This window comes from Pipra filicauda, unplaced genomic scaffold, assembly GCF_003945595.2.
Source record: "Pipra filicauda isolate LSUMZ 115617 unplaced genomic scaffold, ASM394559v2 scaffold32_size4067784_pilon, whole genome shotgun sequence".
Classification (NCBI taxonomy): Eukaryota; Metazoa; Chordata; class Aves; order Passeriformes; family Pipridae; genus Pipra; species Pipra filicauda.
The window spans coordinates 1,246,845-1,391,023 of record NW_024104454.1 but is presented as its reverse complement, the minus strand read 5'-3'; the positions used below and the strand labels follow the sequence as shown (position 1 = coordinate 1,391,023).

At 38.7% G+C, this 144,179-nt stretch overlaps 4 protein-coding genes across 4 annotated transcripts; 2 read left to right on the top strand and 2 right to left on the bottom strand.

Annotated features, from left to right (window-relative positions):
* Nucleotides 1–57,720: 57,720 nt before the first annotated feature.
* On the bottom strand, nucleotides 57,721–99,974 carry IFTAP (intraflagellar transport associated protein). Its single transcript, XM_039383929.1, has 7 exons — nucleotides 99,925–99,974; nucleotides 87,943–88,099; nucleotides 73,896–74,053; nucleotides 72,266–72,361; nucleotides 71,263–71,320; nucleotides 64,892–65,010; nucleotides 57,721–58,335 (listed from the first exon to the last, which is right to left on the bottom strand). The coding sequence occupies exons 2-7, from the start codon at nucleotides 88,043–88,045 to the stop codon at nucleotides 58,195–58,197; spliced, it is 675 nt and encodes a 224-aa protein (XP_039239863.1). The 5' UTR covers nucleotides 88,046–88,099; nucleotides 99,925–99,974; the 3' UTR covers nucleotides 57,721–58,194.
* Nucleotides 99,975–100,347: 373 nt separating this feature from the next.
* RAG2 (recombination activating 2) lies at nucleotides 100,348–102,208 on the top strand. The gene has a single exon (XM_027732645.2). The coding sequence runs from the start codon at nucleotides 100,348–100,350 to the stop codon at nucleotides 101,953–101,955; it is 1,608 nt and encodes a 535-aa protein (XP_027588446.2). The 3' UTR covers nucleotides 101,956–102,208.
* Nucleotides 102,209–109,456: 7,248 nt separating this feature from the next.
* RAG1 (recombination activating 1) lies at nucleotides 109,457–115,994 on the bottom strand. Its single transcript, XM_027732649.2, has 2 exons — nucleotides 115,946–115,994; nucleotides 109,457–113,146 (listed from the first exon to the last, which is right to left on the bottom strand). Exon 2 carries the CDS (start codon nucleotides 113,118–113,120, stop codon nucleotides 110,010–110,012), a length of 3,111 nt encoding a protein of 1,036 aa, XP_027588450.1. The 5' UTR covers nucleotides 113,121–113,146; nucleotides 115,946–115,994; the 3' UTR covers nucleotides 109,457–110,009.
* Nucleotides 115,995–120,465: 4,471 nt separating this feature from the next.
* TRAF6 (TNF receptor associated factor 6) lies at nucleotides 120,466–142,756 on the top strand. The gene is made up of 7 exons (XM_027732646.2): nucleotides 120,466–120,568; nucleotides 128,235–128,561; nucleotides 134,108–134,258; nucleotides 134,862–135,020; nucleotides 135,934–136,005; nucleotides 137,308–137,385; nucleotides 138,344–142,756. The coding sequence occupies exons 2-7, from the start codon at nucleotides 128,266–128,268 to the stop codon at nucleotides 139,223–139,225; spliced, it is 1,638 nt and encodes a 545-aa protein (XP_027588447.1). The 5' UTR covers nucleotides 120,466–120,568; nucleotides 128,235–128,265; the 3' UTR covers nucleotides 139,226–142,756.
* Nucleotides 142,757–144,179: the final 1,423 nt, after the last annotated feature.

Here is a 144,179-nt window from a genome sequence, read left to right as displayed (position 1 = left end):
AAGCATGGCACAGAGGGTCTGTGCGTGCTATAGGAATCAGAAGTGTTACTGGCCACAGCCAAGCATCACATGAATGAGAAATAAGACAGGTTCATCAGGAGAGTTCATCCACTTGGGACAATGCTGCACTGAGTAGACTTACCTAGAAAGAGCAGAGTTACTCAGCTGCTGAATACACTGCAGAACAATGAGAAGCCAAGCTCTCACTTACAACAACTTCATGGTTGGGTGAGACACCCAGGCGCATGTAGATCTGGTTCAGAGTGACTTATCAAACAGGCCACTGTGGAACTTGAAAGAGACTCTCGAAGTCATGAATCATGATGTCCTGTTTAAACAGTAGAACTGCTGCAGATCTCTAGCACACGTTATTTTGACAAGGACACAAATACAGAAACTCATGTCTTCCCTTTGAGAAAAGAACAAGGGAATTTTAAATGGCATTTGATTAGGTAATGAAGTCAGAAAACACTATCCTTCAGTTACAATCTCATTTGCAACAATGAAACTCTATGACTAACTCTCTGGTAATATAGGGGTTATGATTAATTTTTTAACTGGATTCAATTTTGCTACTTTACTCAACCAGGCCAGGAAATGAGATTACCTTTATTTCTAAAGCCTTTGTCCTCCAGTTGGCACCAAATGTTATGTGTTGTCATTAGTTACTGTAGTGCAGATGTGGCTGGCTCTGTTAGCACAGAATCATCATTATCTTGTTTCTATCTTGAGGTGTCTTGATCCCAGTCCCTTTTGCAGGACTGAGAATGCCAGTATTTCCAGGGGTCTGTTGAACTCGAACATTTTCAAATCTTTCTGGACATAACCCGTTTTGTACAAAAACAATGGGAAACAAAGTATCCAGAGATGCAGAAGTTATGTTTTACAGAGTAATGATGCTCTTTATTGCAAGAAAACACCAACAATCCTGCTGATGGCAAAAGTGCTGCATTAAGGAATCTTTGAAAATCCTTTTGGAGATAGGCAGTGCTACCTGAATTACCACAGAAGAGGCAGGTTTTGCTGGAATTTCTTAGGGATATTTGTGATCCTTTATTGTTTAAGGACCTTGTTTTATTATAGCACTGCTGCTGTTGCTTGGAATGTCCAAGTTTGCCGATCGGTTTAGCAAAAGCTTAAAATTTAGTTTTAGAAAGCTTCAAGTTTAGCAACCATTTGACAGCTTGTATTGTTGTATTCCTTGCTCACAATACAGAAATCATATTTCACTTTTGAAATGGAGTAACTACTATGATGGAAGCCCATATAATCTCCATGGAAAAAAAAAATCTCTGCTCAGACACATGAGAGTTTATGCAAGCACATGGAAAGTAATATTTAATTGAAGCTATTTTAGCGTATGGGCAAGGCTTAAGTTACATGAAACCCTCTGGGAAAGGATTGCTGTTGATAGCTGGCCAGCTTCTGTTATGGAGCAATCTAGCTTTCAGAGATTAATGAGAGTGCTAAAGCATTGGTAGTGATTTCTTTCTGAGAGTTTATTTTCAGACACCTTGATCTCTGTCATATTTTTGAAATACATCTGAAAAGTAATACCAATGCCACAGGCAGAAAACAGCTATCTCCTTACTGCAGATATGTACAAGCATAATAATACTAATTAGAGCTTTGCAAAGATCAGCATTTCTTTCTGATGAGGATGTCCAAGCTTGAGCATAGAGTGCACCACTATGTCACAAGTTTAAAGGAGGGTTTACTCAGGCAATGTCTGCACGGCTGTCTAAGATAATGAAGCAAACTTGGCTAGAAGCTTCCTCTAGACAGCTAGTAGGCTATAAGCAACATAGAAAAAGATATTCTCAAAATATTATATTAAAATGTATTTTGTCTCTGAAATGCTGAGATGTTACTATTGTGGAGCTATTGATAAAGTTCACAAAGGAAATCCTTCTACCACTGCCTATACACTTAGTAATAAAAGAAGTGCCCTGCAACCCTTCTGAAGAATAAATTCTTAACACTAAGAATTGCTGGTTGTGAAATCTAGGTGTTCCCATTCTGGTGCCTCTCCAAAGAGTTTAACAGTGAGTTGGAGGCTGAAAAGAGGCTAAAAATTGTGTTGGAGTCAAAAATGCATTGAGTAGAGACAGGTTGTGATAAGTGTATGGCAGCTATTCCCTGATGACCCTCCTTGAGGGACCACGGACAAGTCTGCACTTAACAGCCCTAAGACTGAGACAAAACACAGGGCAAGAGCCATCTTCATAGTATTCCCATTATAAGATCTCTCATGAGAAAATGGGAAGCAAAAAAGATGTTACAATAATACTTTAAATGCTACCATCCTTTTCTATTTGAACAGGAGAATGTACCTCTATGTTCTGGACAGATGGAATTAGCAGAAGTTGTATTGTATAGATATCATATCATCCGACATGTTTGCTTATGATTGTTATTGTCAGGGCATTTTTATATTAGGTGAAGGCATTTTTTTAATTTTTTTTAAGTACTAGAATAATACTTTCAAAAAAGCCTTCAAATATGTTCAGGAATAAAACATGATCAATCATCTCTGTTTAGGCAGTTACATAATAACATTTAAACTTTTGCTTCATAATCATGAACTAGATAACTTCTGCCCATTTTTCTTTGGAAGCACGCAAGAAATTGGTGTTAAGAGCTTGGGGGAGAGGCACAGCTGCATCCTGTTATATGGTGTTTATAGCAACAAAATTCTGTGTAAAATGAATAAAAGATAATTCACTGCATATGTCACTTCTGGATATGGTAAAAGCTTGATTTTATATTTAGTTGAAGCAGGCTCCTGGTGACTGTCTATTGTCATAGTATTAGATAAGAAGAGAGAGAATGAGTGACTCTTTGAATGTGACTGTAGTAACAAGGAGAGCCTGCAGTCATGTCTTGTTAATTTACCGAGGAGAATGTCACATTTACATTTCAAACTACCTCACTGCAGAGCTTCAAACTTGCGAGGATTATCCTGAGTTTTAAACCATCCAGACTGAGGTTTCATTGTTTATCCAGACTAATCCTTCACTTCACCTTCGCTCACTCCCTGTTACCCCACCCACAGAAAGAAAAAAGAAAGAAAGAGAGCCCTCTCCAGAAAATCTAACAGTAAAGGGAGTAGCCAATCTTGCTGAGTAATTATGAGGTGATTCCTCCAAAAGAGCAGGATGAAACATCACTTTATTATTTTCTTACTTTCTCTCCCTCCCTTCCTTCTCCTCACACCCATCTCCTTACAGGCAGGCATCAAGAGTAAATTTTCAGTGTGATGTGAAGGGATTTAGCTGTGCAAATCCTATTACTGCTATTAATTAGAACATATTAGCACAGCCAGCCAAAAATGTGCACCTTTTTATGTTTATCTGCTTGCTCTCACTTCTTATCCATATCCTGGCCCTGATTCTGATTTCTCAGCGGTATTTACCTATGTAGCACTAATGATCTATGGGAATTATTCCTGATTTACATGAAAGACTTTCTTTCAGCTCCCATCTGTGACATTTATGCAGATGCACCAGCGTCTCCTCCACTATTCTGCTTGCTTTCTTTTAGCACCTCTTAAGGTATTTTCTATATCATTCACCAGCAGGAACTATCAGCCCAAATTTTCACATGCATTTTCCACTGACTTTATTATACAATGATGTATAAAAAAACCTTGGTCCTATGGCTGCTGTTTTGATGAATTATTTGAGGGCAAAATTTCAGGATGTGCTTTAAGTGGTAAGGTGCTCACAGATTATTTTCCACAGGTTTTATTTAACCTTGTGAAAATAAAGCTTTGATTTATTTATTTGAGATTCTAATGAAAGTACATCTAGTGACTTCCTACCATGAGAGAAGTGATTTTTGCTAAGGGTGTCCCTCAGAAAATCTCTTACTTACAGGATTTTTCTTACTGTCCAACTGGATTCAGTATGTGCCCTAATTCTGTGCTTTTCTACCAATGCAACATTTACAGCTGCACTCAGCTGAAATGCAGCTGGGCCAGTGATGGATGCATTTGAAACTCCTGTCCATCACAAGGAGGTTTCTCTGAGAGTAGCCTGTGCTTTTATGTGGCACATGTGAGACACTGGATTATTATATTAAATATTGGCTCGGACCAATTAAAGTTGGGGGAGGGGGAAGAGAGGAGAAGGGACAGGTCAAATTTCGTGAAGGTGAAGCGATGCCCTATCCCACACCCCAGCCCCTTGGAGCCTCCTTGGGCAGCCCTGGAGCAGCTGTCAGTCACTGGACACTGGGAGCACTGCCCCACACCACACCCCAGAGCCCCTGACCCAGCCCCAGACTGGCTGGCACACCAGAAGTCCGCAGCGTGTGGCCACAGAGGGGCCAAAGGAAATAAAAGCAGCAACATGTGCTCTCCGTACATTTGGACCCTGCCATATTCTGGACTCCTGGTATCTGAATCTATGTTGGTGGCAGTTATAATTTTTCTTTTTCTCTCTCTTTCTCTATTTCTTCTTTTCCTAATCTCCTTTCTTATTATTTTGGGTAACTTAAAACTGGGTGGGTTGGATTTTGCTAAGTTGTATGGGTTAGCATTGTGCTAAGTCAGTGCTTTGTGGAATGCTTTATTTTGGCTGAATGTTGCCCTTTAAACTTCAAACTTTTGCCAAGTTCCCTTATTTTCTAAAGTTTACCACTAAAAGTACCTCCTGAGAAAACGTGTGCAGCATCTTCTCCCTTGTGCCCCCTCAAGGTATAAAAGAACTGAAGGCCCTTTTAAAAAAATTGGCAGGTGAATTTTTGGAGCCTTGTATATTTTTAAAGGAAAACCCCTTCAATTAGCTTGTAGCTCAGAGCCTGGGGTCTTACAGCACCTGAGTAGCACCAGCTCACTAAGGGCAACACTTGGTATCAGTCTCAATCCTGAAGTCAGAGGAGGGAGACATCCACCATTGCTCTCCTTTAATCTCTGGTCAAAGGGCTTTGTACTAATTAAGCTTTACAACACCCTTTAGAAGTGAGGGGAAAAGCACTATGGCTGGACTGTAGATGAGGGGGAGAGGAGCCCAGTCAAATGACTTGGTGACAGAATCAGCCTACAGCAATCAAGATGACAAGCCACAGCTTGAGCATGTCTTTTTTGTTGCTACTTAGAAATGCTTCAGTGAAAAGAAAAAAAATCTGGATACTTTTCTACCATTTCTTTGTAAAAACCTACCCTTTCCCAGCCCTACTTATTTATCTTTTTGCTTTGCCTTATCACCAGGTCAGAGGCAAGAGAACAAACATGAGAGTTTAGGTGATACCAGCCTTTTGTGTCCAGAAGTGACTTTGCAGGTAATTTTGCCTGCTTTCAAACACAGAAATTTCAGCACTGTTGAGTAGCTGCTACTAACTGTTAACCAGTAATGGATGAATACCATTTATGTTCTTCTACAAAGAAAGTGCCATTTTTCAGCTACTGTACCCCAAACCTTCTGATTGAGTGTGCATGAGTCAGTGCAGTCAGCAAGACTCTGGAACAAGGTATGAAGGTGAGAGCAGGGAAAAAAAAAACTTTACAGCAGTGGTTTTTAGCACTCCATAGAAATCTTTTTTCTTATTTGTTCTGTGAAGGCAGAGGTATTTTTACAATGCTGCTTTTCATCTGCCTGCTAAAATTTTGGCATCTAATTTTTTTGCTTGCTAACTTAAGTTGGCCTGGTGAAACAGAGAGCTAAATGGTGCTCAGGTGTAACTGAAGGAGCTCAGGAAATTCACAGTACTAAGAAAGGCCTCAAAACCAAAATTCTTAAAAAAATCCTCACCCTATATAAGCCCATTCAAGCTGTTTAAATAGATAAGCCCAAGTAAAGCTGGTTATTCTGAGTGAAGAGCAAACCTAGAAATGCTGCAGTCAGAAAAACTGGGAACTTAGGTCTGGAGTAGTTCAACATTTCAAATGCAGCCCAAACACAGATTTAACTCCCTGTTCTGTCCTGGGCACTTGCTCCCCTGTTTTGCTCACATGGCAGCAGTGCCTACAAGGCCTTACTGGAGAGACAAGGTTTAGGGTTTCCAGGCTCTGACTGACCCAAGTCCACCTTCCCTAGGGAGAAGACAACGCAAAGCAAGAGGGCAACGTGATAGTGGCTATCACGTTATGACAGGGAGACCTCTGCAGCACCAGACAACAAGGCCTGATTAGCTTAAACTGCCATTACCACTTTTCTTCTGAAAAGCATTTAGGTAATACTATAAAAATGGGCAAAGAATGCAAATCCAAGTTCCACTACATCCCAGGTCATCTCTTAGCCAGGAGTGCTTCATGGAGGTGAAGATAAGCGTTATCATTTTCCAAGTAATAATTACCTTATTAATTAGCCTGTGTCCTCATTCCATTCCTCAAGATCATATTTACAATACTTCCTCAGGCCCACAGAGGGTTGTTTTTTATTCAGATAAACTTTTTAGAATATCTTCTACAATATAGCAGGGACAAAGAGGTTCCAGGGATTTAACACACACTTTTCAATTGCAGCCTTTCTTCACTGCATTTCAAAGGCTGTGCAGTACGCTGTGCTCCCCAGCACCCCTCACTGTTGCACTAGGATGATGGTTGTGCTCATCTGTGATGAGTTCATATCTTTTCTCAGCTGCCTCCCAGATGGGGGAGTGAAATACAGCAACCGGTATGATGGAACTATGCTCTACCTGGAGCATCCCTTGAAATGAGGAATTACAGTGAGGAGTAAGGGGGAGGGGTTCACTTATTGCTTCCATCAATAGGAATATTTTCGTAGATTTTTTTTTTTCCATAGAAAATAGGTAGAAATAAGCAAGTAGACTTAGGCCCAATCTTAGACACATGCCAATAAAAGATAGATGTTCTCAAAATATATTGTACAATATATTTCATCTAGTTATGTAGTTCATTGAAAACAAAAAAAAGTAAAGCTGCCTAAAAGACATCATCATATTTCATATGCAATGAAGGTCACTGTAAATGAAAATTTATTCATAAATAAGCAGCGACCAACCAGGTATTGCAGCAATTTTCTTGTATTCACAGATGCTGGTTCCCAAATTCAGCTATGCATCACAGGAAATGAGAGATGTTCTTTTCAGGGTGCTTAATTGTTTCTGCAAGCATGTTTACCACACAGGAGAAATTCAGTAAGAAAGTACAACTCCTATTTTTTTCCTGTTCCATTTGGCTGTTTATGAGATAAATAATCAGGATACATTTATAGCTTAAGGGACCGATTTGCCTGAGATGGAATAGTTGATTGTATTATTGTAAAGAAATAATATGTAGTATCTCAAAATAATTCTAGCTTGTTGCTCTCAGCTCACTAATACATAATATTCCTTGCAGAAAGAACAAAATTAGACCAGCACCAATCTGAAACCCCATTTTTCAATGACACCTCTTTCATTTATTTTATAAAAGAGGACTATTTTACTAAACATATCTATCTATTTGTTAATACAACATTGTTGTTTTTCTGCAAATGAAATGCATGTAGTTTATTTTATCCCTTCGTATTAAATTTCAACAAACATTTCAGAATTTCATTTTCCTAGGCTAGCTGGGACAGAATTAAGTATTTTCTATGCTACCATGAAAAAGAACTATCCATGCTTTTTGAGACTGTCAAATGTAATTACAAACTTTCGGACTTTTATTTTATTCACCATAATTTAAGTATCTGAATATACCAACATGACTGTGAAACATACCTTACTTACATATTTATAGCAGGTGATATGTTCTTACCTCTTAGGTAAGAACATGTTACCTTCTACAGCTATGGGGAAACCAAGTAATAAATAATTTTATGTTAATGACACAACATCAGAAATCAAATATATGGAAGAGTTTTCTGAGTCACAAATAGTACCTCTAGTCAGTTCAGTGAAACTACTAAACTGCTAATGTAGCTGAAAACAAAGGTTCAATTTTTCTTCAACTCTATGGGACTGCACTTATGAAAAAGTACTGATGTTACATGAGTGGAAAACCTTGTGGAAGAGGACCATACTTGAAGTATTGGATTTATTGGTTCCTGTAGTAAGGGATAATTTAATAGCAAGCTTTGGATATCACATTAAAAGTCACTGTTTTGGAATACTAACACAGAAGGGCTAGGGCACTAAATGCACACAAAAATGGTCACAGAGTATTAATTATGCTCAAACATAACAGACTTGCTATGGAGTTTGTCACATTTTTTTTCTTTTCCAAAAGAATTGTGGATATTATTTGAAAATCTACCTAAAACAGTTTTTAGAAAGAATGAAAAAGTGAAATAGAAGAAATCTGTTCTGAAACTTCATCAGTAATAAGCACAGGTGTGCCTCCATAAGAAGCAGCTATTTTTTGTATAAATAAAATTGGCTCTAGTTTACCCAACCTTACCTGGAGATGCCTAGCACTACTGAACTCTTCAGCTTTATTGACTTAGTCCTTTCAAGACAACTTGCAGCTGTCTAAATGCAGCCCTTTAAACCCAAATGAATTTCCTTAAAGTATTCCCAGCAACAAAAAATGTTCACTACTTTTTGCTCACCTGACTCATCCTTAGTAAGAATTTCCTTTAGCCTTAAAAGGAAATATCACTGAAATTTTATATGTGCTTTTCCAGTGGCAGGGAGGAGACTGAAGGGATACAATTTTATCTTCTTTTTTAACTAGAAATATTTGGCATCAAATATTGTCTTCCATCAAATAACACAGTCGCTCTGATGCAAGTCTGAAAAACAGAGCCCACAGTACTTGATTATGTGCCATCTTTTGCTTTCCAGTAGTATCTTTCCCAGAAGTTAAATGCCAGAACCCTGGATCTTCAGTAAATGCAACATTGCCAAAACTGAAGGAGACCTCCATCTGTTTCAAATGGGTTTTTCCTCACTGTGGAGTGAGAGAGAGGAGCTTTCTGAATAGCTCCTGCTACTTCAATACCAGATTCACCTCAGCATGAGGTAAGGAGGCTGGGGAGTTTTTGGCAGAAGTCTACCAGCTGCTGCTGCCACTTGGCTTTCACAGAACCAAGACACTCAGGCAGGGTGGCAGGATCCAGAGCAGGTCGGGTGCTGAGCACCCCCTAATTCCACACCACCAGTGAAAGTTTGGTGTAAAGAGAGCAGCTCATACCAATAATGTGTAGGCAGGAGAGATTCGATATCCCGATGACTAATAACTTTAAGCTGTGGTTCCCGAGGCATTGAATCAATATTTTTTACTGGATAAAAGTCACTATCCCCATATGCAAAGTCATAAACCAGTACAAAGACATTGCACCCATTCAAATGTCTATTGTTGGTTTGTTCAGAGCTTGTTGTTTTTTGGGGTTTTTCAGTGTAAGGGAATAATTATATTTTATGCTACATCACTTCTCTCCTACACATTCGCTACTAACATGAATCAGAGCACTGGCTTACAATGCTTGGCTTTTCACAGAAATCTGTGTGTTTACAGCTAATTTGTACTGGAGATGATATAGTAATGCACACATTGAGTAGCAGCAAACATGATATCATGGGCTGAATTCCACCTATACTGGTGGTCTGGGGGAACACGTTATTTCAACATTCAAAATCCAAAACATCCATATATCCAAAAATAACCAGTGAAAAATATTTCCTAAAGGTGATCACAGTGCTTGTAAGGAGGTGACAAAGACAGGCAGCAGCTGCTGATCAGCACAGTCTGGGACACAGGTGCATTTCCAGCTGAAGTCTTGGTGATGGATTGATTATGTGTAGGCTGCTTGTTGCTTTTGCAATCTCTTTACAAGGTGAACATGACCTTAGGTATCTGTTGTTTGAGAATAAAACATCCTTAAAATTATTTCCCACACATAGTGCAGCACTCATTTTTCCCCCATGGAGGAATCAACCCACTACAAAATTCTTACAGCCCAACTCACATCTGGTGTTGTAGCTTAATGACTTCTAGAGAATTAAGCTAGTTTGCACATTAAAAAATCTTGCCTCTTCCCTGTCTCTCTCTGCTCCCCCAAAACAATCTCAAAACATCTTATTTGGTTGCTCAACAAGAGAATAATAATTAACTCAATATGTACTGAAGATATTCAGCTTTGTGAGTTCTCAGTAGGAAGCCTGGTTTGCTAGAGACATTGATTCCTGAGGAGTGCTGATGGTCGAGTAGCATTTCTGGTCTCTTGGGTATCTTAGTCGCTTTTTATTGTTTCAGGTCAGAACACAACAGCTGTGTTTGACCAGACATAGGGGTACCAGGATTGCTTTCGTGTAGATTTTAAGTCAGCAGTGGTGGGGACATGACACACACAGAGGCGTTCAGCCACAATCCAGCCCTGCTCAAAGGCAATAACCACGGTAATAATCTCAAAGTTCAATAACCATGCCAACTGGGACAGGCTACTTTATCCTACAGCAAGGCTGCCTTTCCAGCACTGTTGCTCTCCATGTTGATTCAGGTAGGCTTGGGAGATAGAGGGGTAAAGTTGTTTAAACTTTTTTATCTCACTGAAACTCTGTGGTGATTTTTTTTCCACTTTTGTCACTTTTTTCCACCCATGCTCTCTGTGGGAAAATATACACATAGAAAAACACGTACATTTGCAGTACAAACATTTTTCCGGTGACAGAAGACATCACTCTTTTTACTTTCCTTCTGGTGCTTTTAGTCATTCCCTTTCGGCTATAATCTTCCTCTGCACTTTTAAAAGAAGGAACATGCACAGAAAAGAGCCTCCACAGTTTCACAAGATGCAATCAAAATTTTCTACTCTTTATAGATTAAAAAAATTGCTTCATTGATTGAAGATGTAGGCCACTGTTGGTCAAGAGTCACTTGTTCTTCTGTTGTTTGTTTTTTTCTACATGACATAAAATTTGTGAATGAATGAGAATTTTCATTCCATGTTGAATTCTACCACTGCTGGCTTGAAGGTAGATTTGTAGTTTTCTCCCCAGGGTAAGATATGGCTCTGGCTGCTTTCATCTTCTGAGCTGCCCAGCTTTATTTAGAGTGTTACATTCTTTCTGATCATTTTCCAGAATACCTGAGGTTTTATTAGAAACAGTAAATATGTAGGAAGAGGGGATTCCAGTTAAGTGGTCTTACAGTGTATTACTTGTATCTTAGCCAAGATGCTTCCACTGACTTCTGTTTTGTGTGTAGTTTTATGTTATGTGAGATCTATTTAGTATTGCAAAGCAGTAGGAAAGCTCTTGGTTATTATACAGCAGGTCTTACTCAAATTTCATTTAAAGTTTCAAAGTCAGCTTCAACAGTTTGGCATTATTATTGACCCAATGTTGTCAGTCTGCCAAGAGGAACTGATTTGACAAAATAGATACTTTTCATAGAAATAAAATCTTTTGCTTTTTATGGATTGTCAGCTGATTCCTTTCAGATGATTAATAATCCACTTGTTCTCTTGAACATTTTGACATATTTGCAATAGCACAGTTTTGACAAATATTTCCTTCTTCATCTCCCATGTTTAAACACAAGACTGAGAGAGGAAGCACAAGGAAATGTCTAATAAGCTAGGAAAACTAATTATGTATCCCTGGTTGGAATTTTTTCGCATTTAGTTCAGAAAAAAAAAAAAGGAAAAATTTCAACATCTGCCACTCTATGATGTTCCTGAGAGACTCACAAAGTGTGAGAAATAATAAACAAATATTAAAATGATAACACAGACTTTGGGAAAACCCAAAACCTTGTAGGATAACCTACATTCTAGGCAAAAAAAATACTGATCAGGGCCAGACTGAGTTAATTCTCCTGAATTCTGTGTTTTTCCTATGAACATGTCCTTCAGCTAACCCATGAGTTGTGCATCCTTCAGTGTACTTCAGTGAAAAGGATCTCCAATTCCAGCATTTAATGGCGTAGTATTTCTTTTCCTGTTCAGTACAAAGGATGTTTGCCCAGTGTTTTTGATCATTCATCTTCAGGGACAGAGGAATGACTGGCTATAACTACTTCAGAGTAATTTAAATGTGTTGCTCATGCTGTTTATCCATGTTTCACCAAAACAAAGTACATTTTTGCAACTAATGTAATAAGAATCCATTAATAAATACTGAAAATGGTCAATTCTTGAGTTTCAATTTAATTGTATCTCTTGTGTACACTTTCACTTGGTCTGCCCTGAAATGCCAGCCTGTCTCTGTTGAATTTCTCTGTTATTGCACTTCTAAGCATTTTTCTGGCCCTCTTGTGAGAAAAAAATATACTATTTCCCAGAGGGGGATAGCTTCATGGGCTGGGGAGGTCCAGAGCATGAAGTCAAGGGAAAATGTAGTGGGCAAATTGGCATACTTCGTGCCCTTTAAAGGCAAGTCTGGTGCTGATTGGAGTTTGTCCTATGCAGAATCACAGACTTGCAGAATCACAGACTTACAGAATCACAGAATATGCTGAGTTGGAAGGGACCCGCAAGGATCACTGATTCTGACTCCTAGCCCTGCACAGGACCATCCCCAAGAGTCACACCATGTGCCTGAGAATATCATTCAAATGTGTCTCGAACTCTGTCAGCCTTGGTGCTGTGACAACTTCCCTGGGGAGCCTGTTCCAGTAGCCAACCACCCTCTGGGTGAAGAAACTTTTTCTAATATCCAACCTAAACCTCCCATGACACAACTTCAGACCATTCCCTTGGATACTGTTGCTGGTCATCACAGAGAAGAGATCAGTGCCTGCCCCTCCTCTTCCCCTCACAAGGAGGTTATAGATTGCAATGAGGTCTCCTCTCAGTCTCCTCTTCTCCAGGCTAAACAGACCAAATGACCTCAGCTGCTCCTCATATGGCCTCCCCTCAAGGCCCTATATGGTCTTCATTGCCTTCTTTTGGACTCTCTCCAATAGCTTATCTTTCTTATGTTGCAGTGCCCAAAACTGCACACAATATTCAAGGTGAGGCTACACCAGCACAGAACAGAGAGGGACAATCCCCTCCCTTGATCGGCTGGTGATGCTGTGCCTGATGCCCCCGAGGACACAGTTGTCCCTCCTGGCTGCCAGGGCACTGCTGACTCATATTCAGCTCACCATCGACCAGGACCTCCAGGTCCCTTTCCAGTGCAGTGCTTTCCATCATCTCATTCCATGGTTGCCCCATCCCAGGTGCAGAATCCGGCACTTCCCCTTGTTGAACTTCATGTGGTTGGTGATTGCCCAGTCCTCCAATTTGTTGAGGTCTCTCTGCAGAGCCTCCCTGCCTTTGAGGAAGTCAACACCTCCTTCGACTTTTGTATCGTCTGCAAACTTGCTTAGTATCCCTTCCAGTCCTGCATCCAAGTCATTTATGAAAATGCTGAAGAGCACAGGGCCTAAGATGGAACCCTGTGGAACCCCACTCCCACTAGTGACAGGTGACCAGTCTGATGTCTGTTACACTCTGAGTTCAACCCGTGAAGCAATTGCTCACCCACTGCATGATGTGTTTATCCAGCTGTGTGCTGGACAGTTTGGCCAGAAAGATCCTGTGAGAGGCAGTATTGAAACCTTTACTGAAATCCAAAAAGATTACATCAGCTGGCTTCCCTTGATCAGCTAGGTGGGTTACCGTTTCATAACAGGAAATCAGATTTAATAAGCAGGACTTTCCTCTCATGAAGCCATGCTGGCTGTGACCAGTGACAGCATTGTCTTTCAGGTGTTTTTCAATTCTTCCCAGAATAATTTTCTTCATTACTTTCCCAGGCACTGAAGTGCGACTGACAGGCCTGAAGTTTCCAAGGTCTTTCTTTCCCTTCTTGAAAACTGGGACAATGTTTGTCAGCTTCCAGTCAGCTGAGATCTCTCCAGAATCCCAAGACCACTCAAAAATCATCAAGAGAGGCTTTGTGATGACATCAGTAGACCTTTGAGGATTCTGAGAAGAATCCCATTAGGCCCCATAGATTTTTAGGCATACAGCTGGAGCAGCAGATCCCACACAGTTTCACAGTCAGCTGGGAGTTGATCAATCTCACAGTCATGGTCCTCCAGCTCAGGGCACTGAGACCCCCTTGGTCTATCATTCGTGTTGAAGACAGAGGCAAAGAAAGTGTTAAACACCTCTGCCTTGTCTCTGTCCCTGTTTACAAGGTGACCATCCTAATCCTGTAACGGGCTGATGATATTTCTATGCTGCCTATTGTTATTAATATGTTTGAAAAACCTCTTTTTATTATCCCCCACATTTCTGGCAGCTTCAGCTCCAGTTGGCCAAACAAATTTTCTCCCTACAGTGGCAAACAGCATCTCTGAATTCCTCCCATGTCAATTGACCTTGCTTCCACTGGGCACACACCTTCCTTTTCTGCCTTATCTCCAAGAGAAGATACCTGCTCAGCCAAGCTTGCCTTCTGCCTCACCTGCTTGACTTCTGACATTTGGGAATTGGCTGCTCAGTATCTAAAAGATCTGGGATGGGCTTGTTCCTGAATATTAGAGATTGGCTCTCCAACAATCATCTCACCACTATAGATGTTTGAAACAGTGGATAGCTGCCAAATGAATGCATTTAGTGTATACAGTAGCAACTGTGTGCATATTTAACAAACACTGAGGTCGTTTGGTTGTACTAGTTGTTCTGACAAAGCCTTTAAGATCCTTAAAGGAATGCTGGATAATTACAAAGTATGGTTCTATGAGGTGAAGAAATACTATTAGTATTATAAAAGCAAAATGTGGTATTTTGCTTGCTACTCTTTAGGGATAAAATATAATTCAAAATACAACCAATGTCTTTATCTTGATCTAGGAATTGACTGGATCTCCCTGCACTGAATAGAAGATACATTTTCTTATGACTATTATTGATGAACGACTAAAGCAATTTTATTTTCTACAGGCAAAAATCTACAAGTTCTCAGTGTAGGATTCAATAATGCCTTAGAATGTTCCGTCATTTGATCATATCGTGAAGGTACATTGGCAAAGTTCCTGACAGTGAATATGAGTATCTTCATGCATAATGAACGCAATTTGGGCTAATTTTCAGAGCCAGGTATGTAATATTCTTCATTACTATTATACTGTGGCACTTTCACTGGTGCTAGGGCAGAAGGTTGCACTAGGTATTAAGAGCTCAGTACCCACCATTCATCAGCTGTAAATACCTAGATTTTTTTACCACTGCAGCCAAGTGCAATACGCAAACAAGCGTTTCTGCATATCCCTAGTTAGGAAAAAAAGTTCATAAAATAGATCCAGTAATAACAACAACATCATGTTTAAATTATAGCGACAAGAATTGCTTTGTAACATTTTAAAAACCTATAACCCACCAGGAGCTTAAAGGTCTATTATGGTTAATGAGGCTGGTAGATGTAGTAGTATTACAAGAACAAATGAACAGATATATGAATCACAAGAACAGATTGCAGTCTTAATATTTTTTCTAATCCAAACTGAAGCAGTACTTCTGTAAAGAACATCTATCTGAATGAAACCTAGAGTGCTGGCTTTGGAGTTAAATTATAGGACAATAGCTGGACATGTACCAGGCATTAAAGGGCAACTAACAGTTGAAATCCTCCTCAGGGGTTGTTCCAATATGCCTTGAAAAATGCTTAGCAAAAGTATTGATGATACCTGGTTTTGGCTCCAATTTAACAAGTGAAATTATAAAAATGGATTAAAGTTCATTCCTTCTGCCCCTCGTTGTTCACCTACCTGAAACATTAATGTTGTACAACTGAAACTCTCATTTTCGTATTATTTTGAGACTAAAATAACCCAAGTGCAGTTTAGGATTTCCAACGAAATGCTGTTGCACTGAGCATATCCCCAGAAAGTCATCCCATCTTGCCTTAGTCTTATCAAATGAGGGACACCTAGTTCTTCTACTACCACAGGCCAGCATCACCCTCCTTACAGATTCTTGCCCCACCATGAGTGGTGCTATACAGGAGGATCCATCTCATGCCACTTACTGTGCAAAGGGCACTGAAATGTGAGTTTTTGTGGCTGCTGGTGCCTCATGGCCATACATAGTTGGCACAGAGACAGTGAGGGATCCTCTCGGTGCAAACACAAGAGCTCTGGAATTTATTTGGGTGGCATATTTTCCTTTTTTATATAAAAAGCTGAAGAAACATTAAAATTTTTTAATCAATGTAATCTGGCTCCTTCAGTTCAGAGCTGAGTACAGCAACAGAAATCCAAGAATGCATGCAATTCAGTATGTTGTTACTTTGAGTAGCATTGTTCATGTTGATTAGAAGGTCAGACCATAACTATTATCCTGCCTGTCCAAGACTGTTGATGGATAATAATTACATTTGGTCGTTTTGAATGGTGGGCCTTCTGTAGGATTGTAAAGAGACAACCAGATCTGTCTTTTGCATTTTCCCATACGTTTTCTGAATAATTTCAGGGGCTTATACAAGATATTCTCTCGAAATGAGAGTTCTAGCACAACAACAAAGTTTGAAAGTAACACCCTGACCTTACACTTTGTTCAGTCAAGGAGATAAAAGAGCAGATGACGTGTATTCAACTATATTTAAGAAGTTATATGTAGTTCTCTTGCCCATGATTAAAAATTATATTGTAGAAGTAGAGACAATGCAAAGAAGGGCAAGAAAATGACACTGTGGAAGGATTATAGTCTAATATATAAGAGAGGGAGTGATTGAGGAAACAAAATTAATTCTCTCTGCAAAAAGAATGTCTCAGGGGAATATGAACATAGTCTATAAATATTTCCAAGGAGATAATACAAATGAAAGAAGGGGATTATTAATACTATCACAAGATGGCTGCAAAAGAAGCAATGTCCTAAATGTAAGACAGGAAAATTCTGTAACATCAAAGATAACAAATAATTACGAATAGACAATCTTTATGGGGTTAAAACCTTTCTGGGTGCTATCTTCAGTTTGCAGGGAATCACAAAACTAGCTTAAGCATGTCAATACCCCCTACCTCCTGCTGTCAGATTAACTGCTATTGCACCAAGAGGGCCTACATAAAAAAATCTCTTTATAACTGCAGAGATTCCTGCAGAAACTGAAAGGGCTGTGACCTGAACTAGCCTGACACAGGTTCTCTATAGTTAAAATTTTCTAAATACTTGTACAACCAATGTTCTCTTGGCCCTCCAGACCCCAGCTGAGGGAGCACCTTCAGCACATGGCAGCTTTTCCAGGAAGTAGTCAATTCAGCTCAAAGCTTGGCATCAAGCCATGAGAGTTCCTGTAAATGCACATCCCCCATCTGTATCGGTGTTGTCCAAAGCCTCAACTGCTATGATTTTGGTCATCTCCTCATTTCCAGTTATTTTAGCAATTTCTCCCTGCCTCTATCCCACACTCCAGCCTCAATCAGCTTAAATACTTTCTTTTAAAACATTGTATTTATTTACATTTCCTCTTAAAAATTAGGTCTCTTCTTGAAACCTTTCCTCTACATGTGTTTCAGTGGAGCCAGTGCTCCCATTGTATTTAGCCTCCTAAATTCACAGACTGACCAGAAAAGCTGGCTATGAGCTATCAGTATTGGTATCATGATATTTTGCTTTTATAACAGCACTTTTGCTACTGTTAACTCACCCAGACAGGGAAGATCTAATGCCTTTGTGAAGTCTGCGAAAAAACTCCCACTGACCTCAGCAGGAGCTGCGCTCAATGAGTGGCCTTTACGGCAAGTCCAAGGGCATTTATCCACAGTCTTATCTGAATCAAAATCCCACTTCATAAAAAGGAAAAAAAAAGGGGAAAAAAAAGCTGATTTGGGTACTTTGAGGATAAGAGTGTTTGAAGTACAAATGCTAAAAATCTAAATATCTTCTGTGAGTAAACAAATTTACATTAACATGGAGGGGGAGTTTCTTATTAAACTGCTGATTTTAAAGAGAATCTAAAATCTTTAACTCTTTAACAAGCTAAATTGATTCTTTTTGTCCAGTATGAAAGATGTCTTTCGAGAACAACAAGCCATAATTTTTTTCTAGCAGCTTTTAATAGCATAAAGAGAATTCTCACTTCTTACATGTCACTAACACTGGCTGGTATAAGCAATAAAACAGAATTAGAACACTCTTCATTATTCTGCTCTATTAATGCCTTTCTATCTCTTGAGAATGTTGTATCTCAAGACTACAAAGATTTTGCTACTTTGCTGTATGTCTGTGTTTCAGTACTCACACCCAGTCCCTCACCAACCAGTTTCCAAATTCCAAATCATTTCACCTAGGTCATGTCTTTTACTTCCAACGGCCATGTTTGGTTTTAGGCAGTGGCTTTTGCACTTTATTTTAGTATCCAGTGCTGCACTCATGTAAGGACATCTGAAGGAGCAAGGAAGGGAAGGGCACAGTGCTCCACACACACTGCTTGCAGGCTTGGTCCTCCTTATGTCCTCCTCAGATTGAGAAGGAAAAAGGGAAGTGGAGAGAGCCCTCCCAGAAAATCCTCCTGCTGAAAGCTCATGTTCCTGCAAACTGCATTTCTATGAGACACAGGAAGCTGATCTATGGATGACAGTCTTGGACTTCAGGCATATCAGTGGCACCTTACCTCACTTTGGACACCTGGGCCATGGATGTTGGTCTGAGAGCAAAGCTCCAGGATGCTTATGTTCCTGGTGCTCAGTAAGGCTTAAATATTGAGAGTTCAATTTTGGAAACTGCATTAAGTCTCATACTTTGACAACTTCACTCTGTCAATCCAAAACTCTTATTTCAACTCCAAAAAGAAAAGAATATATGGAAACTTTAAACGCTATCTTGCAGTGTAAAGATATTTTCATAGTATCAAGAGAAGGCAGGATTGTCCGTACTTATGTCTTAAGCCCACTGCATGAGTCTCATAATGTATGTTTTTACTGTTAATTGCTATCATTATTTGAAATATTTCTTTGCTTACAACAGCAACATAATTGCAGGAGTCTGAGAACTGAAGAAAAATCTATCTGTGCATCAGGCAAGCTGGTGGGGCAGTACTTCCACCAATAACTCAGTGCCAGTCAACTTATTCACTGATATTTTTACTATCAGTCTCTTTTTAATCCCTTTTGAGTGCTAGGACATCCATTCTGTCCCCCTTCAGGGACTCACACTTTCTCTTGACTCAACCTTTTCTTCACCAGATAAATAAATAGTACGAAGACCAAAGATGAAATTATTCAATGAGAGTGAGTATGAATTTGAACTTGTTTTTTCATACTCTTGCCCCCAGATATTTGTTGCTTTTCTTCTGTTAAATATTTATACTGTGATGTTGAGAATGAGAATGCTTACAGATTTTATTTCTTTTAAATAAAGCCTTTGAAAGAGTATCCTGCATCCTCAACACACAAACAATATTAGTAATGCCTTGACTAAAAACTGTGCTGAGGGAGGAAGGGCTACCAAAGGCAGATATTGAAAAATAGCAGTATAATTTAAAAACACATTTTAAAAATATCTTCTGGTTCACAAGTTACTGCCTTTCCTTTTTTGTCTTTTTCACCTGCATAAATGAGTCAATGTTCAATGCTTAGGAAGAATAGCATGTATGAAATAACAAATGTCAATACTGACACTGATTTATCTGATAACTAATGTATTAATGTTATTATTACATAATAATATATTGCCCTGATGTAATGCTTATAATCCTGAAGGATACTACAGTATTTTGCTAACTTGATATATAAAATGTTGGCAAAGGATGACACAAATAGGTGATCAGCACTGGTTTGAAATGCTTGTAACACAAATATGCACCATTTCCTTCTATTGTCATTTCACTACAACTGTTAGAAAAAGACCACTTCAGAAACATTTGAGATAATTTTAAGTAATTACATGAGAATTTTTCTAACTCAAGTAAAGCTGAATATTTCTATAATTTTGACTAAAAACAGCATATCTCAGCATGTGTCAAAACATCCTTTCTCGAATTCTTTTTTTCACTTTGCCAATTACATGAAATTACATTTGTTGTTTTTGCCCATTCCAGAGTTCAGAAACAATTGCTAGCAAGTTGCAATTTTCTCCTCTCAAAACAGATAAAAATCCTACTTTCTGGCCCACCAAGGCAGTGAGACAATGGGCTTCAAAGTCATGTCATTTTTATGGTTAAGAAATCCATTGTTGACCCTGGGCTCCATATGCGTGGCTTGGGTAATTGTTCCCCTCTAAGGGGAGAGGAAAGACATATTTTCTGTCAGACAGACTTTAAAAGAGATGACGGGTCCTTGAAGCTGCTCAGGGGGCTGGAATTTCACTCCTTGGCATACTAATGGCATACTGATGGATTCTGGAAAGATAGAATTAAGTAAATGAAGATATTGCTTTGCCCAACAACGATCCAAGAAGTACATGTAGTAACTGTTTCATAGTGCACAAACACCCAGCAGCTTAGGGAAATAAGTGAAAATGATCCCACATTAAGCCAAAAGAAGAAAGGCAATTTAAGATTCTGACATGTTTAATCAGCAGATGTGATACACTAGCATGCGTCTTTCCTTGCTTCTGCTGAGGATTTAGTCATGTGGAAAGTAACCTGTCCCTTGTTGAACACATGGGGTTAGGAGCCCCAACATGTGATGGAAGATGCAACAACTAAAGTGACCATTAATTGTAGGGGTATGATAATTTACCTTGCTCAGACAGGAAGTTCAGTACTTTCAGCAGTACACCAGACCCCAGTCACTAAGCTGCCCTGACACAATGATTCTTGAATTAATTTCTTGCTTTAATGATATGCGTAGCCACATCAAATCCATAGTGGCTGCAGTTTCAGCAGTTAATGTCAAAGTACAGTCATGCAATCAGAATACATTTTCACAGGTGGAGGTAGCCGCAGTCTCTGAAGACCAGACTTAAGATTCACCAGTTTCATTTATCAAAGGATGCTAATCACAGATTTCCAGCACTACACAGGTAGCAGCAATCTCTGCTCCACTTACTTATCCAGCTGAATTCTGCTTAAAACTAGTATTATGTAACACCTTTAATGTTATCTGAACCCAAATGGGCTGCAAAATGATTTGCCAGTACTGCTTTTAGTGTGGCAGTAACGCCCATTAAGGGCAGTGCTGTGAAACCTTGCATTCATTTTATTGATAACAATATGCTTTTTAGACAGTAAATTTCTGCAGTAGTTAATTACTACCATTCTGAGGTGGTTCATAAAGGTATTTAAATGGGCTTTTGCAGCTTAGTACCATCTCAGGAATGTGATAGCCACTCAGAACCTGACCACCTGTTGTGTAATGCTGCTTAATTAGGTATTCCTCAAGTGTTTAGTATTTAATAGCTTGTGATATTTAAATTCTATCTGATCCATCTTGTAATGCTTATCATTCATTAAAAGCAACGGGGGGGGGGGGGGGGGGGGGGGGGGGGGGGGGGAAGAAAGAAACAACATCAACAACAAAAAATGGAGCCCTTTAAGTAGACAGTGCTAGGTGGAGAATAACACTCATCCTTGATCCAAAAGGAGTATTACAAGGAGTATTACAGGTTGGGATTTTCCAAGTAGGAGACTTTGAAATAACCCTAAACAAAAAACGTGCCTGATAGCAAAATTCTATAGACATAAATAACATAGTGTGAGTTACTAAAGGAAAGTACCTTTGCAAAGTCCATTGCAGAGGTCTGTAAAGCTATTAAAATCTGTATATTTCATGATCAGTATGTGAAGCCTGTTTCCACAGGCATGTTTACACATAGTTTCCTGCTGAAGGCTCCCAGTTGTGGCATTCTGTAGCTGTAAGCCATATTTATGTGCAGTTCTGCTAATCCCTGGTCCCAGGGCTGCCTGAAGTCTGTAGAAACACTTTGCCTCTGTAGACAAGTCCTTGTAAATCTCTCCTTGTTGAAGGATTTAGGTCACTGATTGCCAATACCAGAGATACTTCATAAAACAATTCATGGAATAATACAGCCTTCTCCTTCTCCCTTTTTCTGGCTAGGTTATTATACTAGATAACCTTTTAATTACAGTACTCCATTTTAATTTGACTCCAGAAACTGGGGGGGGGAGGGGAGAAAAAAAGAAAGAAAAGGTCCTTCCGTAATTCTATGCTTCTTTCACACATCTGCTGCAGCAAATTAGTCAAGATTGATCGAGGCTGGTTTATTTGGTTGTTTGGTTTGGTTTTTTTTAATTTTGAAATACTGTCTTCTGTGCTATAAACCAACATGTAAGTCCCAGAGAGAGCTGGGTGAGTTCAGGAATTGTCAGGCTCATAGATTTAGTACCCAGCAATTTCTGGTTTCTCAACACACCTTCACTCCTTAACCTAAGCAGGTCCACTTTTCCAGAAAAAGAAATGTATGCCAGGAAGATTAAATTGCTGCTGCTGAGGCATTAATTGAGCGATTTCTTTAGCAGAAATTAGAGGCAGTTGTTGCTAAAGAAAAAGTTGGAAGCACTGAAGATTGGCTGATGTTTCATGAGAAGGGCATTTAGCACTGCTACCTTCACCGAAATCTGTATCAGAGGCAGCAAGGTCCCAACTTTCCTTGGTGTCCCTGTGCATCTGACCATGTTTGCACAGTCTGAAGCAGTATTGCACATTTAAGTATCACTCCTGATTGTGCCAAATAACTGGAAACTTGAACTGCAGAGCAGGACTTTGTTACTTAGGCCTATCTCCAGTAGAACTGCAACACAAGGCCTGCTAACAGGAGTGTCAAACTAATGATTTAAAACAGATGATTATGATGGATATGTTGGCTTAGGTGATCAGACCAACTGGATGATGATCACTCCCCTGAAGGAGTGAATGATTCGTATGGTCTAATATGGATTAATTTATATGTAAATGACTTGGTAATACTGCAGCTTCTGTTTGCATTGAAGAAAGAAAAGCACTCTGTGGTGATTACAGGAAGCTTGGTATTATAAGACTGTGCCACCTCTGTTTTAAAAGCCTACCACTGATATCCAGAGATTCACTTTCTCTAATTCATGAGAGCAGTGATTTTCACAGTGTCTAATCTGAGCCCACTCATCTAGCCCTCCTGCTTGATGAATGTTTTCCTGTGAAAACAAGAACTGACAATCAGTAATACGCATTTTTTTACAACTTGTTGAGACTAAGTCGTTGTTTCAGGACACACTGCCGATTTTTAGAACATAATTCTCATCATGCAGTCAGGCACCAAATTGACATGCTAGCTTTTGGTTCTCAAACTATTTAATCTATTTTATAAGAAATCGTTGTATGATAATTTTTTTTACTGCTTCGACCAATCACTGGAGATAGTCCTTTTTCATATGAAAATAATACATTGTTTGTTCAAAATGTCGGACATTTTAGGTATGAATACTGGACTAAGACTTATGATGATAATTTTAGCTATATTTTTATTTTTAAAAAAATGCTTTATTAGATGATCCTAAAAGGATCCTCAGTTCCATCAAAATAAGTATGACCTAAGTGGAATTTATTCACAGGAATATAATTTTTGTTCACCAGCTTCTAGATCTTGAGGAAAATGAAACCTTTACATTTTGCACCATTTCTGAGAGTGAAGCAAAAATATTAATTTTATAATGACAGTATTAAAAATGTAATGCAGCAATAGTTTATTTTTCACTGCATTAAGTTTTAAGGACATATCAGGGTTTTTTTCCAGGTTTTTTTTAGCACCTTACAAAATACAACAAATTTTCTGATTGTTATAAATTGAAATGATCTTGTTGACTCCAGGGTGCTTTTAATTTTTAGGGTGCTTTTACTCCCTAAACAAATCTCCAGTGACTATCAAGATCACTATATAGATATTATTTGGCACAATTAAAACAAAGATGTCACTCTATTGTCACTAGAGTCAATAACCTAAAATTTATCTTGAGGTTTACGAAGAATATACTAATGATGGCACTTTTCACAGCCTAGTAGCGCAGTTTTCCCACTCTAACCTCAGGCACATGACAGAGGTCCCTGGATTGGAAGCATAAATGCCTTTAAGTTCCCCTTTGTCAACAAAAAGCAAGATGTTGTCCTTGCATCTTTCCTCAACATGAAAAAATATGAACTGCTTTTAAAAAGACTGCTGGAGAGAACAGATTATATTCCTGGGTCTTCCATGGACTCTCCTGTGGCTGGGAGAGTGTCCCGCCTGTAGCAAAACGTGTGACTGGAACACAGTTTCCCATCAACATTGATATAGCTGTGGTGCTGCCAGCACACCTCTTACTGCAGGGTAATGATGATCATCATAATCAGAATTAAAATCAGCTTTTCTTTCAATTGGGCAGTGATGTGGGATGAGAACTATGTTATCAGAGCTGGGGCTTGGTAATTGTTTTGAGATGCAGCTTCTGGAGAGAGAGGGTAAAATACAGTCTGTAATGCTATCTGCTCTTGTCAGTAGGATCCAGCAACAAAAGGAGAGCTAAGGAGAATCTCCATTCTTTACTGGATGTGAAGGGAAACATAGTGACAAAGGCTGAGTTACTTAATGCCTTCATTGCCTCTGTTTCTAAATAGCAAGAGCAGTTGTCCTAAAGGTACACAGCTCCTTGAGCTGGAAGACAGGGATGGGGAGCAGAATGAAACCCCCATAATCCAGGAGGAAATTGTGCCTGTTGTGCCTCTTAGACACACACAAATCTGTGATGTGAGATGGGATGCACCCAAGGGTACTGAGGAAGTGCTCACCAGGCCCCTTTAAAACACATACCAGTCTTGGCTCACCAGGGAGATCCCAGTTGACCAGAAGTCAGCAAATGTGATGCCCATCTACGAGAAGGGCCGGAAGAAGGATCTGGGGAGCAGCAGGCCTCTCAGTCTGACCTCAGTGTCAAGGAAGATCATGAAGCAGATCATACTGAGTGCCATCACATGGCACATGCAGGACAACCAAGGAATCAGGCCCAACCAGCATGGGTTTAGGAAAGGTAGGTCCTGCTTGATCAATAACAACGTGACCCATTTAGTGGATGAGAGAAAGCCTGTGAATGTTGTCTACATCAGTAAAGCCTTTGACACTGTTTCCCAAAGAATTCTTTGGAGAAACTGGTCGCTCCTGACCTGGATGGGTGCACTGTTTGCTGTGTAAAAAACTGGCTGGATGACCAGGCCCAGGGAGTGGAGGAGAATGGAGTTACATTCAGCTGGCAGCTGGTCACAGGTGGTGTTCCCCAGAGCTCAGTGATGAGACTAGTCCTGTTTAACATTTTTATCAATGATTTGGAAAAGGGGATTTAGTGCCCTTTCAGTAAGTTTGCAGACAACACCAGGTTGGGTGGGACTGTTGATCTACCGGAGGGTAGGAAGGCTTTGCAGAGGGATCTGGACAGGCTGGATCAATGGGCCAAGGCTGACTGTGTGAGGTTCAACAAGGCAAAGTGCTGATCCTGCATTTGGGTCGCAGCAATCCCATGCAGCCCTACAGGTTTGGGGCAAAGTGGCTGGAAAGCTGCCTGGTAGGAGGGGACCTGGAGGTGGTGATCAACAAATGGTTGAACATGATCTGCCAGTGTGTCCAGGTGGCCAAGAAGGCCTGGCCTGCATCAGAAATAGTGTGGCCAGCAGGACTAGGGCAGTGATTGCCCCTCCATACTCAGCACTGATGAGACCACCTCAAATCCTGTGTTCAGTTTTAGGCCTCTCACTACAAGAAAGACATGGAGGTGCTGGAGTGTGTCCAGAGAAGGGCAACAGAGCTGGTGAAGGGGCTGGAGCACAAGTCTGTGAGGAGCAGATGAGGGAGATGGAGGTTGTTTAGCCTGAAGAAAATGAGGCTTGAGAGGGTCCTTAATGTTCTCTACAACTCCCTGAAAGGAGGTTGTAGCAAGGTGGGTGTCGATCTCTTCTCACATTTAACAAGTGATAGCACAAGAGAAAATGGCCTCAAATTGCAGCAGAGGAGGTCTGGATTGAATATTGGGCAAAATTTCTTCACCAAAAGGGTAGTCAGGCAGTGGAACAGGCTGCCCAGGAAAGTGATGGAATTATCATCCCTGGCAGGGTTCAAAAAAACTTGTGGAATTGGCATGGTTTAGTGGTGAACATGGCAGTAGCTTAACAGTCGGACCTGATGATCTCAGGGGTCTTTTCCAACCTTAACGATTCTATGATTCTCTGAAAGTTTCAACATCTCCCAGTGCTTTGTTTTATCTTCCTCTCTTCTCTTCCTATCAAAAAAGTCTGAGGTGGTTTACTGACAAGCGAAAGTTCACGTGTTCATTGCAGGTGCTAGCTTAAGCTAAATGTCAATTTATACCAGTCGTAAGTAGCTAGAAAACATTACCCATGACAACACAAGTATCTCAAATCTGATTAGATGTATAAGTGTCTGTGTGGATTAATTGCCAGAATTTCTTGTGATGGATTTGGCAGAGAGACAATTTCTGACATGAATAACAAGAAAACCCCCTCCCTAAATAGTGTAATGTCCCTGGAATAACATATTTCTTTAACCCTCCTGTCCCCCCTCTCACCCCATCTCCATTTTGAAATCCTTTTAGCCTTACAGTGTTATTCCTTCAGTGTTAAATATGATCATTCCTTCTAGGCAAGCTAGTTTTTAAAATTTAGAGAGAAAAGATGTTGTACTCCCATATTTTCACCTACTTGAAATTCATTTCCTTCCATCTTGGTATATCACATAAGTCTTAGGATGCAGCAAAGAAGACAGTTTTCTGCAGTGCTGCCCTGAAAGGGCAGCAAAATAGGAGGGCCTTGCCTGTTTCTTTACCTTGAAATAGTCCTGGAAAATAAAGTATCTCATGCTGGTCACAAGGAGTGGGGGCCTGGTGTGGGACATGGGCAGTGCTGGCAGTGTTGCCCGTGCCAGAAGCTGCTCTTGCTGCTTCAAAGGCTGCCGTCAAAGGCTGGATCCTTCAGCTGCTGGAAGAACGACCACCCCAGCATCCCATAGGGCTTTCCATCCATAGATCTTATCTGTCCTTGGCTTCTCAGTCTCAAGGCAACAGAAATCAGTTGTTCTTACATTTGTAAGCCTGAAGTGTCCCCTGAATAGACTTTCTGCAGGATAGAAAACCGCTCACTTAAAAAGCTGGCAAGACCCTCATTATAGGCCCATCTCTACACAAACTTTTGCCTGACCCTATAAAACACCAATCCAAACACAAAATAAAGAAACCTTGCATAAAGTTTGTCTATGCAGTATTGACATGGATGCACTGATTTGCTATCCATTCTTCTTTATCCCTATAAGCCATTCATTTCCAAGCTTAAGAATATTTCGCTTTGAGAAAGTGAAATACAACTTCTGAATAGCTCTACTGCAGAGTAGTTAATATTGGACGTTTTTGTCATTTAATTTAATGCTACCAAGTCCTTCTCATTTCTCCACATTCACCTCTCTCGTGCACACAGAGTGCCTCTCTCTCTCTCATTCCAGTCTTACAGCCTTTGAAATACACACCATTAAATGGATACTGTCATGGAATTTACTCCTTGCAGTTTGTCCCTGAGGTTTGTAGAAATGAAATTTTCAATTTTATAGCAACCAGAGTTTGGAGGGCCTTCTGTGCATCTTATGCTCCCCCTCATTTTTTAAGAGAGGGACATGTAAAAGCTCTATATAGTTGTGTTTTTCCTCTTTGGATTATTAGAAGTCCACAGAGAAGCTAAGCCATTCTAAACTTCAAAGGGTCCTACCTTAATGAATAAGACACAGCACATGAATAATGTTGGCTACATGGAGCAGAAATAAGGACCAGTGACACTACTGTAAACGATCTGCAGACAGCAGTGTAATAAAATGAGATGCAAATGAAAGGACTTCTGTGTTTTGTGTCTGATTAAATTGGCTTATAGATAAAAAATATAATGAAGTCATAACTTTGTAATATCCTGTGATGAGAAGATACCATGCCTCTTGCAAGAAGGCCAAATGATGTGCATTTCTAAAGTGGCGAGGCATTTTGGAAGACACATGTGCAGAAATGCAGCGCACTGTCACAGTAAAAAGCCTTTTAAAGGTCTAACTAACCATGTAAATACAGATGCATACAAAGTTACTAGATCAACGCTTCCTATTATGAGCCACAAGGCTTTACTTTTTAGGGAATGCATCCCTGAGAACTCCTACTGCAGCTCCAATTTTCAAGTCCTTACCCTCAGTAGAATGAGTATTGAAATGTTATTACTCTCACGAACATGTATTTTTGTTGTTAAAAAATAAAATTTACTCTTGGAATGTTTCAAAATTGCCTGGGTTTAATGGTATGTGGTTTTGCTATGTATATCGATGCATACTTTATATGCATACACCCAAGCACGTGTTTTATAAACAGCATAGTAGCTTGAAGGCAAATTTATCTTTGTTTTTTTTTCTTATTTCTTCTCACAGACTAAAGTGTTTGTTTATTTACAACTTGGTGCCTTCTGATACTTTTTTATCTTTGACCCCAGGCCTTGTAAATTTGTAGGGTATCAGTTCACCCCTTTGATATGTGTCTTTATCTATCTCAGCATTAAAGAGAAGTTGGCTGTGCAGGCAGGGGAGACAATAAGCTCTCTATTTTGGCAAATGGCTCTCTTGCACTCCCTGGGAAGACTGATATATTCTGAGCCCTCTGGATGTCACAAGCTAAGTAGCTCTGACAAATAAAACATAACAACAATCCGACGTAAATTTCATGAAGCCACTCGTAATGTTCATCTTCCAGCTTTGTGGAAACACGCTGAAACATAAAATGGCTCCTCCTGTCTGCTGAGGAATAGTTAATAAGCTTGAAAGAGATAAGAGGAGGAGGATAGGCTAGGCTAAATCTGTCTCTCCTCTGTGCCTGAGTACCAGTGTGAAGGTGGGAAACACTTTGAGCACTCAGACAAAATAGTCATCCTTGTAGGCAGCAAGTTTGACCTCTAAGAGCTTATACAGCAGCTCAGCTCTGAAAAACAGATAAAAATGAATTTTGCCGTGTGAAAGATTGAGCTCAACAAACTAACTGCTATTATCTGGGGAACAAGTATATTGAAAAGACATTATACCTCTCTTCCCAAAAATTGCTTGAACTATCTACTAACTGTTCTGTGTACTTGAGAAGACCATAGACACAACTGCACAGTACACAGTTCATTACCCAGGTACAGCATATGGTGAAGAAGATCCTGCCTCTGTTTCCAAATTCCAGGACTTTGGCCTGGTGGCAGCTTTCTGCCACAAAGTTTGATTTAGCTATCTGGACATACTAATTCAATGTGATGGCACAGAAAAGACCTAATTTTGATTCAGCTTTACTGCTTCAGATCAGTAAGATCTTTGTAAGTGATGTTACCTCAGGGCCAGGCACTCAACTTTTTCATTCTCCTCTGTGAAAGTGCACCTGGCCCCAACTCCAGGCTCAGCTGGAGTCAAGAGGACAGCTCTGAGTTCCCTCACCTTCAGGGAGGAGCTGAGCCCAGGAAATACCTCTAATCACAGAGCACTTGTTGAGTTTCTCCCATCAAATTTGCTCTCTCCCTTCTTATATCATTTCCTGCCTCCTTCTCCCCTCTCCTCACCACCTAGAAAAATTAATAAAAAAATAGAAAATATATGGGGCAAGAAAAGGAGAAAAACAGTGATTAAGTTTGGAATAATTGAAAACTGTCTTCCTATCAGATCTACTATTAAAATTAAATAATAAATAAAGCCTACCTTTGGACTGCTCCAGGAGCCGTTTGATAAACATGTGGTTTGTCTGTGCTGTATGACAAATCTCCCAAATGCTTTTCTAAGGACTGTATAAAAAGTTGCTTTATCTGCTTAATAATGTATCTAGATTTAACCTCTCCTTTGCAACAGGCAAAATTAAACTGAGTAAATCTGTCTTGGGATATGAGCCTATTATTAATACAGATCTTCTAACTGCACGTTAAAATACAGTTGTGTTCCTTGACACATTCAGTTCCATTTGCATTATGGAAAGCTAATGCATTACCTTGGCAATAAAAATGCATGGCCTTCTGAAATGAATGCATTGGTTGAATAAACGAATGAATGAATGAATGGATTCTGCTGGTTCTATGCGCCGTCTCAATGCATTGCTCATATGCCCTTGCTTTTTGCAAGGTTGAGTAATATAAATTGTCCCATGCTCAGTAGCTCATTTTGCAAGACTCATAAAGAGTAATAAACTCACAGTGAATTTATCATTTTACAGACAGCTTCCTATGCAGAAATCCATTGTTTGGTGGGGGTTTTATTGGGGTTTTTTGTAAGGCTGCCTCCCTTTTAAGGTGACAATCTGTTTAAATAACTTTACTATTTTGCTATAAAAAAATCAGTTCTCAGAAACCCCTTTAAATATTATTGTCTATGCTTCACAAACTCTGCTTTCAGTCCACAGAAAAGTTTAAGATATTTCAGCAGCTCTGTTCCAAACTGTGATTATCCAGGAAACAAGAAATGAGTCACATTTACTGTCTAATGTTCACTGCATATCATCTTCTCAGATTCACTACCTAATTGCCTGTCGACTTCCTATGTTTCAACATGTGTCCTCGAGAGCCTTGGAATGACTCAAAAACATAATGCAGTGGACCATACTGATGTGCAACTACTGAAAGTGTATTAATCCTTGTATATACATCTCCATACAAAGCTCTAGCTGACTTCAACAACTCTCTTGACTCTATAGATGTCAGGGTAAACAGATACTAATAAAAGACCAACCATCTGACATTTGTCTGAGCTGTAACTCTCAAACTGATTTTAAAGGCTACAATGGCTGGCTGTGTGAAAATCTCACAAAAAACATCTACCCTGGCTTTACTGCAATCTTCTTATCCTAAAGGAACAGCTCAGGGCAAGCTGCACCCAGAATTCCATCTTTCACATGCATTTACTTCAAGACATGGGCCCCTACAGCTCTGCAAATGTGCAACTTTGGTGTTTCCACCACTGTTGATTAAGGCATCAAGCCATAACTTCTGAGGGTTTTGCTAATACTATGGCAGGTATGAGACAAAGTGGTGTTATATCTCTTATGATTTCTAACTGCAACTACATCAATAGGTTTGTATTACTTCTGTAGTGAAACTCTCCAGCCAGGCACTCCCCAGAGAGTCACAAGATCTCACTTTTATGTGCCTTGAGTACCAGGAATAGTGTCTTTGCTGCAACACTGCTTCCAGAGAGATATGCTATACTTGATTAGTTTTTTCAAGGGTTGTCTTTTACTTTGATTACTTATTTGAGCTTTGCCCTGCCAGTTCACAATTAGTAACTACTTTTCCTTTGTTTTTCCTTTGTTGCTTACCCAGGAGGTATCCTTAATGCCTTACCATGCTTACATTTTTCCCTTGTTTTACTTAAGAAGTTATGTTAAATTAAACTGTATTAGCAATCAGATGAGAAACTACACTACTAATTAAAAATTATTCTCATCTCCTCCTCAACTCTATTGAAGGGGACTTTTTTTTTTCTCTTCCATCTGTTAAAGAACAATTTGGTTTCTAGATTTTATAGGTGTTTCCAGTCACAGCTATGATTTGTCGATGGCAAGTGTTAGGCCCAGCTATACCTCTTCTGTCAATTTATTGCCTCAGCTTCTTTGCTCATAATATTCAAGCACTTCCTGAGCACACTTAGGGATTGCAGGTTACAGTATAGGGAGGGAAACCAAGTTATATCATGGCATCCCGAAACTGTATGTCTAAGTAGTCTCTACAGGTCAATTCAGACTATCCAGCTTTATCTCTCAAACTGCCACTTTAGGGAAAGGCAAGCTACATAAAAAGCCAATAGGATTTCATGTTGACATGACTCCTAACTGTCAGTACCTTGTCACCTGGAGGCAAACACAGAAGTGTGCTTGATGTTCTGCTTTCCCATGCCATTAATCACCGTCACAGCAAATTGCCCATTTTGGGGGGCCATTCCCAATCCTTCCCTCAGATCATCCACAAACCAGACTTAGCCACCACCTTCAGATTATTCTTCATGCCATGTAGAGTCTATATTATCTGAAGCAAAACCTGTTTTTATTATATGTATACATACAGGTAGTAATGCACTGGATAATATAAGGGGTCCCTTCCTTCCTTCCTTCCTTCCTTCCTTGCTTCCTTCCTTCCTTCCTTCCTTCCTTCCTTCCTTCCTTCCTTCCTTCCTCCCTTCCTCCCTTAATGCCTTCCCTACAGCTACACTTTCCTTATATATTGCTATTAAATATAGAATAAGCTATTCTTCCTACCAGAAAGAATTGTCTTTACAGAAGTAGGTCATAGCTTCCCTTACAAAGTGGGTCTTTGTTGATTGGCAATGTTTTTGCACATTTGGCTGTACCTCAGCACACATCACAGTGTAAAAACAGTGCCAGCACAAAGGCTGCCATCCTCCTTAGACATCTTTTATTCTTGCAGACCCAGATCACAGAGAAATGGGCAGTGGGATTTCACTTGCCTTTTGTCTGCAGAGCAGCTTCCAAGACAACACAGTAGTTGAGCACTTCAGCCCACATAAGGGCTTCTCTCTCATCTCCCAAGCCTACATGACAGTCTGCTGGGGTGGCACATTCATGGAATAGTTTAGGTCATAGAATCATTTCATATTCAACCATTAACCCAGTACTGCCAAGTCCACCACTAAACTGTGTTCTTAAGTGCCACATCTATATGCTTTTTAAATACCTCCAGGAATGATGGTTCTTCCCTGGAAGAACCACTTCTCTGGGTAGCCTGCTCCAATGCCTGATCACCCTTTCAGTGAAGAAATTTTTCCTAATATCCGATTTAAACCTCTCCTCATGCAGCATGAATCTATTTCCCCTTGTCCTACCACCTGTGACTTGGGAAAAGAAACCAACTCCCACATGGCTACAACCTCCTTTCAGGTAGTTGTAGAGAGCAATAAGGTCTCCCCTGAGCCTCCTCTTCTCCAGGCTAAACGACCCCAGTTCCCTCACCTGCTCTCATATGTTTTATTCTCAGCTGGATTCTGGGAGCTCAACATTTTGGAGAAAAGTCTGTAGAAATGGTAAATCAATCCCAGTCTTGTCAGTGAGCTGCATGTGATTAGGAAAGACTATACAGCACTTATTTTTATACACCTAGTTTGGACCATACAATGGTCTTGGCTGGACATTGAGATGGACAGGAGTGCAAAATATGATTTATCAGCTGAAAACTGGATTACAAAACCACAAAACCCCTTATGTTTGTTTTCTGTGCATTTTGTGTTCCCACACTAACCCTACCCATCAGTGCCATTTCCCAGTGACACTTTTTACTGAAGTTCTCCATCTGCTCTACCCACCCACCAACTCTCTCACAATCTCTACACCCATCTGTCCTTACATCACTGTGCCTTTCATTGGACTATATCAAATATAATTATTTTCCAGTAAGGATTAGGACTGAATTTCAGTCCTCCCAATTCAGTTTTGTGCCCATAACTAGTTACCAAAGTCCCGTTTCCTTTTGTGAGTGTTCCCTTCTTTTGAAGTTAGAGCTGGATCTGAGATAATGACTGAAAAAATAGCTGAAAGGTGTACCTCCCCTCCCCTCCTCTCTCCCCTCCCTTCCTCTCTCCCCTCCCCTCCGCTCCCCTCCCCTTTCCTCTCCTCTCCTCTCCGAACCTCTCCAAACCTCTCCGAACTGAACCGAACCGAACCTCTCTTGTCTTCTCTCCTCTCTTGTCTTCTCTTGTCATATATTCCAGACAGTAAAATGACAAATCTGGGTTACAGTGTACTTTTCTAAGCACCTAAATCTTTGCTAGAAAGCTGTTACATTTCTTGAATAATGAACAATCTCTGATTAGTAAAATCCAATACCACATCTTTCACTCAACTGTAATTAGTGCATAAGACCCTTTGTTTTCTGAAAGGACGGATTGGGGTTTAATTGATGTGTGTGACTGTTTATACAGCCCATGCAGCATGCTCCATTCCACGCTTTTCCTTTTGAAATAAGCTTTACTCCATGTAGTCTTCGAGTGACATACAGGCTCTTCAACATAGGCCTGCCATCCCTGCATCCAAAGGAGTGTGTCTGATAAACAATATTGCCTATGACAGATGCGCAGAGCATTAGGATGAGAACTGCCAGCAGGTTGAGGGAGGTGATCCTGCCCCTCTACTCAGCCCTGGTGAGGCCACATCTGGAGTGCTGTGTCAAGTTCTGGGCTCCTCAGTACAAGAGAGACATGAAGCTCCTGGAACAAGTCCAGCATATGGATACAAAGATGATCAGGGAACCGGAGCATCTCTCTTACAAGGACAGGCTGAAGAAGCTGGGCCTACTCAGTCTCAAGAAGAGACAACTGAGAGGGGATCATCAATATTTATGAGTATCTGAAGGGAGGGTGTCAAGAGGATGGAGCCAGGCTCTTCTCAGTAGTGCCAAGCAGTAGGACAAGAGGCAAAGGGCAGAAACTGATGCACAGGAAGTTCCACTTCAATATGAGGACGAACCGTTTTGCTGTGTGGGTGAGCGCTGGAACAGATTGCCCAGAGAGGTCATGGAGTGTCCCGCACTGGAGATACTCAGGATCTATCTGGATGCAATCCTGTGCAATGTGCTCTAGGATGATACTGCTTGAGCCAGTGACCCCCTGTGGTCCCTTTCAACCTTACCCATTCTGTGATTCTGTGACATATTGCAGGCTCACCACCCACGCAGAAGGGGCATAACTGTGCACACTTACCTGGTGTTTTTACGTTGTGTACTGTCCCCAGCTTCCTTACAGATAAGTAGGGCACAATGTAGGGGGTTGAGTGGAGAGACTTGTTGGTTATTTCCAACAATTAATCAGTTTGGGAGGTTCAAGGAAATAGTAATCTGATTATAAGTTACAGATGGCCTTAGCTGCAGAAACATTGCAAAAAAAAATGAGAAACAACTTTCTGATCTTACCAGTAGCTTTGTGACAACATAATTTTAGTATTCCATTTCTGTTCATGATTTACACACCAGTATGTACTGTCAGATAAACCATCACACAGGAGAAATGAAATGAAAAATCCTAAGGTCTTTATCATGGTTATTTAACAAGAAGTTTTTAGTAATTGTGATACACTGTGGAAAATTATACCATTCAAGAGTCAACACAAGCAGTTCCTTTGCACCCTAACAAGAAAGAACATTGTACTATGAAGTATTATAGAACATGCAAGAAATCAGATGTCCTGACACCTACTTGACCCAAACTCTGTGTCTTTATTCATGATTGCCTGGTTCCTTTTTGAGACAGAGATATTTTTCAGTGGTTTCTGTAACATTCTGTACAATTTCAAAGGGAGACGAGAGAAATATAACAGTAGAGATACACATTAGACTCTGAAATCATAGATCTTTTTAGTGTCCTTAAAAGGGTGAAGATTTTTAACTAGTTGCAGATCTGGTTTCACTCCATAAAGAGGAAAGAATCCTGTGACAAACAAGGGTGGTGAACTGACATGTTTTATGACCTACTTATGCAGGATAAGCACAAAAGTATCCTTCCCGAGGGATCTTCTGAGATTAAGATTTCTCCCCTCTGGCTCTGATTTTCTTTCTCCAATTTGGAGATTGTGGGGAAGGTCAACCCCTTCCTATACCCCTTACGCCTAGGAAAACCTAGTTCCCTCTATTATCTCCTCTGTCTTTCAAAAACATGACTCCCAGCATCCCCTATGATTTGGTCCAGTTTTTAGCTTGGAGGGAAGGAAGATGATGAAAGAAGGAAGAGGGCCATTTGACATACAGCCCAGTTATTTATACCAAGCCCTATTCACAATGGGATATCTGTTGGCACCTTTTGCCGTGTCAGCAGAACCTCTCTAAGAGAGAGGAAGAAAAAACAAGGTCAATAAAACCGGAAATGTCATTCATAAAATTTCCTGTTTATGTGGATGCTGCTATATAGGGTATTTCAATCCCTTCAAAATCAATCAGAAAACTATTCAAAACAATAAAGGAATATGGCTCAATTTCTGGCTGTAAGATAAATGACATGAAAAAATGTTCTGAAGCTAAGTGGAAGGAATAGAGACAGTATTGGTAATCTGGATAGATTTGAACAGAAAGAAAAGGGACTGAGGTATACAGTTATCCCTCACAGACCGATTTTAAGGCAGTTGAAGGGATCGAGTAAAAAAAATATTTACCTAAAGCAGTTTCTCTTTTTCATAGCAGACAAAATAGAGATAATTGAAACAAAAGTTCATGAAATAAAGTTTTATTCTAGTATTTTTCACTATCATTCCTATAGAAAAATAAAGAACTGATGGGAAACTACATCTCAAAATTCACATGGACCAAAAATTTTGGAATAAATACTATGCAGGCCTAGAGTGCAATTATGCTATTGTACATAATGATTCAGTTTATAATAGACATAGTAAAACATTAGAAGATCAAAAGTTTACACATCAGAAAATCAGCAGAATTAATAAAGTATATAATTTATTGATAATTAAATTAGGAAAAATCACAATATGTTTACTGAGTAGAAGATAAAAGAAACTAGCATTTCTCCTCGCTGTTAACCTCACCTCTATGAACTACATCTTTTTGACAAAACATGTAAGAAGACAAAGAATACCAAAACCAAAAAGTGTAACTATATAACCAAACCCAGAGGCTGTTCCAAAATTTACTGAGAAGAAATGCCTAATTTGTCTTTAAATTGCACCTGTTAAGCTCTCTCTTAGCTCATTAATGCAGATATGAATCCCATACATAGCTGGGTTCATTTGTACATCTCTGTAGCCTTGTTGTGAAGAGTAGCTACTTGATCCAGATGGCTCTCTTCCCCCTCAACTCACCTGTGTGCCAAGGGAGAGCTAAAGAAACAGCCCATCATCCCCTGAGGCTGAACATAAGGCCTTTGGGTGCACCAGCAGGCAGGCTCTCTGGCTGAGAAGCAAGCCAGTTTTGAAAGTCCTCAAGAGAAACCTGAAAAAAAAAGTGTAGCAACTGTAAGAATGCAGTATAATTAAAAATTACAGGATTCAGTGTGCCAAATTGGTTTGACGAAATTGAACAAAGAACAGAATATCAATAGACATGAATCAATAAAGGATATATTATGGATTTTCATCCTTAAATATATATACCTCAAATCCCTTTAGATATTTTTTCCCAGAGTGAGTGAGAAGTAGATTCCTTGAAGAGCCTTCTGTATCCTAAATATACAGAATAATAACTGAGAAGAGTTTAGATGCAGGTTAAGAGTAATTCCAAGGAGAAGGAGAAAAGAAATAATGAGGTAAACAGGCCTAACTTATAAAGTAGGTATTATTGGATGCTTTTCTTTTGAGAACTGTCAGGCAGCATGGATACTCATGAGGATACTGTTGGGAAAAGAAATGAACCAACAAATCTCTGCAGATTGCCGGAAGCAAACAACACTTAGCACTATTGTCAGTACAGTTTCTCCCTTGTTGCTTGAACAATAGTTCAAAATTATGATTAGATACACTTGAAACAGCCAGTGTACACAACAAAAGGTGTGAGAGAATGCATTGTTAAGAAAAAAAAAGTAATTAATTTTATAACAGTGAGAAGGCCTACAAAAGGCAGCCTTCAGAGTGTATTTAAGGTGAATATGACCTTATTTTCTAACATGCACAGAAACTTTTGAGATACGTTAACTTAGTGACAACTGTGAGTGCAGGATATGTAGAATTCTTTAACTCATGAGGGGAGGAAAAAATTCATTAATGACTTTTACTCAAGGGATTTCCTTGAATCTTGAGTCCAAAAAGGAGCTGATTATAAACTTCAGACCCACTATTTGACATGAGCCAAGGTGACTTTTGTTCCTGTTCATCCACATGCAAACTGGTTTAGTAGCTACTGTTCTTCCTTACTAATGTCAACTAAGTCCCCAAAGCAAAGACAGAGCAGAAGATATGGGGGGTTTCATGTGTTTTTCATGTGTTCTTTTTCTTTTTTACCATATTAACCAACAAGCTATTTAAGGAAATTATGAATAAGCTAGTTAAAAAGTAGATCACACATATTCTTAGTGACTGAGAAATACATAATTGTAGTTAATTGTTTCCAAGGTATGTTTTGCTAAAAGCATAGAATTTCCAGTCTGCAATACACTTCTATTCCATATGCAGCACTTACTTTTCTGCTAGTGATGCAGAAAATAGTTCCTGTTGTCATCAGTTCTAGCTATTGTCAGTTAAAATAAGGAATTGAAATAGGAAATATTTCTATTTCTTAGTATTTTTTTTTAAATTATGCATACAAAAGTTTAAAACTGTATCCTTTCCTGAAACATGAATAATCTGTATAAGTGATTAGTGAGATTTAATACTTTTACTTTTGCATATTCAAAAGCATCTTAATTTTATCACAGCCATTGTGATAACCTTTTCCATAAGGGGTTTTTGAGAATATTATCTGAAAAGGGAGCCTATATCTGAATAGCTGAGTATAAGATTTCACTCTAAATAGCAACTGTGGAAATAAAAAAAAACAAAGACCATGTGAGGAAATCTTTTTTGGCTTCCTCTGGTTGCAGCTTTATGATTTCTGCTCCAAATTCAAATTAAATCAGTCAAATAAGATTGTGTTATATTTTTCCTTGCCCCTAACATTAGAGTATATTTTCCATATATATGATTTATTTCAGATTTAAATGAACTACAAAGACTTTCAGAACAAGTTACTGTGCATTTCAATGTAGCAGGCAGCATATGTTCAGTCTCATAGAATGGCAGCTACCTCTGTAGACTGCCTAGTCCCATAAATTTAATGGTTCAGCCTACAGAAAATAGGATCCTAATGGTTATATATCTATAGACAGAGATTCATGGTGCTAGAAAGGCTCATTCAATCATCTAGGTGGACTTTCTGTATATTGAGGGGCTCTTAAATTTCACACTGTAGCCCCCAAATGCAGGAGCAAATATATAGCTAATCATCTTTATCACCTATGGCAATTTGTAATGAGCTTCAGAAACCACACCAGCAGAGCCTGCCGTGTACACGGGGGAGGACTGCCACGGCTTCTAAGACAGAAGAATTGTATCAACCAGAATGGATGCTTCTCTCTAAACCTGTTTCTTCAACCTCACTTTCTTTTATGCCTTTGCTTCTCTCATGTAAAAGTCTGGATGTTGTGGACCTGCAACCATGAGAAGTTACTGACATACAGACTAGCTTCTTCTGTAGTCTAACAAGCCATAGCACTTGAGGCCAGAAGTAGGGGTGGGGTGTGGGGGGGAAGAGAGTCAGGCACTATAGGAAGAGAGGAAGATGGCAGGTCCATGTTCCTAATGGTGCGATTTTTTGAGATTCAGATGGCCTTCATTAAGCCTAAACTTACTCATGTCTGCAAAGGTTGAAATTAGCTAATCACAGTAAATAGTAAGGCAAGTAGTGTCAACACAGAAGAGGTCAGGGAAAGCTCCTGACTTGAAGGTCAGGAGCTTTACAGTGTAAATTCTGGAGTTGGCACAGAAAACATGCCAGGTTTAGAGTGCAACCAAGAAACCTAGAGTCTTTTGTAGATAACTTGGGGATGGACCACAGATAAGTATTGAAACAATTTGTGCTCGTGGCTTTATGTGTGTGCCTGAGGGTATAAGCATACCATTCCCAAAGATCACAGCATGCAGCAATTCATTAGAAATGCACTGGCTTGAAGAAAATGAGTCCTCTTACCTTTTCTGCTAACATGCACTGCAGAAATGGGACTTAGCAGAATAAGACATGAATATTTTCTTTAAAATGTTGTAGAAAGGTTTTAGAAACACATACCTAGATGTGTGACACCCTAGAACAGACTAAGATTTGCTAAACTCAGCCTCCAGTACTTTTTCTGATTTTCAGGCATAACTGGCCCATTCTGATTTATACGACTGTCCCTATTGAGACAAGTATCTGTGTATTTGACTCAGAGATGAGACATTAATTCATAAGGTCCCTATATTAAATACATATGCTATATAGTGTTTCCTGTCACTATAATGCCTTTTTCTTCCTATTTTGCATTCATTTCCCTCTTTCATTTATCTTGCTTTCCAGATAGTTGGTTAAGTTAATGTATTTGCACTTGGCTCATGCATTAATCTCTGCAAACTATATGACATTTTGCCTACTGCACACCTTGTCATAAATTATTACTTACTTCATAGTACGTATAACTCTGCATTTCCAACCACTCTAAATAAAGGTAAAGCAATGCCTCAGCGACTGGTAACTCACAAAATAACACTGACAGAAGGAAGCCATTCACAAATAGGGAAGTAATGAAGATTTCTTTTCAATCTAATGGGCATTAGGGAAAATATTTTAAAGTTCAGCAAGTAGTTTTGAATTTTAATATGTAAGTTTACTAACACAACTCCTAGAGCTGGCCATGAATTCTAAGAAGGATAAGAAAATGTCACTGCGCTATGAGATAAGGAGTCACTTAATCTTCTCTGTCTTATTCCTTCCTTTGTTCAATTTTCTTTTATTAACACAAGAACAACGGGTTTCTTTAGGTCTGGAAGTATTCTTATTTATCTGTCTTTGCTGAAGTTCAGTTCTGTAGTGAAAAACTAACTAGCTGGGGGTTCACGCAGTGTCTGTCATTCCTTGCTGTGATATGAAACAAAACGAGGAGCTTTTAATATACGCAGTGAGGAAGGTTAGATAGACCTCCTCTACTCTTCAAATAGGAGGCACCGTGCACCACTCCCTGGATACAAATTACCCCAGCGTAACTGAACATCCCTCTGGAATTGTGGGTTCTCACAGTTTGTCCTCATCAGCAAGACATATTTTCTAGAATCACACCATGTTCCAGTGGGGAAAATAAATAAATCAACAAAAGTAATTTTATAACTAATTTAAAACCCTTCATTCATCGAGCAAACAGAAAATTGTATTCATCCTCACAGTCTTTTATCCAGGCACACAGTGGTAAAAGCCAAAAGTTGCAAGTAAAGCCATGAAGCTTTCAGGACAAAAACAAAAGCCTTTCCTTCTCATCATAGCTGCAATAAGATCTGAAATATTCCTAATGCTCAAATGACTACTCTCCTGTCTGATTTCTTGTGCGCTATGCTTGCACCATTGTCTGGAGGTTGCTGTTTCTGTTTTCCATTTTGTTGAATTCCCACAAAAAAGCTGTTGAGTGAATATAGCTCTTGTAGAAATCTGCAGTTGTAAGCCCAGAGATGTTCAGGTGGTTATAAAGCAAGTTTGCTAGGAGGAGTGCTCAAAGCTTTAATTTTGGAATTAATTTGTAGTAACAGTAACAAAAACCCATTCAACACATCAGCTAGTAAAAGAATGTCATATGAGATCTGCAATTTCAGTTGCAAGTTTGTTGATGTGCACACCCACTGTCTATTTTAGAGTCTTTTTTTTAATACCGGGAATACATCCAGATACAAGGCAGGTGTATTAAGACAGATGTAGTGTAGGTCGATACCAGTAAGGTTAATACTTGAGCAGTGAAAGTCTAGTTCAAAAAATAAGTACAAGTCAGTCCTTCCTGAGAGCAGAAGACTGCTTGAAAAGTTGAAGCATGCTCCTTACCTGCTCTGACTTCCTGAATGTATGTTCTGTGTTTTCCTGTATTCTCTGTGATACGCTGAGACAGATACACTGCCAAGGTGTGGGATAAATTTGTCATGCCCTTGCTCCTCACCATATTGATGCAGTGGCTTTTCTTACACTTGCTTCCCTGAAGGAATGGCTGTCCTCACGAAAGGTCTATTTCCTCCTTTTCTTAGTTCAACTTTCGAATACAATTGTAACTTTGTTTTATTCTGTGGATTCTCCCACATAAATTTCTTTTTATCTCAGAAGTCAGTTACATCAGTTAATCATAAAGAATCTGGCAACATTATGTGATGCATGTGTGGGGCAATATATAAATATCAAATCTTGTTGCTACAGACTAGAAGGGAAATGCTGCTTATGAAATATGTTTTAGGAACTGAAAAGGCCAGAGTATTCCTAGGCTGGAGTTTACTGGCAACTTAAGTGCCCTTATCCCTGAAAGTCAGGTGACACATATGCTTGAATCAGAGTTGTGACATTTGCAATTATTTTCAAGCAAATACATGTGCCTTCAGGGTTAACACTCAGAGAAAACAAAAACTTAGACAATAGACTTTTCTTTCTCTCTGTCTTTCAAATGTTTGGAACAGCAAAAATCTATTGCAAACACACCAATGAGCCATTAATAAACTAAATTAACAGATCCATGCTCTTATAATATCGTAGAGGAAAATACATTAAGTCCTCGTTATTGTCCAAGATGTTATTTGTTAAGGAAGATGATATTTTAAAGGGCCAGAATAGAAGACGACACTGAGCTGGGCTGAATATCTCTTATGTTGATAATGTCAAAGTCCCCTTCCCATTCCTCTTAACAGGAGTCTGGTGAGATCCCAGGAGGGCTGATTATTGGCAAATTTCTCCTCACGTGAATTTCCTTTCACTATATATTACTGGATTTCATCTAATTCAAGTTGCTTCTATTGTGGTGTTCTGGCCCTTTTCTATATTTAAAGCACTTCCCAGCATACCCACTGGTAAATTTTGTTATCAGACACATTCTTTTGTATCACAGATCTTAATCACAGAATAAGTTAGATCATCATGCAGTGGGCAAGGAGTCTGGCAGGGAGATCAAAAACACTCTTTTTATACTCCACAGATTAAAACCCAGTATTTTTTTCAGTAGCAACAACAATGTTGAACATGAGGGCAAAAGCATGATTGCTCATGGAACTGAGGATCTCAAAATAACGATTTCTGGGGAAGAAACAAACCCCCAGTGATCTCAAAAAAGTGAACCAGATACACTTAATCCCACAACAGCAAGAAACCAAACAGACTGAGTCATAAATAGTAAGGATTTATTTTTAATAAATTTTCAATTTGGAAAATATTATATGACCAAAAAAAGAAAGATAATACCTTTATGGAAGGGGTAAAAATTACTGCATGCTGCTGCTGGTTCACTACTCTGATCTCAATAATGCAGTAGAACAGATTTTTGAAGTAAAGAAAAGGGGGGAAAACTAGGTCTGCATTTTCTTTAATAGGAACTTATTTTCAAGATAATAGAGTAATATGACTGGACAAAACATCTGTCATAGAAGAGCATGGAAAATGTTGGAATATTTTAAGCATCTTACAGGAGGTCTCTTATACTGTTGCAGATGCTCAGACCACCCAAAACAAATAGCTTCCACTGAGAAGTAATAAAGCATGAAAAGGAAGTTTCCCAAAGACAGTGCGATCTCAAATGGTGTTTGCTACAAAACAGATTGCCCAGTGATCACAGGATAGTAGAGAAGAATAAAGTGAGATAATCAGGATAGCAGAGCCATTGTCTCCACTAACCATTTTCTAGACTGTGTCACTTCCTATGAGGACAAACTAGTTTTAGTTGCGGGGCAGGCTGGACAATTGCATTTCCATGGTCCTGTCTGAACTACTCGTGCTTTTATGATCCACTCTTGCAGAACTGAATGGGGAATCTCACCCTCTGCCTCTAAAAGAGCTTATATTACATCTGAAACCCACACAGTAAATCCTTTCTTTGATGTACTTCATGAAAGCAGGACTGTTCATTCAACAACTACATGTGATGTTCACACTTTTTCCATGTGCCGTTCCTGCAGAAAAGAAAATGTATGTGATACTATGGATTTTATTGTTTGTTACCATCAAACCTTGACCAGGTAAAATATTATCAGGGTAGGAGAGTAAAGATACATCAGCTGTGAACTAGTGATGAGAGTTAAATATCACAGCCTCTGTAATTTTCTAGCCCTCAGTCAGTACTCTACAGTGTCTGATGTTACTATTTATACCTACTATATTTCTTTTCAGCATCTTTCCCTTGCTGAAATACTTCTAGCTGCTCAGTGGAAATAAATCTGCACACCAATGACACCTTGCTGGGCATCCCAGGGACTTAAGACCTTGACTATGAAAATGACACTGGTACTGTCTTTTAAAAAAAGATTGGCGGAAAATGCCTCAGATCATCATGCCATCAATATGAAGTGCCAAAAGCATATGTTTTTTAGAGCAACTGGCAGATGTTTGGGCCTTTAGCACTTGTTTGAGATTAGCAAACTAATATTTTACATATGTATGAGGGGAGAAAACAAGAAAAAGCCAGCAAGAATTTTTTTGAGGGTCTTATTAATGTCCTTCTCTCTAAATTACAAATGTTTAGCTATTTCTCTGCACTTCACAGATGACAATTTTTACAAAAGAGATTTATCATTTTCTTACTAGCAGTGTTTTATTTTATTTCTGTCAGTTTCAAACTCAGGTTTAAAATAAAAACAGAAAGATAGAGGTGAGCTAAATCACTGAGGCATAAGGGTGGTGCATTTCTTTGCCTTGTGACTGTAAGCAGCTGGGCCAAGGGCTTACAGCCTTGTGACTGTAAGCCAAGGGCTCCTGATGAAATTCATCTGGATTGTTAATCTCCAGCAGTGTGGGCTGTAAAGCAAAGAGCACAGAAAGTTACACACAGTAGTGCAATCCCGATGCACTATTGACAGGTGTTGGGCAACGGGGGACTTGGCAGAGGCTAAATAGGGTGAAATGAAAGAAAAACAGCACTGAGTATGGGAGCTATCATAGCATTTCTGAGGCAGGGAAGATGGCAAGTTGGGAGAAGTTTCACCAGCAACACAGAAAGGCTGCTCTTAGGGTGGGTAATATGATTGAAAGATTAGTAACTGTGTCAGTCTGCCCCGCGGAGACAGTGGTACGGATGGCAGGTTTGGCTCACGTGCAGGGGTTGAAATGGGTTCTTTACAGTTCCAGCTGAATTGCTCAAGGATGACACATTTCAGAAAACTCATTACCATGGCCATTTCTTCTTATTTATTTCTCTTTTTAAAAAATACTGATAGTAGAAATAATGATCTAACCTTTGAGCTGTTACACACCTGAAAAATAATTGTATGGCACTTAAGTTTCCTCTCTCAATACATTTTTGAAGGCCTCCAGCTTGGTTTTTGGATGCAAGGAGAGGTAAGAACGACCAAGGTACCAAACTCCTGATTATCAGTTGTTGGCCAGTTTCCATTCCAATTTTTTCCACTTAAGCTAGGCCTCCTGTGAATTAAAAAAGAAGACATGGAATTGTAGGGCTCTTGATTTTCACCCTGGAAGTATACACCTAAAAAGGGCTTTAGACACAGAAAAAAAAACCATTCCATTCTCTGTTATTTCCGCATCAATTACTTCAACATATTTTCAGCAGATTTAGATGGCTTTTATTTACAGTAACCTTACCAGCAACATGATCAAAATACTTGTTTAATTCCTTATATTTATTTTTTGCTGACCTTTGTGAGCATGTGTTGCTCATAAAAATCAACCTATACCAACCATTTTGAATGTACTTGCCTGTACTTAGCATGAATCTAAGCAGATGGTTGAGTGTTGCTTACTTGGAGTGCTTGCTCTCACACTCTGGCGTTTGTTTTTTTTCATTTTAGTTTACATTTGTGTCTGATAGAATTAGGAGAAGGGAACAAAGACAGCATAGCATTGTTTGTTAGATGAAATAACCTGTATTTTCCTTCTTGCTCTATAAGAAGACAAGATGTAGAGTTGAATCCAAACTCTTTAGGGAGAATCAGAATAACCAGGCAGCAGCTGATAACATGTCTAGACCTAAAATGCTCAAAAAAAAGCCAGAAGGAAAGAAAACTCAATTCATTTTGTGTTGGTGAAATGGAAATCAGATGAGCCATGACAGAGGCACAGAGAAGGATTTGTCTGCCTGGGCACAGAGATCATTGAAAGCAGAGGAAAAACCATGGAAGACCGTGGCTTGGGAACTGAGCTGGTGGAGCTGCAACAGCACACCAAAAGCAGGACAAATATGAAAGGCAACAGCCTCAGAGACCTGAAATACTCAGCAGTGTTGCCTTTGTAATGTAAGTACTCTGCTACTCAGTCTGCCTCTGAAGGGCCTTCCTGTCATGCTGAACAGAGAAGAAAGCCAGAGGTGACCACAACAGCTCTGAGGGGTTTTGCACTGAGAGATGTCCACGGCCACTGAACCTGGGAACTCACCCTTACATGTGCCTGAAACTTTTCCTGCCAAGGAAAAGTTTCCTTCTATTTCTCTGTAGACATTTAGGGAAGCTTACATTTAGGCTAGAGATGTTTTTGAAAGAGAGAGTTCATGGCTACCTTGTTTAAATAGTAAAGCTTTCTTTTGAGAGGGAGAAACCTTCACGGTTCCCAATTTCTCTCTGTATGTGATGGGTAGAGGTTTTTATGATCCTAAGTGCTCCTCTAAGGCAGGTGTATTTGAGTTTATGGAACAAAACTAAATAGTCATATCTTTTTCCAATACCAGCTACATTATTTCTGCAAAACTTAAACTGTATCTGTGCTTAGGATGCATGCAAATAATACAAAAGTGGTAAAAAGAAAGGAAGAAAAATTATTTTTCCTATACCTTTCTCTCTATTTTAAGAGAAAACATAATCAGTGCTACCATGTACAAGTATAATATTCCCTGGGTAAAGCAGCACTCTACTCCATCTATCTATTTATTGCTCAGTAAATGAATTTGGGTTGGGTAAGTGCCGCAGGAGAGCTGCCCAGGAGTGGTGCAACATTGCCACCGTGTGCTCTGCACCGAGAATTGGTTTTACGGTGTCAATACAATGACCCTCCTTTTCGTGTTATTTTAGAGAAATAGAAAAAGATTAAGGATAAGTAATTTCTCCCCAACAATATTTTTTTTTTTTATTGTGTATTTAGATACTGGGAAACAATGTCTGGAGCAGTGCCATTAGTCTCTTAAGGGAGTCAGCCAGCAAACAGCACATTTGGGAGTCTCCCATTGGTCTGTTGTGGGGCACAGGAACTGAGTTAGGAATTAATGATCCCAGAGCTAAATTCAGGAATTGAAATAGATCAGAGGTGGGAGTTTTTTTCTAAATATACCGTATTTCTTTAATATTTTTGCTGAAACTGTCAAGAAGCATCTTTCCTCGAGTAATCCAATGGAAATCCAATGGAAATCACATTCTAGTCACAGTGGAAACAATTAGCTATACATGCTTGCCCTTAAGGATCAGTGACATTTTCAATTACCTTTGACACAATCTTTCATTTTTTTTAGAGAGGTTAGGTCTTGGCTAAGTGTGATGCTGATCTCAGCACTAGCAGAGTTCTTAAACGACCTATCTTTGCCTTTCAACAGGGCAAGAATGTATTTTTCCCTCTTGATGAAGAAGGCTAAACATTAAACACAGAACCTTAATGCAATCAAAATAAAACTCTGTGAAGGCATACTGTATTTTTAGTAGTTTTCAACTGGGAGAACTAAAAAAGTACATAAATGTATGGCATCTGTGATGATAGAAAAGACAAATTTAAATAACAAAAAAAGGAAAAATATTTAATTTTTTTTTTATAATCTCTATTGACAGGAAGGTGGAGGGCTACATTGGACCACTCTCATGATGCAAAAAGCAAGTATGTGTTTGTACCAGCAGTGTGGATACATTTACTGACTACACACAGTTAATTAAGCCTGATCATCACGGTCAAGGTCACAGTCCCCAGCTGGTCCAAATGACTGGCAGCAACCAGCTGGATTCAGGGAGGGGCAGGTACTGAGTTGGCCCCTTCACCCTATTGACACCCTTGGTGAACCACAAGTAGATTTTAAACCTATCCTTGAGGAAATCAATCTTTACTGAATTAACTGGTGCAAATTGCACCTCTCTATCTAATGCTAGGCAATGTCATGCAGCCATTCTGGTTCCCAGCTTTGCCATTCTGGTCAAAATAAATATTTTTTTTGGTATGCAAGCCTAGAGAGTGCATCTGACAGCACTTCTTGCATACTGATGTTTTTCAGCCCAATTTTGTCACAATTCAAAATGATAATTATGAAGCCTAAGACCTCTAATTAAATTAAATCTCTAAATAATGCAGAACATTATAATAACGCTAGCTTGGGGCATACCAGTCCTGTGGTACAGTGCTCACAGCCATGACTTTGAACCTCTGAAATTCATTTTTAGTACACACTCGCCTTCACACTGATGCTAGAAAACTTCCTATCCCATCTCAAGTCTTTCCATAACCACATTTACTAGCTTCCTTTTGTAAACAAACCCCTCACCAGCTGGCCCTTCTCTAAGAAATCAGAAAGAACAGAGAGCAATCAGAGTATTGTTCCTCACTTGTACAGGTTTTAATTTTTCATTGTGTATGGCCTTGAGATAGTAGAAAAATGTGTGATAATATTTTATTTGAGTTTAGACAGCTATGAGTGAATTCATAAGACATTCTCTGGTGGTGGAGTCTTTTCTTTATTACTCAGCTCTTGGATATTTGATTCTATAGCTCACCAGAAAAGACCCAGCACACCTCAGTATGAAAAGCATGGTGCAGGCAAACATATTCCCAGCACACAAGATCCATCAGGGAAAGAGACGTGACCCAGTTGTGCTAGTTTAGCAAGACAAGAACACGTACTATATCAAACAGACCTATCAAGAAGATCCTTAATATTATTTTCTTTCAATAATATAATGTAACATCATTATAAGAACATGCATTATTTGTTAAAAAAATTGAATGTGTTGTTTCTCATATTTAGAACATTTGAATTAAAATTGTAATTTAATTGTAATAAATTGTAAATAAAATTGTAATTTAAAAATCCTATTCTCAGCAAACACAACAAATGTAGTTGTTTTCAGCTTGAGGCAAAAATTGGTTTAAGAAGCAGCTAGTGCAGCAACTACCGGAGATGCTACTACAAATTTGCTATCAATAGTTCATAGCTGCACATGAGTTTGAGGATTGTGTCAGTACATGGCTAACAGCAAATCACTTCCAATCCTCATTTCAGGACAAAACCAATAGAAAACACATCTGAAGCCTGAATATTCCCAAAGTAGGGGCTGTCTTAGGGTTTGGGTTCAGTCCCAGGGGGGTTACAGGCTCTGAAATTTAGCTTTGATTTTTCCAAATTTTTGACAAGAGACATTTTAGACTCTTCACTGAAATCGGTTTTTTGTTTATTCCACTTAGCCTCTCCTATTTTCATGTCACATGCTCTGCAATCAATGGATAATTGCATCAACCCAGCAAGAGCATGAATCGCTAAGTGAGCAATATCCATTTTCAACGGGGCAAAAATATTGGTGTAGGTCCACTCAATTGTTCCATGATACAATTTAGCACTGCTGTATCATGTACTAAATTAATTTAAAGACTTTCCTTCCCGTCAAAAGTATAATCAAGACAATTTGCTTCCAAACATAATCAGAAAACTATGCAAGGAAAGCTTTGCAATATGAGCTATTTTTTCATGTGGAAAGTTAATTGATTTTCTATCACTTTTCCCCTCTGGGATTCAAATGAAGCTTTACAAAAATTGTTTCTCTTTTATGTGTAATTGGTCCACTTGAACTTTTAGAGCTTACTTGAAACTAGGCCAACAAAGTACTTCTTTTCTCCCCTTCTTCTGAGAGATTGTATCAACAATCATTTTAAAAAAAAATTACCTAGAGGTCACAGAAAACTCCAGAGTACTTAAAACAATTAAATTTGTAACAGAGAAACTTTACTGTGAGGTAGAATCAGTTTCCTCTCCTACTGAATATATCAGCAATATATCAGCAAACAATGTTAATAAGATGGAGGTGGTTTGAAGAAACACATTTTTGCTTCCTCAGTGCTTGGTACCAAAGGAAAAATTCCACCCGGAAAAGAAAGGTTAGGGAAAGTGAACTGAAAAGCAAAACTGAACACTCAGTTATACCAACAAGTGCTAACCAGCCTAGGTGTTGGTATTCTCCCCTAGACATTCCTTTGGGGAGGACAGGGTGAAGCAGGATTACATGGAGGTGTGTTTTGGAACAGAAAATAAATAAAAATTACATTCTCCTCTGGGGAGCCTCTTGGTAAGCTACAGCTCCCTGGAAGTGTCCCAGAGAATTGGCAGCATTATACAAGAGCCCAGCTAGAACAGACAGTGTGTGTCCTGTGTTTGCTATGTTGATTCTGATAGAGCTACAGTGAGACAGGAGCATCCAGAGGAATTCATAGTCATCAAAAGACAGACTACTTTGAAGTTGACTGAACTGAGTTTTCCTCTGAATTATTTCAACAAGCAGCACCTCCCTGATTTGGGTAGTACAAATACTTCATAAAAATAACAGCTTAACTCAATATCCATCTATTCAAATTGACAGATGGCCAGACAAAAAGGTTTCAATGGCCTCTTTATCTCTCAGTACGGAGAAGGTTCCCTTTTCCTGCTGAAAAATGTAGCAATGCCATACCTTGTTCTCTGTGTATTACCCTATGTTATATTGATTGCTGTATAGTAGCAGTTGAGACAAATAAAGGCAAGGAGAAAAAACAGTAAAAGAAGCATGCCCTGAAAATATAAATTAGACAATGCTTTTGGATTCTGAAAAAAAATAGCTTCATTATTCCAAAGTAAGATCAAACTGATGTCATTTACTTCAGCAAAGAGATCAAGGCTGAGCAATGCAGTCATGAGCCAAAGATCTACATATAGAACACAGGTTTTCTCAAAGCCCTGATGTGGTTCTGATCCAATATTCCACTTCAAAATTCTAAGCTAAATTGCCTTCTTAAGAGCAGGGGGGAAAAAAGCCATCTCTCCTATCTTACTGTGCAATTGTAATGCAATGAGGCTGTTCAAAAAAAGCAGAATATTTAAATAATATATCACTTCTCATTTTTGCAAATGCTGGCAGTGATGCTTCACAAATGGAATGCCAGCCTGTGTACAAATCAAGAGTTGATAGAGATGCTGTGGAACTAAAACGATCAGACTGAACCTGCAACAATAGTAACCATCCTTTCTTCCAGTATAAGAATTGGAACTCATGACAGTGACAATCTTAACAAGAAAAATTCTTCAAACCTCAACCATTCATTCTCTTGTACCTTAATCTTAAAGAGAAAACATTAAAGAAGTCCAGCTCCTGACTGATGCACTATTCTGTTCCTGTAGCATATTCTCCAATTTTGTTTTCAGATTTCTTTTAATTGACCTCTGCAAATCAGCTCCACCAGCCTCCCTTTGTGGCACTTGCAGAGTCTAGTGTATTTAAATTTCAGCAAGTTGTTTTTCCTAAATTTAACATTACTTAATTTTATATCATTCCTAATTTAATCGCTTCTGTTCAGAGCACTCCAAGTCATGTTTTTTTAGTATCATCTTCGAAGGATGACTTTGATCTGTTGATTCTGGGGCAGCGAGTGAAAAATATCAAAAGAATATACATTACAAAATTACATTTTGGGAAGTATAGGATTACAAGCAATACCAGACAAACACTTATTTGAACACTCGTGATCAGAGCCTAAGCCTGTCAGTAAATGTTATCAGTTGCAAGCACCTTGTAAAACACACCCTGTAATGAACACTAACTATACCCTTGAAATAGTAGCGAATTGAATTTGATTAGCTTGTTTGCCAGCACGTTCATACACGTGGGTTGGGGGCTGCAATGGGGAGGGGTGTTATTCAGCTAGCTCTTTTGACAACCAAGATTCTCATAACAAATATTGCAAAAGAATCAAAAGCAAGACATCAAGCATCACATTTGGAGCACAAGTAATGTTAGGCTGCTCAGCCAACCACTTTTCCCACTAGCTCTCTTCTTCCTCCTCTCAGCAGAGAGATACCCACTGGGCCATTGTTTTTTGCACAGTTGACATTACTAATGTTCATGAATGGCAAATAAATCTGTGGAATTCAGGAAATGTGTCACGACCCAAAACAAAGAGCCTTAAATAGATCACAATTTTGTTGCGGGAAATGCTGTTCAGCTAATGCAAGCTGTCAGTATTTTTGACAGTTTGGATTTTGAAATATGTTAGTTAACAGAATCCTTGATGGGCAGCGGAGTTGAAGTGTAAGCAGCTGATTTAAACAAAGGATATTTGGAATTAAATTTTCGTTCAATAAGAAGGCTGACCATTATTTGTATTTTCCTGATTGATTGGTTTTGACAGCTTTGCAAATGCTAAGCTTGAGCATGAAATGCTTTGATGTTTCATGGCCCAAACAACAGCCTTCCATATTTTTTACTTTAAAATTTTATCCAGCAGGAAAGTAGCTCATGAGATTAATGTAGTGTCTTGTCAAGTTCTAGGAAGCTAGTTGCAAAAGTGACGTAAGAAAGACAAAAACAAAAATAAGGAAAAGAGGATGAAAAATGCATTTCAACATTTCTCTCTCAAAGAACAAATGTGCAATCTGCAGCAAATCTAAATGGCAGAATCAACACTTCTAAGTAATTGGTAGAATTTGTCCTCTTGCTAAGTTATTCTGAGGAGCATAAGCAACATAATAAATGACACTTGCTTCTTTCTAAGAATTATGCATATCATACAAGTTTTTATACATATGGACAGAAAAGTAGATGGATTCAAGAAAACTTATTAAACTTAGGGCTTACTTGCTACAAGTACACACCTGCTCTCCAGAAACTGCCACCAGAATCCTCAACCACAAAAACCACATAAGAACAAACTCTGTTGAAACATATGAGAGAATGAGGCTAAAGCCTTAATTTAAGGTGTTAGCACTGCCACAAAATATACTGAAGAATCTCACACAAGTTTTAATGTCATTTTAATGGCTCAAGAGATAACTGTGTTGTAAATCCACATGAATTACAAAATCATTACACATAATTTTTCAGTTGGGCATTCAAAGACTCTCTAGAATTGCATGAAGTCAACAGAATATTTTAGTATGGTTCATTCTCTAGAAAAATATAATTTTCTATATAAAATATAATACTACTCTATCTTTAGAGTCCTTTTATCCATTATCTTCCTATAGAGTGTAGTTATTTCAATTGTCACATTCCATTGGTTCTTTTTATATAGGTAAGTCCCTGACTGCTTTGGTTTTTTAGTCCAGATTGGTACTACATGGTTGCTATGGAAATGTTTGGTTAGAGATCTTTAAAGTAAAGTATCTAGTTCCCCAAAGTTTGGGAATATTCAGATCAAAGAGGGCTTTGAATGTATAGAGAGAGTTTCCACAACCTGAAATTCAGTGTGAAGTTAGATTTGCGGATTTTGTTCAGATCTATCTTTGCTTATTATTTTGAAATATTTATGCAGAGATGTACTGAACAGGGCACCACAGAGTATATAAAATTTAGATCGTTTATCAGGGAAATTTTACTATCTGTCCTTTTTGGAAGTGCTGTAAATGAGACAAATATTTCTGCATTTTCATAAGGCATTAGAATTGATTTCCATTCTAACTGTGAGGTACTGCAATTGCAAATAAAGTAGCTTGTCTATAAAAATGACAGTACCTTTTAACACTTGCTTTTCTTCTTGCAAATTTGTTGTAGACAAGCACTGAAACCATCTCCAGTCTAACTTGTGGTATTGCTCAGATCATACACCTGCAGTATTGGTTTACAATATCTTGCCAGCAAAACACAAGGTGTCACCTCCAACAGCCAGCAATCACAAATTTACCAAACTCATCATCTTTTGAGATGTCCCACTACTTAATATGATTACAGGGAAAACTGTCTGCCTTGTGTTCCCAAGGGATGGGCAGACATTTAGCACCTGGGAGAACTGCATGCTCCCATGACTGGCAAAGACAGGCACCTTGCTGCGAGAGGAGCTCCGGACACAAGCCCTCGTAGCCACCTGTGCTAACTGACACCCGGCCACAAGAAAGTGCTCTGCGGTGGGAACCTCTCCGCTACCACAGGTGCCTGGCTCCGCAGTGCAGGAGCTCACCTCCTGAGGCCAGCAGGAGCCCTTCTCAGGGGTTTCCTCGCTTTACTGGGAGGCTTGAAAACGCCGAGGTTGACTTGCAGCCCGTGAGGGAGGGCAGTGAGTTGCCTCTTCAGCAAGGTCCCAGAAAGTGAACAGAGTCTAACAAATCTCTGGCCCAGCCCTTGTCAGTCACCACTTTTTCCACTGCACATCTTCAGGAGAATCACATTCATGATGGTTGTAACACAAATCTCTGCTGAACAGAGGTGAATGGCCACACTCAGCTAAACTATTCAGCAGGCTGGACTATGCCTGGAGCACTAGTACAGCACTGCTGGTTCAGCTTCTTTGGTCGGTGTAACTGCACCGTCTCACAGCCTCTTTGTAGGGCTTTGAAAATTCATACCCTGGTAGGAGCAAGCTACTGCTCAGACTCCCAAGTAAAATTGAAGGTAGAGGACAGCAGGATACAAATCAGCCTGCTATCCAAGAAGACACTTTCATACTAAATATATGTTTACCCACACTATGATGTACATGAAGTTGCTGAGCAACTAGGAATTTGGTCCTATTTACTTCTGCATTTAGTGTTGCATCACAAAGTGACAGCCTACCTTTATAAGGAAGTGTATGTTTTTACAAAGGATGCCAGATCTTTTTAAAACAATTCCAAGATAAAGCGAAGTCCACTTCCAATCCTTGGCAAGATGCAGAGGGAAAAAGAAAACACTTTAAAGGAGGTCAGAATCCTTAGTAGTTATGTATGTAATCAAGTTTTGTGCTTTGAACAGGACTTGCAAATGTATGTGGTATTTTTCATAAAGCAAAAAGCAATGTTCTAAGCATACATTACTACAGAAACTCCAAAATGACCTGTGCAAAATTAGCATCTGAACAGTTATAAGATATGTTTTTTACATTTCATTTGCACTGGCTCTTCATTGAAATCCTTCCCCATAATGATAATGGGCCATACACATAACTATATATTCAGTGAAGTTAAATCAGGAATTGATTTGGCTCCATATTCTTTCAGCTAAGACTGTAAATACCAGGCTCCTGTCTGCTCTGTATGAATACAAATGGCCTCAGTGGAGTTCTGCCAGTTTATAGCAGCAAAAACTGAAGGCCAGAGGATCAAAGGGCCTTTTCCGTAAGAGCAGGAATTTGTTTCTGGGCCATCTTCTTCAAAAGGTTCTGAATTATCGGGTGAGTACTCTCCATACTAAATCATTTTCTTTCAGTGGCACTGTGTGTATGCAAGTGTATAAAAGGATACCTTTGTTCATTAATTGAAATATATTTAGAACCATAACAATGTCTGAGTCAGACTTGTCTGCATCTCTTTTCACTTCTTCAATTTTTATCTTACTCTTTCACAACCATTATCTCACCAAATAATTACTGTTACTTTTACACCCACAAGGAGTATCTCTGTGTATTAACAATATTCAAGCTTTCACAGGAACCAGCCAAGGAAACAACCCTTCAAATTCCTGCCCTGATGGAAGGACTATTTTACTTCCCATAAAACTCAAAGAGTTTCCCCCAATACCTGAGGATCCATCAAGACTGTGGAGAGAAGCAGTCAATATCCTTCTGGTAACACCAAAGTAAGCAACAAGTTTAATAAAAAAAAAACAAAAACATTTTCTGTAGATAACATCTACCATAACCAGTCAGATAAGCTCCCTGACTGACATGGATGCACATCTCTACTGCACTTTAGACATCAATGAAGTCATGAATACAAAGGGATTAGAGAGATGCATCACATAGCCTTCACTTCCAATGGGTTCACCCAATGTCACAGATTTTGCAGTTCCTCATCAGTGTGGTAGGGAGAAAACTGTTCCCTACTGCAGCGCCCCCTAAATCTATCCCAAGAATCACTCCAAGTTTCCTGTTCAGTGAAAGAGTTTTACCTTTAATGCTTCTGCAAAACAGGAAAAATGTGCAGAAAAACCATAAATACAAATGACAAATGTCCCTTGCCAACCCCTGCTGGAAATATTAAAAATTAAAGAGAACAGAAGCTACAAAAGGAAAAGATATATATTATTCAGATTTCAAATCACCTCACAAACACTGAAACAATTCCAGGTAACTAACTCCATGTGCAAGTATAAAATTTAACATGCACATAAAGTATGTTCTTAAAAATGACAGCCTGGTAATGGAGAAGAGGAAAATATGCCTCCTCTGTGAAGGATAATCAAATGAAAGGTATAAGCCAAAAACAACCACAGGGGCAGGCCAATAAAATGTCATGTTCAGAAAATGTAGCCTGCATTGCCTAATCTTCACTGTGATATTCATGTCTGTTAACAAAGAGCAAAAATCTAACTCATGAGTGGTGTAAATGTAAGTGAATTATCCCCATTTCTCTGTGTAAGATGAATGTCACTAAAGAGTTCCAATTTTGTTGGGTATTCTGCAGCAAAGTGCTTCTTTATATCAAACGAAACCATATAATGACTATACTGAATGACGCTTATGGAGCATAATAGGTACTCTGAACATTTGGTGAGAATCATCTGCCTATGAGAGAAGGAACTGAATGGCTGGATGTATCCCTAATGTACAGGGAAAACTGATAACGAAACGAATAGAAAATTCACTTAAGAGATTCCAGAGCCGATTTGGCCTGAAGAACATTATGAACCCCTAGACAAGTCTTCTCATTGACTCTGCTGGGAATAGGATTCCCACAGGACCGATCTATTCTTTGTGTGTCTCACACCTTTCTAAAAAAGAACCCCACACAAGAAGCACCTAATTCATCAGTCCACAAAAACACAAAAGTTCACTTTTATGGCTGATTCTTTGCCTGTAGGATAGTAAATTCTGTACACAGAGGTCTCTCAGACTGAAGGTTCCTTACATTATCTTTGCTATACATATACATTTTAATGAGGTTGTCTCCCTTATTTTTCTGTTGAGGCTTTCAAAGGCTGTTCTCGCTATCATTATACAGCACTGCTCAATTTCTTTCTCACAGATTTGCTCATGGAGCTCTTCCAGAACTTACTTCTTCTCCTTCCCATTTATACACACATTACATGTGTCTTTCAGATGAATTAGTAATTAGATCTGTTCCAAAAATTTTAACTGAATGTTTCACTGGAAAATTCCATTTGGATCTAAAGCACTTAATTTAAAATATCTTGGGTTCAACAAAACACTTCATTGAGTTCTAATAAATTCACATAAAACAAAATAAAAAAAAAAAAAAAAAAAGTTTCAAAAAACCAAGCAGAATCTGCTACACAGCCAATTACATTTTAAAAAGCATTTTAACTACGGCACAGCCATCTTTTTGAGTGTAGATGTTAAAAAAAAAAAAAACCTCATTACCTTCTACCAGCAAGGTCCTGTACAGACCAGTTTTTCTATACAACGTACTTGTAATTTTATATCAGTCTCCTTAAACATCTTCTGTGAGACCTCTTTCTTTTCTGTTTTTTCTTTGTTAATCTCACTTTTAAATTATATCACTCTAATTGAGGTAAATGTCATTCCTCAAAAGAAATGCTATTCAGAGCATAATTGTGGTCTACAAAATTACTGATCCAGCAAATCTCTCCCTTGGAACACCAAAACACCTTTCTTTGCTTTTATAAATTGATGCCAATGAAGCAGCCAACTGGCCACAGAGATTTCATCCACAGCCTTTAAACAACTTATGGTTTGTTGTCTTGTCTGTCTGCTCAGACACTCTTCCCATATTTATCATCATATTTATCACTTCAGAAATAATGGAAATAGGCCAAGGACAAAATGTTGGTCAGTATATTATAGTGAATGCAGTTGTACCAGAAAACGACCAATAATACAATGCAGTGCTGTGATGTTAAACCAACCTCTACAGCAAAGCTTCTACAGTTAGCTGAAAAAAAAAGAATTCTAAACTTTTCATAGAAACTGTACATACTACCTTGCATCAGAGATGCACACTCTTCTTTCCCACCCATGTAGCTGACCTTTACTGAACTCCAGTTTGCTGGCTTTCAGTGATGCAGAGTATAAGCTATAAGCTGGTATTTAAAATCATCTGCCGTAAAAAACAGTAAAATCTTACAGCCTTTCAATGCCAATTCCTTTAATGGATGAGATTGCTATTTTTTTCTCTGTGTGGAAGTGTTTTTTTGAGCAGTTACTGTTTTCATTTTAGGAGTTGTACCATGTCAATGTTGATCGACACAAAAAGTTTATTGGAAACAGGAATATCTATTTCTTTACAGAGGAAAAAAAAATTTCCCAGATTTATTCACTCCTGTAATTCTGTATATTTAAGAGAAAGAGCTCAAGGACTGATTTGTCAGCTGCAAAAGAGCTCTTAATTGCATTACTGAAAGAATTAGGTAAAAGGCAGCTTTAGGAGCAGCTTTGCACTAGTCAGGAACCAAGTCAGTACAGATATAAGCAACAGTAGCCATCGTGCTAGTCTGAAATCCACCATCTTGTTTTGGTCACTCCAGCATACCTATCCTGAGCCAATACAGACTCCAAGGCATGCTGGTAAAATAAACAAAAAATCTCAGGGATGTCATTTACCGACCACGGAGGTAAGAATGTTAAATAGGGGTACAATGAAGAGCTATATTTATCCCATAAAAATGTCACTTCAACAGCCTGCACAGAACGCCTTTGACTCAGTCTTCAGCTCATGCTGAATCCGTTTTCTTCTCTTTAGACAATTCTTTAATGGTCTTCAGCTCAGCTTCAGAGAACTTAGGGGTGACTGCCACATTGTCATAGTCAAATTCTTCATCAAGTGAGAATGGTTGAACATCATCCCCCAGTAGCTGTAATGAGAAAAACCAGATACATAAATAATATTGCTGCAAGTGATAATAAGGTAGCTTAAAATATAAACTTCTAATTAATATTTAATTAAACTATTTTTTCTGACTCTAACACTCTCAGCTGATTAAGCTCTTTTTAAGTAAAAGAATAAATTCAATTATTCAATTTGACCTAATTTAAGCCATTTAATGTGCCCCATTTGTACTGTATTGTATCTGAATGAATATCATTAACTAATTTTGCTCAAGGCAAGGAATCTAAAAACCACCCTAGCATACATCTATTATATTCCTGCCACTTGTAGCAGCAAGGCTGAGGGGATATGGACATGTTATGTGCAGCTATGTTAAATTTCAAAGACAGATTCCATATCCTTAAAATTTGGGCTAGTATTACGTAAAGCTTCAGCATACATGCATCTGATACTAATGTAACATCATTTCCAGAACACAGTTTCAGCGAAGGAAAGATCTGAAATGAGCAAAATGACACATAATCAATTTTCAGATTCCAATAATTTCTTTTCACCATCTCATAGATATGCAATTGGCTGGTTTGTATTTCTTGCATGATGAACATAAGGATCTTACTGCATTTGCCAATATGTGCTTTGTTGACATATTGTATAGCATTTTATTGCTTCTGGTTGAAATATCTTAGAATCAACACCCTGCCTATAAAATAAAATAATGAAAATGAATAACTATGGCAGGCCCTATGCTGATAAGAAACTGCAGGGGGCCACAACACAAAAGGTTTATGGTAAGCAGTTACATAAAATGAATTTCAGGGTAACACAGGAGACACATCCTCACTACTAAAACTGTACAGGAATGCTCCCTATCCCATGAGAAGTCAATATAACATGTCTAGAAATGTGTTTCAAAGATTTAAGTACTTCAGCACTAAATCAGCAAAAGATTTAAACATATGCTTATTTTTTCAAGCTTCTGATGAATCCTTGGTGAAGCCAGTGACTAATGACGTATTGAAATTCAGAATACACATTTTTTGTTTGCTGACAGGCAGGAAGAACAGTCAGCATCTTATGGTGACTGCTCAGTATCCTGCACAATTTGATGTGACATTTTGTAAGAATTGGCATTGACACAGCTAATGCCACAGTCAGAGAAGTGGTAGCTGGATTCCTCTCTGGTGGCCAGGCACCTGATAGACATGGCAGAGAGCATCTGGGTAATATCTACCTCCTTTATTAATAAATTTTAATGTTGCCTGAATGATCAGGAAACAATTTTTTGGGTTTGTATCATTTTATTAATCATCTGTATTGCTTAATTTTCTAGGGACCTGTCTTACACTGGCTTAAACAGATGATGGAGCATATGAATCAGCCTAGATGCAGACCTGTAGACCATGGGCATTTATAATGGAAAAAACTGTAGATAGAGTTGGTCTGGAAAACAGCATTCATTCTGCTTGCAAAGATTATCTTGTTTATGTCCGTGGACTATCCCAGGTAAACCATCATTAACTTTTATAAATAGCACATTTGAAATATGTTTACATGAGATAAAGCCTGCACACAAGCTTTCATTCCCATTAAATCGAAGGTCAGCTCCTTGACCTCCACACCATATTCAAGTCCATTTTCATCTTTTTCACAGGCAGACACTCCTGGAATTCTTTGTAAAGTCAGTAAGGTCACCAGTAAGCAGGTAAAAAGTGGTACCACCAATAAGGGTTCTACTACCTGTCTTTCATTTGCAGAAATCCAAAACACTCTTCTAAAATACAATGCAAGGCACAAAGACTTTTCATTTAGTTTGGTTTTAACAATATTTGTTACCACACTGTGCTGGTTTTGGTCGGGGTAGAGTTAATTTTCTTCACAGTGGATGGTATGGGGCTGTGTTATGGATTTGTGTTGAACACGGGGTTGATAATACTGAGATGATTTTGTTATTGCTGAGCAGGGCTTACACAGAGCCAAGGCCTCTTCTGCTTTTGGTACTGCCACACTGGTGAGGAAGCTGGGGGAGCGTGGGAGATTGAGAGGAGACACAGCAGGGACAGCTGACTCCAACTGACCAAAGGGATACTCCAGACCATATGGCATCACACTCAGTATATAAAGTGGGGGGAAGAAGAAGAAGGGAGGACGTTTGGAGCGATGCCATTTGTCTTCTCAGGTAACTGATACATCTGATGGGGCCATACTCTCCTGGAGGTGGCTGAACACCTGCATGCCCATGGGAAGCAGTGAATTAATTCTTTGTTTTGCTTTGCTTGTGTGCACAAGCTTTTGGTTTCCCTATTGAAGTGTCTTTAACTCAAACCATGAGTTTTCTACCTTATCCCCTTCTGATTCTCTACCCCATCCTACTGGTGTGAGAGTGAGTGAGTGGCTGCTTGGGGCTTGGTGTCTGCCTGAGGTTAAACCACGACACATATCTATAGGTAACTAAGCTAAGAAGAGTTTAGACTACAGAAAGCCTTCATAGGGATTCTACAAAAGCAACTCTATTTTCCTCTACCAACATAGTTATGGAAAGTATGCACACATTCCCTATGACCTTGTGCTGACCTTCATGTAATTCCAGGAAACATTTTATGTAGACATAGCAAAATAGTGGAAAAACTTTTGTTTACAAAACTCGACCCCAAAATCCTAACTGAAATTAGATGCCAAAACAGAACATACTCAACTTCACCCCATTAACAATATTTCTGTTATCCACTCACTGCACATTTGAAAAGTTTGTCCACACTGCATATTTATCAGTATGCTCCATCTCTCAAATGAATACTCAAAGCAGTAGGGATTCTTTTTTTGCTTCTTCTCCTAAGAAGCCATTGACTTCAACCTTCCTTGTAGACGAGTAATCTAAAACTTTTATACTACAAACTGGAATTTTTATGTATTTCAAAAGGAAGACATCTTACAATAGAACACCAAATCCTCTGAGCTGATCAAGTTATTATCTGGTTATTATGCCTAAGGAGCTGAGAGAAATATGTGAATTTCAGGTGTCTAATTTAACATCTAATTGAAATCTTTTTGAGAGCTCTCTGGGAATAGAATCCTGCTCTAATAGAAAACTGCCAGTTTGCTTAAGATTGCTTCTGTGATTTACTCTCCGAAGAAAAAATCATTTTCATTTACCGTTCCTGCATTTCCAAATTAAAGGGGGGAAAGAATGTAATAATTATATTAATAACTGAAGTATTTTGCTAGTGGCTGTTTTATGAAGTAATATCATAAATAAAATACCTTAAAGTTGACATTTTCAAAAGTCTATTAATAACTGGCAACTCAGTTCTTTTATTAATCTGAGTGGAGTTACAGTTAACTGAACAGCCTGTCTCTGTCCTTCTAAAACTTGTATTTCTGCGTAATTATGGCACCTATGATTCACTTGGTCAAATTATGCAAAGTATGCACATACACTCAGCAGTGATTTCATTGCATACTCATAGGAAAACTCACTAGTTCACTGACAACAAATTTAAAAAAAGCTGGGGGGAAGACGTACGCTATGATCTCATATAAGCTTAACATATACTGGGGTACGCAGGAGAAAAAAAGTTTGTCTTGAGCTTGGGGCACTGGACTGGAAGTCAATAAATCTTGTCCAGTTTTCCACTTCTGCTTCATCATTCTGGACAAGTCATTCAATCTTTGTGTCTTTACTGGCCTCTGAGAAGACATAACTCTTCCATCTTCTTTCACTTAGTCGATCCTGTCTTTAAGTTCTTCCATGTTCTTGTTGCATTTATGCACAGCACGTAGCAGAAACAAACCTCAGTTGAGGCCTATCAGTAAGACCTTAAACCAAAGAAACTCAATGGAAGCCGTATTTTAGGTGATAGATGCTGCCATGCCACAGATAAAGATAAAATGACAGGCATGGTAAATACTTTTTTGAATGCTGAAACTACAGACAAAAAAAAAGGGAGAATAGAAGGGTAGAATTCTTCTTTCCTAATCCCAGCCATATAAAAACTAGGTTTCTAGATTAAGGTAGTTAATTAGCAAAAAATGGCCCAGCCAGAGCTTGTGGATGGAGATATATTACATCTTATGACAAATGCCTATAGCAAATGGGATGAATCACTTTATGGAGTTGCTTATCTCTGCCTCTTGATGACTGAAGGACTAAATTAGACTGCATCTAAAGCTGAAGTTAGGTGAGATGAATCCCACTTTGAATGCAAGTTTATATTGAGTGGATGGAAAATATGCATCAACTGCACTCATGTGTATGCAGGGAGGGAAATAAGAACAAATAAAGACCCTAGGAAGCAGGCATTAAGACATAAAAAAAGCTATGATGTCTTTCATGAAAGACAGTTTTTAGTAGAAATAAAGGAGAGAATAAATTCCTGGGTAGAGAAGGAAAATGTTCTATGATAATGTACTTCAACCATCGAGTGCATGCTGGTTCAAACTGCAGTGGCCTGTGGGAGGTCATGTATGCTGCTCTGTCGATACTAAAATCCTGTAATACGTGTATGTCTAAAGTGAGGAAAGAAAGATGAAGGAACTTTGGAGGACAACACAAATAATTTGCTGGGTCATTCACCAAGCCACTTCCCAACAGCTTTTGACAGAAAAACATTTTCAGGTAGACAAGTTGTTCTTTAACAATTAGCCAGGTTATAAACTGGGTCTTAGCAGAGCTTCATTTTTCAAACTTTGCCCAGCAATACATTCAGAGATACATACCTTACCCTGAAGTGCCTCACAAGTATTTCCACAGCATAGACATTTGACATGCTGCTATTTTTCATAAGGAATAGTCTTCCATTCTCTAAGAAAATCAATTAGGCAGCCACATTCTGTTGCCCTTCCCTAACAGAGTTGTTTTGATGGACAGAGAACAGTCTCATTTCAAAGCAGAGATGTCTCCAGGGAAAATATTTTTCCCTCTCTAAACTAGTTCTGCCATGAGCAACGAAAGACTTAATTTTCAAGGCAATGACAATTTGAAGCACTGAGGGATTTTCAAATGGACCAGTTCAGTCTTGACAGTTCTAAAAATCAGGCCACAGTTATATTATCTAAATGAAGACACAAATATGTTTATAATTTAGGGGAAAAACTGCCTTCATCTTAAGTAGCCTGGCACCAACCAAATGGTTGTGAAAATTGTAAATCCTTCTTCTTGAAAAATGTAGCAACTCTTAACCAATGTAATAATACTCAGTTTCTTTCATAACCTAACTTTTCCTCAAATGGACATGAATTTTGCATGCAGTGGGATCTTCATCTATTTTTCATGAGATATAGTTTAAAGAATCATATGCAGTCCTTTATGAACACTGCAGGCTGCTACAACCCTCCTTCCTCTTTGGTTTTATACAGAAGTTATCAAATGAGAAAGCTATAAAACCTCATTCTAGTTTTTTTTGTTGTTCTTTTTTTTATTTTGTGTGCCAATGGATATATCTCGAGGCAAAAACCTTGAATTATGTCAATCCTTAGAGAAAAGAGTGAGTATTTTTATTCACAGAATGGTGGGCATCAGAGCTTGAGAGGTCATTTTAGTACATCTACTTTTTCCCAAAGCAGACTTGTTCCTTATAGTGAAGGGTTTATTGCAAGGAACTAAACACAGCTGAGCTCAGGACAGGAGGCACCATATGCACTGCTACAACACCAAACCTTCATTGGTCGTGCATCATTTATAAACTTGATTTAAGCCTCATGGGAACATTAATAAGCATATGAAACTATCAAAACTGGCCCATTTTAGCCAGAAGCTAACTTCAGCTTCTATCACAATGATCAGGCAGGGGAAAGGAGTGGTGAAGAATTCTCTGCAATAGAAACATCCCCAAAAGTTAATGCTCACACTGACTATTTGGATAGGAAGCTTAATGACTTAAAATAAGCCTGTGAGCAATCCACACCTTCTGTTGCAGTTTGAAAAGAATTGAAATTCTGAAGGAAAATGGCAATTCTAAATTAAAGCTTGTATTGACTGTGTCTCATTAAAACGCTCACAGTCCATAAAGCAAACCTCTCCACACCAGACCTAGACAATGCAGACTCTCAGCGGCATCTTGCTGCTACTCATTTCCAAGGGAACAAATCTCAATTCTGACCACAATATCTTTTAAACCCTTTTTTTTTTCTGAACTGTCATGTTAAAGGGACCATTCACTACCTCCTTGTTGCAGAAAATGGTTCCTATATTAAGCCATGAGATCACTGAAAAATTAAATGGCCCATTACTCTGCATAAGTAAGGATTTGTTAAAAGGTCGGGAAGTGCAAGAGTTTACTTGAATATTCTGTGAGTTAAATAAATTAAATATTAAAAAGCCCATATAGCATTTGAAGTATTGAAGTACACATTTTGAAAATGTAGGATTATATAGTAGCAGTGTGAGAGATAGTTTATCTCAATTCTTAATGTATTTAAGAATTCATTATCAATTTAAAAGTCACTAATATGACATGTTAACTCACAGCAGTTCCACACACTCCATCGAGATCCCTCTGTTCTTGTGGAAATAACATTAGAAGCTAAAAGGAAAAAAAAAATACCCCAAGCCCCTAGTGTTTAAACAAATAAATCTGACCTCATACCTCTTGGGGTTTGCTGTCCAGTGGCTGTGGAACTGACAAGTTTCTGAACTTCAGTTGAATAGGCTTATCAAAAACGGGTGTACAATAAGTCACTGTCTGTTCCACCTCTCCTGGAAGAACTGAATAAAAAATAGTCAACATTAACCTTCCAGTCAACGTATAAATTAGCAAAATCTTGTTAAAATCTTGTACTGCTCAGAACACAAGCAGAATCTTGTTAGTCAAAGTGTGCTGTACTCATTGTTGCATAAGCTATCATTAAAACAGATCTATGCAGTCCTAAGCTACGATCTAAATAGTAATACTATACTAAGCAAAAATCAAGGTAGGTCTTCTTTCTTGAGGATGCTGCATAAAAAAATCTGGATGTAGATGCTCTTAAGCTCAGAGAACACCTGGGATTACACCCATTTTATTCATAACAAAGATGGAAGGTCCTGAGCAGAGATGTCTCCAGTAGAAGTTATAAAATGCCTCATTTGCCATTGACTAGCCGGGTAGGCTCATTCATTTCTCATCACCTGTACACTGGGCATTAAGAATCATTGTAAAGCATCCTAATATGACTCTCCCAAAACATGAAGTAAAAATACCTGGTAGAAGTACTAATATTCCCCACTACAGTGCCAGATGACTCTCTCGTCCAAGGATATTTCATGGATGTTTTTTCCTCCCTGAACTTTCCAAAAAGAGGTACTTGAGAGGACTTCCCCATATCTGGGATAGAGCAACATGTGACCTGTCCATGCGGGCAGGATTTGGCCTACAGTTCACAAATGCACAGCCTTTTTGAATCGCTCTTCCTTTACAAACTTAAGCAAAACACTGGGAACAGTGGGTTTGCATTCTGTGACAGATCAGAAGGATATGCCTTAGGTTGAAAAATATCTTTTAACATGAATCAATCTCAGCTCTGCTACAGCACAGATGCGTCCATCTTGTCTCAGTAATGTTTTTATGAAAGAACTTAAGGGGACCATATGTCTTGCAATTTAGTCAAAGAATTATGTAAATCTACCTGCTATTTTTTTCCATCTGATACACAAGTATCTTTACAGTTTTACACTACATTTACATTCCTCTTGAAATTTCAGAATAAATTTTCAAAGCATTGCTTAAATGTTAGTTAATGGAACCAATAAGAGTATACAGAGATGCAGGGTGGAAAGGATGAAGTTACTATTTAACTCTACCTGCATAATTTTACCAAAGTAGTGGAGTTATGGACCTCTCATTCTTCTGTGAATCTGCATTTGAAAATAATGATTTCCTAGCTAGGCCTTTGTAAAAAAAGCCATGATCAAATTCTTCATTTAGCTTTCTTCTGGGAATAGTGTACTATTTCAAAGCCAACAGGGTTTGGAGTTGCAAAGTAAAATGTTCTTTTAAAAGGAGTTGAATTAATTCCCTTGAGTATTTCATTCCTGGATTTTTGTTTCTTGGTTCATATTCACACATAAGTGGTTTCATTTTCATACCTATTCTCTTGGTTGTGTATGTCAATCTCTAGCCACCTATGCGCTTTCAGTACTTGTTCTCAGCATAGCATCTGTTCTGATTCTGCACCAGTTATATGAGAAAGCTTCCTGAAAAGGACAGCACAGTCCACGGGTATCTATGTCTTCACATGCTCTGCACCTCCTTTTTTCATAATTTGGGTCAAAACTATTTGTAGGACAGAAGGAAGATGAGAATGCTTATTTAAAGACAATGGTATCTTCCAGTATTGTTTCAAACATGCACCCTAAATCCAGACTCTCACTAAAGTAAGGGAAGTCTGGACATAAAGAGGTTTGTATCACCTCCTGATATAAACACTGATTATTTCTGCACTAAGAGCTTCTCCCCCTCAACAGCCCAATCCAGAGAGAGAAGATGAGGAGGAAGCACTGTTATACAACAGTCTGGCAATGGCTCAGAAAGATAACTCTTAAGAATTAGGACAACAGAAGGAAACTTATTTTTGCTTTTAGCGAGAAGTGCTTGTCATACTCAGAATGTCAATTCCACTTTTTAAGGCTTGTTAGAAATGCAAATAATGTTTCAAATTCCCTTCAATCACCCCATAAGAATGTAATCAACCTTTGTTTGCCAGTAGACATGCCAGAAATGAGCTTTGCCTCTCTCTATCCTGGCTGTGTGACAGCATATGAAAGTCTAATTGGTAAATGCTGCTTTCCCTGATAATGTTTAATAAAGAAACTCCTTCAGAGAGAAAAATTAGAGAGTTTTGACAGTCCTTCTCAGTGGGAGAACCCAAAGGAACTCCAGGCTATTGTAAGTTCTAGCCAGTACCTCACAGCTTGTTTAGGCTGCTGCTACAGCACTACTGGATGATGATCCTAATTAAGCTGCTAATTATGTTCTCTGTGGAGGTGATTAATTAGCAACAGGAAAGCCTTGGATACTGCCAACGGCACCATATATAGAAATAACTGAACAGGCAGTGATATCAAAAAAACTGAGAAGACATTTTGAAATGCACCTCTCATATCATAAAGAATCAACTCCCTGGATGATATAGCAGTGAACACCAATGATTTTACTCAAGTCCAGCATACTTTAGTGAGGGCACATTTGGAAACTGAACAATTCTCTTTAGTCCCTCCCCTCTCAAAACCCAGAAAGTGATTACTTAATCTGTCAACAGTGCTGAGTTGGACTTTTTGCTTATTGTGTACCATTAATTATAGGTGTAGAAAAAAAATCTACTGGCACAGGTCTGCTTCGAACTTTCAAAAGTAAAGAACTTCAAAGTCCTGTCTATATCTTTAACTTTATGGTAGCCAAATAATGCCCAAATATATATGCACTGACACAGATTTTACCACTTTCAGACACTACATTTCACAAAAATGCTGCTGATGGGGAGCTGAGAAGGGAGGCAATGATAACAAAAAAAGCTTAAAAGCTAAATTTTGCAGTCTCCTCTGATTCTCATGCTTCAGGCTGTTAGTCCCAAAGAGCTGCCGAGTGTGAAATCATCTCAAGGCAGTGCTAAATGGATTGCAGAGACTGGAGGAGAAAAACAAGAAAGGGATTCACCAGCTGGGGGGAGCCCCGTACTTAGAAAAATCCACCTAATTTAACTCTGAATCCTCTTCCTCAATCTGACTTTTCTGGAGGTAAGCATAGACTCAAAATATAAATGAAAAAGGCACAGATTATGAAAAATAACAGATATTGATATAATTTGCCTAAAGAATTATTTAATTAATCAATAGTTATGCTTCGCCTCAGCTTCAAAGTAACTGAGTCAATTGGGTTCTCCTCAGCCTCTGTAGGGTTACAGACAACCAGGACCTTGAAAAGATAAATTTGCAGTAACTCAGTGTTCCAAGCTGGACTAGGATGAGACTGCCATCCTTGCCTATATAGTCTCAACCATATATTTAATTAGTCCTGTTGTAATTTTAATTAATTTAATTTTAATTTTCTCTTGTATTTAAAAAATAGCACACTCCAGGTCACTAGATATGCTTTTTACATATTTTGTACTTTATACAAATATTACCTATTATTACCTAACTACCCTTCAAGCCCTGAAGCAAGAGATTTGTAACCAGAGCTGGAAAGGAATTCTGTTGATCAAACACAGGGCAACACAAGCACTAGGTATTCTCCATCTATCCCTGGAGAAAGCCTGATCATCTCTATTGTTGCCTTAAGCAACTTACAGTTACAGATTAAATGCAGTCAGAAAGAGCGATTAAACAGTTCACCATACACACGCTGTCTCTACACAAAGCATTAAAGTTATGGTTTATAGTTTAGGGCAACAATTTTACTTTGCCAATCATGGTTTACTGTGCCAAAGTCCCACAATGCAAAGCATTGCCCTGGTTTCAGGCTTTCAGCCCAGTGATGTCAAAGAAAAACAGCCACAATGAATTTGCATATTGGCCAACTCCATGGGCTGTTTTTTATTTGTAAGAAGCAGCTGCATGCATTCACACCTTAAAAGACATTGAACTTTGCAAAATACATCAGAAAAAGAAAAAAAAACACTAGAATGACTCTTCCAGGACATTTCCCAAAAAGCACTAGTTTATATGAGATATTTTAACACCTATTTTCTATCATGCTTTTCACACTTGTCAACTTTGAGCCACTTGCCCCTAGGTGCGAATATTTATTATATTAATGTACAGTTGCTAACTTAGCTAACTGATCTGCCCTTTACAGCTAAATGAAGCACAGAGATAAAAGCTTGTGGCAATTACACTAGCAAGGTATGATATTTTTTACTGTGTAAAAAAAGATACAATATTTTTAGCTTGTTTTGTCAATATGAAGTCTTAAATCAATCATTTGTTCTGACATATAGGTGGCAGCATTTACAAATGCCAACAAAAGAATGTCTTTCAAATTTGTGTCACACTTTGCCTCATTTATAAACTAACTAGAATTCTTCAGAATTAATCCTTATTAAGGTGGTCAATAGGGATATTATTTTAGATTACTTTATTATTGCAAACAATAGAAGTGACACCATTTTATATTTTAAATTGCATTTTGTTGCTATGGCTTCTAATTTTACCTCTCTTATTATGAAGCCTTTCAAGTGGATTTTGACATGTAAGACAACCATCAAGCTATAAGTGCTATTTTCTGCACGTAGGAGTCAAGGGGAAATTTTTTACCCTGACTTAACAATGATCTCCACTGAAGAAGCCCCAGGCAAAATTCAGGCTGTGCGTTTCCCAGGTATAAATTTCGATGCTGTTCGCTTTCCTTACAGAGTTTAAAAGGAATAATAAGTTTCTGGCTCAGCAGTGTTTCCATGCTGTAAAATGCAATCTAAATGCTTAACGTTGTGATGAGTCTTGTTGATACAGTTTCTTTTTGCACTAAGGCAAGTCTGCCTCAAATGAAGTGTGTTTTACTAGGGGTTTCTAAACGTATGTGATTGATATTTACTCTTGCACACACACAAATACACAGAAATGACCCAAAAGCTGGATAAAGGCAAGGTCTGTCATCATTCCGAATGTGACGAGCTAACCCCAAGCACTAGCAGAGCTCTTCTTTCCTCACAGTTCCACTCAGTATTTTAGTGTTGAGCTTAATTCTCAGCAATCAATTTGGGGCCTGTTTGGAACTCGCAATATCTAACCATACTTTAATGAACTAGATATAGACAATTATCATTTCATTATGACACAAGTGAATTTTTTATGCTTACACCAGTAAGCTCCAGGGTCTTTTTAACAGATATTACTAGAATTTAAGGCATAAACACAGAACAATGGTCTATGAAGGGAAAAACGGGCACATATGAGCACTGCACTCAAGAGAAATCTTTGATGTCTGTACCTGATACAGCACTGCTGTCTTCCTACCTCCTTTCTGAAATGTCCAGGTTGAAGTAAGAATATTTGCCGTAAACTTGACTTATGTTTATTAGGTTTATTATTCTCTTATGAGAAACTAGAAGTCTCTAAGCCCTCTGACTTCATAGGAATTCTGCATATACAGAAAGACTAATCAAATCTTTACTGTAAGAGTGGACAGACCAATCAAACGGCAACGAGTAAGAAACCAAGGATCAAAGTCCTGCTCGGTAGCAGCTTCTGTCAGTGACCTCAGGCAAATCCCTTAATCTGTGTGGCTTGGTTTCTTTACACAATCACACGTATAGATGAGGAAAATTAATTTAAACACAAAAGAGTATCAATTCTGGTGGCAATAAAAAACACACAAGGACTAATGATAGACAAACAACTATAGACATTAACATTTCATTTATTTTTCAGAGGTGGGAGAGTTAAAATTATTATAGACATATTCAACAATTCAACACAACTCAAAATGCTCATAATTGGAACTCTTAAAGAACTTCACTGTGAATTCAAAGTTAGTCTCAACTATTTTAAGCCCAGGATGGAATCATTTTAATAGGTAGGGACAACATTTTCATTAAATACTTCCACTTTACAGAACTGTCTCTTAGCACCCAAACGCTGTGTAAAAATCTTCTTTAATCAAAATAATTTCAATACAAAACAGAAGTGCAGAAAAATGCAGAAATGTTGCTAACAAGAAGTGCTCTGCACTTCTAAAAATCTTGACAAAAATAACTGTTCACAAGGACACAGTTTAATAAATATTCCTTTTTATTTATTTTCTCATTACCTCTTAAGAGTGAGGAAATGAGTACTTTAATTTGGGGAATTGGGGCAATGTGGGGAATTTTCTGGCAATAGAAGAACTGAGGAATATCATCGCTTTTAGAGAAGACACAGTTCTTTAATTAATGTTCATACTCTTGCATTCAAAGAAACATGTTCATGTTCATACTCTTTAATCATGTTCATACACTTGCATTCAAAGACAGAAAATGACAGTGAATATGGAGAGAGGAAACCTACCACTGCATGTCTCTTCATCTGAGTCTATATCTTCCCAATCTAAGTACTTGTCCACTTGCTGTAAAAAACCCAAATTCCAAAATAGATTAAAATGTATTAATTCCATTCCTTTTAGTACAACCTAGAGCAAAGCAAAAACGCACTAAATTGTCTGCTTCATCTTCTCTATTCTCCCCTGCATTTTTCTAAGAAAGAATATGTATTTTCTTTGAAATGTGTAAACCAAAGGAAATACTTTTAGGTATAGGCAAAGAATTGCTGCCAAAATTGCCGCATATCAATGTAAGTGATGGGAAAGAAGCTCAAGCTCTACAGCAACTTTTTCAGGAACTCAGTGGAAAGATGGAGAAGTAAAATATTTTCAAAGGAAAAAGATAAATGATAAGTTACTATGCAATTTTGCAAGTTCACATCATATGGCACAGAGACAGTACACACTGTAGGCAAACTAGAGCTTGATCCTTCTGTTTTGACATTAATGGTGAACTGATTGGGAAGTAAAAAAGCTAAGAATAATTAAGTTTCTAGTATTTCATCTGGGACATTGCTCTACTGTTTTTTTAGACTGATGTTCCTTGAAAACAGGCTAAACCATCTAAAAGGTACCACAAGAAAAGGCATTTGTCATTTCAAGTATCACTTTGAATAGACACACAGGGTGAAAGGCCTTTGCCAGCCTATATGTAAGTAGTGTTACCATGGAGGATTTACTATATGCACTGAGTTGTCTGCTGTGTTTCTATGAAGTATTTAGAAATGCTCTTTGATAACTTTTTCCAACCTGGTTTGACAACATTCTCATCAAGAGTTACATAACCTTTACACTCTAAAAGTACATACTCACTAATATTTGAAAAATTTTTGGATTTCTCTCATTGTTCTTTCCCACAGATGGGAAATAAATACATCAACAAATGGCAAGTAATTTATAAGTTAATAAAGCAAAAATCAGTCATGTTCTGATCATAATCTCCACTCTGAAAAAAATCAAAGAAAACCCCACCTTCACTCTTTCAGACAGACTGAGATTCTTTCCCTCTGATCTACCAGCTTTCCATCTCTCATTCATCATTGTCTGCAGGTAGATAGGCAGAAATACCTACATGCACAAACCAAAACCAAAGTAAGTCAAAGCTTGTACTGATTTACACATACAGTTCACAGAATCACAGAATAGGTAAGGTTGGAAGGGACCACTGGAGGTCATCTTGTCTAACTTCCCTACTCAAGCAGTGTCCCCTAGAACACATTACTCAGGATTGTGTTCAGACAGCTTTATATATGTTGTATATAAAAATTTTTAAGAAGTGAATGCAATGCTTTTGAAAATAAAACGGATGCAGGTATTTCCCTGAAAACCTACACAGGACCAGACTGAATCAATTGGAACAACAATGCAAGTAACCATAACATGCCTAAAAAGCAGCATTTAGAGGAGTAGCACTGTTTCCAATAGCAGTTTTTTCCCCTCTTTCCTTTCCTCAGGGCAGGCTTAAAGATCACAGTGGTCAATTTACCCCATTACAGCCTCCTCCTGCTACTACACTAGCAATTTTTCTAATGCATTCTACTATCATTGTATTTGTTTCTTAAACTGCAAATGTGGCAAAAATGTGCAGCCATGTCTGAAGCTTTTTTCCTTAGATACAAAGACAAGCATTAAGATGTTCTATTAGAAAAAGGATACTGGAATTCACACATTGCTTTATGGGGCAGAAAGACAATTCAAGAGAAAGACAGACTATCCCAATGAAGCAACACTATTCTTCACAAAAAAAAATGTTAAAAAGAATCTTGTCATTATTATTACACAATTAACTGACAGAATGTGATTGTTTTAAAAGCCTTGCTTGATTCCACCTCAAGTGGAATAGTCCTAGTGGGGAGGAAAATGGCATTTTGTGCTCTGACTGAGGCCTGGCAGGCCCACCATTTGAAGACCCCTAAGTGTGTTGCTCTGTGTATTGCACAAAAGGACCTGCTACTTCTATTTTAATAAAAACTTTAATGAAGGGAAATTTTGAGTACAGACTAGATCCCAGCTTTGTCACTTTGTTCAGGTAGGAGGGCAGAAGTTCTTAACAAGTTGACTCAGATTTCCATCTCACTCTCTCCAGAAGATGTCTGTTGTTTTCCTGTCTCTACACGTTAAATCCCTAATCTCATATGTTTCAGAAGACTAAAAATGCCTCTGGCCTGCCTACTGTTTACTTAGGCATTACTTCAGGCACCTGAAGTAATCCAGCTTCGGTAACACAGAACTCCATACTTCCTAAAATCTACAAGAAACAAAATAAATCTCTAGGTGCTGGCATCCATACTCTCAAGATTTCTTTTCCTTTTTGCCAACCTCTACTGCTAACTGCAGTCTTCGGCAAAAGCATCACATGGCTCATTGCAGGGCACCTTATTTAATAGTCGGATTATGGCAGCTCTTCAGCAAGGCAAATGCCACTGCCAAACACGATCCCTGCAGGTGCCTCTCTAAGCATTAAACACTTACATAGTATTTTAAATATTTGCCTCGAATCAGATAAATACCACTAGCCTCTAACATTTGAACAGTGTATCTCTTCATATTTTCATCTCTTTGAATGTGGTGCCTGTGCACTTGGACAGTTGTAACTCCTTACCTTATTCTCATTTGGCATCTGTGATGGAAGAGATACCCACATTTCTTTGCTTCTTTCAGGTGAGCCATTCTGTTTATTTCTGTTTGATAATTCAGAAGTAGAAAATATTTTTCTTAAGTAGTCCACTTTATTTCCTTGAATTGTCTTCTCCTCTTTCTCTGCAAGGAGAATCACACCAGGTCAGATAACATAAAGCACTACCCAAGAAAAAGAAAAACATGTATTTCCTTAGATCTAATATTGACTTATTTTGCACATTCACTTTTCCTCTCATGCTCAGAGCTTCCATGTGCAACATAAACAAGTATTTTGCAGCCCTTATCATAAAACCGAATATTCAAGTGCATATTCCTCCATACTGAAGACTTAATTCTCTCAAAAGCTTATGCAATGTACAGAAAAATTTATAAAACCAACCAAGAGCTGAAATACCCAAAAAAGCAAGACAGTAGAATTATACCTTAGCTTTTTTTCTAAAACTTTACTTAAATTCTCTCTCAATTCTGGACAAAATGGCACACAACATGTGTGCCCATGTCTTCATCTGACACTGTAAACACCAATATATATGAAGAGTCTCTTCTTTGAGACGCTACTATACACCAGTCCAATGGCAACTGCACTCCCAACACTTATATCTCTAATTGTAAAAGTCCATCAATGATGCTTACATGGGATCTGTGCTTACAAAATCACTTGACTTGTCAAGGAGATAACTAATCAATGATGTATCTTCTGACCAAGCACAAGAAAGAGCTCTGATGTTGATCACAGTACAGAGATGATCTGGGCCACAAATGGAGTAATTCTTACACTTTCTACATCAGTATCTTGGTTCACATGTGAACCTCACAACCACTAAAACAAATGCCATGTTGTCTAGCACAGAAGTGAGCTTTGGCAGTTCTTCTCAGAGCTGGTACTGATACTGGCTGGTCCAGGGTCAGCATTCACAGAGCTCCTGGGTGTCCACGGACACCACCACTAGAACCTCCACCACTCCTCCACCAGTCCAGAGCTGTGTGATGAGATGAACTGACAGGTCCTATAATTCAACTCCTGTGTCTTTAGTTAGTAAAACACCTCATTTCTTTACACAGTGTTGCTTTCAGTGTTTAACAGCTATAGAATGCTCAGCAATCTGAGGGGAAAATTTTGCAACTAAATACTTTTTTATTGGGATCAGACTAACAAACAGCAGTATGCCAGTGATACTTCATTGCCAAAAGTTTAGGCCCAGAAATTAAAGAACAAATATAGATGTTCAAGCAGGGTTTGTTCCCTTAAGAAATTCCTTTGGTCTTGAAAGACAGACTGGAAAAATGTTTTGACAGTGTATTTACAGAAGATCAGAATAACTTCTCTTGGGCTTATTTTATACATCAACAGTGGCTAATTGAGCCCTCATTGAAAATAAGGAAGTATTCAGAAACAGAACTGAGTATTTCAATGATAATTTTTGACATCTTTCAGACCTTTAACAACTCCTTGGACAACAACAGCAAAGTTAAGACAACTATAAGAGCTTCTGACTGTCCAACCAGCCAGGGCCCCAAGGCACAAAGACTTAGGCTACATCTAGGTGATCATCAAATGAAATGTCAACAGTACTGACTGGATCTAGGAGCTGCTTACAGACAAGTATGTGCATGGATGTATGGATTTCCAAATCCATGCTGTATAGTTGGGTTTTTTCCCTTCAACATGGCAAAAAATATAGTAATCATGGCAAAAATAAAAAAGCAGTACTTTTTCTTTTAAAAGTCCCATTATCAAATATGAAGCAGCTACAGGACAATCAGTTCAAAAAAACTTCACACCATATTCTCTTAATGAAAAACAAAATGCTCATTCAATGAAGTTTTTTGGGTTTAGTTTAAAAAATCCGCTTTGCAACAACAAGAAACACTGTAGTGCATTTCTAAAGCATAATTATATGTTACAAGCATTGAAGTAATTCTTGTGGAGAGTACTAATGATGCCCTTGGGGTTACTACACTGAGCCATACGGCAGAATTCTTAATACCCTGGGACAGCTCTGTGCTGCCGTTATTGTGACACACAGAAAGGACTGGCAGACTGGGTATAACCTGAAGTCCACACTCTTATATAAAGTAAGGTTCATAGAAAGAAAATTGCACCAGACCAGAGCAACCTAGCAAACAGATTTTAATGTTCACATCACAGATGGATTCTCTGAATAAATCCCAGGACTCTGTGACATGTGGCTTCTCCCCACTTTTTTAGCAAGTACTTTCCTAAAACAATATTTGGATACAGCAGTACATATGAGCAATCTCTTCCTCCTACACACTCTCTTTTTCAAGCCATGGAAATGAAGCAGCATTAGACAAGAAACCCTCTTCTAAATTCTTGACTGCTAAAATCATTACCCACTATTTGAAGAGACTTTTACAGTCACCCTACTTCATAGGAAGAACTAGATGGCTATCTCAAAAAGCTTCAAGTTTTTGTTACTGTAGTAGTAAAGCATGGATGGACATCCTGTTTTATACAAAGAACTTGCAAGTTTTATCTTAAAGACTGACAAGACACGAAAGGATATTAGTGTATTTTAAGGTAAGTGTATATTGGTGAATTACTGCAGCCAAACATCTGCAGACCTATAGAGTAACGAGGGACTGAGGACCCAGTATCCTCCCTGTCCACACCAGGAGCATTTATGTATGAGAAGTGATAAAAAGCTTCCAGAAGCCATACAATTTTGTCAGCCAGACCAACAGAGAGACAAAAGAAATCATCACTGGAATGATCAGCAACATAATTCATACAGATGACAGACTCTAAACAAACATGATATTCCTGTACTAGCCTGTGCTTATTTTGGATACCACTGTGGTCATTCTTCTGGGATATAAATCAGATCATTCTTCTTCAAAATACAGGTTCTGAATTTTCCAAAGAAAAATATCATTTTTAGCATCAAAAGACCTATGACACATAGTTGGGCAGTTATAATTAGGCAGTACATATGAGCTGACAAACTTCCTTTATTAGGTTATATATTTTCTGGACAGCTGAGCTATTGTCACAGCTAAAAAGCTAGATAGATTAAATGAGCTGGTAAGAAATCAAGTGCATTCATAGTCTTTATGTGCCATTTACCAACTCCCAGACTACAGCTAGAAGCATTATCCCTTTTCCGAAGAGATCAGTCATAAACTTTTGTCAGAAACCTTTTTCTGGTTAAGACCATTGCAGAGTTATTGGGTTACAGAATATTAAACATTACTTTTGATGAAACATTCCAACTGCAATGTGATACTAGATTAATGACCGCAAGTGAAGAAAAATTCAGAAAAAAAATGCCTAAGCAACCCAAAGCAGTTGTTAAAAGCAAGTCTGCAGACAGAATATCAACTATGCAACCATGAGCATAATGAGGCCATGCCATATAAATTAAAGGGGGGAAGGTAAATTAAACATTATGTTGCTAGCCTCAAGCACGGTGCCTCAGGACCAGTGAGATCCACCTTCAGATGTCCAAAGTAATTACCTACACCTACAGCTTCCCAATGCATGTATCACTTAACTGGCTCCCTTGAAACAGATAACAGTCATGATCTTACAAAATATTATTAAAAACAACACACATAAGTTATTATAAAGTTAAGGAAACTACAATCTGTAGTAGCAGACAAATATCACACGTGTATTTCTTTGCTAGTGTTCTGAATTTCAACCATTTCTGTTCCTGTTTCTGAAAAAGGGGAAAAAGGAAGGATCACATTCAAGCCAGCAAGCAAATCACTCTGCCTTTCCCCTGACTAAGTGATAATTGACTCATTATTCACAGTCACAGCTCTCAACCTGCCAAGATCCTTTTGTAGAACACCGGCCTTCACAACATGTGACTTAAATCAAAAATAAGGGATACAAACACAACAGAATGTAGCAGAGGAAGAAAGTTGAAATGATGGAAAGATTCACATATTCATCCTGCAGACAGATTTTGTCTCACTTTTTAGACAATTTACTGTCTGTACCTTAAAAATGAAGTAAGAAGCCAACTTAGGTCTCTAGAAAAGTATATCTGAGTCTCTCAAGAGAAGTATCCATCATAATGGAGTGTCACCAAAGAGTATGGTGAACACTTCAGAAACATGTTTGTATCAGAAAGTATATGAAGCTTGATAAATTATTTTCTCTCCTGCTATCTATCCTCGATATTGCTTAAAATTGTCTTCCAATTTGGAAGGGAATCTTTTGAAAATGTCCACTGATCACTCACATCTTTCAAAGAATATTGGATTCACTTATCACAAAAGCAGAGAAGAGAGCTACCTGTATTATCAGGAAAAACTTACTGTCAGTGTAATCTGTTAGATGACATAGTAGTCCCAGAAGAATGATAAAAGTCTCATGGTCTGAAACATGTCAAAACCAGACCAGACAGAGCAATCAGTAACATAATATAGAAAATCTGGCTTGGGATAACACACTGCACAAAACAATACAAACTACTAAATATTTCCCACCTTTTTTTCAATTGGATTAATTCATTCCAAAAACAAAAACTGGCTGAGAATTATAAACAGACCCCTTAACTATAAAACAACAACAAAAAAAAACATACAGGAAAGCTACTACTATAAGTTCCAACTTACTTTTTTATCTTCAAATCCTGGACTGAGGGCCAGCAGAAGGCCTGTGAATCCCTTAAATCCTTTCCAAGTTATGCTTTGATGAAAAACCTGGGATTCAAATACTACAGTGACTTTGTACAGGACTCCTGAACAAACAACAATTTTAATCAGAGTAGCATAATAACTGTCTTGAACAGAGGTCACAAGTACAAATTTCATGTTCATTCACTATCTCCATTCTTCAAACCCATCATCAGCAAACAAGCACATTTTAAAACAAGAACAAAGACTGTCACTGAAATGTTTCCATAAAATATCACTTTGACATGTTCTCAAGGTGGTAAAATACTGTAGAAGTACCTGTATTTACCTATTTGTAACTATGTAAACTGTTGTACCGCGCTGAGTCCATCTACCCTAAAAGACAAGCTGTAAGAGGTAAAAAACCGAAATTTCAAGGCTTAAAATCCAATTTGCTGGGAAGATAATTTTTAAAGCCTTCTATCAATTTTTGATAACACAGTCAAAGCAGCCCCCAGATTTTCTGCAGTAATCCAACCAAAACTTCCAGCCTCCCTCTGCTTGTATGTTCTCCTGCTGAGAATAGAACAAAGTGTTTTGAAGTTACTTAGCCTAAAAAAGCCATTCTACGTTCTCCAGATATCTTACTGTTTCTGTGTATTTATATGCATAAATCTCTGTAAATCAATGCAGTTTGTCCAAGTTTTCATCCCAAAAACTCGAAGTATCCCATACAGTAAGAACCTGGAGGATTTCAGTATTAGGGTTCTATATGTCTGTCCATAAGTAAGAGCAATTCATGGGCAATTCAGGCACCTAAATTTCATCACATAGTCCTGTTTTAAGAGTCTTAGGGCACAGCCTCCTGCTGCCACCCAAAGAAGCAGGCAATGCATTATAGATACTGTGTCATATCTGTCCACCCTCAGCACTTGAATTGGCTATCCCCTAACTACCTGCATTCCTGTAAATCCCATTCCAATCTTACTCCACCAAAATCCTCACTAATTTCAATGACAGTGATCTCACAGTAGCACTGAGGAAGCAGAACTCCTCTGTCAAACTTGATCTATACAGCAAAGAAAATAACTTGACTAAAATACTTGCCTAAGTGTGCAAGTTAATGTTTGTAGCACAAAAATTCAGCTGGTGCAGCCTTTTTGTCTAAGCTCTTTGATCTTATCCTGATTAAATAACAAATTAAATAACAAATAATTCCCAGAAAGTATTGTTTAGGTTTTTTTCCTTCAAAAAAGGTTATTTTTACTATAATCAGTAATATGGTCTTGAATTTTATTCTAAATTATGCCAATTTTTAAGGATATCTCACTACACCATGTCCTCAGCTAGGATAAGTCCATGGAGTGGGACAAATAATTTCAGTGGGACTATTTCTCATCTAAAAGGGTCCCAATTGTTACTTTTGGTTGTTATTTTTGAATACTTACTATGTTTAAAAATCAGTTAGGAAAGGACTTTTCTTGTGTGTGCTCCTTCAGGGGAAAGATGAATGACTGCTACTCTCAAGTATATTTCAGCCATGCTCACATGCCTCTCTAACTTAACGTACTATAGTAATACTTCTCTAAAACCAACTGAACTCCTAATTTTCAAAAGTTTAACTGTTCTTTTACTGTATCAGTCTCTCTCCCGTTTTACTAAATGGAACCTATGTTCTGGTTTTATATAGTGTTTATCTGTATCAATATCTATGTCTCTGTTGTGCTTTAAATAGTCTCAGTGTTAGAAAAGGGGCAATATTTCTTGTTTATACCGCATTCACACCAACTGATCATTTAAAAATAAGTATGATTCTTCCACAGTTCAACAGTGTTTTTGCCGGATACCTTCTCCATTTGAACACTAATGTAGTCAGTTACTTGATAATTTCAGTAGCCTTCATGAGCAAAATCCCGCTTCTTCCAACAGAGGAAGATGAAAAATAATCTTAAAAAGAATTCAGAAAACCATGAGAGAAACACTAGAACAGATCCTCAGTGGATATTAACCAGTACAGTCCTATTAAGGGAGCTACACCTCTTAGTATACACCAGGGATCAAGTGATATCTATCACCACCAAGCAATGCCAACATACTAGAGCAGATTTCTAGTTCTAACAATAAAGAGTGTTTATGTGGTAGGGGGAAAAGCACAGCTTTGTAAAGGCAGAGGCTGTACAACTGATAGTATTTTGTAACTATAATTTGAGACAGTATCAGGATATAAAAGCTATAACATTTTTTCCAGTTGATAAAGGTAGGCCTGCTTCCAATAGCTTCAGAAAATCTACACTGTATTTTGCAGAATGAAAATACTGCTATATTTCATAAATTCCATTTCAGGGACAGTTTAAGAAGAGCTTTAAATTAGACAGTAACTAATTGGAGAATACTATTTCAATGTATAAGAGCTCCAGACTTCTGAGTTTTGGCTACACTAAGCCATACTTTGAAGCTTAGCTAAGAAAAACAAAATGTATTTGAGTTTATTTCTTAAATAAGCACTGCATTTGTTACACTTGCTTTTTTTATTTTTTTTATAGTCAAAGAAACCACAAATGTGCTTAAAGTCATTCTCAGCACAAGGAAACTACATTAAATACATATGTGGGTAGCATTTTAAAAGAGCAGGAGATATACTAAGAAATCAGGGCAGAATCAATTATGAAAACTTTCTGTGTACTTGCATCCTAGAAGAATTCAGCACTAGTAGGCAAGTAGACAAGCGCTGTAAGAAACAAGTGAATTGCATATAATTAAAAGCATCTGACATCTCCATACAAATTATTCCTTTCTTAACAAATAATATCATAAAAAGATTATAGCAGGTGGGAACAAAATAATAAAATGTCAGAGAGTCCAGGAAAAGGCTTGATTTTAGACATAATAATGACAACATTAAAGCATCCTTAAAAGGTCTAGTTTTGGTTGTTTCTTTTTTTAAAGGCAAATACCTACTTTCTTGAAATTAGGCAATTGTATTTGATTTTATACTGAACACAGAAAAGCACTCAATTCTATAAAGAGTTCAGCACTAAACTGGAAGCGAAGTCACTTGATTTCTGTTTCCTGATTGTCCTGTTAAGTCACTATATATAGCTCTGATCTCTGACATTATTTGCTCTGTGTCATTTCCACATCTGTAAAAGACAGCTTCCTCATCTCATTGCAATGACATGAAACTAAGCCAACAGCTGCATTTAGCACACTTCGATGCCTTTCAAGACAAGGTGACGAGGTACAGCAAGAGTTTACTCTGTGTTACTGCTTTTTATAGTACTACAGAATTCAATCACTGCCAATATGTCACTATATGATGGAACCTCTATCAAGCTATCAACAGCAAAATCACAAAATATTTCCCCTTCCTATATTCTAGAAAATCTAAGTTATACAAGAGAATGAAAATGCTTTTTTTCTTTTATCTGAAACAATCTTTAGAAATTGTTTAGTAATAAAGACATCACAGAAAAAAAACCAAAACTGCTATCAGGGAAGCACTATTATTGAAGGGCTGACCAAGTCTCCAGGAGTCTGAGTGCCTCTGTCCTTATCTGTTGCTGCCAGTGAGCTACTGTGCAATGAACACAAGTCATTTCCCTTTTTTATGCATATTTTTTTTTCTGTCTATACAATGAAGTATCTTGCACAGCAAACACCAGGACAAAAAATATCCATAAAACAGATCAGCCATTATTATTTCAAAAATAATCTATTACATTTGCATCTCTACATCTGGGTTTTTTCCGACATTTAGGGGCTCTGTATGATGTTTGATTTTATACTATATTGAATAAAGGTTACACTGAGATAGGTACTGAATTTATGATCAATAGAAAATTGCAAATTTTGTCTCCCAACCAATTCTATCAAATGCTCCAACACAACACATCAATAAAAAGCTCTGAATTGACGCTGTTCCCCTATTTCATGCCCTGTTTAAGTTCCGTGGGGATGACAGATTAATTTAATTAGTTTTATTGAACTGTCTAGTTGCTTTTATTGGAAAATACACTCATAGGCTGAAATTTCTCTTGGGGTTAGCATTGTCCTATTGGTCCATTTTTAAAATTAAAGTGAATTTACTGTCATTTCTTATACAGTTTTCTGCTATGCTTTCTGCTGTGAAGACTCACATTTGTAAAGTGCCTCCACTGACACTTATACGGGAAGTTGAAAGCTTTTGTTTTTCCTGAATGTGGTTAAAGAAAAAAAGCAGCAGACAGCTACCATCAAATGGACTGTGAACTGAATACAGCTCCCAGCTTTCACTGTATGTTGATCACAACACAGAAGATGGCTCTTGCAGGCCACCTGGAAGCAGGGAAGTGGTCAGTCACTTTCAAACTTCCTCCACTTGACAGTTTGTTTGGCATAGAAGCACCAAAACAACAGCACTGAAGCTATGAAGTTTATATCCAAGGTTTCGTTTGCTTAGATGGGTCTGATCAAAGCCCTTGGACTTCAGTGCACTGCCAGGCAGTGTGAGGTATATGAAACAGAGTAAAATGAACAGCAGGAATGGAATTAATTTAATTTCAGTGGTCAACTGCCCAAGACTATGGAAAAAAATACAAATTTAAACTTGGGTTTGGGTAAGAATTTTATTAATGGCAGCATTTTTCTACGCAGCTGACTGATCCAGAAACCTGTATTTTCAGAAGTGGGAGAGGAGTAACTTAAAATCTAGATGAAGAATTTGAAGCCTGGAGGATTTGGGGTTTTTTTTCTGTAGTTTTTTTTCAGATGGTCAAATGAGATATTTTATGCTCCAGTTAATTTCCCATTCTTCCTCTGAGTTTACAAAAATGAGCAGATGCTGCCTTCTAATTTTGGACATCATAGTTCTCTCCACCAGATTTCAAACACTCTTCCTATGATTTGAACTCTTTTGTACTCTGTGGGAATTTTTTTGAAAGTAGGGTTGGGTGTATTTTCATGAGATGTTCTCCAAAGTTGTTCTAGGAAATGTGTAGTTCTGAAGATACCACTCATTGACCACATCTACAGAAATCTGAATCATCCATTTTTTTGTAAATCCAGCTCTTCTGAGGTTTCTTCAACTGCACAATCAATAAATCAGTCTTAAAATTTTTCTCCGTACTTAAAAAACATAGTGGAGTTGTGCAATCTCAAGACAAAAGCCAATTGACTGTTTTATCTTCAGGTTATTTTTATACTCAAAGCTAAAAGAATAAACTAACAAAAGTAAATATATAACTTGGCATAAGCATAAGGGGGTTTAGGGATTCTAAGAACAGCACAAATGAATGTATTAAAATAAATAACTAAAACACTTATTCCTCTTACCAGTATCTTTGCTCTGACTTCCCACAAGAGGAGGTCTTTTTTTTTCCAGATGCAAAACTTCTGCAAAGCTTGAAAAATGCGAGCATGAAAAATTTCATCTTTCTGAATCTGTGCTTTAATTGCTAAATTATATTCCCAAGGATTCACCAGCCCTTTCACCTATCTATTCACCTTGTTATTATCCAAATGACAAAAAGCACACTTTGGATGGTATGAGTAGGAAAAATAAGAGACTTAACTAGAATCTTAACCTAGCCCTCAACTGTCCATCCATTATAGAATCAATAAAAAGAGGGTTAAAAATTTTCCACTTACGGAGGAAGTGCTTTTTAAATATTATGTATTCAAGATATATAGGTCATGTTCTGTTGGAGCATATATGTTTTAAATGCTGAGGTCAGACTTTTAAAAATACATTTATGTATGTTTATCCATGTTCCATCAGATCTGTAGATGTAAAAGTCTTACTATAGGATTTACTTGTCAATTAGTCTATGAACTCTCATTCTCTCACTGCAGCAAGCACAATTTAAGGAACAAAATCACTGGGATTTTTTGGAATTTTAATCAAGAAGATTAAATTCCCATATCAAAGATATAATTTTATGGTCCAACTAAGTTACAACTTATCTGTGTGATAATTACACCATACACATGTCATGATATCTATTATACAGATTTTAGAAGGACTTATTTTGACTCCAGATCTTGTTCTATATGAACTAAGAGAATATCTTTTCAAATATAGCACAAGGAAGAATGGAAGTAGTCAAGGGTCATGCATTCAGATACCAAAAAAACATTCTAAAACTGTGATTTTCTTGATTAGGATATTAGCAATTCATGAAAAGTCAAATGGAAGTCAGGAATGTAAAAATTCATTAACACTCTTTCCCATATTTATAAGAATGAAACTATTCTCTAAGTAGAAGATCCTAATGTGTTCACAGCAGGTCACTCCAGGCTATTTAGTTCTTTTAAGCTAGGCCAGAACAGTCAAGGATGCTTGGGTCTTTATATCAAGATATATTCTTTACAGTTTTACTGTGTGCAAATGTAATTTATGAAGAAAAATTAAACAATCGTTAGGGTATCACATTCTTAGGAGATGTTGGGGAAAATATCCTTGCAATCCCAAATACAGACCTAGGACAAATTCATAAGCAAGTGAAAATCACCTTCTATAAATCTGTTACCCTGTGAAATCAATGGGATCCAATTAGTTTTGTGTGTTTATGACAAAAAAAAAATCTATCAGATGACAATGTTTTCCAAGGATTTTTTTTAAAGACCTCCTATATATTTATGCTTGGTTATTTGTGTATACAAATAGCTATCTCCATATCTAATTAGGCAGAACTGCAAATTCTCACATTAATGCTCATTGTACAAAGATTTGGTGTGGGGGTCAATACCATTATCAAGGCCAAATTTAGAGAGGTAATCTGAAAATAGTAAGATTTTTTGCCTGACAGTAACCACAAATATATCTCCACAGTAAATATCTGATCTCATTATACCAAAGTGAAAACTTCTGGATTCTATTACCAGGTAAGTTGCTTTAAAAAAAAAAGTTAAAGTCAAATGACTATTTTTCAAATGCAAAATTAAGAAACTAACAATGTGATATTTTATAAAATATTTTGCACTGTTCTGATGCTAAAATGCCTTATGCTTTAAGTGGAATTTTTGCAGGTCATTAGTTCATAATGCAAACTAGCACCTTGGATATTTTTAAAGGAAAATGAAGGTAGGAGGAAAACAAGCTGAGCTGTTTAGTTTATACCATCATACCTGCATTTCTAAGCATTTGATTCAGGTAAAGCTCTACCTTTTATACAATTTTAGTGGCAAATGCTATAGTGACAATGAAAGTGACTGAAACACATGCTGAAGCTTTTTGCAAATAGCACCATGATAAGCAGCATGCTTCTACAACAGCAGCTATCCCCAGTGTATCAATCATACATAAGAAGACCACAACTGGATTTTCAATCTTCTTATCTCATTTCCCAGTGTCTCCTTGCTCTTCTATTTTTTATAGGGAGGAGAGACAGAAAGTTGCCAAAAGATTATTTCTGTGGCAGCTTCAACACCCCCCCAATGGTTTTCTGTTCAGTGCCTGTGACTGACACTTAGTTCTGCCTGAAGGACAAGGACAGGACAGACCTCTGAATGCCAATCAATGGAGCATGCTACATGATGTAATTGAAAAATACAGTGATTCTGCAATAATATGAGAACATCATTTTTAGTGCAAAGTGGTGGTAAAGAGATTTGTGAGTAGCTTGTATTTATTTTTATGGCACCGGACTTAACATGGCTAAAAGAAATAAACCTGAACTACAGAATTCGAATCCTGTAATTAAGCAATGCTGAGATCAAGGTTAAGCACCACCTTTTATTTCATCTGCAGAGCATGAGACCTTTTCAGCCCAATCATCTAATCTGATGTGCCTTCATCCAAGTTACCTATTAGCTCGGCACAGAATGGATACAGTTGGATTAGGCTGGAAGAGACCACAGTGGGTCATCTGGTCCAACCTCCCTGCTCAAACAGGGTCATCCTAGAGCACAGTCCGCAGGATTGCATCCAGATAGAATCTGAGTATCTCCAGTGAGGGAGACACCACAACCTCTCTGGCCAGTCTGTTCCAGTGCTCAGTCACCTGCACAGTAAAGAACTTCTTCCTCATATTCAGGTGGAACTTCCTGTGCATCAGTTTCTGCCTATTACCTCTTATCCTATTGCTTGGCACCAATGAGAAGAGCCTGGTTCCATCTTCTTGACATCTTCCCTTCAGATACTTATATACATTGATGAGGTCCCCTCTCAGTCATCTCTTCATGATGCTAGACAGGCCCAGCTCCCTCAGCCTGTCCTAAGTGAGATGCTCCAGTTCCTCAGTCATCTCTGTCACCCCTTGCTGGACCCACACCAGGAGCTCCATGCCTCTTTTGCACTGAGGAGTCCAGAACTGGACACAGTACTTCAGATGTAGCCTCACCAGAGCTGACTAGAGGGACAGGATCACCCCCTCAATCTGTTGGCAATGCTCTTCTTAGTGCACCACTGGCTTTCTTGGCCACAAGAGCACACTGCTGACTCATTGACAGCTTGTTTTCCACCAGGACCCCCAGGTCTTTCCCCACAGAGCTGCTTTCCAGTAGGTTGGCCCCCAGCCTGTACTGGTGCTTGGGGTTATTCTTTCCCACATGCAGGACCCTGCACTTGCCTTTGTTCTGCTCTGTCATCTCTCCAACCTGTCAAGGTTCTTCTGAACGGCAACACAGCTCTCTGGGTTATCAGTCACTCCTCCCACCTTTGTATTGTCAGTACACTTGCTGAGGAGGCATCTGCCCCTTTATCCAAGTCATTAATGAATAAGTTAAACAAGACTGGTCCCAGTATTGTATCCTGGGGGACACCATTAGTGACAGGCCTCCAACTAGACCCTGTGTCACTGAATGTGACCATCTAAGCTCTGCCGTTCCGCCAGTTCTCAATTCCCCTCAGTGCCCACTCCTCCAATCCACACTTCCTGAGTTTGTCTACAAGGATTTTGTGAGAGATGATGTCGAAGGCCTTGCTGAAGTTGAGGTAGGCAACATCCACTGCTCTCCCCTCATCCCTCCAGGTAGTTGTTTAATCCCAGAAGGCAATCACATTGTAGAAGGTAAACACACAGGCATAGCACAGCAGGCTAGTGTTAGTAAACCTGTGAAAGTCTTGCACACCCCTAATCTCAGCCATCTCATACTATTAAGTATTTTAATTAGGCTCTTCTCTTATGGAAACTTTTCAAGCAAAACAGTGCAGGATGTACTTATGAAACATCTATCCTTCCACAGGATAATTCCCTCACCACCCTAAAGCAAGCAAAACGTGGTTACCCACCAGTACAGACCTACCTTAGCAGTCTGTGAACCAATCTAAGGAAAGTTGTCCTTAGGGTTCCCACAGCTGAGCGGAGAAACAAAAGCATCACAAGGATTTGCCTAAGGTCACAAAGCAAGTAAGAAGCAGAAAAACACTAGATACTACTGCTTCTCCTTTTACCTTCCCTTCTGTCTGTGATTTCTAAGGGGAGATTTGGGAAGTTACATACCTTTCAAAAGACAGGTGAATGTATTTAGAAACTCTTCATGTGACTGCTCATAGCTATTAATAAATCGATCAAGGATGCTGTTCTCTAACAGTTGTTCTCCCATGATCCTCACCTTGAGAGTCGAACAGGTGGATTTGCTTTAGTAGGCTGCTTCTGCAATAGAAAGAGAAGAGCCATATGTATCTGCAGGCAAAAAACAAATCAACTGAAGAGTCCCTAATTCACATAGATGGGCAGCAGAAAGTCAAATTTTTCTTCCCTCGTAGTGAAGTTTTGATCTTGTCAGTGGAACTTTACACAGTTCCCAAAAAATTCAAGCAGACAGAGAAATTTTAAGTACAAAGGGAGAAACTTCAATTATCTATGCCTGGAATTTAAGACCTCAGGTAATATGGGTCACAGAAGTGCCATCTTCTCTCAGTGCTGTTCATTCCCTCATTTTAAGTTGTTCAGTCTTTTAACCCCTGCCTTCTGTGCAGAAACAGCAACAACACTCACTAGCATGTTGCGTTTAACAACTGAGACATCTGTACATTCAAAACCTGGACTGAATCCATCCTTCTCCAGATGCACTGCTCACTGTACCATCAAAGCCACTAACCCAGATTTTGAACAGCATGTTAAATCACAATGGCATGTGTGTGTATGCTGAGACAACACACAGGACAGGGGAGTATGGTGGAAAGGGGCAGCCACATGGGAGGACCACTCTCGAGAAGGGAACAAATGATGAGAGCTAAGGGAAACCCACAGAGGCTTTTCTGACTTGAGAGTCACACGGCAACAGCTTTCCAGCCGATCTTCATCACTTAACCAGACTCTACAGGAAGTGATGGCCCTGAAAGAGCTCACGGTGAAGTTTGCTGAAGTTAACCTTGCCCCTTACTTATAAAAGCTGTGTGATCCTAAACAGTTACTTATACTATTAATTTTTGATACACATGGGTCCACACTACTGTAAACAGAAAAACACAGGAGAGGGCATGGACACACATAACAGGCACACTGTCTCACAGAGTAGTAACTTAAATAAATAAAAAATGCAAATGATCAGTTTGCATACATAAACATGATCAAGATGCAAAAATGCATTATACACTAAGTGCTTGATTTGCCTGTGTTCCTCTGTTTCCTCTCTTGATTTAACATAGCATTAAGAAGTGGATTTTGAGGATGAAAGCTTAATTCTTCAGCAAAACTTCAAATCAACGACACTAAGGAAAAGCTGCCAACATGATTTTAAAGTTATATAAGATCTAAAAAGAATTGTTCAGACCCCAGCAGGAAAATGAAGGATAATTTCAAATATAAAACTCTAATTTTGTTGGATTGCGTGCTTGTAAGGAAGACTAATGTTCTGAAGATATAAAAATACACGCATATCCACATGACCTAAAGTTTAAGTTTTCTGATGTTTTACAAAAATCAAATCAGCATTAATCCCTCTGTGGACTGACCAAGCAGAATATAATTCACCAGACTCTCAGAGTGATTTATGTATTCCAGTGGTTTGAGAGGGAAGCAATGTCTTCTATTCATCATTATGGTTAAATTATTAAAATCATTGTTTAAGGTAATTTTATTATATGAAATAACACAGTGATTTGTAAGGCTACTGTAGAATTATATATATATATTTAATTAAGAAAATGTTAATAACAAACTTTTGTTTTTCTTTGGCATCTGGTGTCTAGGATCTCCAAGCCCCTTATAAACACTAATGAAATAAACTTAACAATACTCCCATGAGGAAAAGCAAACAAATATTATTCCCAATAACAGATTAAAAAAAAAGGGGCACCAGGAGTTTAAATGACTTGAAAACAGATCAGTGGAGGGCTGACAATAAAGCTGAGATTACTTCATCCTAAAATGCTCTAGGAAACTAGAAAATTAATATGCAATTTGGCGGAATAGTTGTATCCTTAACCAAGCCGAGACAGTTTTCTCAGTGAATGCCATGCTCTACAACCACTGGATCAGCAGCCTGAGACTGAGTACCCAGATCAGGTGGCACCAAAATTACACATCTCAATTCTTACTCTGCCGTGCAGCCTCTACTTCCTACAGAACTTAGGAAACTTCACTCCAGATTTTCCCTTGCACAGCTGTTATTGAGGTCTACAGAACCATCTCCTCATGGAGCAGAAAAATCAGCTAGGTCCTAATGACAGCTTAGGTTCTGTCAGAAAAACAGCCATTCACTCAAACAATAGAGAGGAGAGACTGGCAGCTGAAACTACCTGTCCCCCGTTTTCAATTAGTTTGAAGAACCTCAGGGCGCTATAGCATCACCCTAAATGAAAGCAAGCACAGAGGATGGTATTTGGAGAACATCTACTATCCCTGAAACTGAACATATGGTTAGAATGAACAGTACAATAGTGTTCAAAAACTTATCTCAACCTACCAAGGTTTTGGTATTTTTAATTTCATTTTGCTTTTCTGCTGCCTCCCACCTACTTTATTCCCGAGTCTCTCTTAAATGAATACCACGCTGTGTCAGTTGCAGAGAAGCTTTCTGATGTGAACAGCTGAAACCAGGATGACTAGAAGACTCTCACGTGTGCTAAGGAGCTCACCGGTAAATTCTACATAAGTAAAGGGCTTCAGCAATCACACAATTCACAGCCTCAAGGCAATGAGTTCTTTAAATAGTCATGAAAAAAATGTACACTAACGGATTGGAATCCCCACAATTTATAAAGTGGATACAATGACACCACTAGGAATGAAATGACTGCATTGTTCTGCTAGAGAGTAGCTATTATTAAAATCAAAAACTTACCCTATTTTTCCCAAAAGGCATCAAACTAACTTGGAGGTTTCAAGGAAAGTAAGGCAAGAATATCTGATCCTTTCCCTATGTTAGCTTTGGATAGTTTTAGAGTCAAATATCATTCATGCATTCAAACAGCAACTATGTTTTCTCCTTTTGCATTTCACTCCTGCTCATCCACCCAAGTAACTTTAATGAGGTTTCTTGAGGTAATTGTTCATTAAGCCTTGCTGATCATCAGCAGATAGTGCAAAATCAATTTTATTTCTCAAAATGCAGTCTTCTTTCCAGCAGTTTAGAACAAATCAGAGGTCCCTGTATTGAATCACAGAGGTAGGTCAAGTGAATATTAGCATGATTTCAATTATGCAGTGATTAGTTCTATTAAACAATACAAAATGTGGTGAAATATAGGCTTCCTGGTTTATGCTGCATTTTCAAGTGCTTTTTTATGTTTCTCTTAAATATAATAAAGGCAGTGAAAAAAAATCAAGATTCTGAATTTTTAAATGGAAGGAGCAGTAAGCTAATCCTCTCTACAAACTCAGTAAAATCTTATGTAATTTTATTTTTCTGGGAAAAAAAATACCTCACTAGCATTTCTGGCATAGGCTCAAGTCAGGTTTTCAAGCTTCGAATTTGCTCTCCCAGAATTCACTCTCAATTTTAAAAAATAGGGTTATTCATAAAGTTTTTTTATTGATCACTCACAGGTTCATGAAAAATACCCACTAGGTACACCTGTTATCAAGATTGTGTAATCTATGTCTGCAAAAATGAGACTAAACACAAAGACATTATTTTAAATCTTACAGTCTGTTACCAGAGTACCTGCTCAATCCTTTTTCCCCTATAAAACTATCACAGTAATTATACCTGTCACAACTAGCTTTTTTCAAAGGGGTCTTTACATTTTTCAGATCTCAGTAACCTCTCATAAAAGTAACCCTAAGCAACAAGCATTTCCGAAACATCTCTCATCCATAAAGGTTTTACAAGTCAGTCTACATGAAGATCCTGATTCTGGGGACTCTCTTGGGCTGGCTAGTTCAGCAACTAGCTCATAGTAGCTGTCATAGTGATGAGGTGGGCTGCTAATGCAGAAATTGTCCCTGAGGGTTGGCTGCTCACGTAGTTTGGCAATACCACAGATGTACAGGCAAGTCTTAAGAGTGCAATAAACTGTCAGGAGACCAAGTAAAAAACAGAGATGCTTCCTGTTTACTAAGGACAATGAGAAAGCACACTATGATTCAGGACATTACAGTCCCCTCCAACCTGTTCCAGAAGCTATGTAACAGCATGATGTCTCCTACAAAAAACCCTGTAACATCCCACTCTGCCCTCTAGGCAACGGTACTGGAGAGGTCATCCCACGTAATATATGCACTAGAATACTTGTGTAGAGCTTGCTCAAGAAAACTGGTTTAGTCACACAAAATAAATGACCTAGGTTCTATATTGTTAGGTCCTTTATTGTTACTAAAGTAAACTCAACCTGCAAGAGCAAACTAGTTAATTTTGGAGCAAAATTATGTGATTTCCACTCCTTGCTGTCTTATTGCTGTTTACCACATTAGTTAGTGATGAAGACTCCAGAGGAGTATGGATTTGCTACAATATTCTTACAGCAATGAAGAATGAGATAGTACCTTTGCAAAAAGAATAAGCCTGTATCAGATGAGTGCTGTAAGAATCAATTTAAGCTTATCTAGATCCTGGCTCCTCCCAAAAAAGCCACCATCACTTTCTCTTCCTCTTCACCCTTAGGTTTTTCACTCCAGTCCATTTCTTGGCCAGACAATATAAACTTCCAATATAAAACCTGAAGCTAAACTGAGCAAATGCATAAATTGTTTTAAATACATGTTTCCTGATCTGCCTTACAGCCATATGATCGTGCCTGTACAAGCAGACAGTGGGAACATGCAGTGGGAACAAGGGAAGGATGCAGGATTGCCCTTTTGGCAGTCTATCATAGTTGTTTATGCAACCGTGAAAGCACAGCCTCATTAGGAACACTCCTCACAAATGGCCCAGAAAGCTGTGCTTCCTCCACACTAGCAAACGCAGATGTTACCAGGGCACTCCTACACTCACCACAGCTAGAGCCAGAGCCTGGAGTGTAGATCATCAGCTCCCATGGTGCAAAGAGGCAGGCAGAGCTGGAATTCCAGCCTGTCCTTAACAAATTCTTGTTGTTAGATACTGACTGCTACCTTAACAAACATCCCAGGATGGTGCTTTAAAAGAGGGCAAAGGGAAAGGAGTGATTCTGGAAATTTACAGAATATTCTGAGTTGGAAGGGACCCACAAGGACTATCGAGTCCAACAAGAGCTGGATGGCCCACATAGGGGATTGAACCCATGACCTTGTAGTTATTAGCACCAAGTTTTCACCAACTGAGCTAACCTCAATTCCTGCTCAAAAAAGACATAAAACATTTTCAGTCAGTCAGCAGAGGAAGGTTACCCTTTTTCCTGAAGACAGCCAACCGTTTCCTTCTTGTCTAGACATCTGCAAAGCTACAGTTGCAAAACAAAGCCCTCCCTGCCCTATTGTCCTGCCTTACTTTCCTCCCTCCTCCTCCCTGCTACCCACACCACCTGTGGGAGGCAGAGCTCCTGGAGCGAACCCAACAGCAGCAAGCTGTGCCCATGAGCAGGTGCAGGTCAACTGAACTAAGGGAACAAACTAAAAGTTTCAATTGCAGATGAGGTTCCTTCCAGCATCTCTCAATTCAATGTGATCTACAACAGCTAATCCCGTTAAAATCAACTGGATGTTTGCCATTGCATTCCGCAGGAGGCCTTAAGGGCACACACTTAATGCAACAGCAATTTGTGTGGATGGGAGCTGCATCTGCTTGCCTAAGTACATTACTGAGCCTGAGAGCCAACCTCTGTGATGGACAAAAACATATGCTTCTTGTGCCCAGCTCATATGAGCTTTTACATCTAAGGGCTTTAATTGTAAGCAAGCACATTCATCCTGTTTGATTTCAGTGCTAATATATCAGTCCCACACCTGAGCAGAAGTTTTTTTAATGAATTTTCAATGGCTTCAATAGCACTGCACCCTTTAAAGACCATCTAGAGGCCTATGGCAAGGGTAATGTTTCCTCCAAACTGCAGTAGCCACTGCGCCCTGGGAAGATGATCATCCTGGATTTGACAGTCAACGCACAGTTGGATTCAATCAGCTATTTTAGATAAGACCTCCAAATAAAACCCTCTCCCTCACATCTTAAATACTGTTTACTGTTGCTTTCAGATGAGACAGAAAATTGAAGACTGTAGGATGCTGTACTCCCCATGCCCTTTTTCACAGGTTTCAGCCTGGGTGTCCTGGCTAAATATCCAGCATATTTGCATTCTGGCTGGCAAACCCTACACAAATGAGTAAGGTGGCCTTCTCTTTCCCTGATGAGCTGGAATGCATTACTGCAAACCACAGGAAGCCACCTACATTCCAGCTCAGAGATGACTCTGTTTTACTGGTAGAAAATATGTTGAAAAGCCTAGAAATATCTCAATGCAATTTGGAATGATTTGAGATGAAGAAGATGCAAACTACATATTATTTTAAGAAATTAATTGTAGAAAATCAAGTGAAACAAAGCATTTCCATAACAGAGAGCAATCTACTGAAAACATACTACCTATGTCAATGTTATTAAAATAGAATTTGGGAAGGAAAAGTTTATTTATTCATTTTCACATGGGTTCTCTGCCAGTTGAATTCGGGACACAAATCCAAGATGTTCTTGCTATGACCTGGACAGTTTTGAACATGGTTTTTCTAAGTACATTATTCTGAAGCTACTTGCTGCAGCTTTTCTAAAGCACTTTATCATTTACAGTTACAGAGACCAGCTTGGACAGACCATGTCCTCATCCAAAACTGACATGCTGTAACCAACAAATATTAATTTCTCCATCTTCTCAACCACAGTAATTGGAAAAAGAATTTCTAAAGATAAGGCATGTCAACTGGCAGAAAGAGAGTAAAATGAATGTAAAATATTAATGTGACACAATTTGGGGGTTGGATTTTTCACTTAAACATTTGTATCTTTTTTTTCCAGTACATCTTTGATCACAGACCCAAACAAGGGTCAGATTATGTCAAACAGTTAGATAAGAAGCTGTCAAGTATTATCTAGGCCCTACTGAAAATAAATGTGATCCGAATGCCTTTAAATTTGGGCAAAGTTCTTTAGCATTCAACTCTGCAGTACAGTCTCCTTTCACCTTTTTTCAGTAAAGAAGTAAAAAGCCTATATGGATGCTACAGAGCACAGTGCCTTAGCACTGCTGTATTTCAGATGAGAAACGTCACCACATCCTATCTGCATTACAGTTATTCAAACTCTCAAGACAATTTTCACAAACATTTGGTATGTTTGCTTTGCTGTACTAATCAAATTCCATTTCCTTCTATTTCTATTCTCACAGCAGTTTCAAATGGGAGTTGAGATATTTCTAAAATACTGTGCAGCAGATGTTGTAACTCAGGAGTGGGTGAAATAGGGCCAGGAAAACAAAAGCAGGGAGCTAGGAAGAGTGAATTGTTTTCACAGTTTTTCTGTTTATTTGTTGTGCTATGTTATGCAAGCAGCTTATCCTCTGTGCCCCAGCACTGCTAGCTGTTGAAAGGACGTGTTCCCAGAGGACTTCACAGAGTCTAATTACTTTTTGTTGGAGAAAAGCATTGTGAAACTGATGAAAAATGCCACAGAAGGGTGCAAAGTTTTATTAGTCTTTTAAGGTCTGATCAGAAGGCCACTGAAGTAGAAAAAAAAAAGACATTTCTAATTACTTTAGTGGACTTCAAGTTGGACTTTCAGTCAGCCCTCACTCACTGAATTGCATGCATTTGTCATTTACTTTGCTCTGTTTCAATGTCGTTGCTTACTCAGGGCAGAGCACTCCTGGGGAAAAGAAGCAATATGCCAATCAGCAAGAGTTGTTTTCTTTTACTAGCTATAAAAATTATTTTTTCTTTTAACTCAAAATTTACTTTAAATTACGTTTTAAAATAGGACTGAAATATTCCGAAAAAGATCAGGAGGTTGACAGGTTTAGCAGTACAAAAAATTAAACCCTAAAGAAGGGTATGCTGCAGACATTTACAATCTAACTAAGAGGCATCTTCTGTCACTCTAATCTTGTTCTACTGCAAAGAGTTAAAGCTTCTGGAGGCTGGTGGGTTTCTTGTTGTGCCATCTAAAGACAAGAGAGGAAAGAAAAAAAAACAGTCACAGCCTGTTAGCCACAGCAGATCAAGTTCTCAGGAGCATATCTGCAAATTAAGCAGATAGATTCCCCTCCATCAGGCTGTCTCTGCCAAGAGCCCCCTGCGCTGTCAGAGAAGATTCCTCAAACTGCTCACATTTGAATCCCAATTACACAGAAAGATTTCGGAGGACGCAAAAAACCACTATCAGCCAGGTATGTCTAAATTACTGTTTTGCCCAAAGCAAACTTGGTTGATACATTCAGTATATGTCTGGAGAAATACTTTATAAAAAAACTCCTTCCTTAAGATTGTTTATGGAGGACTTCAGAGCTCTCTGAGTGTCTGGATATGATTTTGATTGTAGAGAATTTGGAAACAGTACTTGCTTTTTAGGGGTATGCTTCTCCATTTTGAAAATGAAAAAGCAGATCAGTCAGAGAAAAAGAATACAATACTGCCAAATAAATTTAATCCTACCATAAAAATTTGTGTTCATGTCAAATTAAAAATAATTGCAAACTAATGAATTTAATGGTCAGCAATGGGCATATACCAACTAAGACTCCACTCCATTGCTATCCTGCAATCCATTCTCTCAGTGTACAATCAGTACTGCTCAAATATCTTATCTTTATGTAAATGAAAAAAGGTTCTTTGGGTTTGCTACAGTTCATAAGGTCAACTCATTCATCATTCATTATTTGCCAGCATTCAAATTACCGTGAAATTATTAAAAATACAGTACTTTTAACGTTAAAAAATATGAGATGTCACACCAAACAGCAGCACTGATTATTCATTGTTCTCCTGATTAGAATGTTTTTGTTGCCTAATCAGGTAACAGGCAAAGCACATAGGTGAACAATTTCTACATGGAGCCAAAAAGGACAATAAGCTTGGGAGTGACTCAGTGCCTAAATGTTGTAATCTAGTGACATTTTATAAACCCTAGACTTATAGGACCTGGGACACAGAACCAATGGGAAACTTGCCTTCCATAGCAGAAGCTAGAAGACAAGGAAGAATATCCAAAGGTATATGAAATGTCACTTGATGTTCAGGTGACTGAATCCTAACCCTTGTTTCTAAAAGACATTCATCCTGTTCTCCATGAACACTTACTATAGTTTCTGAAATGATACACCACACAAAATTGTAACTATATCCATTTCCATACTAAGCACATTTCAAATTACATTAGCTAGTGCTTTTAAAAAGCACCTTCTCTCTTCATTTGATCCTTCTGTAAATGTATCTGCCAATGAACCTACCTAAATCTGAATTCCTTGTAATGTCATCTTGCCATACAAACAACTATTACCCCAAAAAACCTGCTCAAAATACTGTTTGATTTTAAAATAAAATAGGGAAGAATATTAGTTTTCTTCTTTCTGTTAGCTCAGCTTTTAACTCGGGTCTCTACTGCTTCTCAAATACAGGCATTACAATAGTAATGCTGAGATTCTCATATATTTGTATAATCCTTGCAGCTTTACCTTTTATAAAAACACCAAATATGATGAAGCATGACTCAAGTCACCATAACTGGTAATTCCACCCTTCTCTATTTATTTATCTTCTTGCAGTGTCTTTTCCACCCTTCTCTATTTATTTATCTTCTTGTAGTGTCTTTTCCCCAGTAACTTGTGTTGCACCACAACAAAGGCATCTGTTTCCCTCTGCACTAACTCTAATGCTAATCCGACTCCACAGTGACACAGTTGTGAGCATAAAACCACCAAAAACACTTTAAACTCTGTGGTTATGAGGTTAGAGTTTTACCTTTTGGGTTCCCTGAAGCTGTTCAGGGTCAGACAAGCCCAAAGGAACCAGTGGTATTGGAAGGTTAGAGGTGGAGGTCAGCATAGCCAAAGAGCAACCACATTGTGTTAACACACTGTAATTAGCATGAAAAAAACACAGAAAGCCAAAGTAACTCCAGCAAGTGCCTAAGAAGCTATGTCTGTCAAAAATCTCAGATAAATATTCTCTCTGTTACTGACTGAACTGCTTGCTTATGTAAAGTTCAAGAAATATTACGAGATGACAAGGAGGAAGTGTGTTTAAGTGTGTTTATTTACTTGCATCTATCAACCTCACTTTTTAATAATTTTCACTGATCTTAGACTTCAAATATAAACCAGCAATCAAATGTAGAACACTAGTGTTACAAAATAAAGAACACTAATTTGATCATAAAGAACACTAATTTTCTTAAGGCATCTTCAGTATGGAGGACATTTTACTTTTCTAAAGATCCTGTAAAACAAAGAAGTAACTAACCAACATCTAACCCAGTAAACCCAATTTAGTGCAAGCTCCTCTGACACCATTTTTGAATCCTTGTAAGGAACAAGCAGCAGAGATTCCTGTTTAGCATATCACCTGAAGGTAAATAACCTGGCAAATCTTTCTTCATGCATAATAAGAACAAAACCTGCTGTGTGTACTGACATGCTCAGAACAGGGTTCACTAATTTAATTAACTTATAACTGAACTTACAGTGCAGTACTTCTGAAAAGGAATCTAAATGTAGAAAAAACTACTACCTTCAGGGAAGAGGCATTAGGACCGGCACAGTGAACAGAACTTGACCATAATCTTTGGATGATTCCACAACATCCAATTTTGTAAGACAGCTATTCCATGGATTGTTTTTCAAATGGACTCAGTAACGGCTATACCTACTCCATCTGTGTGCTCAGGCCTAAGCACATCTCACTTTTGAAAGCATTCCACTGCAGATCCATATTTTAGCACAGCAGTTTGCATACCAGTTTGCGGGCAGGCAGTGCAGGAATATGGTACAACATGGCAATTTGATGTAGTCAGTGTCATCAGTTCCCATGTTTTTACAGTGACTCTTCCTGTATGCAATGTTGTTCCCAATTCCCCGAGATCTGATGTCACATAACCAGAAGATACTGATCCTTCCTTAAAAAAGAAATCCTCTGTGTCTTGTTTTTGTTATTACAGCAAAATGAAAAGCAGGAACAAGGACAATATGAATCCTAAAGATTTCAAAACAAGGAATTACATTTTTAAATGTAGAAGGATTTAGGGTTTTTTCCTAATATTTAGTTCACATCTTTAAATTTTGGGGATTTGGCAAAGGCTGGGACAGAGAACTTGGACATTTACTAAAAGGCATGTCTCTGCTGTCACCATAGGACAGTGTCAATGAATAGGCCAGTTATTTCCCTCCCTGGTGTCTGTGCTCTCCAAAGCTCTTTCGGTGTTATTACCCAGGCTGACTACATGAACTCTTTTAGGTTTTTGAACAAACAGGTTTATAAAAGATACCCCTTGAAACCTACTCGTGAAAGCATGAGCAAATAGTAAACATGAAAGATAAAGAATTCGACCACACATGGAAAACATACCGCAAGGATGCTCGCAAGCCACCCAGATCTCTGAGTGGACTGTTCAGCACAAGTGTGATACACCCTGGCACTAACAGCCTCTGCCGCTTCAGTGATACCTGCACGGTTAGAAACAGAGCGGGCATCACTGCTTCTAAATGTATCCAACAAATTTTGACTTTTTTTTCCCCCCCCTGTAACCCTGCAAACCGTGTAACTGAAGTTTGCATCGGCTGTGCACGCACTTCAGCCCACTGGCCACAGGGCTCTGGGGCATGTTCCTGGCCAGGGACCTGGATGTGCAGGAGTCCCCCGAGCTCCTGCCGCTCCGGGCGAGCCGGAGCCGCTCGGGACGCGGGATCGGGGGCGGCGCGGGCAGACGCGGCTCCCGCAGCCCCCGGGCGCCCAGGCCGGGGATCCGCGCCCCTTCCCCGGGCGGCTCCAGCGCGGTACCCCCGCCCGCCGCGGGACAACCAAGGGGCAGGAACCAGCCCGGCTTGCGGCATCGCCGGGGCTGCTCCCTCCGCCCCCGGGCGCCCCGGAGCCGAATCCCGCCGCCAGCAGAGCGGCCCCGGCCCCGCGGCCACACTCCCCCGCCGCCCGATGCCCCACGCCCGGGCCGAGCCAACTGGCGGCCGTGCAGCCCCGAGCCGAGCGGAGCGGCCCCGAGCCGGGCAGCCCAACGAGAACTACCGGCCCCAGCATCCCGCGGGGCCGCGTTCCCATGGGAGCGGCCGCGCCCGTCCCGGGGGGTCGCCCAAGCGTAGCGCTGGAGGCGCATCGGTGATCTCCGTGCCAAAAGGCCATAATCTGTAGAAAATCCCGCATAACTGGCACACAGCTCATGTTTGACTCATCTCTTGAGTCCCAGGAAAGGGTGTCTTTTCAGTTCTCAAAGTGTGAGCTGAAGCGCGATTTTAATACGATTTATTCAAGTACTGTTAAATAATTCTCATAAGGTATAATACATGTTTGATCTGTTTCTTTTGTTTGTTTTTTTTTTCTTTTCGAAGGCACAATATGGCCCAGTCGACAGATGAAATGTCACTGCAGATGCTATCAGCCGTCAGTAACTCATCCTTGCTTCAGCCAGGCTTCTCTCTCCTGAATTTCGATGGGCATGTTTTCTTTTTTGGGCAGAAAGGATGGCCAAAGAGGTCCTGCCCCACTGGTGTTTTCCTCCTCGATATAAAGCAGAATGAGCTCAAAATGAAACCTGCCACCTTCTCCAAAGACTCATGTTACCTTCCCCCTCTCCGCTACCCTGCTCTTTGCACACTCAGAAGCAATGCAAAGTCTGATGAGTACCAGTATATCATCCATGGTGGTAAAACACCTAACAATGACCTCTCTGATAAGATTTACTTTATAAGTCTGGTAAGCAAAAATAGCAAGAAAATGACGTTCCAATGCATTGAGAAAGACCTGGGTGGAGATGTCCCTGAAGGTAGATATGGGCATACAATTAGTGTAGTTCATAGCCGGGGAAAAAGCATGAGTGCTATATTTGGAGGGAGATCGTATACTCCTCTTGCACAAAGAACCACTGAAAAATGGAACAGCGTAGTTGACTGTTTGCCATCTGTGTTTCTTGTTGATTTTGAGTTTGGATGCTGTACATCATACATGCTTCCAGAGCTTCAAGATGGACTTTCTTTCCACGTTTCAATTGCCAGAGGTGATACGATCTACATTTTGGGAGGCCATTCACTTCAAAATAACACCAGGTGCCCCAACTTGTACAAGCTAAAAGTTGATCTCCCACTGGGCAGCCCATCTGTGACCTGCACCATCTTGCCAGGGGGGATATCAGTGTCAAGTGCTATAGTGACTCAAATCAGTGATACTGAATTTGTCCTTGTCGGTGGCTACCACTCTGACAACGAGAAACGGTTGGTGTGTAACACCATAGTTCTGGAAGACAGTAAGATAAAGATTGTTGAAAGGGAGAGCCCAGAGTGGACACCAGATATTAAACACTGCAGAATATGGTTTGGCTGTGATATGGGCAAAGGGTCTGTATTGCTGGGCATTCCAGGGGCCAACAAACAGTTAATCTCAGATGCAAACTACTTCTACATTTTGAGATGCAAACGAGAAGAAGAGGACAAGGAAGAAGAATTGACAACACAAATTTGCAGTCAGACATCAAGCGAAGACCCTGGAGATTCCACTCCATTTGAAGATTCGGAGGAGTTTTGTTTTAGTGCTGAAGCCAGTAGCTTTGACATTGATGATACTGACACTTACAATGAGGATGATGAAGAAGATGAATCAGAGACGGGCTACTGGATCACCTGCTGTGCCAGTTGCAATATTGACATTAACTCCTGGGTCCCTTTCTATTCGACAGAACTCAACAAGCCTGCAATGATCCTGTGTTCCAGCGGGACTGGCCACTGGGTCCACGCACAATGTATGGATCTCTCAGAGACCATGCTTCTACATCTCTCCGAAGCAAATGTCAAGTACTTCTGCAACAAGCACATTGACCTTAATAAAGGGCTACAAACTCCCCCAAAGGTGGTGCACCTGAAAAAGCAACCCATGAAACCATTGCGCAAAAAGAAAACCATGAAGTTAGCAACGTCCACAAAAAAGTCCTTTCTTCGGAGACTGTTTGAGTAGATTTACACTGCTGATTTGAATTCACCTGGGAGAAAAAGAAATCACAGTCAAAGACAGTAATGGTTGAAGCAGGGTGGGTTATTGGAGCTTGGAGAGATCTTGTTGTTTCAATTATCTCAGTGTTTCTCTTACATTTCAAAGCTCATTAATTTATTCTGTCTCTTATGTGTATTTTTGTAATCTCCAGATGGGAACCCCTTCATAGAGGGAATTGTGCAAACACACAGTCAGATACTGGTAACTGTATACTGTATTTTATGCTATAACTTACACCCCAGTAAGTTTAATGCAACTGCTGGTAGGATGAGACATTATCCCATGTACTTAGTACTGTTAGCATCTGTCCATAAAGAACATTATGTTGCCCATTTTACTTTTTTATCTTAGTAGTTCTAGAAATATTTCACCTAATTTATAGCTGCATTAGTCCAATTTTTTGTTGGTGTAATGAAATAAAATGAGACTAATTACTCTGGTCTTAAACAAAAGTAGTGGCATAAGTCCCTTGTGTCAGAAATAATGAAATATTCAGACACTGAAGGTCAGTTTTCTTCAGGGAACTCCATTATGGAAAGCTTAAATGTGGAGCATTTAATGCTGGATAATTAATTTTTTATTTTGAGAGGTATTGAATGATCAAATGTCAGTTTTGTCTACAGTTGAGGAATATCATCTCACAGTATAAATCAAATTTCTTTTTAAAGGTAGTGTGCTCATCAACTGCTTTGTGTTTGTATTTTAAAAAATCTAGTAACCTAATAAAGTTTTTAATAAAAATGACTGTATTTTTTCGCCTACTCATGGGGAAATCAAACATTGTAAATCCCCAAGTTTACAAAAAGAAAAGCATGTATGCTTGGGAGAACCACATGAAGCCTAATAAGGGGTCTAGCTTCACAGACACTCCATGCTGTGAACTCCCACCGACTTTAGAAGTAGTTCCTTCCTTTATCATTTACTCAGGTCCTACACTACCCATTTCCCTCTCTGCTTTCCCAGAGTAAACTCCGTAGAGTGTGAAAGCTTAGAAGTGCAAGCTGTAGCTGAAAGTGATCCTTTGGGCCAGTGGAGCATTGTGAACGTAGAAACAAATGCTGTTGGCTGTTCAAAGCATGAGGAGAAGATTAAATTCAGATTGAAAAGGACATTGTCAAGGTTGAATAGCCCAAGAGTTTAATAAGTTTTTTTGTGGATTCTTTTATTGGCTATTTGTAAAGCCTCATCATTCTTGACTTTTATTTTTATTACTGCTCCAAACATCTTTTCAGAAAATCAATACCATCAGCTCAACATTTGTGAGCCAACAATAATAGCACAGTATTCACAGTCCAACTCTCATGCTGGATCCCTGAATAAAAAAGAAAAACAGGAGCAGCAGCAGCTGTCAGGTACTTGATCACTATGTGCAGACCCTGAGCAGCCACTCCTTTACAAAGCAGCCTGTGTAGCACAGTGTTCCTATCAACGCGGATGTATATCCACAGTACTCCCCTTAAAACCTTACCAACTCCAGTCAACAGCAAAGAAAAGTAAAGGGCAACTGTACAAAATTTCCATTTCCAACCTTTTCATGAGCTGAGGGAGGTGATAGTTTGGATTGAGCTTGTAAATGGGAAGTATATCACCCTGATTCCCTTCTCAACATTTTGATATGAGTATTAATTCATAGATTTCAATGCCAACTTCCCATTTCCTTTGTCATGCTACTTTACATAAGCTCAGAGTATATAGTGCTATATGTTTTTCCAAGGAGGAAATTAATATCATGCCCATGTAAAGTCCCTTCAAACCAATGATGTTTGGCAACATCCCCTTTTGTAGGTTAGTCAGAGGTGTTAGTGAGCTGAATTGTCATGCATGTTCATCATGGACTTATTTACATCAACAAAACAAAAAAAATCCACATCATCACAACATCAACAAAGAGTGACAATATACTCCCACAACAAAACTCCACCCCTTATCACTTTGCCATTTTACAATAACAGGACTCCTTACAGTTACTGAACTCCTGGGCAATATCCAGTCTGAGTTTTTGCCTGTTATTTCTCCCAGTTACTGTCATTATCTCAAATTCCACAGACAGCACGTTGTGTGACAAATTTGTCTGCTAGTGCAGACGAAAGGATGGAAACATTTTCTTGAGGTAAAGCTTGACACTGCCTTAGCAGAAGTGACATTCAGCCTGAGATAAAGCCTGGTGACTCGGGCACTGGTGTTGTGGTTGCAGTGTGTTGGGAGCTACTCTGAATTTCCGGAACTGCCTCGTGCAGCTTCAGTGACTCCTTGAGCCCCTGGGAGCTGAGAGCAGGTACACTCAGCATGTGGCATGCACAAGCACACATTGCAGCCCCTTTCAGTTGTTACCTGAGTTATTGTTCTTTACTTTAACACTGTGGCTATGAAAGAACAACTCTCACTCAGACTTTATGTTATACCTCATTGGGCCCATAACATTAGTGTATTATATATTTGAGCTGTGCTTTCTTAAAATGTGTGGTTTATTTGAGTAGGAGGGAGAAATTGCTTGGCTAAACCATGTCCCAGCCTCACAGTGAAGGGCTGTACAAACAGCATTAAATCACAGCTCAGAGACTGTAGTTACTGCAGAAAGAGGAAGTTGTAAGTAAAATATAAAACACTTGAAAGCACTCGAACATAAAGAGATATATGAACTTCAGCCTGTAAAGAAGACACTTGACATAGCATTCAAGACTGCAGAAAGTACTTAATTTACTGAGTCATGTACTTTAAAAGCATTCATTGTCTTCAAAACCAGCTAATCAATACAAGATGTTTCTTGCTCAGGCAGGTTAGAATTAGCAGATAAAATGAAGTAGATTTGAGTGCAGAAATAAATCTCTATTGTATCTGCATTCAACTGACCTGTGTGTTTTGTAACCACAATGTACAGCATCATGGTTCCCAGATAGATTTTAGTAATACTGTACTGCTATTATCAGCTTTTATGAGAATAGTATATGGATTTTACTAGTATTAAAGGTGCTTGGACCTTGAAGTACCTGATTAATGTACAGCAAAGGCACAGCACAAACTTTAGTGGTAGCACTAAAGCATGTGTCATAGTTCAGAGTGACTCATTGTACCAATAGACCATTGGAATGAGTGAAAATAATGCAACTGGGAGCCTAAAGCAAAAGGAAAATATTGAATTCAGATTGAAATTGAATCTGTAAAGTTATTTACTCCTAGACCCTATGTATTAAAGACAAAAGGATTGCCTTACTTCTTTTTTTTTTAATGATTGGTGGCTATACCTCCCTCCATATTTGATTTCCTATTCTATTCCGTTTCAAACAAGACTGAACTTTTGGGAAAGCCTTGAGCCTCTGAAAATCAAACTCCAATTGTTGTCTCTACTTCGAAAACTGTGACACCAGAGCCCATTTTTAATTTGAAAAAAGCAAGGCAATAACCTTATAAACTTTCTGGTTTCTATACACATATCCATATCCATATACATACACAGGAAAAACAGGGCACTGGCCACTGCCACAGATGTGCAGATATTTCCTTGTCCACTTGCTCAGAGTGCCCATCTCCAGAGGAAGAGCTGGGCATTGAAAACACACCTCTTGACCTCTCTCCTGATGCTGCTAGAAAAGGTGCTAAATAAATCCTTCCTAATATGTCTTTTTGGATCATGAACAATATTAAGCTTGATGCAAAAGTAGAAAAGCTCCCTAAACACTTAAGGAAACAGAGTTGCAGCTGGTCAGCTGTTGGAAAATTATACCATATTCAGTCCTCTAAAACACTACTCTGAAGAAGAGCAGGGACAGGCCTCATTATTCTTCATCTGATCCCAACAGGAATACATGGAAAGGAAAATTCAGTCAGTTGTTACAGATTTAGGAGTAACGGAGTTAAATCATTACCAGAAAACTCTCTCAGGCTTGTTTTTTTTTTTTGTTCTGGTTTTTTCCATCCAACATTTTTTTTATTTGAGGTCAGATGAAAAAAATATGTTGGTGATATAAAGTGCAGATATGAGATGTCTAATTATCTGATTACACAAGGAAATCAGGTAGCTTAATTTGCTCATCATTAGTTCCATCCAAACCAGTTTGTTTACATAAATCTTTTAACCCAGAAATATCATTGTAAGGAAGAAAGAAAGATTTTTCTGAAGTAGAATAAAGGTTAACTTCAAATAATGAACTGAAAGGTAGATTGGAACTAATCTTTACAGTTCGGTCTCTGACAAGGAGTCAAAATTTGATGCAAAGGATGCACAGAAACCAGTAAAGAGACTTAATGTTTCATCATGTAGATAACAGTGCAAGGCTGATTTTAGATAAAATCTGGGATGGTATTTTTAAATGAAGAAAAAGCCATTTACAGACTAAATAAAACTGGGTTTATATCAGTTTATTTTTCTGTCACACAGTTGCCTGTGAGGAAGGGTGCTGAAAGTACTGCTGAGACTCACAGAGGAATCTTCATTTGTGTTAATTTAGTGAATTCCAGAACAGGGCTGGAATCATAGCTACCTCTGGGTATTAGAACAGCCTAACTATGAAAAACATCCAGAATTTGAATGAAAAGCAAGACTAGTACCATGAAATTATGTGCATCATTGAAAAACTGTTAAGAAATCAGAAGTCAGAAGCGTAAATATTTATAAGACCTTTATTTTAAACTGAATTAGGAAATTAATTAGGAAACTGTAATACATTAAGAAAAAGTAAAATTATGGAACCATCAGTGAGACAAAACAAAGAACTCAATGTAATCAGAAATTAGGATGCTGTAAATATCTAGAGTTTGTTTCTGAACTACCTGACTAAAAGTCAAAGTTGATTTGCTTTAAGGCAATAGAATTATTCCTGTGAGAAAAAAAATATGATACAAAGATCATGGCTTCTAACATAGTTCACATCATTTCATAACATGACAATTCACAATACAAAGCCCTCGAATAAAACAAAACAAGAAACATAATGTGATTGTATAAAAACTACAGCCAATACAATTTCATAACAAGACGGTAATTATTTACCATGAATTACTGAAGGATTTGTACCAATTATTAATGTAAAAAAGAAAATGTGGAAGTTTGAAAGAATACCATGAATAGAAGTGTCTCCATATTTCTAAAGCCTCTTCAAAATCAGAAAGCTTAACAATAGGCTGCATAACCAAATGATGCACCTGTCTGCAGTCAGGATTTGTTTGCCCTCCGATGCATGGCTCAGTGCATGCAGCATTGTTATTTTAGCTCTGTTTACAAAAGCTTGTACTTGAAGGTACCTACCCTTTCAGTACTGTTTGTTCTAATGAGCTCAAAATTCTCAACTGATTTACAGAAGATGTCAACAATGGGGAAATAGAAGATTAAACTAGACTCAAATCTAAAAAAACAGAAAAGAAAAAAAAAATAGTAGTACTTCTCTGTGTCAGCTATCCTGCCCAGAGCTGGTAGAATGTGAAATGTGTCTTTATGGCTTAATAATATTTCACAAAAGAATACTTTCGCGTCCCACTGCATTTCTCTATCCCCATCCAGGTTTTGTTCAGTCTGATGAGTTACCCCAGGATATAAGGCTTGTCTTAAGAAATCATACATGTAAGGATAAAACTTATTCAACCCTTTTGAAGATAGTGAGACAAATCACTTGCTGTTACATCAGCAGCCTGTTAAATTGAATTTGGAATTTGAAAATGTTAACAGAGTCACTGAAATTACATGTGCAAAATTAACAAAGTCTGGTCTGTCATTCCACAATACATATTCATTGTAATGGACAAGTTTGGATTACATGGGGGTGAAATTCATTCCTATGCAAAAGGCAACAAAAATTATATACACCACTTAAATGGAGTGAAAATCACCATGAAATGAGTTGAGATTGTTAAACAAACCCCTAATTTATTCAAGCAAAGTCAAGGATAAAACATAAGGTAATACAGTTGTCCCAAATACACATAAAGAGAAAAAAGAAAAGTGTGCAACTATCTTATAATGAAATATATGTTGACCAAAAATGAAAACTGTATCTGCATTTACTGCTAAGACATTTTCTTTCTTCTTCATATTTATACTCCATGGGAAACAGATGTATTTGTGATCTACATTTATTGGTAAAGAATGATACTTACATAAAACTAGTTGTTATGCTATATGAGAAATATTTGTTTTCAAAGAAACTTTAAAAAAAAATTAATCTAGAAATGAACAGTCAGTAAGTACAGATATACAGATATACAGGGTACACCATACAAAAGATGTTGTAGTCCTTATGACTGCTAAGAAAGAAGGCATTATTTCCAACTGCAAGTTTTGACATTTATACTATGTTTAAAGAAACCATGTTAAACCAAAATCCTAAATTACAGAATACTTGTAAAATATTATTTTAATTAATAAAAACCAAAAGAAAGGCATAACACTAATATTTGTATTAATTACTAACACTTAACTCTATTTTTCATTGTCCATAAATGGTAAATGCCAGACCCTCAAAGAAAATTTACTGTGAAACAAACCTCAGACCATTAATTCTTTTAAGTTTGTTGTTCACTTACACTCAGAAACCAACTTCTGCCACATCAAAATAAAAAAAAAAAGGTAGATTCTTTTAGATCCACACTTTGATTGTTTCCGCATTTAATCTTGTTTCAGAAATATTACTCCAATCAGAATAATATCTTAGCTACAGATGCAAATCTGAAAGGCCAGATGATTTTGGGGCATCTGAGGTACTTGAGTATGTTTCATGAATATGTAATTGAATTAAAGTCATATAATTTTAGTATATGAATATACTAAATATCACTTCAGAGAGATAAATACCAACTAAACACTGAGTAATAGTGTAAAATATGTTATGCAGAAATTTCAAGACAGTTCATTACTTTTTAACTAGTCATGAATGCAACTATCTTTGAGGTAAATAGATATAATTCCGCTTTCACATATTTGGAAAATGAGGCTGTGAGTGTGTTATATCCCAGGTGTGAAAAAGCTCCGTGTCAGATACAGTTGGAGTACATCAGCAGCAGTCAGTGAAATATCCTACTGTCATCTATCTTATCAAAGTAATAAACATCTTCTGACAAATGGGACTGCTGTGACTAAAGTCACGTGGTGAAACTGTGGGCCTGCTGGTATTAATGATGATTTACTGGTGACTTCAGTGAGGCCAGGAATTCATTCAATATAACTATACTAATACAAATTGTACTATATACTGAAGTAACCACAGAAATCTAAAATGCTCATGAAGCAGTAAGCTACACAGTAGAGCTTGAATGTGCTTTGTATAATGAGATAACCACAAGGCACTGTAAATCCTGACTTAGGAGAACAAGTTTGCATTTTAGAGTAAAGAGGTTATGATAAAAATATATTTTAAAAACTTCAGCTACCTTTCCTATATCTTCATATAGTAAATTAGCATGGCGATATCACCATCTGCTCCTAAGCAGTACTACAATATATATGTTAAATAATATTTTTAGAATATGTGAGATCAAAGTTTGCATCTTTAGTCAGTATTTTATACAAAAATAACTGAACTTTATGCCAAATCAATTATCCAAGTGTCTTACTGATGAATCCTTACTTATAAAAACCAAAGAACCATCAATAAAATAATCAAACCCTCTTGAAAAGTAAATAGTAAAATAGTTCTAAAAATTAAAACAGAACAAACAGCCATGCTCCCTTTTTCAGCAACTGTCTTAACTCTCCAGAATCGTATTCCTTCCAAAATAATACTCTCTATAAAATCTTGTTTACTTTGATTTTATCACTTAGAAACAACACTCCAAGACCAAAACAAAACAGAGACCCTTCTTTGCAATTTGTTTCTGCTTTCATGTCATTTAACAACTAGTAAATGCACCAGCGCATTGTCTCTTGGAAACTCCCAACAGGCATGGCGTTTATTAAACTCCTCTCAGCACCTTTGATAGGGAGTGTAAAAATTATCATTTCAGACTTCCCTGTACCTCTGCAGATCTGAAAAAGAATCTGCTTCCTTGCAGAAAGACATCATTACAAACCCAACACCAAAGGTGGTTTACATTTAGAGTACTGCTGAATCATTTTTTCCCAAGACCTCCACTGGCAAGGAGTCACCTAAACTATCCTCTGAATCAATGGTGAAGCTCTGGCTTTTTAATGTTTTATGAGCATTCATGAACTTCTGGAGGTACTTAGAGGTATATAGCCAGTGATGCTTCAAGACATCCTCCATCTCATAGAATTTGGACTGCCTGGCATTCATTTTTCGGAACCTCCTAAACAGTTTGTTTCCAGACTCATTTCCTTCACTTGCCCAGGCCCCTATGGATCCATCTCTTTCAATGATTTCAGGAACATGAGCAAGTGTTTTGTGGAAATAATTTGTAATCTTGCCTTCATATCTGTACTTGAACTTTGTAGATAAGAGCTCAGCAAAACGCTGTGAATTGTAGCTATACTGGCACAGCAGTTCTGGGCACTCCTTGGCAGGACATGAGGATCGCCACACTGGCTTCATCTTCAGATAGAGGTCCATTAGTTCTTTTAGGGCTTCATGCCTTTCCTCACACTTTATTAATTCACATACTGCCTCTACTGCCTCTTTGGACATGAGCTTTCTAGCAAAATTTCCACTCATCTTCATCATAGGCTTCAAGTTCATCTTCTTCCTGAGGTGTTTGTCAAGAGTCAACTGCCACCTCTTCCTCTCCTCTTTAGACACATCAGGATTCTTGTAAAGTTCACCAATCTCCATCTGGAAAATCCTGTAGAATTCTGTTGCATTGCCAATGTCACAGTGCAATGCATCTATGGAGGGAACGGTCTCAATAAAAGGTTTGGCTGAAACACCTTTCACTCTGTCACGGAGCTCATCAACAGATTCGTGATATGGGTTGGACCTCCATATTTCATATCGCTCCAGATTTTCAGCATGGTTCCTGGTTATGGAGTGGAAGACCAAATTCTGGGATGCCTCCAAGCGGGTTGCATCACACAGGGTACAAATGTAAGTGGAACCTGAGGCCTCCAGCCCTTCCACTTCCCGCACAAGTTTCTCATCATATCCTGTACCCCTAAAGACAAATCTGAATGTTCTCAGGATGCCTCCCATTTCAAGCAGCAGTTCACTGTTTTTCATAGCCTCTCTTTCTGCTATGAGGGGGCTCAGGATTGCCGTTAGAGTTTCATGATCTGATTCGTCAGCCAGCATAAGGCACAAGGGCTTGCAACACAACTCTGAGTTTGGCTTTACTTCCTCAAAGATCCTCTTGCTTTCATTCCCATGTGCTATAGCAATGTTCATAACTGTGAAAGAAAAGCGAACAGCCTTCTCTGGGACAGCAGGTCCGCTTCCATGCTTCTCACTGACATCTCCCATTCCATCACAGGACTCTTTTATTACCACAGTGAAGGGACCATTCAAATAGTCGTCCAGATATTTTGCTTTCATGCCTTCCAAGATCTCCTCCTCCATGTCCTTTAAGGCACAAACCAACGCTGCATCATATCGAAATCTCTTTGCAATTGTGTCTACTGGGTAGTCATCAACTGAGAGTGGCAATCCTGATAGACCATCTATAATTCCTACCTCTGTATTAGTGGATACATTTTTCAAGGGGGGTTTCCATTCAAATGGGTGATAACCTGGTAGGAGGGTTTTCTCAGCAGTGCGAAGAGCATGCAAGGGCTGGAAGATCTGCCTCCCAGTGACAGCTTTTACAGTTCTATACATTTTATGGTACTGGCTACAGCTGAGAAACGTGTTGACTCGGATTGCCAGACAGACAGCAGGATGAAGTCCAGATCCCCTCCCTTGCATTATAGCCTCCAATTCATCTGCTTGTCTGTGTTCATTTTTTGCTCTTAAAGCTAGAAGGAACAAAGTCATGCATACAGCCTTTATATCACCACCCTCTTCTTTCTCAGCAAAAGCCTTGACTTGACGTTTCAGTTCCCTTAGACGATGTTTCTGAGCTCTCCTTGTCAGAGATAGGAGATGCTGCCTTGGTCGGCCACCTTTATTTATGTAGCTATAGAGCTCTCTATCTTTCATCTCCTTGTGGTTGGAGAGGTGTTGGCCATATTTTCCATGCAAAATCTCTTCATCACATTCCTTTACAGGGCATCTTATACCCAGGCTATCAAGGATGTTCAGGAAGGATTTCACTGGGGTTACCAGATCAGTAGGGAAGCAAGGATACCAGCAGGAGGGGCAATAGCTGCCCATAACCTTGATACATTTAAGGATGCAAGTTCTGCAAAACAAGTGTCTGCATGTTGTTTCCACTGGATCTGCCAAAATATGCTCACAAATCTGGCAAGAAATTGATTTAATGAAATCTACTGGGTAATCAACTGCAAGCAGCTTGGTGCTGAGATGTATATTCTTGCAATTGACAATCTCTTTCATTAAATTTTTGTTGTTTAACTGTGCCTGGTTCTTTACGCCTCTGTTTAGTCGAGTACGTTCCACAATGGTCTTCACACGTTTGCCTTGTTGTACACTTGATGTCTGGCTTTTTCTCTTGACCCCTCGACTGGTAGTATGGCATACATCACAGTTTGGGGAGTGAGGTTGCCACTCCATCGTGCTGTTCCTAGGAAAATATACTTCACATAGGGTATTACTGTATTTTCTATGGATAATACTCCAACAGTTGTGACAAAACCGAGTGGGATGGATAGTATCAACATCCCCTCGCACATCAATCTTGAAAACCTTAGCAATAAGATCTGGCCAAGAGGTTGCTTTTTTTTCTTTCTTTCTCAGAAGACACAGAGTTTCATCATCCACTGGCCCATGCACTGGATGAGTTCTCTTGTAGCAATCAGTTTTAAATGAAACTCCACAGATGCGACAAAGTTGCTTCAGATTGTTCTGATGAGCTCTATTGTCTTGTGTTTTCATGTCATGGGCCTCTTTCTCAAGTGCCTGCCTATTGGTCATTAACTCCATCTTTTTTTCTCTTGACACTGCTTCATCTTTATGCAGCATGATTTCTTTGTTTGAAGAAGCAATACCTTCTGCCTGATCTTTGTTTATGTGCTGCCTGTCATCAGAGGGCGTTTTTTCAGATGATCGCACTTTAAAGAGCTTGAATTTCCATTCAGAAAATTTTGTATATGGATGCTGAATTTCTTCAGGTAGGCCCATTTGGGATGCTACTGACATCTTCAGTCTGACAGAAACCAGATCACCTGAGAAATAGAAAGATGTAGGTTAGCTTATTTTCCAAATTAACAATAATGCTATGGGTTTTAATAGAACAGTTCTAATCACTTTACCTGAGAAATGCTTTGAAAGTGAGTTACTCATCCAAGATACCTACTGAACTGAGAGGCTCCAACAATGTTGACCATTCAATATCTCAGATAAGTACCCAGTTGCATTTTGACTTGGATCCTGATGCATTAGATCACCAATCTGGTATAAATATCCAAATCTGCCCCCTTCCTTCTTATGCCTGACCGAACTTACCGTAAGTAAAGCTATTACAGACAACAGAATTAAATTCTGAAAGTTGATGATTTTTTTATGTGAAACTGAACTCCATTGGTGTCTGAAAGGTACAATATTGTCTGTCTCGTGCTATATTATCTAAATCAGCAAGACCATTCCTCTCACACTACTTGTTCTGAATCTGGTCTGAAGTGTCTAATACATGCCATTCCACATGGGCAGCACATACTACTCAATCCCAGTGTATACTTTATTAAGGCTCCAGTTTTGTAAGGTCCTTTAGCCTGTGCTTAATGAATGTGAGTAGCTCCATTAAAGCAGGAAGAGAGTATCATCTATTGCTGCAAAGCACTACAGTTCCCTGAACTCTAAAGGAGATATGGAAATGTATACTGTGTGCAATTTGATGTAGGGAAAATATTTATAGATTGTACACTACTCATCTGTTTAAGTACCCTGCTGAGAACTCTCTCTGTAAGGATTACTGGTACTGGAAAGCTGAAAATGTCTGTTTAAATTTGACCCCAATTTTAGCTTTCATAGAGGTGCAACCAAAAGTAGTATCAATGGGTTTCCATGGAAATATGGTGTATAAAAGTAAATACCAGACTTTCACCTCAAACACTGAAACTTTTGGCTACTGCAGCCTCAGAAAATCAAATCATGTAGAAACAACAACAAGAGTGACTAACGTATTTTTCATTACCTGGCTGTGAAAAGTGCACAAAGTAAACAAACAGTATAGAGAAAATTCAATTATGTTTTCTGATTTATTTTGTTTTTACTGATCCAATTGGTGTAATAAAAATGAGGAAAACTGCATATTAAGACAATGTACTAGAACTAGAAATCACATGGGTATGGCTGTGGTTGCTTTAACAGATTATATCATCACTTAGGAATCCACATAACTTGCTAGAAACCTTAGTTCAGTGTCTTTTCAGGAAGCGTCCTTCATAAAGAAATACATCCAAGTCGTGGTCCAAAGTGATGATGCCCAGGGTGTTTCTGAGATTATTTCATTTATAACCTTTTGATAAAGCATCATTTCAGCACAGCCTTTCAGAGTCCATTGGGAAAGGGACTGCATGAATTAATTAAGTTCCACATCCAGAATGACATATCAGTATGCTTAGCTCTTTCCTGAAGAGCTGAGATTTACTTCAAAATCTTTCATTAGGTCTTGGCAACTAAAATTTAGGTCTGTTTTCTTCCCAGCTTCTCTTCATTCCATCCCACTGAGAACAAGCTGCCCATACGACTGCCCCCATCTGCACACATTGTTCCGTCCAGCTGCCTGTGCTACTAAATATCTCTGTCTGCACTGCAGTCCCCTGCTGTCCACCACCAATCCAGCCCAGTAACATGCTTGCTTGTATTCTGCCGTTCGTAGTTCTGTGATGTGCAGCTGTGCACAGATGTATTCAGAGCATTACTACTGCCTCACTGTCTTGGCTGCATCCTGTGACTGACTTGGTCAAATTTATCCACTGAGCAGCAAGCCATTTGCCCCTGAATAGTTCTGTGTTCCTACCACTTGCAGAGTAATTGAATAGCTGGTTGCCCTATACTGTTCACAGATCCTTTTATTCTACATAGCACCCTATGCAATTTTGTGTAATTTCACCATCCACAACAGCACCTTCAGAATCTCTTAAATCACGAGCAATTCCTCTTCTGGGTGGTATCTAAGTCATCGTAAAGAAACAGCCAGCACATTTAGAGCAAAATATTTAATACTTTCTTACTCTTCTAACTCTTTGAGTAAGTGCCACTGTAGTGCCATACTCATATCCAAACCCATGACCTGACCCTTGTTATTAATCACCAGCTCAAAAGAATCAGACAGGGTTTACTCCTGCTAAGGAAAAGTTTAAACATTCTTTTTTTTCTCTCTTTCATTGAACATGTTCTGGAAGAAATGAATGACAAAGAAGCCCTCTCAGGTCATGTGATCTTCACCTTCTGCAGTAGTTAATTGTTGACAACAGGCTACTCATCAAACACTTTGAATTGCCTGGCTCCCAGGCAATGGTGAATTCAGCAGCTCCCTTAGGAGAGCTAGAAATATTTCCAGTGCTAGGAATATTTCCTGCTACTCATGCTACTTATGCTAAATTTGCCTGTGTTCTGTTATTCTAGTTGAGGGTCACATCTTTTTTCTCACTGCCTACCGCACTCAGATTCTTATGGAGGGAACCCCAGGCATGAATCTCCTGCCACGGTTATTTAATCAAGTCAAACAGCTGTGTTCAGTATTGCCTCCTTTTATCTTGAAAAGGGAAAAGAAATCCCTTTTCTCCCCAGATCACAGTATTTCATACACTTCTGAAGACAAGCAAGTTTGCAACACTTTTGTTCACATCAAGGAAGACCTTGCTTTATAGAAAGTCTCTCCAAAATGAACAGAACAACCTCCAAAGTGACAAAGCATGTATAAAATAAAATCTTGATCTGCACATTACACCAGGAAAAGGAACCAACACTAGGATGTCCTACAAGCATCGGGGATGCTGTCATTAATACTACTAGCCTACCTTCAGCTTGCTGTCAGTTTGTAGAGCTGCTGCTATGTCTGCCCAGTTTGTTCCAAATGTCAAGCTTGTTTGCTCTCTCATGCATGCTCTCACTCTTTCTGTGTTTCCTCTGCTTTTTAAAGACAACGTAGTGCTGTTTATCTCACTTATCCCTGTCCCTCTGAGCCCCCAGTATGACCCTGGTACTAACCACAGGTTACTTGAACTAAACACAATACAGAACTCTCAAATCCAGGTGGCACCTGGCAATTTATGAGGCTTAACCACAAAATTCACATAAACAAGGTCGTCTTGTGTGAGACTCCTGAGGTCTGAGATAAGTATGCAGACTCTCTCTGAGGAGCACCTGCACCGTTTTTTAACACAAAGATTTGCATTTGGCTTTCTTCTTTATAGTTTCATAGCTGATTTCTTCACTGTTAACTCTTAGAGAGCAGAACCTAGTCTCTGGCCACACTGGTGTTGCACATCAAAGCTATTTCATTGAAGATCAATGTCCCACTTCCTCAGGTCAACAGCAGCCAAGCCAAGGGTGAATTGACAACAGGGATCACAAAATGTGTTTCTTCTGATACCAGTATTTAATTTTCATGGATATCGCCTCTTTGGTGGTGTATGTCTGGGGCCTTGAAGGCCCTGGGCGGGGAGGACAAATCAATAATATGGAAGTTAGCTATATATATATTGAGTAACTGTTAGATACTTAACCAGGTATAGGCCATACATAGCTACAAACAGTGGCCAGTAGAGGGTCTTTCCTGGAGAAGCCCAAGAAGACTCAGGCTTAGTTTCCACAGTCTTAAAAACTGACTCAAAGTGGAAAGAAACCAAATTTTTTCATACAAAGCACCCTGAAAGTTTTCAGTCTCCACACATAAAATTGTGTGAAAATTCTAGTGATCCATCAAGTCCTTTCAAATGTGAACATAAGTTCACACTCCAGAAGTAGGAATTTGCAATAGTTGCATAACTACATAAACACCCAAGCATTTTTCTTTCTCGGGAGACTCTGTGATCCTGCAGGACTCAAACCCATTTTTGACTTGCACTCTCTTCCCTGAGAAGTTGGCTGAGGCAGGCCATTGGGCTTTGATTGCGGGTCAGGATCTCCCAGTTAGTGTGCCTCCTACCCAAAAGCATCTGATGTCAGCCAGAAGAAAAATCAGCAAAAGTTGTACTATTTGACATTTGCTATATCTAAAAGAGATGAGAGGATTCCCACTCTATTATCCACTCTGATGTTACAACGCTTTCAATTTTTAGAATCATAGAATCTTTTAGGCTGGAAAAGACCCTTAAGATCATCAAGTTCAACTGCAAACCTAACACTACCAAGTCCACCACTAAATCATGTCCCTAAGTGCCATGTCAACATGTCTTTTATGATGACAGCTATGATGACTCAACCACTTCCCTGGGCAGCCTGTTCCAACACTTGTTCAGCCCTTTTCATGAAGAAATTTGTCCTAATATCCAATCTAAGCCTCCCCTGGTGCAACTTGAGGTGAGGCCATTTCCTCCGTAGAGCAACCCCCACCTTGGTACAACCTCCTTGAAAAGAAGATATTTGTAGAGAGCAGTAAGGTCTCCCTTGAGCTTCCTTTTCTCCAGGCTAAAAAAACCCAGCTCTCTCAGCTGCTCCTCACAGAATTGTGCTCCAGACCCTTCGCCAGCTCAGTTGCCCTTCTCTGGACACGCTCCAGCACCTCAGCATCTTTGTTGTGGTGAGGGGCCCAAAACTGAACACAGGCTTGAGGTGAGACCTCCCAAGTGCTGACTGCAGAGAGGCAATCACTGCCCTGGCCCTGCTGGCCACACAATTTCTCATACAAGCCAGGGTGCCATTGGCCTTCTTGGCCTCCTGGGCACACTGCTGGGTCATGTTCAGCTGGCTGTTGAGCACCTCCGGGTTCTTTTCCACCACGTAGCTTTCTAGACACGCTTCTCCAAGTCATTCTCTGTGGTGGTTAGTGTCACAGGAATACTGCCGAGGGGCACTCTGGGAAATGTAGTTCCTGATACTCTATTGCACATGCTCTTTGGATGTGATTGGCTGAGGATGCTTTATTACTTTTTGAACTGCCCATATAAGATGCTGTTGTTCTCAATAAAGTTGGTTCAGACACGTGGAACCCCAAGCGTCGGGGTCCATGCCCATAGTGCCATCAATTCCCATAAGATGATGTCTTGGAGAAGTGGTTAGTCCTGAGTGTTTGTGCCACATGGGAGACCAACAGTTCCTACTAACTAGTGTAATGATTCATGCCAGAGCAAGTAATGTATCGAGAAAGAAAATAATGTATGGAATATGCAATACATGGAGAAAGTAAAAAAAGTTCAGGTATCAAACCCTCATATCCTTGCTTAGATTCTGATACACGCAAAACCCTAATATGAAATAAATCCCAACCAGAACTATCTGAATGGGATTGTCAGGATAAGGTGGAAAAAAAGTCATAGATATCATTCCAGGCCAAGGCAGAGTGGGAGAAGGATGTAATGTCTGAGGCATTTATATACCTCTGAGAATATTAGCAGGCTAGGGCCTGAGCTTAGCTCTTCAGTTGTTTTGCCTGGACTTCCTATCAACCTGCCTATTTTTACTATTCACTCCCTAGCATTTGGAGAGACCTTTTCAAAAAAATATCAGATCGGACTGCAATGCCAGATATCAATCAAAATCACTCTCTGCAGTCACATACTGAATTCCTCTCTTATCTTGAAATGGCAGGCACCACTCCCTGACAATACACATTGTTAGCATTAAGGAATTTCAGGGCTCTTTGAGAAGTTTAGCAAATCTCGCCCTCTGGGGTGCTTATTCAGAACTTCACCCAGGTAGCTGGCTACCTGTACCATTCCCCCAGGAGCTCGAGTTCGCATGCAAAACTGCACTGTACAGGCATCAGCTTCTTATCAAAGGAACCACATGAGCATACATAAGCTTAACCAAGTGCTTTACTTTCAAGTACCCAGGAAATCACCTTGAAAAAATATTGTCTTGTAGGGATACAGCAGGCAACTAAAGATTTTAATTTATCTCAAATTGCTACAGCTTTGGATGTGGTTTATGTCCATATGAGCGCAATTGCTCATACAATTTCAGCTGCACAGATTCAGTGCTGGAAAATGTTTTTCCTGTGCCACTGGCACCACCGAGTGGAGAAAAGCATTTTTGCATTGCTTTCGCTTACAGCATGGGCATTAATATATGACCAGGGGCCTAAGCCATACAGATTTGGAAACTTCTCAATAAAAGCATTTCATTTAAACTTGGAACAAAAAGTCCAGATAAGTTCCTTGAATTCTCAATTAAAATAGGCTGGACAGCAGTGCTCTGGGCACCTTGCCAATTAGTAGTATTTTTTTAGTCATGGAAAACCCTCCATCTAAGGATATTTGTTTTACAAAGCTCCATAATGGTAAATTTCCTCGTTTTACAGCTAATGAAAGTAGCATACAGTTTGATCACTCGGCAGGAGAAAAAGGATAGCTCTGAAATTCAGCTAGTTGTCCAGGAGAGGGTCCACAAAGTATTTATTGGTTTATTTACTCTTAATATCACTCCTTCTTTATTGTGATATTTTGGAGCCCTATGTAATGGCCCCGATATCTCTCTCCGCCCTTACTCTTAACGTCCTGGCAGATCCTAACAAGAAACGTAAATATGTTTTGGACACAAACAGTGCTCGGAGGGGTGCGTTAGCGTCTGGGATGCGCCTTGGCTCCCGCAGCACCCTGCAGTCTGAGAGCTCAGCACTACAGGCACTGTAGCGACGGCACCGGCCACTGATTTCCAGCTCCCAAGGACTGTGGTGTGTGGACAGAGACACTGAAAACCACTGAAAAAGTGGTTTCACAATCCCTCCACCCCCAGCTTATATCCTCCCAAACGCTGGGAACAGTAGTTGTTATTTTGGATTTAAATGTGTGTTAATATGAGATTCTTGCCAAGAAAACTCTCCGATGCAAACAATCGAATTCCCCTCGTTCGTTTCTAAGGAAATGAAGATGTCTGTGTGTTCGCACTGTGCCGGTATTTCACTTACTTACAACTGGCCGCTGTCCAAAGCCCCAGAAGAGGTTCCCCCCAGCGCTCGCCCCGAGAGAGGAGCGCACCCGACCTCAGTGCCTGCAGGGGTTCCTAAGGGCCAGCTGAGGTTGAGAGAGGAAATTATTTCTGATAAGAATTTGTTTAACACAGAGAAACGGCTTTTTTGCGTATCCCGAGCCCTTTTACGCACACACCACCCCCACCCTCTCCAGCTTTCAGTGCCTCGTTTTTAACAGCGTTCACAACGGAGCCCAGAAAAGCATCCTGACGGCTGTTCACAGAAGCCTCAGCAGCGGAGTAAAGGCCGGCAGAGCATAAAGATTCGATGCTCACACAAACACCGCTGCTGACGGTTTTATTTCTTTTTAAGGGGCGGGATGACGGCGGCACTGCTCTCCCGCCGCCCTGGCGAGGCGGCCCCGCCCCTGCGTCGCTGCCCCTCCGCGGCGGCAGGAGGCGCTGCAGCGGCCGTGGCGCCTCGGGCGGCCCCGCTCGCTTCCAGCCGCCGCTCCGACGCCTCCCGAGGAGAAGCGGAAGCGGCGGCGGGCGGGGATCGGCCGCGGGTCGGGGTGAGTCCGGGCGGCCGCGGAGGGCGGCCGGGAGGGCGGGGGCTGCGGCTGCGGCGGGCCCGGCCGGCTGTACGTGGAAGCGAGGGCCCGGCCGGTCGCTGGGAGCGGGAGTCCGGCCGGCGCGGGCTTGTGGCGGCGCCCGACACGGAGCGTTTCCCTCGCCGGGCCGGGGCTGCCGGCTCGGGAGCGGAGCCCGCGCCTGCCCAGCCCCGCGGAGCTCTGCGGCCCCTTCCCCGAGAGCGGGCTCGGGGCTCGGAGCAGGGCCGGGGGTGCCACAAGGGGGGCCTGCGCTAGGGCAGGGCGGTGATGGGGCTGAGGCGCCGGCCTGCGCTGCTCCGGAACTGAAACTGTGCCGCGATCTGAGGCCAGGCAGCGCGGGCTCCGAGATACGCTGGTTTACCTGGCTGGGAGCCTGGCTGAAATGACCTTGTGTTGCCTCTTAGCTCCCCATCGCACTGCGGTGGGAGCGTGAGCAGCCCGTGGCTCTCGAGTTGTGGTCCCCCTTGTCTCGAGCACATCAGCTTAACGCGGGCTCTGTTTTTCCCAAGTGAAGTGAAGATACAAAGTAAATTCTTCGGTAACACGTTAAAGGATAATTATCAAGATAGGTTACTATTTCTAAAACCGACAGCTCTGTTTTCTAGTAGAGGCTGGCAGTATTTTATATTTAACGATAATTAACACGAGTAATAAATTATGACTTCAGTAGTACTTTCCATCAATTTCGTCTGGTTTAGATAGGTCATGCTGAGTCTTTTCGTACTTAAACGGAAATCTCAGTGTAGGTGGGAGGAAAATGTTCTAATTATATCCCTTATACCTAGTAGTTAAAGATTGCCGAAAATATTTCTCCGTGTTTGCCTCTGACAAGTTCTGCATGCTGCAGAACTATGAGCTGTGTGGTTTTTGTGTCTTAGATACCATTGACTGAGTGATAAATACAGGGTTGATTTGAAGTTTCGGTGAGGGACAGGTAGGAAAAGGAATGGGGGAACATCTCCCATGCATTTTATACTGTGTTCACCAACTGTGTTAACACTTGTAAGCAAACTGTTTTGCCTTTCCATTGTGTGAAAAGGCCATAGAACTAGTCCTTATAGTAAAAGAAGAAAAAAAAGATCATGCTGATAAAACAAGTTGTATTAGTTTTTGTATTATTTTGTAGATATTGCTTTGGGTATAATTCTTCTGCATATTCCACATTACCTTCAGCTTTTCCCAGCAGGTAAAGATTTGTGAAGCTCAGTCAGACTCCGTTGAATGGCAACCTGTCAAGACAGAAATAGCTTTTTTACATTAGCTAAGCAAATACAAAAAGGTTTTAGATCCAGTCTGTGAAAACTGGTGATAAAAGATTCTGGGTATAAAGCATGTCAAAAAGACAATGAAAGTAAATATAAGGTGGACTGAAAAGGAGAAATGTTTTAATTGTTTCAGAATGTCTGCTTAATTCACTGTTTGTTTTACCAGTCTCGGATTGTTTTACTAATGCCAGATACAAGCTTGTAGAGGTAGATGGTAATTAAATCTAGCCCTGAGACTGTACCTAGCATAAATGACATTTGTTCGTAGCCATGCTTCTCCCTGCCTCTTGAAGTGCCTTCTGCCCTGGTATTTACTTTGTCCCCATTAGGCAGCACATTAAAGTCTCTTCAGATCTTTTGAGGGATATAGAAAGGCACAGTGCATATCTCAGTGTGTTCTTGGTGTAGGGAGAGCAAAGGGAGAACAGAGGCCAAAGAGCAGAGTCACTGCCAAAGTAAAGAATTAAATAGTATTGTTCTTCTCACTAACAATGCTTTCCTTATATTGTTATTCTCAACAATTCTCAGTGGATTGTATCTAGAAGTTAATAAACTGAAGAAAGGTTTGGGGGATTTTGGCTTGGGTTTCTTTTTTGGTTATGAGAAAACCCATGGAATATTTTGGTGTTAAATACAGTATAGTACGCTTCCCCTGCTCACTAAAATTAAATTTGTTTTGACATACCTAAGTAGGATAAAATATGAGTGTAACTGTGAGTGTGCCACCATCTAGTTTTCTAAGTAACATTCAAGCATGAAAATACATATGTGATTAGAGCCTGACAGCATTCTCTCTAAATAAAAAGAAATCACCTGGAAAATTTCAAAACTCCCAAGAGCTGCTGTGCTTCAGCATCAGGAGCTCTTGATAGTGTCTAATGAGCTCTGAATGTTGTTCAATTCTATTTGCCTCAAACAAAAATTCTTCTGTGAAGTCTTCATGTTCGCGTGTTAGAATGGTAAGTATAGTGGTTATCCAAAAGACTTGGAAGTCTTAGCGGGTACTGCTATTAGAAAAAAAAAAAATTGCTACCTCAACAAAATATTTGCAGCATGCTTGCAGACTTTTATAAGAAACCAGAATTTGTTTTTTGCAGTTACAAGTTCTGCCCAAATCTCTTATTGCTTTGGCTTGTCTAGACATTTGATAGCTTTTAAATGAAAGTGTTTTATGGTATTAATTAAAAGGAATTTGCATAATTTCATATGTTCTGCCTGGATGAGGCCACAGTGATGATAGTTACAAACCTCATAATGGAAACACATGGTGCTTATCAGTTGTCAGTAGACCATTAATTATTATGCCTGGGAATAAGTGTTGCAAGTATTGCTCCATAAAATTATCCAAAGTCACTCCACTGGTCTGTCAATCTCTTGACCCAGAAATCTATACATAAAAAACTGTTCTCAGTGAGAGAGAAGAAGAGAGGAGTTTGGCCAGTTTTTCTGTCGATGCGGTGCTCAAGGCATTTCCCCTGCTGGATGTCTGCTGGCCAGGCTGCAAGCAAATTAATTATGTTTGTGAACTTCAAGTAAGAAAAAGCATTTGGAGTAGTCCTCTGTATTTATTTCCTTATTTATATGGCTAATCAGTGTGAATTTTCTAGGAAAGGGCATGTGGAAATTAATTGTATTCAATACTTGATGATTAATATTAAAAGTTTTTTATCTTCTGGAAAGTGATACTTTCTCTGTACAGTATTCCTTCACCTTTGCCAAATGCTCAAAGGTATTGTTTCATATTTCAGTATAAATAGGATAAAATGCCTAATTTTATTTCCTCCTTATTACTCTAATGATAATGTGATTTTCCAGGCAGTCTGAAGATATCTTCTGATACCAGCAATATTTTTTCATTTAGAGGAATTTCTGAATTAATCCCGTGGTTCTCTGGAGCATGAAAATCTGTAAAAGTTCTACCTAAGCACCATGTACTATGGGACTTGACAAATCAGAGTACACAGTTTTGTTGCATGTGTTTAAATTAACAGTTTGTTAATTTAAAATATGGGCAGTTTAAATTCTGTTGTGAAATCATTGTTTTGTCAATCATAAGGTACATTATTCTTGCAGGAGTTTACTCTTCTGGTTTGAGTGTGCTAGCTCACATCAGCCTAATCACTTTGTAATGCAGCAGTGTAAATAGCAACATAGCACAGGTTATTTAGTGAAGAAAGGGTTCATTATCGTTTGAAGTTGGAAGAGTAGTATGGGGACTCCCTGTAGTCTTAACTGTCTTTTCTGGGGCATGACAGCTTGATCTTTAGGGCATTCCCACATTTCTGCAGCAGAGGTAATGATCAGACAGGTTCTGACCATTACCATTTGGCCTGGAAAGCACCTCCCTTTCTATTGTCAAACAATACAGCTGTTGCCTTGGAGAGCGAAATCAGCCTTTGCTAGCCCAAGGACTGGGTACCTCCCGTGCAAGCTAAATCCCATTATCTCTCTACCCATCAGGTGTGATAGGACTTCCTAGCTTTAGAAGAGGGTACTTCAGGCACATTACCAAACACAGTTTAAGGCTTTCTCTGCCTGAGAAACTTCACTCTAGCAAAAACAAGAATTACCATATAATGATCTAGTTTAATTTCCGTTGTTCCTGGATCTGAAAGCTGGCTGTTGGGCAAACAAAAAAGGTTTAGAGAGCAGTCTAGCAAAGTGTTTAATGTATTAAACTAGTAACATTAAAACAAAGGATTAGTTGTAAAAGCTGTGGTATACACAAGGTGTAAGTTAATACCTGGATATTGTTGTACTTGCATTTGACTCAGTTCTGTTTGGTACAGAGGAAGAATATCGACTATTATCAATAGGAAGAAAAACTGATGTGGGTTTTAGGAGATGTTAGTATAGTTTTGGGATATATATTAGTTTGAATTTTAAAATCCATCCTCTTCCAGCCAAAGCATTTTTTAAATTCCCCAAGGGAAGAACATGAAAAACTGCTTCAGTAGGCTCACAAACTGTCTGCTCCACCTTCACTGGGGAAAAGACCTATCATTAAACATTCAAAGTATACTTTTCTGTAGTCAGTTTTGCACTAGCACTGCTCTGTTCAAGATTGAATCTGTGTTCCTGCTCTTGGAGGGTAAAGTAACTGCCACAAGAAACAGAACTAATTCCTACTATAGTAGTTAGAACTCACAGAGGAGTTGTTTTAAACTATGCTGGAGTAATCAGACCTCAGTTAGTGGTCAGAGTAACAGCAGTATGCATTTTTATTTGAAAAATTGTACCTTGCCCCACACCTATAAATATGTGTGGAAGAAAGACTTCCTTCACAGATAAGATGAAATGGGTAAGAGTAGTAGGAGGAATCCTGTCTTAGAGAAAACATGAACAAAGTTTAAAATCTGGCTTTTAAATCACCTTGTTTAAGTTGCCTCTTTGTGCCTGAATTTCCCAATTTAAAAAGAGCCAATGATATTTGCACTTCTTTTTTTATGAACCACTCGGTCATGTGCTGACAAAAAGCTTTATGTAGAAGTGGAGTATATCACTGAATAAGGGGATTTTTGTGTGCGTCTGGGATGTTGACTGGTTGCAGTGACTCATTCATGAAAATGACTCTGGTATAGGAGTTTTCTTTCTGTAAAGTGAATGGACATACTGCTGTTTCTGTAGAAACAATATAAAGGGGTAAAGAGTTCAGCTAGTGTTCAAAAAGTTCAAAAAGTGTTCAGCTAGTGAGATTATACCGACTCAGATCCTGTTTTCTTCCTTATAAGAGCAATATTTGAAATAGTATGGGTTTTTTCTTAGTAACAGCCCAAGAGAAGAGTCACACACTTCTTTTCAATTAATATGAGAACTGAATTTGGGTAAAGTTATTATATTTTTCTCCCTGTGACTTCCTGAATTCCTTTGTGACATCATTAAAGGGATATATGTTCCTCTTCCCTTTCTTAGTCTCAGTAAATATACCCTTGTGGCTTAGATTTATGTGAATTTTTCAGTCCTAGGCTGGCCAGTAGATTCTAATATGCTGCATACCAACATTCCCACTCCATTGGCCCAGTTTGGTTCCTGTGATTTTTCATAATATGTGGACTAAACATCCTCTGCAGCAGTTGTTAAATAAGTTATATTAGTTTAACAATGGAAGCAAGTTGGGTTTTTTCCTCCAGAAAGATCTACTGATGGCACTCTAAAAAAAAAATCTCTGTTACAAGGCATCTTTATAAACATTGATTCTTCTGCTTCCATTCTAAGTCATTGGGAGAGTTGCTCCCTTCATGGGATTAAATTGATCATGACCTGGCTGAAGCTGCTGGTGAGAATGTACTTGGTGTTTAGTGTGTATTGCTGTTGTGCTTAGGAGCCTTGATTAATAAAGCCTGTTGTGGGTAGATAATCTATAGGGATAATACACTGGGGTGGAGAACAGTAGAAGTGAACATCTCTCCTTGAGCGCAGTTCCAGGCAGCTCTGCTGTAGAGTTAGTTCTGCATAAAGTGAGCATTGCTGACCTGTACACTACAAGTCAAAGCTGTCAAACTGCGCTTTGAGGCTCTGTACCTTAGTGGTATTTTGGAAATGTCAAGAACGCTGATCTTCAAATACTTCTCATACCTCTACATATCTCAACAATATGGAAAGTTACATATTTACAGAACAAAATAAAAGTTCTGTTTTGATTCTGACTGTAGCTGACCTAAATATGGTAACTTTGCCTGTTTGGTTTTGTTCAGTAGATCTGCCTTTTTTTTCTTTTTTTTTTTTTTTTTTTAAGATCTGGATAGCTGGGGGAAAAAAGCTCATGCAGTATTAGCATGGACAGTATTGCCAACTGTTTATCATGTAGATGGCCTAAAGCGCATTTCTGTGATGTTGCATGTGTTCAAAATACATTCCCAGTAAATGCTAGTTGAGACCTTGTGTGATTAGTATTTCTATTGATGTAATCTTCAGGTGTCATATAATAAATACCCAAGTAAAACTACCTGTCTGTCCTCCTCCTATCCATGAACATTTTGTAAAAATGAATTGTGATATTCAAATTCTGATAAAGGCAGGAAAATTTTTACTTTTGTGAGCTTGTGCTCAAGGTAGCCCTGTTCATTCTGCTGAGCCCACCGTCTGCAGTTGTGATGCAGATGAACAATCCTTATACTTTAGCTCTTGATTACATTTGCATCCCTAATATATTTTAAATGATGCAATGGTATTACAGCAAACTCAGTAAGTGAACATTACAAAAGACTTATATACTGCTGTGCAAAAGACAGTCAAATCTTAGGTTAGTGGACTTGTTTTGCATACCTGGCTCCATAACCCTCAGATTACTCATACTGCCTTGCAACTAATCTCTGTTTTTCAAAGAAATTTCATTTATAGAAAACTAACCACAGTAGGATTCTGAGAAAATGATTATGACCATTACAAAATCAAGGCAGAGGAAAATTTCTTGGACATCTAGAACTTACATTTGTTTAGATCTTTTTTTTAGAGCTCCTTCCTTCAGTGTAGAAACACTGGCCATCTGTTTGGGGATACCTATGAGTTCAACCTGCTTGATGAGCAGTGTTTTAAAAGCAGGCTTTAGTATGCCATTCACTGCTTTTCAGGGAAAGGTGACTTGTATCTTCTGTTCTTACAATCATGTCCGTTGTCCTCCCTGCCAGCTAGACTAGAAGAGGCAAAGGAGAGCAAGAACTCTGTTTGAGTGCTAGTAATTTGTGGATAGCTTTTGAGCTGTGGAATTTTTATCCTTATCTCATGTGTAGCTTCTTACCCCATTGAAAGTCCTGTTGGCAGTTCTAAAATGTTATCAGTAGTACTGTATATTTGAATTTCATTGCAGCGGAGGATCTGCTTGGTTTGCGTACTTGGACTTGTATTTTATTTGTGGACCTGCACCTAAATTGATTTGAAACCTATATTGTGAATTGCTGTAGACAGAAAATGTTAAATAACATATATATACTGCAAGGAAAATATGGAATTGAGCTATTGTTGCCCAATAAAACATGATTCTGTACAGCATTTTTTCATGCAAAGTCTATTTGAATGCCTTTAAAGTAAATAATGTGGAAAGGGTAAAGAGATGCTTTCAGTAGACATAGCAAGGACAAAGAGTATTCCGCTTTTTACAGAAATCAGGTAGTTAGATGAAAGAGATTACAGAAAGGGGTGTGTGTTTGTTCGAACTGTACTGACTGGATGCAGTGTTCTTACCTATATATCACAAGATAAGTTAGAAAGATAATGGAAACTGGGAGAAAACCAAACCAGTGATTTCGAGTAGAACCAAATCTGTAACTGTTCCAGTGTTTCTGGTCAGAAATAAATTTTGCTCTTGACTTGAAAGGAAGGTATTTGAATATTTTAAATTAATACATCTTTTTGTCGTCTTGCAGTGCATTTCTGTGTAGCACTTGATTAGCTGCTATGAGCTTGCTACACAGTGACAGCAGTTGTGGAGCCCGAGACGTGGAAAGCGGCTGCTGTGCAGCCATGGCCAGTGCCTGCAGCGCTGGAGCCAAAGAAGACAGCACAAGTGTCAGCAGTGGGACTGGAAACCCTCCAAGTTCTTTCACAGAAGAAACACAAGGATATGATGTGGAGTTTGATCCGCCCTTAGAAAGTAAATATGAATGTCCAATCTGTTTGATGGCTCTTCGGGAGGCTGTGCAGACACCATGCGGACACCGTTTCTGCAAAGGCTGCATTGTCAAATCAATAAGGTAAAAAAACATTTATGGAAGCTGCTTTTAAGAAGAAAGTCACTTACCAGAGCAGTTTAAGGTCAATGTAAACTAAATAGAACTGGCCAAGGGTGCATTACCAATGAGTGCTAATAGAACTCTGGAAATTTATAATTCGTTAAAGATGCTTTCTAATAAACACTATATATGGTCAAAATGTCATGAGTTTGGAGGTTTCATGAGCTTTAGATTTTACCATTTATACAAATTTATCCAGGTTATGAATCTAAAAACTTGATTGATTAAACTTTTTCTTTTTAATTATTATTTAAAGGAGCCAAATCCTCCAAATAAAGTCCACTTTTTATCCAGGATTATGAAATCTGTATTTTGCCTATGATTGTTTCCTTTAATAACTACGGGAAACTATAGACAACATGGTTTCTTGGTGCAGATAAGGCAACTCATGCTTTCAGTTCTTCACTTGAAATTAGCTGCTTTCTTGTTGAGCTGGAAGAAAGAATGTGATGAGGAAATAGTCTTGAAAAAATCATTGAGACAGGAAACCAAGTGGCATATGAAGGAGTGGGAACAAGGTACAAAGGCAAGACCAGGCTGGGCTTATAAAAATGGATGAAAGAGCAAGGAGGGCAGAGAGTGCACATGTCCCACATGTGTCAGTGAGTACTGGATCGCATTGATAGAAGGCTAGATATTATGCTGTAGGATTTTTCCTTCTCAGCATAAGCCAAATTTTTTTCTTATCAATTACTCACTTAGCTCAAATGTCACTTTGGTAGGAATCTATACCTTTAATTCTGTGTGAACCGTATATATAATTGGTTCATTTCTAACCTTACTTTGCACACTTGTATAAAGATCATTAAACTATTTTCAATGTTACCGTGTTTCTCCTTGGCATTTATTTTTAGCATGAAAAAAGGACAGTGCTTTCTTGATTGATTTTTCATACCATTTATCCGTAGTTCTATTCCATTTCTTTTTCTCCATTGTCCATTATTTGTAGCTCACTAAATGAATAGTATGCCAGCAGTGATGTTCTCTAAATACAGTGTTTTGTATGTTTTGTGGGCTTCTCTGTAACTTCGGCTACGTAAATTCTCAGGAAGAATTTCTTTGTGGAAAGGGTTGTTAAGCGTCGGAACAGACTGCCTGGAGGGGTGGTGGAGTCACCATCTCTGGCAGTGTTCAAGAAATGACTGGACGTGGCACTGAGTGCCATGGTCTAGTTGATGAAGTGGTGATCAGTCAGAGATTGGACTTGGATTCTTTTTTACAGCCTAAAAAATTCTGGGATTCTGCCGCTGTTGTATCTAATGCTACTGTATTTTTTCATAGCATACCTTTTGGATCGAGGAGGGGGAAGTGTTGGAGCTGAGAATGAGAAGACAAATTTAATATGCACTCCCTACTTATGATAGTGGATTCTTTGTAGCTAGCACAGAAATTTCTGTGCATTTGCAGCACAGTTCCTGTTAACATCAGTTTCATCAATATTTCTCAGAAAAGGATCCAGAAAATGCAGAACACCACCAGTGTTCACCCATGACAAGTGACTCACCTGTGGATTCTGCAGAAACAACTGCACTCAACTGCATCCCTTGGTGGTATACATGTTACCCACGTGCATGGAAGAAGGCAAAAAGCCCCTGAACTTGTTAGCTTTGACTGTAATCCAATTCCTTAGGCACAAGCAGTTGGCTTCACTTTCTGGCCTTTGCTTTGCACATTCCAACCCAAATTCTTTCAAGAGGTTAATGTACATAATTTCATAAATGCTTGTAGGCATTACAAGACAGTTGTAATGGTAAAGGCCATTAAATTTTGAAATTCCTTACTTGCTCTCTCTGAGCTTGCTCTGTTTGTTGGCAGTAGCAGTTTTATATTCTTTAACTTGGGTATTTCTGGAAGAAAGAAAATAAGTCTTTGAATCTTCTCTTGAGATTATGATATCTATAGATTCTGAAGGTAAATCAGTACTTAAATATATTGAGCTTTAGAAATGTCTACTCAGCAATCATTTCAAAGACAACAGAATTCCTACATTGAAAACTGAGGGGAAAATGACTAAAAATTACCAAAAATGGGTGTCTCATTTCCAGTCTTTCAGATCTTTACAAGCTAAAGTGATCTTGTTTTCTAATCCTTATGCTTCTGCTGGTGAGCTGCACAGTTACAGTCATTGGTTAGAATTTACAGGACTGAATGAGAAACTACAGTGAACCCAAGCTCAGAACACATCATCTCCTAGCAGGAAGATAAATTTCCTCCTTAAACCCCAGGCATGGGAAGTGGTTTCTCTTCCTTTTTAAATTAACAGAGCATTTGCTCCGCTCAAAGTTTTAGATCTCCGAACAGTTTCAATGGCCAGAAGCTTTTGCTTCTTTTACACCCTTTGCTTATTTTACTTCATTTCTCTAAATAGTGCTGACTGTTTCAGTGAATACTAAACACAGGTCGAATGCATTTTTTTCCTTGGAGACTATAGATCATCACTGTAATATTTCAGTTGTTTCATTGATAGTAAAAGTTTTCCCTCATTCCCCAATGAAATCTGTCTTTGGAGTGCAGTTTGAGTGAATGCTTGTGAAAGCAGAGCAGACAGCGTAAAGTGCCAGACCTCCCTGAATCCCTGAAGGGCTGAATGCACGCTTAATTGGTATCCATGGATCAAGCTATTGATTTGGATTATGTGGTGTCTGCAGAACAATATCGATTTGGAGTATGTGCTGTCCACAGTACCATATTGATTGATGTCATTGAGAAGCTTCTATGGAACAAAAATGAAAATGGAAAGTGATTTTTACATTCTCTAAGTACTGTTTTTTTCGTTAAGTAATTGTCACAGCCTTTATTTGATCAGGAAAAAATTGCTCCTGTTTATTTCTCACTTCCCCACTGTTTAGCTCAAGTGAACACAGAGATTAAGAGTTTTAAATTATGAAGGATGTACAAGCACTTCTTGAGTAATCACTGCTTGTAACTTAGACTAGCAGTTATAGTTGTGCATGTTGAAGTTGTGGCTGCAACTAGAAAAAAAAATTGAAAACCTTTTAAAAACTGGACTCTTAAAGCTTTCAGTGTGAGGGACGTGATTAGACCTGATGGATTTGATCACAGTAAATGTTTGCCTCCCAGAAAGTCTTGGCATCTTTTTAAATAAAGCTGTCTGAAATGCTTTGAAGTGCTTTACGTCGTGGTAGAGGAGAAGCTTATCTATCTAAGTAACTACCAATACTGTTTTACAAATGTTACTGTAAACAAAATACTCAATTAGAAATTTTAGAAGAACTAAGTTCAGGTGCAGTAGGTAATTAAATTTCACTCTAGTCTTTCTTCTCCTGTATCTTTTGTCAAAGCTGACTTAGGGTTTGTAGTAGAGCTTGCCCAATACCAGAACCTCTGTTTATCGGAAAAGCAGAATTGTGAACTGACAAGGGGCAGCAGGGAAAGCTTTGGGTACTAGCAGTCTGTCAAACAGCTGGCATGGCTGCAGTTAAAGTGTATGCCAACTGTTTCAACTTTTAGGCTAAGCCACTCAGCTGTTAAAATCATGAAGAGGGCTTTTTCTGCAAACAAAATTATTCTGGCTTTACTCTTTATACCTGCATTTTAATTTCAGTGAAAATTATAGGAATAGTCATTGTACTTTGTAGCAGATGGTTGTTGTTTTACAGGTACTGTTGTGGGTGGCAGAGTCCTATGTGATAAATAATTCTAGCACAGGAAATCCTTCACTGTAATGTAATTTAGAACTGAGGTGCATAAACTCAGTTTTGTGATAGGAAATGTATGGCAATGTCTTTGTCTGCCGGTGCATCTAAGCAGCATTTTAAGTACAATCCTCATACTTATAAATAATATTTGAAGCCTGTTTAATATACTACAGTCAGTTATTGCTCTTTGTTTACTATACTTTCCTACATTGGAAAATTGCCACGCATTCTTATTTTACCCTTTGTCTGCTATTATTTAAACTGGAGAACTGGCAATTATTATTTCACATTATTCTGTTGTTGGCTGTTATTATACATGATTAGCTTTTCTGTGTAGAAATGAATCTGCTGTCTTATCAGCAGGCTTACTGGGCAATCTTTGTACTCTACTAAACAGGGTGTTTGTAACCAAGTTATACCTGTGAAAACTGATTTCCTGTAAGTTGCGAAGTGAGAGAACATTTCTGGGTTGTGCAAAGATCAGCACACTGATCATAACTCAGGGAGCTCCGAAACAAAATGGCAAGCTGGGTATTTTCTTCCACTTGTTTGGGAGTATGACTACCAGGCATGTGGTGAGCTAGCTCTTACAAGTAAAACCTGTGAAAGGAAGTTCATTGCCTCTCTTTGAGGTCTCAGCTTTACCTCCACTTCCTCTAGCGCATTGCTAGTCGAGTTGCTGAGCAATTATTTCCTTTTCCAACAAAGAACATAAATTCCCTCCTGGTCTCCACAACCCTCTAGGTTCTCCTTCCCCTCATGCGTGCAAGCAGTGACAACGATCTGGCCTTTGATCCTTGCACCACAAGTGGTCTCTGACATTTTTCTACCTCATGTATTTTTCCATTTTATTGCTGTTTCCATTAGCATTTCAGCTCAGAGCTTTGATCCCTCATGCCTTTTTAACTGCCTTACTTAATTGTGAATCAATATGTTGGCCTTCTGCTTTCAGAATGAGCTGATACTGAAAAATTTGATGGAGGCGATCCCTTTTTTTAGTCTGTTTCTAATTATTTTTGTGTTTAAATGCAGATAGACAGAACGTGATGAACTGGAACTTTAGTTACCTTGTGCAAGTTGCATGCATCCGTGTTCCACCGTCACGTTCCAAACTTTTGCCAGTTAGCACTTCCAGTCTGTTTGCTGTTAAAATGGCTTCAGATGCAACACTCAGTTCCAAAGCCAGTGTAATTTTCATAGTTACTAGTAATTTTCATGTCTGGAATTTTTTCACTCTTATTTGCTGTATAAATAAATAAATTGAACGATAACCAACTGTTCAAATGGTTGTACAACAAAACCAGCAAAATGAGCTATATGAGAAATAATGACAAATAGATGAAGTAAATCTGGAAGAAAAGAAAATTTTACTTTTTCTCTCAGCTATGGTCACCTTCGATGTTTATAAAGTGTGAACAAAATTAGAGAAAGTCCAAGAATGTTTAAAGAATTGTTTTGAAATAGCATGTGAAACATACTTTGATGTTTGAGCTATGTGAAGTATTCACACCATCAGGACTGTAAGTTCTTAGTTTTTTTTATGTCCTCCTCAAGTTTGTTTCCAGAGTACCTAACATGGCATTTGTACAAAAAAAACATATTGAGTTAGAAAAGGGCTGCAACCTCAGTCATGTCACCTCTAGTGAAACTGTGTATTGTCAACTTTTCTAGTGTACGTTGCGTACTTTCTGGTCACTACCACATAAATGCCATTGTTTTCAAAGACTTTCTTACTGTGTTATAACTTGGCCACTAATATCTTACTAGTGTAAAAATATTTTAAAATAAAGGCTTGGAAATCTCTTGGAAATATTAGAATATCTTTTTCCTTGCTTTTCTGCATTATAGAGATGCAGGTCACAAATGTCCAGTAGACAACGAAATTCTGCTTGAAAATCAACTTTTTCCTGACAACTTTGCTAAACGGGAGATCCTTTCGTTAATGGTGAAGTGTCCCAACAAGGGCTGCAGTATGAAGATGGAGCTGAGGCACTTAGAGGTGAGAATTAGTTTTGAAAACGTGGAACCTGGTTTTCATGAACAAGTAAAAATTCAAAATAACTTAAAATAGATGGTCATACCTGGTACTCATTTATGCTGATTCAATGCATTGTTCTTTCAAGACTATAGCTGCACGTGTTTGGTTTTGATGAGTCTTTAATTGTAGGTAGGTTATTCTCAAGTGAACATCGTAGTGCATGAAAATTATATTAATGCAGCTTTCTGTTTGGTATCTTTCATGTTTGTCTTTTGATCAGTTCTATCTGTACTTCACACAAGTTTCTTAAAGTTAGTTTAATATTCCCTCAAAGTAGCTACATATGTTAGTTGAAATAATTACTTTGCAAAATAATATTTGCAGTTAAAAGGATAAATATAAAACTAAATTTTTACCTGAGAGCCTTCTTAAAGCTCTGAATACGTGAAGCCCTGATCTTAGTAATGGGACAGTAATGGGCTATTAAGTCAGCATAAGAGCATAAGGATTTCTTTGCATGAAAGAAAGATTGTGATTTGTTTGTCTTGTACTGTGCTTTCTCTTGAAAACAGATGAGATGATAGTACCTGTTTGTAGTATCATCCATCTTCTGTCCTTTTGCAGGAACACCAGTTACAGTGTGAATTTTCCACTGTGGAATGTCCACAGTGCCAAGGAACCTTCCAGAAGAACCACTTGAAAGAGCACATGACCCAGGAGTGTCTGAGGCGTCAAGTGTGTTGCCCAAACTGTGCCACATCTATGGCCTATGAAGATAAAGAGGTACTTAGCAGGAGTCTCAGTTTTTCGATCTTCATTCACATGGGTTTGCTTGTAAATAGAATATCAGTTTTAAAAAAAAAAAAGCAACAAAGTTTTTGGTCTAGAAGAGCACTATCTGCTGCTGCAGAGGTGAGAAGGTACAAAGTCAGAATATTAGCCTAGAACAGGAAAAGATGGGGAGAGATTGTTCTTAAGTGCAAACTTATTGGGAACCTTGTGGTCTGAGGAGACTTGTGAAAGAACCATTGATTTCTGGCCACCAGAGAGGCCTATATCTACTGCCAAATGAATACAAAAGGCAGTATTTACATTTGCTTTACATTTTATGCCTGGGAGAAAGGATATAGCAGGAGATAAATCTTTTGGGGATCTCTGCTAACACACAAGACCACGATAATTTCTGAATTCTTTTCCTGGTTCTGCATTTTTTTACTCGTGCAATACTGAGGATAGTACTTTCCTCTTTCTGTTTCCTTTTCTTTATCTCTGTATAGATGTGTTTTATCTCAAGGACTGTTAAATTTTATGAAATTCATATTGTGAATTGTCAAACAAAAGTACCTTGTATAGTTCAACAATAAAAAAAAAAATCTTTAATAGAGTTCCACTGCAATTGAACGTGTATTTTAGAAACTTCTGGTTAAATTCAGACTTCTTTAGAGCATAAGAACTTTAGGAAATAAAATATCTTCGACTTTATGAAGCTCCTGTATAAGTCCAGGAAAAAACAGTAATAGAAAACATACTGTTCAGGGTAAGGGGAGTGACTTTGTTTCACAGTTGCATACAGGTAAATGCAAAATTTGAAATGTAAATAAAAATTTGATGTTTGATCAGAGGTGATTAGGCCTCTCTTAAATTTTGTAACTTTATTGATTCTTTCTTTCCTCTCTTTTTCTACTTGATCACTAAGCTTCATGACCAAACCTGCCCACTTGCCAACGTGTTTTGTGAATATTGCAACACAGTGCTAATCAGAGAGCAGGTAAGAGACTACCACCTTCTGTGTTTAATCTCGGTCAGATGTTTTGTATTTACATTGCTTCTTTAATATGGAGAAACAGTTTGCCTACTAGCTAATAAATCTCTACCTGTCTCTCTGTGAAAATGTCCAGTACAGGTGTAATACTCTTTTAAATGCTGTTCCAGCTTGCAGTTGCAGTCTGGTAAGACCTCTGTAGGATTTTTGGCTGCACAGCACATTATTTAGCTGTACTGCTTCTTGACAGGGGACATGCTGCATGTTTTTTATGTTGAATGGAGGCTAAAAAATGGGCAGAGAGTGAGAGTATTTGTAATTGGAAAGCCACTGTTGGGAAGTAGCTGTAAGTAGTTCACTATGAAACTGCAGATGCTGACCGGAATTCTGCTTGTCCATTACTATTGTAATAGCCATTATTATTTCTTCTATTCAATAATAACTTCTTTGACAGAAAAATGATAAATGTTATTTGATATGCAGCCTATCCTTGTTTGAATGGGATGGCAACTATGTTGAATATCATGTCAAATTATATTGAATGATCATGTCAAATTGCCCAAATACTCTGAAAAGCAGGATTGAGCTTAGTAATGACAAAGGCAAAAATGTGTTGTTAGGTAGGATAATCAACTGCAGAAATGGGGAACAGAGAATGCTGAATTTGCTAATGGTTTAGATTTAATGGCTGACCTGTATTAAACTTGTGTTCTACTTCATCATGATATTTAAACAAGGCAAGCATACGGGGTTATATAAACAGGTATTTTGCCTGTGAAACCTAGAATTGTCCTTTGCTCTGTTTAGGGCTCGTAAAGCATCAGCTGAAGTCGTCATGCTTTTGAGATAGGGGTGGATAGGGTGGGTCCAGAGCAGTGAGATGGCTGGATCTGGAAACTACAAGAAAATTGAAGTAACTTGCGTGTTTTGAGGAAGAGGGTAATGAAGAGAAATACCTTGAGTATGTGCAAGCAGTTCTTCAGAAAGGAAAGAAATGGACTGTGATCTAGCCTGAGGATAGGCTAGCAGTGAAAGGTGTTTGGTCTAGCAAGGAAACTCGAATGCTTTCTGATACCTGATGTAAGAACAAAGTAAATGAATTGTTAAAGGACGTAGTAGTAGGATGTAGAATTTTTATCATCAGCTAATATTTTTGTTCAAAACTTCCATATTCCTTTGAGAATATATGTAGGTATAAACTGATCTGACTTTAGGTACCAGTTCAGAATCCATCTGGCTGTATCCTTTTTGGATGTTATAAAAGCATACTCTTGATGAAAAAGTAATAGCAAATCTCATTTGTTTTAGATGCCTAACCATTACAACAATGATTGTCCTACTGCCCCAGTGCCATGTTTTTATAGTGCCTTTGGATGTCCTGAAAAGGTAAGCCTTTTATCAGAATCATAAGTTGCAGACCTTCTGCAGGCATTTTTCTGGGGCTTTTGTAATGCGTTTTCCTATTCTTGTCTCATTCACCAGCCCAAATCCTCAGTGATTTGTGGGTTTGTCTTTTTTTGTTTTGATATCAACAACTACATGTTGATACATTGTCTTTCAAAATTGGCTTTTCAAATTTAAAAACTGTGAACTATTTGCTTGATGAACTTGCTTTTATTAATCTATGACTGACTGTTTTCTCAGCTTTCACATCAATAAAGTAGCTTCCAGCATTTCTTCCAAAGTTGTGACCAAATACACTTGTGGCTCTTAGAGTTCCACGAAGAAAACCAATTTTATTAAATTCTAAAGTTATTAAACTGGATACTCTTATTTCTAGTTGTTTACTGCCTCTTTGTAAAAATGGATCTTTCCCCTTCATTGTTTCCACATCAATTTTCATACACCATTTGGTACAACAGAACATTTTAGCAAATCAATGAAGGGAATACAGTACTAATTTAAAGCACAGAAAAAAATAATAAATGTATGTTTATCACTAACAGTCTTTCACTACATCTTTGTTTTGAGTTGAACAGTGTTATTGAAAGTGTACACCATAATTAATGATGCTTTAATAGGGAAATAATTACTTCTACGAAACCTGAATCTTTTTATCATGAATGCTCATTAACAAGAAAGTAACCCTGAATATACACATAATGCTTGCCTTTGGAATATTTATCAAGAATGTTTTCAGTATAAAATACTCCATATTTCTTCATATCTTGTTTTTACTTTCAGGTGCACAGTTTGAAATAAACTGTTTCTATTTCTCATTGTATGTACTACTGAAATACCTAATGACTTTTACTCAAAATTGCCTCCATTTGAAGTGCAGGTTTAAAATGTGATTTCTGGTTACGTTTGATATGTTTCTAATGCCACATCTCTTAAATTCTAGATGCAAAGGAATGAACTGGCACGACATATGCAGGAGTTCACTCAGGTTCACATGAGAATGATGGCTCAGAGTTTTCAAAATATCAGTGTCACTGCTACAAATCCTGTACCCTTCATCAATGGCCTACCCTTTGAGCCTGCCCTCTTCTCACACGTGTCACGTGCCACATACGATTGTAATCCAGAAGTTGAAAACTTCAAAGAAACTATTCAGCAGTTGGAAGGTCGTCTGGTAAGACAAGATCACCAGATCAGGGAACTCATTGCTAAAATGGAGACTCAGAACACTCACATGGCAGAACTCAAACGTACTATCCGAAGTTTGGAGGGAAAGATCACTGAAATGGAGGCCCAGCAATGTAATGGTATTTATATCTGGAAGATTGAGAACTTCAGCGGACTTCAGAAAGCCCAGGAAGAAGAGAGACCTGTTGTGATGCACAGTCCTGGCTTCTATACTGGAAAGCCTGGGTACAAGCTGTGTTTGCGCCTGCATATCCAATTACCGAATGCTCAGCGCTGTGCTAATTTTATATCTCTGTTTGTCCACACTATGCAAGGAGAATATGACAGCCATCTGCCATGGCCTTTCCAAGGCACGATACGACTTTCTATTTTGGATCAATCAGAAGGCCCAGAAAGGCAGAATCATGAAGAAGTAATGGAAGCCAAGCCAGAGTTACTGGCCTTCCAGAGACCGACAGTTCACCGCAATCCGAAAGGTTTTGGTTATGTGACTTTCATGCACCTGCAAAATTTGAAACAAAGAACCTTCATAAAGGATGATACACTTCTGGTGCGCTGTGAAGTTCTAACACGTCTAGATTTGAACAGTGTCCGCAGAGAAGGATTTCAGGCTCGCAGTACGGATGGGCCTATGTAGCCTGTAAGTTTTATCCAGAGGAATGGAGCCACTAGTTACGTTCTTCCACCACAGGTTATAAGAGTGCTTCATTGTACATATAGGCTGCGTTTGTAAAAGAACATAGTTGATCTTCACCTGAATGGAACTTTCTTGTTGCTGGTTTATTTTTTTCTGTATGAGGTCATGTATTTAAATATTTGGTATGGTTCTCTATTAAAATAATAAGCTACTTTTGTAGCAAACTAACTAAATGAAGTGTTGTTAACCAAAACTTAACTGCCTAAAGGAAAATCCTGTTTCAGAACCTGTACATCTCTGGTAAAATGTAAGTCATGTTGAGAAGTCCTGTAAGTCTTTTCACCCTAGTGCCTCAGAATAGATAGTGTAACAGGGAAATAGCTAAATTAATAAAGATGAGGAATTTTTTGTTTGTTTTTTACAGAGCTTGGGAAAGTTGAGACAGTTTCTATATTGACTTATCTAGAATTTTGCATTGGTTATGCTTTTCTTGAAATCTGAAGTCAAGACTTTGCTCACGTCACCTAGGGTTCAGGTATGCTTTGGCCCTTCCCTTCTTTGGAGTTAGCTTCAGGAAGTGGCATGTTGATGTACAGTTGATGTTAGTATTTCCAAAAGACGTGTGGTAGTGTTGTGGAGAAGGCTAAACGACTATGAGCTGAGTTCACTGAAGAAATATTTGTAATGTGGTCTGAAAGTGCCTCCCTAATTCTCTTTACTTGGATAAATCTTTCTGTAAGTGTGTGCTCTAGGCCCAGAGTGTCAATCCCAATTGACAAGAGATATAAAAGTTTAGCATTTGAATGAAATACCTTTGTGCTGATGTACCCCCTAGTGCTGAACATTTTTCAGCTTATGAGTGGATACATGAGCAAAGGGATGTACTAACTATATAGGGTGATGCAGGATGTGTTTTGCTGTTGTTGAAACCTGAATTTGTACCAAAGCTGAACTTGTGACCTGCTTCTATTCGAGTGATCTCTTGGTGTTGTGCGTGACATATGACCTATGTCATCTCCTATGAATTCTCAGTGGGCAGCTGGCCATATCAACATCCAACTGTCGTGGGTATTTCCTGTCCCTTTAAACAATAGAAGCTGGGCCACTCTCAGCAATTTGGAGAGGAAGGAAAGCCTGCTAGTTCAACAGTGTGAGGAAAAATTGCAGTCCTGTTTGCTCTTAGGAAGAAAATCTGGCTTCCATAGTTACTCATTTATCAAACACTAGATTCACTATGTCAGGGATTCATGAGCTTACTAATGTTGAGTGTATTATTATTTTCTGTACTGACTGTATGCCACATAAATGTTAGTTTTGACCAGTCAAAGCTGAGTAGTTCAATTTCACTGGTGCTAAAAATTTTAACTTATCATGGTGCTGATAAAGTTCTGAATCTTGTCTTTAAAGGAGGGAAGAAAAAAGTTTTGTTCACCCCATAACCTAAACAGATATTCTGATACAGAAGAAAGAACTAAATGATACATAAGCATATGTGTATTATTTATCCATGCTAGTGAAGCAACCGAAAGACTGCCACTTAAAAAATAGTAAAGAGTATTCCAGCTATTTGGCCTCATCAAAGCAATACCGTGAGTATCATCAGTGGGGAGAGGGCATATGCTTAATACATACACATACATACAAGAGTAAAAAAAGACTACTGTAGCATATTGATTTGGGAGGGTACTCTGCCTGACTGCATGAGATGTAAAAGTTCCTGGACCCAAGCTACCACATTCATCATATCCAGATGAGTAAAACTTCTTCTGGAGATAGAGCCTATTAGATGAGGGATTGTGTTCAATGGATGTTGTCACTGCTGAAACATGAACTTCCTGGCTGATGGTAAATGCAGTTGGTCATTGACAACTTCAGTGTATTCTCTGTGATTAGGGGAGGGGTGAGCATATATTACTCAAAATAAGAGAAGATCCTTGCTTTAAAACTGTGGGCTTAAGCTTCTTAAGTAATCTTGATGATGAATAGCCTCATTCTATTAGCTTTATTGTTTCAGTGTCTTCAGTTAGAGAATGTCCAGTTAAACCATTCTTAACCAAGAGCTGTTAATGTACATAGCAGTGCACAGACCCACTGTATACAGAAGGTGCTGTACACTAGTTCTCCATTTTCAGGCTATGTTAGTTATACTTATTTTTTTCAAGATGCTCAAAAACTGCCATTCTCTCCTTTTTTCCCTTCTTCTCTTTTTTTTCGGAGGCTGGGGGGCAGTCAGAAGAAACACTTGTAATTAGAAAGCTTCTTCCTGCCCCAGGTCCTTTTTCAGCCCTAGTGGTAGTAATAAAAATGTCCTTACTCTGTGTTCACATTGGTTATACCCAAGACCCATTAAGTGCATTAACACTTCCTTTGCTTTTGAAGATTTGCGTTCTGAATGGAATTTTTACTTTGAGCCATATCTGTGAGATCGGATGTACTTTGCCTCTGAGGAGGAAACTCAGTTTGGTGGCAGAGTTTTAAGTGATTCAGGTTAATACAATAGCACAAGCCAATAGGGAATAGAAGGCTACTGCATGTATAGTACTGCATTGGCCACAGTAATATGAATGCTATATTCACTGCTGCTGTTCTACTGGTTTTGTATTTTTATATTACCCACTAGAAGTCTGAGTGATGTCAAATTACTGTAATGACAGAGTTTTACATGAGAGACTTTCAGTGCTAATTTGCTAAGTATCAGTTAGGTCTTATTGTCATAAAAACACCTTGTAAATGTTAATGAAATATTTATTCATAATATTCATGTACTTGCTCCATTTTCCTCTTTCCCCTTTCTCCAAATCTCTTCTTTTGAGAACTCGTTTTACCATGGTAGATTGAGGTATAATTGCTAGAACTGTTTAAATGGAAGCAGAAAGGTATGCAGCATTGAGAGTTGTCTCTAAAACAAAACCGAAGAAGAATGGGAATTTAACCCATTTCCTGTGTAATTCATTCAGCAATGGAGTTCTTTAGTTCTGTAACTCCAGCATCACTGGATCTCAAGGTGATTTAAAAAGTGGCTTAGCTTCTTTTCCAAATTTCTGTTGTCTTTAATGTGTCCTGAGTCACCCACTTAATATGTGTATTTGCAAAGCTGCTATGGCACAAATTTACCGGTGATAATATATTACAAATATGTTATCTTTTTGCCTCTGAATGTCTTCACCTGCAGGGCAGGGAAAATTATTTTACTAAAAATATGTGTGATGTATATGTGGGAACTCAGATAATGTGAGATGTATAGACTTGTTTTTTAAGTGGTCTCATGATATGTCTGGTCATGTTTGCTATCAGTGATTTAAATTTGCTGATGAAATCAGAGACGGTGACAGAATAAATACATTTATGATGGATTTTAAAGATTATTCTGGGTTTAATGTGAAAGGTTTATATTGGTTTGTGTTTGAACAAAAGGAAAGTACTTCTATTCCCTTTGATGTATTGATCAATAATTTAATATATTTTGTAGTAGTGCACAGCAATATTTCTGACAGAACTTTAAGAAATAAACTAAGTAAACTGTGCACTGCATGTTGCATCTTTATTTGTATGGAGGGCTATTCAAAAAGTTTCACTGATACAGGACCTCTGTGGTAGTTTCTCTGTCTTGTGGGTTTCAGGTTGGCTGTTTTTTAATCCAGGAGACCATGTATCTTATAGCACCAAGAAGCCAACAAATATTTCAAGATAAAAACTTCTGGCATTTATAACGGGCATGGATAATTCAATATTAGAAGATATAGCTCATGTAGTTGATAATAAACTAAATGTTCTCATGATCATCCTGTAATTTAAGAAATCTGAAAAAAATTGCACACTGTCACCTCGATGGCCACATCTGCTTGCTTGTTACATTTGTGACAAAAGTAACTATGGGTTGAAGCTTTGTTGCAAGATACTCAGAGCCGAAACCAAAGGGAGTTCCTCTCTGAGAAGTGCTTCATTGCAATCTGCCGATTTATCTCAACCACAAACATTCTGGATCTGTTTTTTAACAGCATCTGCAGGAAGGGATATTCCAAACTTTCAAATTCTGAAATGTTATTTATAGACATAATATCTAATGCACTGCGGTTAATGTCAAGTTAATTATGACTTTATCTTTCATCCAGGTTGGTCCTAATAGCTTCCATGAGTAATGGATAGGAAAGTATGGTCAGCTACCAGTTATTTGTTTTGTTAATACATCTTTATTGTTTCATATTTTGAGGGCACTAAAATCTTCTTTTGATGAGATGAAGTAATAATGACGTGTTTTTAAGCTGGAAAACTAGCTGTTTGCAGATGCACCAGTGAATGGAAAGTCCACATGAAGAAACAGAAAATGCCAGCAATATGAAAGTATGTTCACACCTGTGGAAATACAAATATCTGTGTACCTGTACATTTCTGAAAAAAAAAAAGGCTAAGCTATATGTGGACCAGGATATTTTGACTGAATATTTTATTGGACAAATACCAGTTCATTGCAGTGACTTCACAAGAAGAATGTGTTTGTTTTACTTAAATCCTTACTAGTGCCAAACCAGTTGCTCTGCTGCCTTGCTCATCCCCAAAAAGCACTAGCCCAACACTAAAGGCTGTTCCATCTGGAAAGAGAGAACTCCCTGTGCCATTCCTTCCTATATTATCCTGGGTAAGTACGTGAGTACACACAGTGCTAGACTTCAGCTGTTATATGCTGTGTTTCTCGCTTAGAAGCTGTGACTATTTAGCCTGTTCCAAATCAGCATTTACAGAAGTCCACAAAACTTAGTAAATTAGCCCTGAGTGTGCTCTTAGCATATACAGTAATTACGAGGCAATAGAATGGGAGGTTAATGGACAAAAAATGGTGAGTAGGGAATCTAGGCTTGTCTGGATGAAATGAGTAAGATGGCTGATGAATTCTGCCTGTTAGTCATCCTTGATTAAAAAAAAAAAGCCAAAGAAACCCAAACCCACACTCATGCCA

Excerpts from the sequence above, each read along its gene's own strand:
- RAG2 (XM_027732645.2), top strand. The coding sequence starts at position 100,348 with ATGGCCCAGTCGACAGATGAAATGTCACTGCAGATGCTATCAGCCGTC.
- RAG1 (XM_027732649.2), bottom strand. The coding sequence starts at position 113,120 with ATGTCAGTAGCATCCCAAATGGGCCTACCTGAAGAAATTCAGCATCCA.
- TRAF6 (XM_027732646.2), top strand. The coding sequence starts at position 128,266 with ATGAGCTTGCTACACAGTGACAGCAGTTGTGGAGCCCGAGACGTGGAA. Across the intron at positions 128,562-134,107 it reads TGCATTGTCAAATCAATAAG|AGATGCAGGTCACAAATGTC; the intron begins GTAAAAAAACAT and ends TCTGCATTATAG. Across the intron at positions 135,021-135,933 it reads TGGCCTATGAAGATAAAGAG|CTTCATGACCAAACCTGCCC; the intron begins GTACTTAGCAGG and ends TTGATCACTAAG.
- IFTAP (XM_039383929.1), bottom strand. The coding sequence starts at position 88,045 with ATGGGAGAACAACTGTTAGAGAACAGCATCCTTGATCGATTTATTAAT. Across the intron at positions 71,321-72,265 it reads GTCTGTCTGAAAGAGTGAAG|CAAGTGGACAAGTACTTAGA; the intron begins GTGGGGTTTTCT and ends GGTTTTTTACAG. Across the intron at positions 65,011-71,262 it reads AGATGAAGAGACATGCAGTG|TTCTTCCAGGAGAGGTGGAA; the intron begins GTAGGTTTCCTC and ends TTTTTTATTCAG.